This window comes from Leucoraja erinacea, chromosome 14 (genome assembly GCF_028641065.1).
Source record: "Leucoraja erinacea ecotype New England chromosome 14, Leri_hhj_1, whole genome shotgun sequence".
NCBI lineage: Eukaryota > Metazoa > Chordata > Chondrichthyes > Rajiformes > Rajidae > Leucoraja > Leucoraja erinaceus.
In genome coordinates, this window is record NC_073390.1 from 19,220,742 (window position 1) to 19,364,920 (window position 144,179).

General features: G+C 45.5%; 4 protein-coding genes across 4 annotated transcripts in view; 1 reads left to right on the forward strand and 3 right to left on the reverse strand.

Annotated features, from left to right (window-relative positions):
- Window positions 1–280: 280 nt before the first annotated feature.
- hps3 (HPS3 biogenesis of lysosomal organelles complex 2 subunit 1) lies at window positions 281–46,805 on the forward strand. Its single transcript, XM_055645706.1, is given in 19 exon segments — window positions 281–435; window positions 740–831; window positions 834–1,022; window positions 2,950–3,468; window positions 6,750–6,921; window positions 12,432–12,517; window positions 15,928–16,120; window positions 19,820–19,901; window positions 21,100–21,251; window positions 25,217–25,325; window positions 25,407–25,585; window positions 27,016–27,193; window positions 32,430–32,660; window positions 34,743–34,919; window positions 37,039–37,239; window positions 38,937–39,035; window positions 39,563–39,769; window positions 42,891–42,981; window positions 45,032–46,805. Coding segments are annotated over 19 exon segments (3,129 nt in total). The 5' UTR covers window positions 281–391; the 3' UTR covers window positions 45,160–46,805.
- Window positions 46,806–52,863: 6,058 nt separating this feature from the next.
- cp (ceruloplasmin) lies at window positions 52,864–95,314 on the reverse strand. The gene is made up of 19 exons (XM_055645707.1): window positions 95,118–95,314; window positions 90,308–90,552; window positions 88,206–88,418; window positions 85,049–85,222; window positions 82,884–83,138; window positions 80,607–80,775; window positions 79,816–79,955; window positions 77,800–77,940; window positions 75,594–75,814; window positions 73,113–73,263; window positions 68,948–69,160; window positions 67,615–67,819; window positions 64,702–64,841; window positions 64,307–64,435; window positions 61,807–61,913; window positions 59,715–59,937; window positions 58,684–58,823; window positions 57,402–57,564; window positions 52,864–53,069 (listed from the first exon to the last, which is right to left on the reverse strand). The coding sequence occupies exons 1-19, from the start codon at window positions 95,273–95,275 to the stop codon at window positions 53,020–53,022; spliced, it is 3,237 nt and encodes a 1,078-aa protein (XP_055501682.1). The 5' UTR covers window positions 95,276–95,314; the 3' UTR covers window positions 52,864–53,019.
- Window positions 95,315–107,205: 11,891 nt separating this feature from the next.
- On the reverse strand, window positions 107,206–126,238 carry tm4sf18 (transmembrane 4 L six family member 18). Its single transcript, XM_055645710.1, has 6 exons — window positions 122,840–126,238; window positions 119,772–119,861; window positions 117,569–117,711; window positions 115,551–115,728; window positions 112,911–112,956; window positions 107,206–112,338 (listed from the first exon to the last, which is right to left on the reverse strand). Exons 1-6 carry the CDS (start codon window positions 123,014–123,016, stop codon window positions 112,334–112,336), a joined length of 639 nt encoding a protein of 212 aa, XP_055501685.1. The 5' UTR covers window positions 123,017–126,238; the 3' UTR covers window positions 107,206–112,333.
- A 46-nt stretch (window positions 126,239–126,284) lies between these two features.
- Window positions 126,285–144,179, reverse strand: part of LOC129703341 (glutathione hydrolase-like YwrD proenzyme) — a 28,022-nt gene continuing 10,127 nt past the window's right edge. Inside the window, exons 7-12 of the mRNA XM_055645708.1 lie at window positions 143,069–143,156; window positions 140,454–140,625; window positions 139,012–139,174; window positions 132,718–132,888; window positions 129,283–129,367; window positions 126,285–127,003 (exon numbers count right to left, since the gene is read on the reverse strand). Coding sequence (XP_055501683.1) covers window positions 126,759–127,003; window positions 129,283–129,367; window positions 132,718–132,888; window positions 139,012–139,174; window positions 140,454–140,625; window positions 143,069–143,156 — 924 coding nt within the window. The 3' untranslated portion in view covers window positions 126,285–126,758. The remainder of the gene's footprint in view (window positions 127,004–129,282; window positions 129,368–132,717; window positions 132,889–139,011; window positions 139,175–140,453; window positions 140,626–143,068; window positions 143,157–144,179) is intronic.

The window sequence follows — 144,179 nt, forward strand, 5'->3', positions numbered from 1 at the left end:
GCCCGAACCCTGCAGTTCTCATTGCCTCGTGTTTACTTCGTGACTGTCATTCCCAAAGACCTCTGATTGCATCGGCCACTGCTCGTGGGGGCGCACCCCGACACCGATGGGCAGCTCTCTCTGCTCCATGACTCCAGTTACAAAGGTTGTTCGTCCTGCATTGATCAGTTACGCTCCGGGACCGTCTGAAGCAAAGATCTTTGGTCTGAAGGGACGGTGGACAAAAATAAGACTTGGTAACTGGGTTGCGATTGGGTGGGGGGCGGGGCGGGGGGCGGCGACGGCAGACGCGGAAGCAGCGCTGGAGTTGCGATCATTCCCACAGCAAGGGGCTGGTGTTTGGTGGACTTAGAGCAGGGGGAACTATCGGAGCTGCAGGCATAGCGGTCAAATGCAGCAATGTGAACCCACAGCAAAACAACGGCCTGCAACCCGGTCAGTCGGAAATACATTATTTGCTTTTAAATCAAAATTCCCTCAAGGAGATTTGACACGGTTAAAGTGCAGATGTTTGATATGGAGGGATATGCAGGCAGAGAAGATTAGTTTAACTTGGCATCATGTTTGGCACAGACGTTGTGGGCCGAAGGGCCTGTCCCTGTGCTGTACTCTGCAATGCCCTGTGTTTAAGCGCTTTTAATTTGCATTATTTGTGAAAGTTGGATTGCTTGATTGTTCTTCTTTGAATGAGCGCAATGAAAACAGACTGGTTTAATGTGAACGGTCCATTTGATCCCAGCAGGTTAATGGGCCGACAGCCGTCCTTCGTCGCTTCCTCTGTACACGATCTCGATGCGAGGCATTGGAAATGGTGCGTGTGTACGACTGCCACCCGTTCTCCTCTCAGCAGATCGTCCCGGCCGAACACGAGCCGGACTCTGTCTGCTGCGGGAAAGACACTCTCTTCGTCTTCTCCTCTGGGTGTAAAGTGGCGACGTTCAGCGTTGCCCACAACGGATGCGAGCCCATCTGCACGTTCTCCACTCTCGGGAAAGTCCAGAAAATCACATACAGCGACAGAGGTAAATGTTGTTTGCGCATGACAGTTTTATTGATATGAAGTAATTACCACTTCTTATAGCTGGTATAAATGTGTGGCCAACCCAGTTTGAAAGCAGAATAGTTGTGACAATGTAAATGTGAAAGTACAGAATTGTAATCGTCTTTTTTTAAATTCTCTGCCGGTTGATCTGTTTCTCTGCAAACAAGATATCGAACAGATTTCCTATATTTATGCAAAACATCCGCCCCCCCTCCCCCAACCACCTATCTCTTCAAGACACGAAGTGCTGGAGTAACTTTGCGGGCCAGGCAGCATCTGAGGAGGGAATGGAGATTGTTTCACACTGGGTGTGGTAGGGGAGAGAAAGCTGGAAGAGGGCAGAAGGGACAGGACAAAGCCTGACAAGCGATAGGTGGATACCAGGTACTGCAGATGTTGGTGTACAAAAGAAGACACAAAATGCAGCAGTAACTCAGCTGGTCAGGCAGCATCTCTGGAGAACATGGATAGGTGATTGTTCAGGTCAGTGCCATGTGTAGGAAGGAACTGCAGCTGCTGGTTTACACCGAAGGTAGACACAAAGTGCTGGAGTAACTAAGCGGGCCAGTCAGCATCTCTGGAGAAAAGGAATAGGTGACATTTTGGGTTGGAAGCCTTTCTCAGACTGCAGTCTGAATGCGGCTCTGGACCCAAAACCCAAATCTCCTCCAGAGATGCTGTCTGACCCGCTGAGTTACTCCAGCACTTTGTGCCTTGAAGTGATAGGTGGGTACAGGTGAAACGATGGGGGGTGGTGTTGATTGATAGATGGGTGGAGTAAGTGACAAAGGCAAGAGATGAAAAGGCAGCCAGAGGGTGTGAGGGAAAGGGAGATGATGTGTGAATTGCAAAGATGGAGGGATGGGTATAGGTGGGAGGGGACAGGGGGAGGGGGAAGTGTAATGGGGGACTCGAGTGTACAAAGGAGGGCAAAGGAGAAGGGTGAATATTCCTCTGAATATTTAATGTAATTTATTTATCTTCTGAGCTATTTTGTGTGCCAGCAATTAACTCCTCCAAACAGTCAGTATTTCTATGAAATACCTTGTATGGGTTATATATTTAATGGTGTAGTTATAGATATCAGGTATCATTTGTATGATGGATGAGATACAAATGCTGTACGTTAAATGATATAGTTTTAAGCACATCAGATTTAATTACATTACTTTGGAGATACAGCGTGGAAACAGGCCCTTCGGCCCACTGAGTCTGTGGCGACCAGCAATCTCCCCGTACACTAGCACCATCCTACACATCAGGGACAATTTACAACTTTTACCAAAGGCTACAAACCCACAAACCTGTACGTCTTTGGAGAGTGGGAAGAAACCAGAGCACACAGAGAAACCCATGTGGTCACAGGGAGAACGTACAAACTCCGTACAGACAGCGCCCATTGTGAGGATCGAACCTGAACCGGGATGAGAATCCCCTCTTCCATCAGGCAAGAGGTACAGAACAGTGAAAACACACACTTCCAGATTCATGGTCAGTTTCTTCCCAGCCATTATCAGACAACTGAACCATTCTATCAATATCTGGAGAGCACTCCTGAGCTACTATCTACTTTACTGGAGACACTCAGACTATCTTTAATCGGACTTTACTAGGCTTTATCTTGCACTAAATGTTATTTCCTTTATCATGTATCTAACCAATGTGAATAGCTTGATTATTCATGTATAGTCTTTCCATTGATGCAACAAAAGCTTTTCACTGTACACGTGACAATAAACTAAACTATTAACCCAGGTCTCTCGGGCTGCAGGGCAGAAACTCTACTGCTGCGCCACTGTGCTGCCCAAAATGTGTTGTAATTTAAATTAGATTTGTAACCACTGAAATCAAATGCATTTGTCAATCGTAGTTTTTTATTTTATGTTTGACCTTTCTATTAACCTCAGGAAATTACCTTGCGGCAATTGAAGAGAACAACAAGGTCCTCTCTCTCCATGTCTACTTGAATTGGAGAAGATGCCAGACGAGGGAGATCTCACGAGTCAGCATCCGGATGGTGGGACACGCGCTGCAGGCTCCATTTATCGGAGCTCCCAAGGATCAATTGGAAATTATAGAGGTGCCACTATCAGAGCCTCCCGTCTCCATTGCCTGTTGCCCGGTGAAGGGGGATCTAATAGTCGGATGTCAAAATAAGGTGGTGTTGTTCCGCTTGAAGGAAGGGCTAGCGGACGGCGAAAGCCCAGTGTTGGACTTTGAGCGATTCCTCATTGTGCACGTCGCTCTGGAGCTGCTAGAAGTGGCCTTCTGCAATGGCTGCTTGGCTCTGGTGTCAGACTTGGAGGTGCTGGTGTTGAAACTGCAGAATGTCCAAGATATGGAGAGTGAGAGGCAGCCGCAGATCCCTCCAAAAGTCTTGCCGCCCAACAAGGAAATGTACGGAGAAGACAACAAACCTGCAGAAGGTTTGTAGCAAATTAATCAAATTACTGACATTACTTTCATCTTTTTTTCAGAGATACAGTACGTAAAGAGGTCCTTCTGCCCACCATGTCCATGCCGACCATCGATCAACCGTTTACACTAGTTCTATGTTACCCCACTTTCTCATCCTCGCACGACACACGAGGGGCAATTCATGGAGGGCAACCCTTCAACCCCCTCACCTCTCTGGGATGCAGGACGGAACCGGAGCACCTGCTGGAAACCCACATGGTCACAGGGAGAACCGGCAAACTCCACATAGATAGCAGTAGAGGTCAAGATCGATCCGGGCTTTAGCCCTGCAATAGTTTAATTTAGTTTAGAGATAAAATGTAAATAGGCCCTTCAGCCTGTTGAACCCGTGCCAACCAGCGATCCCCCCAGTACACTAGCACTGTCCTATACATGACGGACAATTTACTATTTGCTGAAGCCAATTAACCTACAAACCTGTACATCTTTGTTGTGGGAGGAAATCAGAGCACACAGAGAAAACACACACAGTCACGGGGAGAACGTACAAACTCCTTACAAACAGCACCCGTAGTCAGGATCGAACCCAGGTTCCTGTCGCTGTAAGGCAGCAACTCTACTGCTGCCCAACTGTGCCTTCCCGAATGTGGCATCAAGCCAAATGTAACATTGAAGCTGAGCTCTGTATAGATGAGATGTAGTTGGAAAGCGATGGGTTCGAAGGTTGTGACCTCAAAATGTGGACTGATCATTGAAGCAAGCATAACACTCCAAGCTTCCCCAAACTGAAAAAAAAGGTTGAATTCTTAATGTTCTCTTGGGTCTGCATAAAAGATACCATGGTTTTGAATTTTATTTCTCTTGGGTATTATTGGCAATACTTATCCTCAGCACGGCAGATTTTCCGATTACTAATACGCCGCTACTGGGAACATAGTTTTGCTACATTCCAGCATCTTCGATTGAAGATGGCTTGAAGTCATCTGCGATTAAAAAAGATACGAGTTCTTTCTTTAAATTAACAGGGTAAACTAATATCAACAATGTTTTGATTGATTGTAAAATACTGCAAGCTATTTCCATGTTGTCCCAGTTTCTCATCCACTCCCTACACACTAAGGATCAATTAATTTGCAAACTTGCATGTCTTTGGGATGTGTGAGGGAACCGAAGCACTTGAAGGAAACTCATGTGGTCACAGGGAGAAAGTGCGAATTCCACACAAATAATACCCGAGGTCAAGATTAAACCCGGGTTTCTGGCGCTGTAAGGCAGCAACTCTACCACTGCGCCACTGTGCCAAGTACATTAGTACTGTGTACCCATAATACTCAATAAACACCGTAATAAACAAGTTATTCCATCTGAAGAAGGATACTGCCTGACCTGCTGAGTTACTCTGGCATTTTATGTCTTTCTTTACTCCAAACTTTAATTATGTAGGGGTGGGAGAGTTGCTACTTCTAATCTAGCCAAAATCTCACCTTCAGGTGGGCATAAGAGTCAATTGACAACAGCAGAAGAGCTGAGGACTATATACTGGTCAGTATTTATTCATTAGGGACTACCACTAATATGTTCTTCCCGTGACCTGTATGGGTTTTCTCTGGGTGCTCTGGTTTCCTCCCGCACTCCAAAGACGTAGAGGTTTGTCGGCTAATTGGCTTCGGTAAAATTGTAAATTGTCCCTAATATGTGTCAGTGTGCGGGAATTGCTGGTCGGCGTGGGTTCGGTGAGCCAAAGGGCCTGTTTCCACAATGTATCCCTAAATTAAACTAATCTATAAGATATTATGTGGGTCAAGGAAAGAGCGTTCACGTCGCGGCCCTGTTTTCACCAACGCACAAAAAGTGCAAGACGGGCACCATTGTATGCAGATGCCGAGAAGTGTGTCCAGCTCTGGCCGAACAACTTCTAATCTTGTGTGTGGACTCGATAAGAAGAAGAAGATGATAGATATTATGCAGCAATTATGTTGGTGTATTTCTATGGCCAGATTGGGCTCTATATTGCAAAGGTGCCTTTAATAATATTTCATTCGTTCTAATCATTAAAAGACATCTTGCGTTAGAAATTCAAAAGTGAGGCACAATTTTTGTTTGTAGTACTGTCCTCGTGAAGCTCCATTATGTTTGGAGCGGAACTCAATGGCAATAATTTCCATGTCACATCCCATCATTTGACACCAACATATCCTGTTGGGTATCTTTGCTTGCATTTATGACTAAAGTCTGATCTCAACTGCTATATCGTGCCTTAACTGCAATGGACCAGTTTGCATGTCCTTCTTCCTGCTTCTAGGGTCTCTGAGCTCCCATCGCTGTCTGCAACCCCTCCTCCATTTCACAGTCTCCAGTAGACCCTGTGAATCAAAACAAATTACTTGCGTATCAGTCTGAAGAGGGGTCCCGACCCAAAACGTCACATATCCATGGTCTCCAGGGAAGCTGGCTCACCCGCTGAGTTTCTCCAGCACTTCTTTCTACCTTCGAGTTACTCCAGCATTTTGTGTCTGTCTTTGGTAGAAACCAGCATCTGCAGTTCCTTTTTATTACAAATCAATCACGTCCTTGGATTGGATCAGTGAAATGTAGTGCAACAAGGGACCAGTATTGAGAAACAAAAAGGACAATCTATAAAATAAACAAATGTAATTCAAAGATATAATGTATAAAATTGTAAAATATTAAAGACATTCATAGAATGTAAGTTATATATTCTGGAAAAGAGTCTACACATAATTTGCACATTTCAAAGTATTACCAATACAATATTACTTTTATGCAGTTTAGTTTAGAGATACAGCGTGGAAACAGGCCCTTCAAACCACCGAGTCCGCACCAACCAACAATTCCCGTACATTAACACACTTTCGACTCTGAGGACAATTTTTACATTTATACCAAGCCAATTAACCTACAAAACCAAAGTTTTTGGAGAAACCCCACGTGGTCATGGGGAGAAAGTACAAACTCCATGCAGACAGTATCCTTAGCCAGGATCGAACTCGGGTCTCTGGTGCTGGAAGCACTATATGGCAACAACTCTACCGCTGTGCCACCATGCCGCCCTAATTTTATTTGTCTTGTCCACACCTCATAAACACACACATATAACAAATATATTATATATTTTATTTATAATATAAATAACATATACATATAAAATTTTTTTTCATACACAAGAAACTACAGATGTTGGAATCTTGTGTAGAATACAAACATTGTGTATAAGGCACTCGATGCCACAAATGTTGTTAACTGATCTCTGGCTTTGTGTTTCATTCAGCAGATTCTCTGAGCCAAGGACAGGATGACTTTGTCCTCTTTCAGGGCCCCTTGGAGCTACTTGGTGAAGATGCGTCTGGATCTGGAGTCATAATCAGCTTAGAATGCACGGGGACGGAGGGTTTGAATACCGAGCCACAGGATTGCTTGCACTTCCAGCAGATTCTGTACAGGTAAGGCAGGACCGATTAGTTAGAGGCAGGAGGAACTGCAGATGCCGATTTACAGAAAAAAAGACACAAAGTGCTGGAGTAACTCAACAGATCAGGCAGTATCTCTGGAGAATAGGAATAAGTGATGTTTCAGATCGGGACCCTTCTTCAGACTGATTGTAATAGGTTTTCTCTCCCCTACAAACGTCACCTATCCATGTTGCCCAGAGATGCTGCCTGACCTGCTGAGTTACTCCAGCACTTTGTTCCTATTTGATAGACAGACAGATAGGTAGAAAAATACAGCATGTCACAGAAAGAGGCTCTTCCACCAAATCCACGCTGGCCTTCAATCACCCATTTACACTAATCCTGCACTAATCTAATCCAACATTATTATTCTTTCCATATTGTAATAAATCTTCTCCCCCTCCCCCAGATTCTATTACTCACCTACACATAAGTGGTAATTCACAATAGCACTGCCTACCCCGACTAAAATTATAAAATGATAATTATTAAATATAAATGGTAAAGGCACGGGAGAATTATGCCTACCTGAGAGATCGATCTCTTGGGCATAATTCTCCGTGCCTTTCATGCGCAGTACATGTAATACGGGAAAGTGTGTGCAGCCCACGTGCTGTGGACACTGCTTCAAGCCGTCAATTTCAAGCAGAGCTGAAGGCAGCTGAAATTCTGCCTTTGCAGCATGGACTGTGTACTACGCAGCGCAAGCGGCTGTAACGTGGGAAGCGGCTGTAAAAGGACAGTGCCGCTGGGGGGGGGGGGGGAGAGTTCTTTTCACAGTGTGTGGGGAGTCTGGCCTGCGGTAAGGTTGCGGGAGGGCAGGAGCGTTGAGAAGGAGGGGGTCGGGGTTCATGCCAGAGCAACCAGCTCAAGAGCGGGTCAGCGGGTGATGGATAACAGGACAGCGGGTGGTGGAGCTTACTCCAGGTGTCAGTTCGCGCTGACACAGGAGTGTCCACTGCCCGCTGTCCTGTTATCCATCGCCCGCTGACCCGCTCCACTCTATGATTTTTGCTCTTGAGTTGGTCCCCTCACTGTTCAGACTGAGAGAGCACTGCCAGAGGTGAGCGGGCCGGCAGAAGGCGCTGAGGTCCGGCGGCTGCTCACACCCACCCAAGCTGCTTCCGTCCCCGGCCACAATGCTGTGGCTCGGCGCCCGGAGCGGTAAGTGAGTGAGTTGCTGGCATGATCCCCGACCCCCTCCTTCTCAACGCTCCTGCCCTCCCAACTTTACCCCTGGCCAGACTCACCACACGCTGTGAAAGGAACTCTCCCCCCAATTGGTCCCCTGAACTAGTACTGTCATTCAATAAGATCACAACTGATTCAACTTGTCCCTGTGTGCTCCCGTTTTTCCCACCATCTCTCCACCTGCCCTCCACCCCACACCCTTTCAGTAATTCTGAATGAAGGAGATTTGGATGCCTTGGGCAAATTTAATTGTTACTTTCATTATTTTTATTCTTTATTTTTACGGAGAGGAGAACAATCTGCGCATGCACTGTTTAAGATTGTTTAAAAAGCCGACTGACTGCCTACCCTGGTAATTACTCACGGCACGTGCCTGCCATACGGTCACAGGGAGGACATACAAACTTCATACAGATGGCACCCATAGTCAGGATCACACCCAGGTCTCTGGTGCTGTGAAGCAACAACTCTATCAGCTGTGCCACCTCGTAATCTGCTGAATTGTGCAAAAGGTTTATTTTATCCCATTGTACAGGGGCCCGTTTATAGATGATGACATAGCTTTAACTCGATTATTTGAATTCCTATACTTTGTTTTATTAATCCCTTCATGGCCTTGTCCTGCTCTATTTCTGCAACGACCCAAAGCCCTCTGTACTATCTACACGCTTGCACAATTGTGATTGTGATCGCTACCGTTGGTCCTTGTGTTGTCAGCTTGGTCATAGGTTTTGCAACCGCTTTCTTCAACTTATCACTTGATCTCGCTCTCTCTCCCTCCTTTCCTCCCTCCACAAACTATGGTGTGCAGTTTTGCTTGCTGTCTTCTGTCCATGGAAATACTTATCATAGAGAGAGAGGGTGTGACTAACCTTTACCAGAGTGATTGCTGTTATGTTGGGACTGGCTGACGGGTAGAGATTAGGACTCGAGGGCCTGAGAGACAGGAAGCAATTGGGCAGGCTAGGAATTTATTCCTTGGAGCGCAGGAGGTGGAGGGGTGATCTTATAGAGATGTACAAAATCATGAGAGTACATGGATAGGATAGGTTTAGACGGGTATGGACCAAACACAGGCAGATGCTGATTTACAACAAAAAAATGACACAATATTGGAGTAACTCAGCGGGTCAGGCAGCATATCCGGAGAATATAAATAGGTGGTGTTTTGGGTCAGGGCTTTTTTTCAGACTGATTGTGGGTGGTGGGCTGAGTGGGGGGGGGGGGGGGGGGGGGGGGGGGGGGGGGAGAGGTAGGGTAGAGAGAGAAGGGAGAGGATAAAGTCTGGCAGGTAATAGGTCAATGCAGGTGAGTCGGGGTTTCCGTCGGCAAATGGTAGACAAAGGCCAAAGATAAAAGAAAGAAGGTAGAAGGTGTGAGACAAAAGGATTGAAGAGATATGAATTGTGAAGCAAGAAGAAGGTAACGTGGAGGAGACAATGCATTTAGTTTAGTTTAATTTAGAGATACAGCGTGGACTTAGGCTCTTCGGGCCTCCGAGTCCGTGGCAACCAGCGATCTCCACACATTATCGCTACACGCTCTAGGGACAATTGACAGTTTTACCAAGCCAATTAACCTCCAAAGCTGTGAGCGGAAACCGAAGACACCGGGTAAAACCCAAGCAGGTCACGGGGAGAATGTACAAACTCCGTACAGACAGCACCTGTAGTCAGAATTGAACCCTGGGTCTCTAGTGCTGTAAGGCAGCAACTCTACCGCTGTGCCACCCCTAAAGGAAAAAAAGTGGAAGGATGTAGTTGCAATAGAGAGAGTACTGAAGAGATTCGCTAGGCCTTTGCACTGGTCTACAGAAGAGTTCTGACCCAAAACATCACCTATCCTTTTTTTCCAGAGATGCTGCATGTCCCACTGAGTTACTCCAACACTTTGTGTCTATCGTCACCAGCACTTTGCCTGGAATGGAGGGCTGCAGTTATAGGAAGAGATTGGATAGGTTGGCTTTATTCTCATTGGATGTAGGAGGCTTGAGAGGCGATCTTGCATAGGTTCGGAACTGTATGCCTTGGTACGATAAATGGTCACAATCCTTTCTCTGAGCAGGTCAGCAGCCTGAAGTGGGAAACTCATTACCAAGAGCTGTTGGTCATGTTTATACTTTAGAGATACAAAGTGGAAACAGGCCCTTCGGTCCACCGAGTCCACGTCAACCAGCGATCACCCCATACACTAACACTGGGGTCCATGTGCAATTTTACCGAAGCCTACTAACCTACAAACCTGTACGTTTTTGGAGTGTGGGAGGAAACCTGGAGAAAACCCACGCAGTCACAGAGAGAACGTACAAACTCCGTACAGCAAGCACCTGTAGTCAGGATTGAATCTGGGTCTCTGCCGCTCAAAGGCAGCAACTCTACTGCTGCTCTACTGTGCTACCCTCATTGTTATCTGAGCATGCTATGTGGAATGGTCTAAGTGGGTCTGGTTCCCCTTCTGTTGGCTACGTATGGTGCAGGAGAAAACCTACCCTGAAGGGGAGCCAAATGAATAACCCAATCAACAATGCCACACTGCTGATTCTGACATAACTATTGTATCTCCTTGATACAATCAGACAGGAACTGTCTGGAGTCACTTTCTGAGTCATCAACTTACCATAGTAAACTCATAGAGTCATACTGTGTGAAAACAGGACTTTGGCCCAACTTCCCCACACAACATGTCTCAGCTGCATGTCCAGTCCCACCTGCCTGCGCTTGGTCCATATCCCTCCAAACTTGTCCTACCCATGTACCTATCTAATTGTTTCTTAAACAATGGGATAGTCCCAACCACAACTACCTCCTCTGGCAGTTGTTCCATTCACGCACCACCTTTTGAAAAAGTTACTTCTCTGATTCCTATTAAATCTTTTCCCCTTCACCTTGAACCTAGGTCCTCTGGTCCTCGATTCCCCATAATCTGGGCAAGAGATTCTGTGCATCTACCCAATCTATTCCTCTCATGATGTTATACACGAGGTGCTGTGCTTTGCAATTAAAACATAATCTGCCTCCTGTTAAAAAAAAAAGAAAGGTTGGCATAGATACATAGATAATAGGTGCAGGAGTAGGCCATTTGGCCCTTTGAGCCAGCACTGCCATTCAATGTGATTATGGCTGATCATCCACAATCAGTACCCCGTTCCTGCCTTCTCCCCATATCCCTTCATTCAGCTAGCCCTAAGACCTTTATTTAACTCTCTTTTCAATGCATCCAGTGAATCGGACTCCACTGCCTTCTGATGCAGAGAATTCCACAAATTTACAACTCTCTGAGTGAAAAAGTTTTTCCTCAATTCAGTTCAGAACAGCCTACCCCTTATTCTTGAATATGGGTGAGTTGGGCCATAGGGCCTGTTTCTGTGTTGCATGACGCTATGACTCAGGTATGGTTTGATTCACCTGGATATCATCACTGCATCAATAGTAGACCAACATCAATGAGGATGATTACCATGCAGAAAATTGTAGTATTCTGGAACATACAAACCAAATGGACAGTGGAACTGATTCAGTGGTGACATTTGAGCATCGTACATTGCAAACGTTGCTGCATGCTTTCATGATTTGATCATTTATAATTTTTCAGGCTTGGGACTGTTACCCATTTCACCCAATGGCAGCACAGTGGCACAGCAGGTGAAGCTGCTACCTCACAGTATCAGAGACCCGGGTTCAATCTAATTTTGGGTCCCACTGTGCAGAGTTTGCACATCCTCCCTGTGACCGTGTGGGTTTACTCCGGGTGCTCGGGTTTCTTCCAACATTCCAAAGACATGTTGGTTTGTAGGTTAATTAGCTTCTGTAAATTGCACTTTGTGTGCAGGATAGAGCTAGTGTATGGGAGATTGTTGGTCTGCACGGATTCAGTGGGCCGAAGGGCCTGTTTCCACACTGTATCCCCAAAGGTCTTTAAAAAAAAAGGCAGACACAGGCAGAGGAACAAATTGTCTGTGCTGGTTTTCACTACCACACAGCTAACAATGGCCTGTTTCCTTTATCATCGGTACTTTTTTGCATATCTTTCATTCCTTTGTTGTATATGTCGCTACATCACCGTCTATATCTCTCATTTCCCTTTCCCCTGAATCTCAGTCTCAAAACTTCACCGATTCCCTTTCTCCAGAGATGCTGTCTGACCCGTTGAGTTACTCCAGTTTTTTGTGTCTACAGTTTAAACCAGCATCGGCAGTTCCTTCCATCACAACCATTCGACCACCCTGGAGATACCAGTTCTGTGGGTTTGTGTTGAGTGCATGTCATATTGGAAGATAAATTGTAATTCGAATTGTTTTTTTCTATTCCAAGGCGTTTCACACCAGATCTATCCCATATTTACTTGGACGAGAAAACTTCGCTGCACTCTCTACAGCTCCTCCCAATATTCGCTGCAGGTACAGTAACGTTCAGCACACTAAATCCTACCAAGTCGTATTTGTTTGCTTTCCTGCATTGCTTTAACCAGAACTTTGTTATTAAAAATTACAGCAGGCTCTTGATCAGTTGGGGAAATAGGCAGAGGAATGACTAATTGAGTTTGATGCAGATAGGTGCGAGGTGCTGTGTTTTGGGAATTCAAACCAGGGCAGGACCTTCGCAGTGCAGGGTTCTGGGGAGGGTTGTAGAGCAGTGGGAACTAGGAGTATAGGTACATAGTTCCCTGAAAGTGGGGTCACTGGTAGATAGGGTGGTCAAGAAGGCTTTTGGTACATTGACCTTCATCAAACAGCATTGAGTATAGAATTTGGGATGTTATGTCACAGTTGTACGGTGTTGGTGCGAACAGACTTGGAGAACTGTGCTTAGTTTTGGTCACCCTGCTGTAGAAAGGATGTCATTAAGCTGGAATGAGCACAGAGAAGATTTACGAAGATGTTGCCAGGACTTGAGGCCTGAGCTATAGGGAGGTGGGTATGTGTAACGAGTTGCCAGAGGAAGTGGTTGAGGCAGGCACCATAACAATATTTAAAAGACCCTTAGACAGGTATATGGATAGGAAAAGTTTCGAGGGATACGAGCCAAATGTGACCAGCGTAGATGAGGTTGGCTTGGACGAGTTAGGCCAAAGTTGGGACAAAGGGTCTGTTCCTGTGATGTATGACTCTATGACTTTCAGCTCGGAATGTACGTTCTAAAGTGAAGGGGTTGGAGCCTGGTTTGGGGAACAAATCGATCGCCTTTTTCACTCTGGTGGAAGTTTTATGAACTGTGGTGTGTGTGGTCATGGCAAAAAGGGAAGGAAAAGAAGGAAGTAGTAGAAATGAAATACAGAGCTTACTAATTTGCTCATTGCTCTGTGCCAGTTACTTAACAGCACAAGCCAAGCAGAGCTGCAGCAATTGCTTGCAGAAGACTGCATAATCAGTCAATCCCAGCACTTACACTTCTGACATGCGCTGTATGGTAATAACATGCACTCTATGGTAATGCACCCATTCATTCCTCCCTGAGTATGTAACCCGGGTGCCAGGCCTGTAACCCTTTTATCCGGGGCAGGTTTATGGTACCCTTTTGTATGACAAAAAAAAAATTGCAAATGGATTGATAAGGAAAGGAGCAAACATTTAGTGTCATAAGTAATAGGAGCAGAATTAGGCCATTTGGCCCATCAGGTCTACTCTGCCATTCAATCACGGCTGATCTATCTTTCCCTCTCAACCCCATTCTCCTGCCTTCTCCTTGTAACCTTTGACACCAGTACTAATCAAGAACCTGTTAATCTCCACTTTGAAAATACCCAATGACTTGGCCTCCACAGCCGTCTATGGCAATGACAATGTCTTTCAAATCTTGTGCAGAATGGAAACTAAGACTCCTCTAATTTGCCAAGATACCCTTTGTATCCTTTTGTGTAAACCAGCATCTACAGTTCCTTGTTTTGTACATTCTCCTAATAATTGAGCTTTGTGGCTTTAAAAGTATGGAAACAAGGAACTGCAAATGCTGGTTAACAAAAAAAAGACAAACTGAACTGAACTGAACTGAACTTTATTTATAGAGCACTTTAAAAACAACCACTGTTGCAACAAAATGCTGTACATGACTAATCATAAACATAAAACAAAACAATAAAAACATTAAAAGACAGTAAAAACAATAAAAAACAATAGAAACACTAAAACAGGAGCAAAGTCTCATGCAGGGTCGAAAGCCAAGGAATAGAAAAGGGTTTTAAGACTAGTTTTGAAAACTCCTGGAGTAACTCAGCAGGCCAGGCAGCATCTCTGGAGTACACAGATAAGTGACGTTTTAGGACGTTGCCCTTCTTCGGACAGCTAAAGAAGGGTTCCGATCCGAAATGTCACCAAACCATGTTTTTTCCAGGGATGCAGTTCAACCTGCTGAGGTACTCCAGTATTTGGGTCATTTCTTGTGGCCTTAAAGGCACTTTTAAATACTTTGGCAACAGAGTAATACTTTCTGTGAAGTGTGAAGAATAAGCCAATCCTTTCAAAGCTGTGTGTTATCTAACTTTCTATGAGAGATACACCTGGAACCTTAATACAGTTAATTCTGCTATGATATACGTTTCCCTCGAGTGAATTGGATGTAACACAATTGATGAATTAGGGAACACTGTTTGTTTGCAAAGGCAGGGGCCAGGCCAAATTGGTTTTAACACAATTTGATCAAGAAAACCACTTAAAAATTACTTTGGAAATTGACAAGCAGAACTCTATCTCTAATGTCTTAAAAGTCTTGGGAGTGTGGGGGGCAACCGGAGCGCCAGGAGAAAACCCTTGCGGTCATAGGGAGAACGTAGAAACTCTGTACAGACAGCACCCATAGACAGGATTGAAACCGGGTCACTGGCACTGAAAGGCAGCAATTCCACCGATGCGCCACTGTGCTGCCTTATGGGCCTGTCCCACTTAGGCGATTTTCCAGTGGCCAGCAGTGACCTGAAAAGCCAGGAACTGGAACAGCGACTGGCAGAGTGGAACACACACACAAACACACACAAACACACACACACACAAACACATCACAAAAAGGCAGGGGCCAGTACAAGCGGGGGAGCACTGTCTAAAAAATTACCACAGTGCAAAGCCAAGGTGATACAGACACACACCGCGATGAACAGGAAGGGAGCTGTAATTAAGACAGCTAGTACAGTGTATGGTAAGTCATTTAAAAGAGAGGGGGGAGAAGGAGTGGAGCCAACCTTTAAGAAGCTAGACAACTTTTAATAAGCCAGAGATACCCAGTTGTGAAGTTCGGCGGACATTTAACATTACCGGTCGATTTTCCTTGGTTCCGAAAACTCCTGCTACATTATTTTCCCCCCAATGAACCAATGAAAATGACCGGTCAGCAAAGGCGATTAACTAAAACTACCTTGGCTACCCATAACTACATGGCGACCCCACTACTACTGCACTACGACTACAGGATTATCGATTATCTCCATGGCGACCAATTTCAACATTGAAAATTTTGCGGCGACCATACTGAGGCCGTGACTAGTTCCCAGAATGCGGGAACTCCTCGCGACCATGAAGGAGACTCACCAGAGACAACCAGCGAACATGTGGCGAGCACAGAGTCTCCTGCACTCGCTTAAAAAGTCGTCTAAGTGGGACAGGCCCATTAACAAGAGGCATTCTTGAGATTGCAACTATCGCATTATTGCAGGACTGCCCATGCATGGTATCCATGTCCGCATTTTTGATTGCGGCCGGCTTGGGTGTCTGATTGGGTGCATATCTCTGTGTGTGTCTTTTGATGTGGGGAGGGGGAATTATGAGCTGAAAACCAGGTGATTATACAAGACCTACTCACGTTGTTTTCTACTCTGCTGTAGGGGACTCTGAATCGAGCAGTTCCTCAGGGAGTAAGGAGAAACGAACAATCAGCCTCTTCTGCTTCTTTTCATTGCCGCACAAGGGCTACCTGTATTCGGTGGGCAATATGGTGCAGGAGCTCTCTGCCTACAGTTACCCAGAGAAGGCCAAACAAGCGGTGCTGAGTTCCCAGCTCTTACACGTCATTACCAGGTATGACAACCTACCGCAGAGTATTCTGGCACCGCAGCCCAAGGGCATAGAGTCTAGACACTGCACTCTGTACACAGTGTCGTAAGTAGAACTTGCATTTATATTAGCACCTCGAGTGCAGTTCTGTGGAGGTTTTGGAGCGGTTTAACAAAATGGTTAAGAAGGAACTGTAGATGCTGGAAAATCAAAGGTAGACAATGCTGGAGAAACTCAGCAGGTGAGGCAGCATCCACAGAGCGAAGGGAATAGACAATGTTTTGGGTCGAAACCCTTCTTCAGACTGAAGAAGGGTTTCGACCCGAAACGTTGCCTATTTCCTTTGCTCCATAGATGCTGCGTCACCCGCTGAGTTTCTGGATTAGAGGGTTCCAGCTACAGGGATTGTTTTTTTCTGGAATGCCGGAGGTTGAGGGGAGACTTGATAGAAGTGTATACATTTATAAGAGGCATAGATAGAGTAGACAGGCAGAACCTTTTTCCCAGGGTGGAAATGTCCAAGGGCATAGCTATAAGATAAGGACAGTTTTATGGAGATGTGCGGAGCAAGTTCTTCTTTACACAGAGCGGTGGGGACCTGGAAAGCATTTCTAGGGGTGGTGGTGAAGGCAGATACGATAGTGGTGTTTAAGAGGCTTTTAGTCAGACATATGGATGTGCAGGGAATAGAGGGAAGTGGATCATGTACAGGCAGAGTAGATCAGTTTAGACCAAGCGCAAGCTCGGCGATTGTTTCACTGAACACCTCCGCTGAGTCTGCCTAAACCTACCTGATCTCCCGGTTGCTCAGCACTTTAACTCCCCCTCCCAATCTGACCTTTCTGTCCTGGGCCTCCTCCATTGTCAGAGTGAGGCCCAACACAAACACCTCATATTTTGCTTGGGTAGCTTACACCCCAGCGGTTTGAACATTGACTTCTCTAACTTCAAGTAGCCCTTGCTTTCCCTCTCTCTCCATCCCCTCCCCTTCCCAGTTCTCCCACCGTTCTTACTGTCTCTGACTACATTCTATCTCTGTCCTACCCACTCCCCTGACATCGGTCTAAAGAAGGGTCTCAACCCGAAACGTCACCCATTCCTTCTCTCCAAAGATGCTGCCTGTCCCGCTGAGTTACTCCAGCATTTTGTGTCTAGCCGGGCATCAAGTTCAGCACAAACATTGTGGGCTGAAGGGCCCATTCCTGCGTTGTACTGTTCTATGATCTCTCCCTTTTAGAATCCCAATATGTTCTGTTGACAATAAAGCACTTTTAAAATAATAAAGCACAGAAACAGGCCCTTCAGCACACATTATCTGTGCCGAACCTGCTGCCATGCTAAACTAATCTCCTCTGCCTGCATGTGAGCCATGTCGCCCCATTCCTTACAAATCCATAAAAGCTTCTAAAATCATTATTGTATCTGCCTCCACCACCAAACCTGGCAGAACATTCCAGGCACCCACCGCTATGTGTAAAACACAAACTTGCCCCGCAAATCTCCATTAAACGTTCCTGCTCTGACCTTACAGTTATGCCCTCTAGTCATTCACATTTCCACCCTGGGAAAAAAAAACATTCTGACTGTCTCCCAGGGCTATGCCTCTCACAATTTTATAAACTTCTATCAGGTCTCCCCTCAGACTCCAAAGTTCTGGAGAAAAAATATAGTCACTTTTCTCCAGAGAAGCTGCCTGACCCGCTGAGTTACTCCAGCATTTTGTGTCTATCCTCTGGCAGATCGTCCACAGACCCACCACTCTCTGTGTGAAAATGTCCTCTGTGTGAAATTTCCATATGTGCTCTCTCAGACGTGTGCTGGCCACATGGTCTTGATTCTTTTGCACTGCTCTGCAACACATGTATTATCATCTAAGCCTCTGAGGACAGCAATTTGCACTGACACAAGCAACATAGCTTCATCCTATCACAACCAGAGAGCAGTGCTGCACTACTTTCAACCTCAGTGGTGACCCTTGGACTATCCTTGATCGGTCTTTGCTGGCTTTACCTTGCACTAAACGTTATTCCCTCATCATGTATCTATACACTGTAAATCGCTCGATTGTAATCACGTTTTGTCTCTCTGCTGACTGGCAACAAAAGGCAACAAAAGCTTTTCACTGTACCTCGGTATACGTGACAATAAAGTAAACTAGACTGACTGAATTGATTATAGTTTAATTTATATGTAAAGTCAATTGTGTTGCCCTTGGTGAAAGTGTAGCTATGTAGTACTTCTTTACAGCAAGCTGCCGTTAAAACAAGCCTTTAAAAACACACTTAAGAACACGGTCCTTCAGTTCCACCGCATTTTAATATGAATCAGCTGATCACTTTGATATTATTCAGCTGATCAATCATCTGACATGAATGATTAAGTGCCCAGGATTGGAATCAACTGCTTACTCGATGTAGATGAATGGAGCTCTATGTAATGCCTACATTCACTATGGAACAATGCTTTGATTCAAATAGACAACGCATGAAGTAGGAGCCGACTTAGTTACGTGGCCTTTCGAGTCAGCTCTGCCATTACCTACTTTAACGCCTTAGTTCCAGATCTTTCATTCTCTAATTTGAGAAGGCATCCACAATCCTCCAGACATTAAACGTTCCCAATCAAAGAAATATGTCATGTCATGAAAATATAGCATGGAACAGGCCCTTCAGCCCAACGTGTCCATGCCAGCCATTGATTGTATATGTGTTCTCTAGCTTGACTGGCCGTCCTCCTCCCATCCGGATCTCCCAGTCATGGTAACAACATTTGAGGAGGAGGACAAACAATCTGTCATGACAGTGAAAATCATTCAAGTGGGTATGGCCCATTACAGATTACCAAGACCAGTTGGATGTTTGGATGTGGACACAAGGAATTGCAGAAGCTGGTTTTCAGAATAAAAAATAAACAAAGTGCTGGAGTCAACTAGCGGGTCAGGCAGCATCTCCGGAGAACATGGGTAGGTGGCATTTCAGGTCAAGAACCTTCTTCAGACTCGTTGGTGTAAAGACCAGTTGGCGTGAAGAGAAAGTAGCATCTCCTGGGTTTTAAGAGTTTTACAATTTAACAGAACTTTAATGCACGGGGAAGTAAAAGGTAATGAATTAATCTGTTATACAAACTGTTCTGCATAGCAAAGTATTCTAGTTTCTCTGTTTCCCGTCATGTCTTACTTTGCCAAAACGATTCTCAGAGGATCATAGATGCGATACATTGGTAGAGACGTGGATGACTAGCCATAATGAACAAACATCTCATGTAACTCCTGCAGCTGAACTTGTTGATAAGGGAAAATATGATTTAGTAGCTTCACTTTACTTTTAGTTTATTTTAGAAATACAATTCAGAAACGGGCCCTTCGGCCCACCGAGTCCGCGATGACCACCGATCATGCCATACACTAGCACTATCCTACACACTTGGGGCCATTTACAATTTACAGAAGCCAACTAATCTACAAACCTGTACATATGTGGGTGGAAACAGCGGCACCCGGAGAAAACCCACATGGTCACAGGGAGAACGTGCAAACTCTGTACAGACTGCAGCAGTAGTCAGGGTTGAACCCAGGTCTCAGGTGCTGTAAAGTAGCAACTCTAGCACTGCGTCACTATGACGCCCGTTGTCCACTATTCCACTGTCTCATTGGAATCATGTTCACCGATCAGTCTTTGCAGGTTGGTTGCTGTTTGTAATACATGTTTCCTTATTCTGTGACAGGAATCACTTGCTGTGCTACAGTGTCAGGTGCAGTGCTGTAGCTGCTCGAGATGTCGATCCAGAGATTGACACTAACAACAAGGTATTGCCTCTGTCTATAATTGTACAACTGTTACCTTTTCATTTTGCATAGTGGCCGATAAACGCAAAATGAACTAAACGTTACCACAGTGTAACTTGCTGATTCAGGTTCCAGGAAAATTCAAAAACCTCCAAATGAAGAGAGCCCTATCCTAGTGAAAATGGCAATAAGATTTTCTGAGATCCAGTTTAGTTTAGAGATACAGCGTGGAAACAGGCTCTTCCGACCACCAAGGCCACGCTGACCAACGGCCACCCATACATTAGCTCTATGTTATCACAGTCTCTCATCCTACACACTAGGGGCAATTTGCAGAAACCAATTAACCTACAAATCTGCAGTAAGGGAAGATCCCAGATCACATGTAGAAAACTCCCACATGGTCCCAGGGAGAACATACAAACTCCGTACAGACAGCACCCACAGTCAGGATCGAACTTGGATCTTTGGCACAGTAAGGCAGCAACTCTACCACTGTGCCACTGTGCTACCCCTCGTGTGAAGTTGGGGAGGAATTTCATCTTGGAGGATAGCAAATCTTTGGATCTCGCTATCCCAGCGAATGTACGTTTGTACAGATGGAACCATAACGTGTTTTCAAAGCTGTTGTACAGTACTATGGAAAATCGAGAGCTGTGGCCATTGGACTGGATAGTGCAATGATAGGCAATGATTGGGTCAGCCAAGGTCTTGAGAATGTCAAATCTTATAGACAATAGACAATAGGTGCAGGAGTAGGCCATTCGGCCCTTCAAGCCAGCACGGCCATTCAATGTGATCATGGCTGATCATCCCCAATCAGCACTCCATTACTGCCTTCTCCCCATATCTCCTGACTCCGCTATTTTAAGAGCCCTATCTAGCTCTCTCATGAAAGCATCTTGCCTGATAGGCCCTTTGACTTACTGCTATTTCTAGCAGAATGATAACCAAACGCTCAATATTTTACGTGGGAGTGTCAGCCATTGATGTCAATCTTGGGAATTCAAGCAAATGTTTTTGTTTCCTTGTCTGGACTATAAAAGGTTGAGAGGAACAGTTCAACTTGCTTTTACCAATAGAACATCCATCAAAATACTTTCCTGATGTAGGAGGTGGGCCTTGGTGCTGGTTAGCAATGTATACTTCCATGATGATTGTCTTGTCTTTCCTTAGGAAGGTCTCATATACTTTTCCTCTTGTTCTTTTCCGTGGTTAGGCTTGTCCACCATTCTTCCTGCCTGTGTCTGCCCTGCGTATGCAACTCTTCATCGGGCTGAGAGCTGTATGTCATTCCAGGAACCACTTGATATTGCTGGCCAAGGCCGAGGTCAATGCTCCAGACAGGCAGACTGAATCCAAAAAAGGATTGTAAGTAAAAGTGTTTTGGCCTAATTTAGTTGTTTAGAGACACGATGCGGAACAGGACCATCGGCCCATCGAATCTGCACCGACCAGCGATCCCTGTACACTAGTACTATCCTACACACTAGGGGCAATTTATAATTTTACCAAAGCCAATTAACCTACAAACCTGTACGTCTGTGGAGTGTGGGAGAAAACCCAGGTGGTCACGGGGAGAACGTATAACTCCACCCAGACAATACCTGTAATCAGGATCGAACCCAGGTCTCTGGCGCTGTAAGGCAGCAACTCTACAGCTGCGCCACTGTGTTGCTCCTATTATCCATCTGGCCTGGGTGTAGCAGCATTCCCTGGAGCTTCCATTCCAAATTAGAGGAACTCCAGCATTTTGTGTGTATCATCGGTGTAAACCAGATCTATGGTTTGGCTGATGATCGGATGCATGATTGGATCCATCTGGATTTTTATTACCTCCCTTGCAACAATGAATGTTTAAGGATAACTTCAAAACAGAGATGTAATGCTGAAGCTTTAAACGGCAACAACCAGTCTGTATTTGGAATATCATGAGCAGTTTTGGGCCCCTATCTGAGGAAGGATGTGCGGGCCTTGGAGAGGGTCGAGAGGAGGTTTACGAGAATGATTCCCGGGGATGACTGGGTTAACATATGATGAGTGTTTGAAGGCACTGAGCCAGTACTTGCTGGAGTTTGGATGGATGAGAGGACACCTCATTGAAACATACCAAATAGTGAAAGGCCTGGATAGAATGAATGGAGATATGATGTTTCCATTTGTGGGACAGTCTATCCAACTTCTCCCAAGGCACAGAATAAAAGGACATACTTTTAGAAAGGAAATGAGGAGGAATTTCTTCAAATGGAGGGTGGTGAATCTGTGGAATTCATTGCCACAGACAGCTGTGGAGGCCATGTTATTGTTTTTTTTAGGTGGAGATTGACAGATACTTGATTGGTAAGGGTGTCAAGGGTTATGGGGAGATGGCAGGAGAATGGGGTTGAGAGGGAAAGATAGATCAGCCATGATTGAATGGCGGAGTAGACTCAATGGGCCGAATGTCCTACTTCTGCTCCTATGACATGAAATTACCGCAGTTGAGTCCATGTCATTATCAGGCACAAATTCCTAGACACCAAAAATTGATGTATGTAAAATGTTGCAGATATCGCTGGATTGTAATGGTCCTGTTGTCCCTCCATGTACTGCAGGTACACACACCGTGCCTTAACATTTAACTATTTTTGAGCCATCATTTATTTGTAAAATGGCAATTTGAACATAATGCAATACACACACTGAGGGCATGATGATGGACAGTACTTAAATTACAAGCAAAGTCATTACTATAGGACTAGATATTTTGTTAACAAGACTCATAATCCAGAGATACAGGTGCACAACCTTTTATCCGGTGTTCCGGAAACCGAAAAACTCCGAAAACCGGCCATTTTTTCCAGGATGTCGTCTGCACACCAAAGCTCGCGTTTGGCGCCAAACTTGACCCGAAACGACCCACGGTCAACCCAGGTCTGTACTACTGGAGCGGCTGCCTCCTCCCCGGAGACCGGGGAGACACTTAAACATCTGTAAATCATTGCTTAAATGTTAGTCAGTTAGTTTGGAGGACTTTTATGTGAAGGGGGGGTTGAAGGGGTAAACTTTAATTCTTAGTCCCCTACCTGGTCGGAGAGGCGGGGAGCGGTCAATGCCTTACCGGGTCGCCGTGCAGTAAGCTCCGCCGCGCTGTGGTCACCAACTCCCAGCTGGGGCTGCGGGCGGCGCCGGTTGTAGCTCCGACCCCGGCAACTCTACCCCTGGCTGCGAGGCTCCGCAAATGTTGGGAGTCGGCGGCGTCGCAGCGCTGGGATACCAGCGGGAAGCGGGCAATGCCTTACCGGGTCGCTGTGCGGTAAGCTCCAGGGCGCTGAGGCCGCCTTCTCCCAACGTTCGCGGAGCTGGGGGCTGCGGGCGGCGCTGGATTTGGAGCGCCTCGCAGCCAGGGGTCGAGTTGCCGGGGTCGGAGCTACAACCGGCGCCGCCCGCGGCCGGACGGAGCCCCCAGCTCCGCGATGTTGGGAGTCGCCGACCAGGTAGGGGACTAAGAATTAAAGTTTACCCCTTCACCCACCCACCCCACCACCACCACCACCACCACCACCACCACATAAAATCCCTCCAAACTAACTGACTAACATTTATGTAATGATTTACAATGATTCCCCAGTCTCCGGGGAGGAGGCAGTCGCTCCAGACTTTTCAAGCCACCTAATCTACGCTAAAAATCTTCCATTCGGAAATCCGAAAATGTTCGAAATCCGACAAGTGTCTGGTCCCAAGGCTTTCGGATAAAAGGTTGTGCACCTGTACAAGGAACTGAAGGTGCAGGTTTAAAAAAATACACAAGTGCTGGAGTAACCCAGTGAGTCATGCAGCATCTCTGGAGAATATGGATGGGTGACATTTCGGGTCGGGATGCTTCTTCAGACTGATTGTGGTGGGGGAGGTGGGGAAGCTGGAAGAGAGATGGGGGCAAGACAAAGCCTGGTGAGTGATAGGTGGATACAGGTGAGAGGGGGTGGTTGATAGGCAAATGGTTGGATAAAGGCCAGAGATGGAAAGACAAAAGGTGTCAGGAAAGGATAGAAGAGATGTGAATTATAAAGCCGGAGGAAGGGATATAGTGTCAGAGGCATAAAGCATGGCAACAGGCCCTTCGGGCCAACGTGGCCACGCCAACCAAGCTGCCCCATCTCCGCTTGTCCCACCTGCCTGCATTTGGCCCATATCTCTCTAAACATTTCCTATCGATGTATCTTTCCAAATACGTGGGAGGGTAGGGGGAAGGAGAGAAATGTATGTAAGCCAGAGTCCTGGATTAGTGATCTTGAGATCTGAGTTCCAATCCCACCATGATAATTGTGAATTTAAATCTAGTTAATCTGATGAAGCCACTGAACCATCATTTTTATAAATTCCATCTGGTTCAAGAATACCCTTTGAGCAACACAGTGGTGCAGCGGTCGAGTTGCTGCCTTACAGCGCCAGAGACCCAAATTCGATCCTGACTACGTGTGATGTGGGTACGGAGTTTGTACTTTTCCCCCGTGACCGCGTGGGTTTTCTCCAGGTTTCTGGGTTAATTGGCTTATGTAAAACAAATTGTAAATTGTCCCTGCTGTGTAGGATAGTGCTAGTGTACGAGTTGATCGCTGGTCAGCGTGGCCTAGGGGCCTGAAGGGCCTATTCCCACGCTGTGTCTCTAAAGTCTAACGCATCAACATAGAAACATAGAAAATAGGTGCAGGATTAGGCCATTCGGCCCTTCAAGCCTGCGCCGCCATTCAATATGATCATGGCTGATCATCCAACTCAGTATCCTGTACCTGCCTTTTCTCCATACCCCCTGATCCCTTTAGCCACAAGGACCACATCTAACTCCCTCTTAAATATAGCCAATGAACTGGCCTCAACTACTTTCTGTGGCAGAGTTCCAGAGATTCACCACTCTCTGTGTGAAAAATGTTTTTCTCATCTCGGTCCTGAAAAATGTCCCCCTTATCCTTAAACTGTGACCCCTTGTTCTGGACTTCCCCAACATCGGGAACAATCTTCCTGCATCTAGCCTGTCCAACCCCATAAGAATTTTGTAAGTTTCTATAAGATCCCCCCTCAATCTTCTAAATTCAGGCGTGTACAAGCCGAGTCTACCCAGTCTGTCTTCATATGAAAGTCCTGACATCCCAGGAATCAGTCTGGTGAGCCTTATCTGTACACCCTCTATGGCAAGAATGTCTTTCCTCAGATTAGGAGACCAAAACTGTACGCAATACTCCAGGTGTGGTCTCACCACGATCCTGTACAACTGCAGTAGAACCTCCCTGCTCCTATACTCAAATCCTTTTACCATGAATGCTAAGTTGGAGCTGAACGTAATTTTATTATTTTTGCAGACCTCAAAGGTCAAGAACTGTTAATAACGCACCTCCAGCTACCGCAAATTCCGGGTGGAATCTATACTGCCTGCAAGTGATTCCAACAGTTCACCTGTGCAGGGAGATGGTGAGTAGCTGACTTTTCCAGCTGGTATTGAGCTACTAAGTGGGCTCTATTCTGACCTTTTCGATTTGAACCCCGCTGTAGGTGGAGTACAGCCTGAAGTACAAGACCTGCAGTCCGCAGAGTTACGCCCACTTGCTGAGTGAGGCCCACCTCATCCTAAAGGCTGCTATTCTGGATCCTGACCTGGGCCAAAGCGACAGCAAGGAATTACTATCAGCATTCAGGGAGAACTGCCTGCAACTGGGCGACTGCTTCAGTCAGTATGTGTGCTCTCAGTTCTATGGAATATCCTCATTTACCATGAGATGAGTCCTGGTCACTTTGTTGTACGGGGAGATGTCAAGCTGGAAAGGGTGCGGAGAAGATTTACGAAGATGTTGCCAGGACTTGAGGGCCTGAGTGGTAGGGAGCAGTTCTCCCCCCTGACTTTTCCTGTGGACAGGGTGCAAAGGTCACCTTGACCCTCGCCACAGGAGGTCACAACAACTCCCTCACTGGGCTCGATATGTTGTCAAGTTGCAATGGGTGCAGTTTAGATTTAGCATGATGTTTCCAGGACACGAGGGCCTAAGCTCCAGGGAGAGGTAGGGCAGGCTAGGACTCCTTGGAGCACAGGAGGATGTGGGGTGATCTTATACAGGTGTACAAAATCATGAGATCAGGTAAATTCACAGAGTCTTTTGCCTAAAGTAGGGGAACCAAGAACCAGAAGATATAGCTTAAGGTGAGGGGGGAAAGATTAAATAGACAATAAGATTGAGGGGTAACCTTTTTTACACAAAGGAGGGTAGGTATGTGAAACAAGCTGCTGGAAGAGGTAGATGAGGCAGGTACTATCATAATGTTTACAAGGCATTTGGGCAGGTAGATGGATAGGATAGGTTTATAGGGATATAGGCCAAACGCTGGCAGGTGGGACTAGTGCAGATGGGGCATGTTGGTTCTCACAGGTTCTCATCTTATGACCGCTCTTACTTAAGACTGTGCTACTTGAATCTTAAACATGCACATATTCTTTGACAAAGCCTCATCTATATTCCATTAACTAGTTAGCACTATGTTAAGGAGGTGAACTTGCAAAGATGTTACCAGGACTAGAGGGCCTGAGCTCCAGGGAGAGGTTGGGCAGGCTAGAACTATTTCTTGGAATGCAGGTGATTTTATAGAGGTGTATAAAATCATATGGGGAATAGGTAGGGTGAATGCACAGAGTCTTTTACCCAGGGTAGGTGAATCAATAACCAGAGGACAAAGGTTTAAGGTAAGAGGGGAAACATTTAATAGGAACCCATGGGGCAACTTTATCAATAAGATGGTGAAGGTTACATGGAATGAGCTGCTAGAGGAGGTAGTGGAGCCAAGTACTTAACAGACACTTAGACAGGTACATGGAAAGGAAAGGATTGAGGGAAAATAGGGGTCTCGACCCGAAACGTCACCCATTCATTCTCTCCAGAGACGCTGTTTGTCCCATTGAGTTACTTCAGTATTTTGTGTATATCTGAGGTTTAGAGGGACATGGGCCAAATGTGGGCAAATGGGAACAAGCTTAGATGGGGCATCTTGGTTGGCATGCACAGTAGTGTTGGACGGCTTGTTTCCATGTTGTGTGACTCTATGATTCTCTTTGACTACAAGTTTATAATCTGAATGCTGTTTTAACTGACATGTGGGCATATTTTGCTACTAGGTTTGAGGTGGACGATTTTCACTTAACTCTCCCGTACTATAAGATGTCAGGCAAATCACTCAGTGACCTCATCAGCCGAATACCTTTATGGGAAAATGAACCTCAGAAATTTGGAAAAGGATTTATGTACTTCTTAAAGCATTTAGTCTATGAAGAAATTGAAGATCCACTTAGTGCAGTAAGTAGTTTTGGTTTCAGCCTTTCGTGCAATCTGACGTAATTCAGAATATTCTATGTGGCAGTGCCTAAAGTTGCCCAGATGCCATGGTCTCAGCTGGTCCAGGATGTGTCTGCCCATCAATCTGCCATGTAAATGGAACAATTCAGGCGGTGAGCGTTGTAGATTGCCAAATCTACCTAAACATATCAGACAATGCCATTTTACCCATCCAGTGAGATAGGCACTTGTTTGGTTTAGTTTTGAGATACAATGCAGTAACAGGTCCATCGGCCCACCGAGCCCGCGCCAACCAGCATTCCCGCACACTAACACTATCCTACGCTATCGAGACAATTTTTACAACTTTTACTGAAGCCAAATTAACCTACAAACCTGTACATCTTTGGTGTGTGGGAGGAAACAAGAGCACCCAGATAAAACCCACGCAGTCACAGGGAGAACGTATAAACTCCTTACAGACAGCACCCGCGGTCAGATCAAATCTGGGTCTCTGGCGCTGTGCCACTGTGCCGTCCCAAAACTTGTGAGCTCCTTCATGTGCCGATACCCTCAACTCCGGCAACTTCAATCCTTAACCCTCCCCATAACTCTCCGCCACTTTTCAACTTTTAGACATTTATTTGGACTTTTAGAAGTATATTTATCTGCGATTTGGGTAATATACTGGACTCGCTGGATGTCCCTATCCAGCTATCTAGCAAGTTAAACAATTAATCCAATAAAGACCCGTAGACACGAGATGTCGTTGATTCTTTACTGTATTCAACTGTAAAACTAACATACAAGCAGAAAGAGAAACCGCATATTTAGTAACGTTATACACTTGGTATAGAAACATAAACTATGATGCCACCACTAAATACAATGCTGTTATGTAAGAAACCAACCAGGGCACATGAAACATTCTTAACTGTTAATAATAGCAATGCTGCACAATAACGTATAAAGCTGCTGTTACACAAACATGATTACTCACAGACAATGCATCTAACAAGCTGGTGCGGTAGGATGGCAGAAATTACACACTAGAATTACAGTGTGCACCATGCGGTACTGTCCCTGAGCTGGGCTTCCTGGCTTATGACAACTTCCTGCCTAACTGGAAAGGTAACCCAAAGCTGTAGGAACCTGAACATCCAGCAGGTGGCATTAATATCTGCAAACAGAAAGTGGTCCAGCACACTCCCCACCTGGGGTCTCCCAGACCCCATGCAAATCTCCCATTTAACCCCCAGAGTCCTCGGGAGACAGGAGGAGAACCACTTCGGTGATTGGGCGGACCTAGAGCTTCTGGGACGGACCGTGCCCCGGGGTCAGCTGGGATGTCGTGCGTGGGAACGAACCTCCACTGATGAGATGGCGAAAACTGATGGATGCGTTGGATACGGCTGTGGACGCATGTGTAAATCGCCACGATCGATTACAGATGTACCCCAGTACTACTTTGCCGTCCGTGTGGTAGGGGATGTCGTCCATCTCCTTCGCAATCGTCTCTGCGATTTTGACAGCCAAGACCGCTGCGCACGATTCTAGTCTTGGAATAGTGAGCTCTGGCTGGGTTGCTAGCTTTGCTTTGCCAAAGATGAAGCCCACCTCCGTTATTCCGTCTTCGGTGATGACGATCGGATACGCAACTGCTTATCTTGGCTTGCCTGATGCGTCCGAGAACAGATAGAGCTCCTGTTGTAGCATGCTCAACTTTGAGAATGTGGTGTAGGGCCGTGGAATCTGTCGCATCTGTAGACCCTGGAACACGTCCCTCCACTTGGGTAGGTCTATGTGCTCCACCAATACCTACATCGCCAACAACTACCCATCCCAGATCCAGCTTCTGGGCGTACGGGGCATTGTTGGGACCGTTAATTAGTTTCCTCACTTTATGCACCTGCAGAATATCTCTTCCTAATAGGAGCAGTATTTTGGCGTTTGGGTCCAGTGGAGGAATCGCGTTGGCAATGCATCTGAGATGGCTGTGGTGAAGCGCAACGTTGGGAGTGGGGATCTCGGCACGGTTGTTAGGCACTTGATTGCATTCTAGGAGTGGAGGAAGAGGGAGCAATGTCTTCTCATCCACAGACTCCACCATGTAACCACAGGCTGTTCTACCTGCAGTCTGCTTAAGCCCGGCACATGTCCGCAGTGAATATGGCTTAAGATTGCCTTTAACCCCAAAGATATTGAAAAACTCGGATGTTGCAAGAGAGCGGTTGCTCTGTTCATCTAAGATGGCATACATCCTGCGTGCCTCTTGGCGACGTCCTTCTGGATAGACTGAGATGAGACATATCTTAGCGGATGCTCTCGCGCTGACCCCATCACCGCACACCTCCGTGCATGTGGAGGTGATCTCCTGGTTTACTGCTACCTCTTCCTCCCCGCCATGCTCGGATGCGGGGGGAGATGGCTCGGACTTCCAGGGGGCTGGGCCTGGATGTAGAGCGGAGAGGTGTCTGTCACTGTTGCACTCGGTACATTTCACTTCTGCTGTGCAGTTCTTGGCGAAATGACTTGTGGAGGAGCAGCAGCGGAAACAAATGGAATGTTCCTTAAGGAAGTGTTTGCGGTCTTCCAGGCTCTTTTCTCTGAAGGCTCTGCACTTCTTTAATGGATGAATCTTGGCATGAATGGGACACTGCTTTGATGGGTCACTGGATTTCTGTGTCTCAGGAGTTGTTGGAGATGCTTGTGTCCTGTGGACGGAGACGAGAGTTTTACCATGTCTCTCTATGTTATCCCTCTGGACGATTGCTGGACGAGAGAGGCAAAGATTGAAGCTGGGATCCGTTCTGGTTTTTGCCTCCGCACGGATAAAGTTGGCAAACACTTTAAATGGGGGGAAAGAGATGCGGTGGCGGCGTTTATAATTGGATCCAAATTCAGTCCACTTTTCCTGGATGTTATAAGGAAGCTTCTCAACAATCGGTGCAACTCCCCTGGAGGTATCAAGGTAAGACAACCCAGGTAGATACCCATCGGCCTTTGCCGCTTCGATTTCTGACAGAAGGTCCCCGAGCTCACGTAGTTTGTATGGCTCCTTGATGGTGATCCTGGGAAAGTTCTCGAGCTTGGTAAAGAGGGCATGCTCAATAGACTCGGGTGAACCATAAGTTTCTTCGAGCCTCTGCCAAGCCATCTTCAAACCTGCTTTAGGATTCCTCATGTTGACAGCCTTAATTCTTGTTGCCTGCTCCGAGGATTCTTTCCCAAGCCATTTTACCAAAAGATCGAGCTCCTCTCCGGGTGAAAGGCCCAGGCCTTCTATGGCGTTTTGGAAGGAGGATCTCCAAGCCCAGTAATTCTCAGGCTTGTCGTTAAAGGCCGTCAATCCTGTTGTAACAAGCTGGCTGCGAGCGAGGTATTTGGCGAGGTCCATGGTGGTGGGATTGATATCGTTGGTGGCTTGAGGAGAGTTGTTAGAGCCGCTGTGCAGAAAGGTTGCCGTTGGCTTTCTATCCTCCAATTTATGCTCCACGTTTCCTTGCACATTACTGGGATTGTGATGACTATGAAATGAACTGGCCAGATTAGATTTGGTCTGGTGAATGGGCGGCAATGGGCAAAATACTATGCTACCACTCTCGAAATCATAATCAGTGACATGTTGGCTTGACTTTATGCTGGCTTGCTCTATGACGTAGTCCAGAGTACGCTCGTGCTGGTTTTGAGGGCGAGCAGGGCTGGGTGATCTATCACGTGACCCTTGTTCTGCTATTAAACCTGCTTCTATGGTGTCGGCCTCTGCAATGGCTGCTTCCATCTCTTTTTCTTGCTGCAAGGCCTCTAAGGTCGCCTGAATCCGCGCAGCGTCGACCTTCATATCTATCTCTCTCTGAGCGAATGCTGCTCTAGCTTCAGCTGCTTTTGCTTTAGCCCGTGCTTTAAGGGCGGCCATGCTGGCACTGGAGCTGGCTGCAGAGCAGTACGAACGAACGCTGAGGGACTTGGCTTCATTCTGTGAAGCGTTGTCTTGGTTGCTTGTTGCCATGGCGTTGAGGTGTGGACGGGCAATGTGATGATGTGGGCCACCCTGTAGTACAGCTTGTTGTGGTGCTGTCTTTTTACTATACTGGACTCGCTGGATGTCCCTATCCAGCTATCTAGCAAGTTAAACAATTAATCCAATAAAGACCCGTAGACACGAGATGTCGTTGATTCTTTACTGTATTCAACTGTAAAACTGTAACATACAAGCAGAAAGAGAAACCGCATATTTAGTAACGTTATACACTTGGTATAGAAACATAAACTATGATGCCACCACTAAATACAATGCTGTTATGTAAGAAACCAGCCAGGGCACATGAAACATTCTTAACTGTTAATAATAGCAATGCTGCACAATAACGTATAAAGCTGCTGTTACACAAACATGATTACTCACAGACAATGCATCTAACAAGCTGGTGCGGTAGGATGGCAGAAATTACACACTAGAATTACAGTGTGCACCATGCGGTACTGTCCCTGAGCTGGGCTTCCTGGCTTATGACAACTTCCTGCCTAACCGGAAAGGTAACCCAAAGCTGTAGGAACCTGAACATCCAGCAGGTGGCATTAATATCTGCAAACAGAAAGTGGTCCAGCACAGGTAATTTCAATGCGGCTTGATGTCAGATTTTGTTCGTTCACTCCTTTGAGATTTTCATAAGTTCGATCAAATGTCAGAGGAGCAGAAGAATGCCATTTGGCCCATTGAGACTACTCCGTCATTCAATCATGGCTGATATATCTTTCCCTCTCAACTCCATTTTCCCCATAACCCCTGACACTCTTACTAATCAAGTGTCTGTCAATGTGTGCCTTAAAAATACCCAATGACGACATACACAGCCATCTATGGCAATGAATTCCATAGAAGCACCACCCTTACCTCTTGCTAAATGTCCTTTTGCTAAATGTCCTCATCTCCTTTCTGAAGGTATGCCCTAGACTCTCCCACTACTGGAAACATCCTCTCCACATCCACTCTATTCAGGCCTACTCTTTCATTAAATTACAGGTACTTTATAATTAACCATTCTAATAATTACTTATAACAATTAGGCATTATAATAATTAATGATAATAATCGGTCATTCTTCATAGATTAACCACTTATTTTGTTTAATAAGAGTGAAAAAAAATATTTTTTGCAGAAAGCAGGATCTCAATTTTGTAACTATGGAAGTATGTTGTAAAATGGTGTTTGTTGCTTGCATTTGGTGGAGCAGTGACATTATTTTTAATTCTGTAGGAAATGGCAAACCAGGTTTTGCAAGTGTTCAAGCTGACGGAACCAACCCAAATTCCCCACGCCCTGTGCAGCCCCTGCATGAGAAACGTGTGCCTGAGAACAGCCTGGGACCACCTGGAGAGACTGGACTCCATCAGGCAGTCTCCCCTGGTATCACTTACCAAAGCAACGGTGGCGCTAAGAATTGAAGACCAGCACAAATACCACAAGGCCATGAGGCGATACCCAGAGGTAAAGTCCAAGGCAGAGTCTTCGCTGCCCACTTTCAAACTCTTGCTTCAGTAAATCTTGCCTTTCAGGGTGTCCCAAACACTTTGCAGTCATGAGTTAGTCATTGTTTTAATGGACGAATTGGAGTCTTGCGCTCAAGAAGCTCCGACAGCATCAGTAATAGCTATGGCGGCACGATGGTGCAGTGGTAGAGTTGCTGCCTCACTGCGCCAGAGACCCGGGTTCGATCCTGACTATGGGTGCTGTCTGTACGGAGTTTGCACGTTTTCACCGTGAGCATGTGCGTTTTAATCGGAGGTTCTGGTTTCTTCCCACACTCCAAAGATATACAGATTTGCAGGTTAATTGGTTATAGTAAAAATTGTAAATTGATCCTAGTGTGTAGGATAATGTTAGTGTACGGGGGATCGCTGGTCGGCACAGCCTCGATGTGCCGAAGGGCCTGTTTCCACGCTGTATTTCTAAACTAAACCGATCCATTAAATCGAGTGATGAATAAATGTCTGAAGAAGTGTCGCTTCCCGAAACATCGCTTATCCGTGTTCTCCAAGGATGCTGCTCCTGTCTTTACTATTTGCGTTATAGTTTAGTTTTAGTTTCAAGATACAGCACGGAGCCAGGCCCTTCAGCCCACTAGGTCTGTGTCGACCACTACACCCGTGCACCTGTTCTTTCCTACACACTAGGGACAGTTTACAGAAGCCAATTAACCTACAAATGTGCATGTCTTCAGAACGTGCAATGAAACTGGATCACCCGGAGAAAATCCACATGACCACAGGGTGAACGTGCAGGCTCCGTACAGACAGCACCCGTAATCAGGATCGAACCTGTGTCTCTGGCGATGTAAAGCAGCAACTCTACCACAGTGCCACTATGCCTCCCTTTATAGTCAGGTGTCAAGTTTGAAAATGGGAAGTTGTGAATTGAAATAACATACAGACCAGCTCCCGACCATAGACTCCATCTACAATTTATGCTGCTCAGAAAAGCAGCGAACTTAATCAAAAACCTGTTCCACTCTGGTAATTCCTTTTCCCCATTCTCGTTGAGCTGAAGGATTAGAACTGTGAAAGCGCACATCATCAGACTAAGGAGCAGCATCTTTCCCTCAGTTATCAGGCTTCTGAACAGTCATTCCATAAGTTGGGGTACTGTCTGATTCACCTCTACCCCATTGGACTTTGTCTCTGGAACTCTACATTCTGTATCCCCCCTTTACTCTACCTGTTGTACATAGAACAGTACAGCACAGGAACAATGTTTGTGCCGAACATGATGCCAAGTTAAACTCATCACATCTGTCTGTACATGATCCATATCCCTCTATTCTCTCCACTTCCACTTCTGAACACTTACGCTCAGTCAGCCTTAGCCTACACGATATCCCGATTACCAAACATTTTAACTCCCCTTCCCATTCCATCACTGACCATTCTGTGCCTGGGCCTCCTCCACTGTCAGAGTGAGGCCAAATGCAAATTGGAGGAACAGCAACACATATTTCACTTGGGCAGCTTACAACCCAGCGATATGAACGTTGATTTCTCTAATTTCAAGTAATTCCTGCATTCCATTACCCCCTCTCTCCCCCCCCCCCCCACCCAGTTGTTCTACTAATTCCACTGTTCGCATCCGTTGTATCCCCGTTGTCCCCCACCCACAATAGACCGTTCCTCAAGTCATCTCCACCCTTCCTGAGGTCATCTGTAGCCAACCCTGTTTTGTTACTAGTCCTTTTCCCCAGAGGTGCTGCCTGACGCGCTGGGTTATTCCATCATTTTGTACCTAACTTTGTGTTATACTCGAGTTTGGCTTGATTGTATCCATGTAAAGTCTTATCTGATTTGATAGGAGAGCATGCAAAGGAAAACTTTGCCTATAACTAAACGTTATTTCCATTATGCTGTATCTGTACACTGTGGACGGCTTGTTTGTAATCATGTATAATCTTTATGCTTGCCGGATAGCATGTAACAAAAAAGCTTTTCACTGTACCTCGGTTCACGTGACAACTATAAACCTAAACCAGAAGCCCTGGGTTACTGGTTGTTTCATTAACTTCCTGCTTGCTTTTGGTAGATGAGATTGGTTACCGGATTTGTGGAAGAACCCAATCTCGTGCGACATCACGGCGTTGTGGCAACGGACTTGTCCCGAGAGCTGGAGAGAACGCAGCCGGGCCTCTTGGTGGTTGCATTCGTAGCTCTACTGAAGAGTGACAAAATCACCCTCGATGAGGCTGACTTGTTCTTTAAGGTATTTTAGCAGTTTTCTTTATGTATGTCGAAATTACTGTGGAGTCATCTGTTCATCAGCTGCAAAGAATTTGGAGCAGGGAAAATGACAAATCACCAATTATGACAGACACAAAAAGCTGGAGGAACTCAGCGGCTCGGACAGCATCCGTGGAGAAAAGGAATAGGTGACGTCTCGGGTTGAGACCCTTCTTCAGACATAGAGTCAGGGTAGAGGTATGAAAATGTTCAGAACAAATCAGAGCCGGCACCGATGACCCTCTCCCTCCGTCACTCGCCCACCCTAGTCATCTTACTAGTTTCACTGTCATCCTGCTTAGTTTCACTATATAAATTCATTGTTCTTTGTACATTTTCAACAAAGCATCACCTATTCATGTTCTCTGGTGGAGGACACCACAGCTACGCTTTGCCAGGCCGGCTTTGCAAAGCTGCCATGACAACAGGCCTTCATGGTCAGGTCAACAACCCTGCACTTACAAACTGGGACCTGAAAATGGCAGCAAAACTGGCGAGTCTGTTTACTGTGTAAGAATGAACCGCAGATGCTGGTTTACACTGAAGATAGACAGAAACTGCTGACCCGGAACGTCACCCGGAGATGTTGCCTGTTCCGCTGAGTTACTACAGCATTTTATGTCTGACATTGTTTACTGTCTCTGTATACCACTACTATACACTTTAACTATATCTGAGACTCTTAACTAAGATGTATCTATGTGCTGATGTATAGTGATACTTGTACTAAACTGAATACAAAAATGAAATTCACAAATAAACGTACCATTGAGATGCTGCCTGACCCACTGAGTTACTCCCGTACTCTGTACTTTTACACTTATTGAATAATGGCAACAGTTTAGAAGATTTATTGATGAATAAATAGTTTTGGAAGTTAAATGCTAGTTCCAATTCCCCAGGGTGGAAAGTGTTGGCTTTTACACTGTTTTGTAGAGATGTTTTTAGAGAATTTGAGTAAATATAAATGTCACCACCAGGAGGAGCTAATGTTCTTTATTTGTTAATATCTTTGTTGGAAAAGGGCTTGATGCTGAATAAGATCAGTGGTGTAATATCGGAGGCCATTTGGACCATTGTCTGTGCTAGTCCTCTCCAGTTAATCCAACTCCTCTCTCCTATCCATCTTCCTATCTCTTCCTGTTTTCAATTTGTTGGAATTAATTTTGAATAGGTAAAAACAGATGGGCAAATTGCAACCAAGCATGTCACATTTACACAGTCAGCTGCAAACCTTAGTAAAAAAACATCTATTTCAGTGCACGGTGGCACAGTTGTTAGAGCTGCTGCCTCACAGCACCAGAGACCCGGGTTCGATCCTGACCACGGGTGCTGTGTGTGTAAAATGTCCACACTCCCCCTGTGAGTGTGTCGGTTTCCTCTCGGTGCTCCAGTTTCCTCCCACATCCCAAAGACCTGTGAGTTTGTAGTTTAATTGGCTCTCTGTAAATTGCCCCTAATGTGTAGGGAATGGTTGAGAAGGTGAGATATCATAGAACTAGTGTGAACAGGTGATTGATGGTCGGCATGGGTTCGATGGGCCGAAAGGCCTGTTTCCATGCTGTATTTCTAAACCTAAACTAAACTAACTCTAATCCCTTTGTGTAAAATATGTCCGCTTGCTGGTAACTTGGGTTTTACCAGCCTGAACACGTAGGGGCACAAAGTGCTGGAGTAACTCAGCAGGTCAGGCAGCATCTCTGGAGAAAAAGAAGATGTGACATTTCACTTCGGAACTGAGAATCAGGGGAAAAGGAAACGAGAGATGTAGACAGAACGATCCTCTGGGTTTGCCTTTCCGAATTGTTGCATGGTCTTTTCCTGTCCTTGCATGTTTCCACTTTCGAAGTTCCACTTCAGTCTGAAGAAGGGTCTCGACCCGAAACGCCACCCATTCCTTCTATCCAAAGATGCTGCCTGGCCCACTTGAATGACTCCAGCATTTTGTGTCTGCCCACATTGTAAACCAGCATCTGGAGTTCCTTTCTCCACTTTTGAAGTGTTTGCAAGCTGTAGTTGAGAGTGCTGGGGAGTGCGGTAAGAAGCTGATGGTGGGGAGTGTCAGGGTAACGACTGAGTGATTGGCTTTTTGTTGTTGGCAGGGTCTCTGTGGTCGAGACAACAAAATCGATGAGGCAGAGACTCCACAGGTGCTGGTCGACTTCTGGGAAGCCACGTTGATATCCTTCACTGAGGAAGTGGTGACCGAGCGTCTCCTGATGAAACTGGTGTCGGTGTATCTCCAGAGGACAGCCCGGAAACTAAATCCTGACCAGAAACCGCTCAAGACAGTGGAGGAACTGGTATGTCTCTGCTGCTCAGACCAAGGGCACAACTAAGTGGGAGTGGTGTTGATCACAGTCCGTGAACCCAGGGGACATTGAACGAAGCTTCTCTACCGGATGCAGTCTGCAACCTTAGTCCCAAAGTTATGAACCCACATGAAGCTAATTATATGGGAAGTTTGTTCATTAGAGATACAGCGTGGAAACAGGCCCTTTGGCCCATCGAGTCCGCACCGACCAACAATCACCCCACACACTAGTTCTATCCTATTTGCACTAGGGACAATTTTACAGAAGCCAATTAATCTCCAAACCTGCACGTCTTTGGAATGTTTCCAAACCTGAGAGGAAACCGGAGCACCCAGAGAAATCCCACACAGTCACAGCGGAACATATAAACTCCATACGGACAGCACCCCTAGTCAGGATCGAACTTGGGTCTCTAAAGTTGCAAGGGACCAAATCCCTTCTGGAAAATGCCTATAGGTTCAGCATACCCACTCCAATGCTGTAGCAACTCTACTGCTGTACCACTGTGCTGCCCCTAACAGTTTTTACTGTAAACTATGGTTGTTCAAAGAATGACCATGTGAATAGTAACAACTTCAAGGTTATGTGAGGAGATAAAGTTTTAACATTGGAGTGGGTGTGTTGGACCTATAGGTATTTTCCATACAAAATTTGGTCAATTACTCTTGGCAGGGAAATCTGGAACCAGAGATCATTGGTTTAAGGTGAGAGGGAAAGATTTAATAGGACCATGAGTGGCAACTTTTCCACTCTGATAGTAATGGGCATGTATGTAACGAGAGGTCAGACAAGGTAGTTCAACATAACATTGAAAAGACACTTGGACAGGTATGTGGATAGGATGTACCTATAGAAAGGAGATGAGGAGGAATTTCTTTAGTCAGAGGATAGTGAATCTGTGGAATAGGCTGGTGCTTATGAACCAAATTTTGCAGAGATAATTCTGTCCTTGCTCCCAATTCTTATTTCCACACATATAATGAGTGAGCTGCTGGTGAAAAGTTGACACTTTGTAATGGTGCCTCAGAAACCTGTAACAGCAGGGTGAGGTGGCGTGGGCCCATAGCTGGCCGAGACATGCGGGTGGGGTGGTAAGAAATGTCACGGAGGTTTTATTGTATATTTTAGTATAAAGATCAGGACTATGGAGTGGTGATGAAGGCAAAGCTACGAGCGCTCACCATTATTACACTTGATTGTTCCCTTGTACGTGTTCATATGGTGGAATCGTGACATTTCCTTCAGTGATTCCACACCCCACGGACTTCTGTTGACCGCACTGGTGAAGTTGGCTTTATTGTCCACCGACAACAAAGTTTACTCCCCATTAGATGTTATACCAGGCCTAAGGAAATCCTTCCATGTTAAAATAAACTTCAATGGGGTGTGGTCACAGTAAGAGATCTAGATATTAGATTTTAAATGGCTTATTAATTTTTGTTAAAAGTGACCAAAAAAGCTGTTCCTCTAAACTCTAAACTTTTTCTCCAGATATATTGCCTGACTTGCTGAGTTACTCCAGCATTTTGTGTCTATTGGCATTTGTCTGGACAGGAAAGGTTTAGAGGGATATGAGCCAAAACACAGACAGGTGGGACAAGTGTAGATGAGGCATCTTGGTCAGCGTGGACAAGTTGGGATGAAGTATTACTCAATTACTCTAATCCATTTTTTTTTTCAAACAGATCAATTCGTGTGGTCATTTCAAGAAGATTTATCCATGGATCCACATCATCAATGAATCCAGTTCCCAACTACCTTCTGAAGATCTGCAGAAATTGCAGGTTGGTGCTTCTTGGACTCAGTCCAACATCACATCAAGTATTGTGCATGTCTTGCTGTCAATGTCCGAGTCATCATTTTGTGCAGCTCAGTGGCGCAGCAGTAGAGTTGCTGCCTTAAAGCACCAGAGATCCGGGTTCAATCCTGACTATGGGTGCTGTCTGTATGAAGTTTGTACGTTCTCCCTGTGACCACTTGGGTTTTCTCTGGGTGCTCCGGTTTCCTCCCACATTGCAAAGTCGTGCAGGTGTATTGGCTAATTGGCTTCTGTATATTGTCCGTAGTGAGTAAGATAGAACTAGTGTACGGGGATGATCGCTGGGCAGCATGGACTCGGTGGGCCGAAGGGCCTGTTTCCATGCTGTATCTCTAAACTAAAGCTAAAACTAATAACTATCTTCTTAAGGCCTTGCCTCCACTATGTTCAGGAACAATTGAGAGGTGACAGTAAGGGTCTCGAGAGGGTACGAGTGAGTCTGATACTTTGCACGCCGATTGGTATCTTATGAGCGTTTTGTTTTATTCACAGTCCATTTTGTGCGGTTCTTCGATCGACATAACATCAGTTCTTCATCTTCTGCAACAACTCCCCGATGACGATGCTGCTGGTCTAAGTATCCGTGCACTGTGTGACACCAGGCTGGGTAAATGTGAGCAAGTTACTGACCTGCTGCTCGACAGATGTCCAGAAGCACTTCTATCATTTGCCGCGTGTGAGATGCAGCAGGGAAACCAGGTTTGCCTCAATCTCTTTCTCCAGGCATTTAGCCTTCTGATTCGAGGGCAATAAATGTATTGGATACAGAAATGGAATCTAGGAACATTTAGGACACTGACTTTAGAGATACAGCGCAAAAATAGGCCCTTCAGCCCAGCAAGTCCGCGCCAACCAGCAATCACCATGTACACTAGCACAATCCTACACGCTAGGGACAATTTACAATTTTACCGAAGCCAATGAACCTACAAACCTGTACGCCTTTGGACTGTGGGAGGAAACCGGAGCACCTGAAGAAAAACCACGTGGTCACAGGGAGAATGTTCGAACTCCGTACAGACAGCAACCGTAGGCAGGGTTGACCTTGGGTCTCTGGCACTGTAAGGCAGCAACTCTATCACTGCGCCACTGTGCAGCTTTTGTTTTGTGGACCATTCAGTCAAGGAAGACCGAATCCTACATTCCATCACCAGACCATGGTTCTACCATGCAAGTATGCGGCACAGTGGCTCAGCGTTAGAGTTGCTGCCTTACAGCGCCAGAGACCCGGGTTAGATCCTGATCTCAGCTGCTGTCTGTGAAGTGTTTGCACGTTCTCCCTGTGACCGCGTGGGTTTCACCCATGTGCTCCAGTTTCCTCCCACATCCCAAAGGTATGTGGGTTTGTAGGTTAATTAGCCTCTGTAAATTGCTCCTGTGTGTAGCGAGTGGTAGCAAAAGTGGGATAACATTGTTTTGTTTAGAGAGATAAAGCACAGAAACAGGTCCTTCAGCCCGCTGAGTCCACATCGACCAGCAATCCTGCACTATGCTACACACTAGGGACGATTTACAATTTTTACAAAAGCCAATTAACCCACAAGCCTGTACAACTTAGGAATGTGGGAGGAAACCGGAGCACCCGGAGAAAACTCACGCAGTTAGGGGGAAGGCGTACAAGCTTTGTACAGACAGAACTCCAGTCAGGATCGAACTCGTGTCTCTGGTGCAGTTAGGCAGCAGGTCTGTCACTGTGACATGATACCCGCCCCATAGAACTAGTGTGAACGGGTGATCGATGGTCGGCGTGGACTCGGTTAACTGAGGGGTTTGTTTCCATGCTATATTTCTCAACTAAACTAAGTATTTCTTAAATACGATAATTTCTGGTTCAACTGCCCTTGTAAAATAACTACTTCAGTTCAGTTGGCAGAAACCTTCAGATATTCGTTCACTTGTCCCATAGTGACACCGAGCTTGTCAGTAAGGATAACACTTACTGTATTGTACTATTCCCCCAAACCAAACCATGTTCCACCTTCATATGAAGTTAATGATTAAAGATCCCATGAAGGTAAATGAAGGAAGGGAGAGCGTTCTCCACTTCAACTTCTTCCTGCTCTCTGTGGAATAGTTTAACAAATGGACAGGGGAGTAGCACATTTGGTTTCCAATGCTTGCTACACCACTCAGTAAGATAAATGCTGATCTTCTGTTTCGATACCACTTTCATAAAGTCATTCAACGTGGAAACAGACCCTTCAGCCCAACTTGCCCGCACCAGCCAACATGTCCCATCTACACTACTCCTACCTGTGTGTTTGGCCCATATCCCTATAAACCCGTCCAATACATGTACCTGTCTAAAAACTGGAGAAACTCAGTGGGTGAGGCAGCATCTATGGAGCGAGATGCTGCCTCACCTGCTGAGTTTCTCCAGCTTTTTGTCTACCTTCGATTTTTCCAGCGTCTGAAGTTAGTTCTTAAACATGTACCTGTCTAAATGTTTCTTAAACTTTGCAATAGTACGTGCCTCAACTACCTTTTCCGGCAGCTCATTCCATACACCCACCACCCTTTGTGTGTAAAACGTTACCCCTCTGGTTCACAGTAAATATATTTCCTCCCTCACCTTAAACCAATGCCCTCTTGTTCTCGATGCCCCTACTGTGGGCAAGAGACTCTCTGCATGTACCTGGTCTATTCATCTCATTCCTGAACTGATTCCACATCCTTCGATATCCACAAATCTATCTCGCTGAGTGTCCACAGTTGCGCTGGATAAAGAATTCCTAAAATTTCCAAATCTCAAGGTAAAGATATTTCTGAAGAGGGGTCCAAACGCAAGACATTGCCTGTTCATGTCCTCCGGAGATGCTGGCAAATCCGTTGAGTTACTCCAGCACTTTGATTTGATTTTCTTCTCACTTGCGTCCTGAATGGTCCACTCGTTATTTTGAGCTGCTGAGGACAAGCACCAACATTTCTCTCACCTCTCTCTTTCGTCGGAGGTTGAGGGAGACCTGATAAAAGTATATAAAATTACGCAAGGAACATGTAGCGAAGCATAATCTATTTCCCAGGGTAGGTAGTCAGAACCTTTTTCCCAGGGTGGGAATGTCAACGCTAGGGTGAATAGCTTTAAGGTGAGAATGGGAAAGTGTAATGGAGATGTGCGGGGTAAGAGTGGTGGGGGCCTGGAACGCATTGTCAGGGGTGGTGGTGGAGGAAGATACGATCGTGGCGATTCCCATAGTGACACCGAGCTTGTCAGTAAGGATAACACTTACTGTATTGTACTATTCCTCCAAACCAAACCATGTTCCACCTTCATATGTGGCTTCTTAGATAGGCACATGGAAGTGCGAGGAATAGAGGGAGGTGGATCATGTAAAGGCAGATGAGATCAGTTTAATTTGAGATCGCTGCCATGTTTGGTACAACCATTGCGGGTCAAAGTTGGCAACCTGTGCTGTACTGTTCTGTGTTTTATTGCATCACCCTTGTTAATAAGCATGAGAATTTAGTGCATTGCAAAGAGATTACCAAATGATTAGATATTTGTTCACTCCTTTTTGTGCAAGAGGCTGATGAGCTGATCTTGCATGGCTCCATCAAAGATTGCCAACTTCTATAAAATTAGGTGCGAGCTATGACACAGGAGTGCAGTGCACTGACTGACCCAGTATTTGTTCCTACCTTTGTCCCCGCTGACCGGTTGCCCTTCATTCTGTGTGAAGGCTCCGTGGACTGCATTTGGCACCATTCCTACACCAATGTACAGAATAGGAATTTCTCCATCACTCTGCTTTCAAACTTGATTAAAGCCTTGGGCAAGGTTCTTCCCATTAACGTACCCTCTGTGTTTTGCTGCTTTCAGCCTCTGTGGTGGAAGAAGCTGTTGCCAGAACTTTGTGAAAGGACAAGAGGACCTGGAGGAGCAAATCAAATCCTGGTGTCTTCACTGCAAGGTATGTACTTGGGTCTCTCACTTTTCAGTAATGGATTTGGTTCTGATCATATCCCTGCCACTAGCTAGCTGCACTTTATTAAGGCTTATCTTGAAGATGCCTGAAATCAGCCACGAGAAGGCAAATCCCCTTCCCATTCCCACACTGACCTTACTGACCTGGGTCTCCTCCATGGCCAGAGTCAAGGCACACGTAAACTGGAGGAACTGCACCTCCTACTCGAACTTGGGGCAGTGTACAACCCAACTGTATGAATGTTGGCTTAACATGTAGGAAGGAACTGCAGATACTGATTTACACCGAAGATAGACACAGAGTGCTGGAGTAACGCAGTGGATTAGCCATCATCTCTGGAGAAAAGGGACGCATGACATTTTGGATCGAAACCCTTCTTCAGACTCCAGTCTGAAGACTTCAATCTGATAGTTCAGTGTGAAGAGTCCAGTTCAAACTACTCTGAAGAACTAGTCCCACCCGAAACATCAGCCATCCTTTTTCTCCAGAGATGCTTCCTGACCCACTGAGTTACTCCAGCACTTTTTATCTGTCTTTATTTCAATGTTGAATTCTCTAATTTCAGGTAACTTGCCCTCCCCCCCCCCCACCTCATCTTCCTCCCCTTACTTTTTTTCACCCCCTCCTTCCCTGTGCCCAACCTGGACTCACATCTATTTTCTCCCCTCCACTTTCACCTACATTCCTTCTTCTGGCTTGACAATTGAGTTGACCCATTGAGTTACTTCAGCACCTTGTATCTTTTTAAAGCATTTTTATTGTTTCTTCCTGAGGAGAAGTTTTTCCTTTGCAGCTCTGGTGAATTTCTCTTTTCAAATAAACAAATGAACCTGCATTAGGTCCTTGTCCTTCTGTGCCTATTTAACTGCCTGTCTAAGTCTCTTAAGCAAAGTGATGGTGTCTGACTACCACATCTCCTGGCTGTACTCTCCCGATGTCAAGCAACACCTGGGCAGCAGGGTGGCGCAGCAGTACTTTCCCTATAAACCTCTTTAAAACTCCATCCTCGACCTCAATGCTAGGCTCTCTTGTTGATACTCCTATCATGTGAAAGATTCTGACTATTCTATCCATGCCACTTATAGATTTCTATCAGGTCACCCCTCTGCTTCCATCACTCAATGGAAAACAAGCCCGGCCTGTCCAATCTCATAACTAAAGTCCTCTAATTCAGGCAACTTTCCGGTGAAGTCAGTGTGAAGAAGGGTCCTGTCCCGAAATATCACCTGTCCGGTTCGATCCTGACTACGGGTGCTGTCTGTACGGAGTTTGTACGTTCTCCCTGTGACCGCATGTATTTTCTCTGGGTGCTCCAATTTCCTCCCATGTCCCAAAGGAGTACAAGTTTGTAGGTTAATTGGCTTCTGTAAATTGTCCCTAATGTGTAGGATAGTGCTAGTGTATTGGATGATCGCTGTTCAACACAGACTCAGTTTCTCTTAAAAAGATACAGAGTGCTGGAGCAACTCAGCAGGTCAGGAAACATCTCTGGAGAACATGGACAGGTGACGTTTCGATTCGGGAGCCTTCCTCAGACTGAACATGGATAGGCGCCATTTCGGGTCGAGACCCTTCTTCAGATGCTGCCAGACCCATTGAGTTACTCCAGCACTTTATGAACTTTCTGATGAATCTCGTTTTAGAACAGAGATGAGGAAACACTTTTTCTCATCTTTTCTGTGGAATTCTCGGCCTCAGACGGCGGTGGAGGCCGGTTCTCTGGATGCTTTCAAGAGAGAGCTAGATAGGGCTCTTAATGATAGCAGAGTCAGGGGAGAAGGCAGGAACGGGCTACTGATTGGGGATGATCAGCCATGATCACATTGAATGGCGTTGCTGGTTCGAAGGGCCGAATGGCCTACACCTGCACCTATTGTCTATTGTCTATTTGCGAATCTCTCCACCACAATTACGTTCATTCTATAGTGGTGATCAGAGCTGCATGCAATGCTTCAGGTGAAGTCTCGCCAGTGTTGAGTGAAGTAGTGTGTTTCTGAAGTTGTACGTTTCTGAAGTTGTGTGTTTCTTCCTCCAGAGACCCTGGCAGTGGTGGCTAGCGTTCTCCCTCCTCTGGATTTCCTGAGGCTGCTGCCAGATGACGGCACTGCCTCGTTTTTCCTACCTCACCTCCTGGAGTGCAGCAGGAAGAGTTCAATCAGCTGACCCATGGCCCGCGTAGGGCAGGGCGAGGATGTGCCGTGGTCTGACCTCGGCAGCTCTGGAAGGAAGGGCGTTATTTTGCCTCAATTCTGGCACTGGAGATAACAGCAGGCTGGAGGGTGCAGACTAGAGCTGTGAATATCAGCCCAACACTATCACTGACAGGCGTAGAAAGCCTCGCTGCAAACTTAGTCATGTGAAGTTGCTGCCTTACTCCCTGATCACATCGCGTGTCGGAGTAGAAATTCACAGCATCGTGGCAGTGTACACAATCTGCTCACTCACACTCTCTTGTGACAATCCACGCTATTCAACAGCAGTATTAATGAACACTCAAGCAAGGATCGAGTGCCAGTGGGTCAGAGAATCTTTTGCAAAACTTCGCTGGAGTTTCTATTTTTAGCCAATCTGAATGCTGAATATATCGCCAAATACCACATAGTGCCATTGGCGGCACAGTGGCGCAGCTGGTAGAGCTGCTGCCTCACAGCACGAGAGACCCGGGTTCGATCCTGACCTCGGGTGCCGTCTATGTGGAGTTTGCACGTTCTCCCTATTTCTGCATGGGTTTCCCCTGGGTGCTCCAGTTTCCACCCACATCTCAAAGGCATGCAGGTTTGTAGGCTAATTGGCCTGTGTAAATTCACCTTAGTGTGTAGGGAATGGATGCGAAAGTAGGATGATATAGAACTAGTGTGGGCAGATGATCGATGGTCAGCATGCACTCGGTGGGTTGAAGGGCCTGGTTCCATGCTGTGCAACTTTTAAACAATCAATCTGCTGTAAAAGAGCCGCAAAGTGCTGGATTAACTCAGTGGGTGAGGCAGCATCTCTGGAGAACATGGATAGGTATCCATGTTCCATGTTCTCCAGAGATGCTGCCTGGCCCACTGAGTTACTCCAGTATCTTGTGTCCCTTTTTTTGTAAACCAGCATCTGCAGTTCCTTGTGTCTAGAATCAATCTGCTCACTCCTTTCTCTGGAGTAAGTTTTTTTTTAAATTTTGTCCAATAAGCCACTGTCACGACATTCCCTTCCTTGAGGAATCTACCATGTTGAAACCCAAACGGGTCATTGCAAGACACTTTCCTTTGGGCTCTGTCAGAAGGACTGGGTGACAAACATGGAACGTAGAACACAGGAACAGGCCCTTCGGCCCACAATGTCTGTGCTGACCATAATGCCAATTCAAATCAGTCCTATCTGCCTGCACATGCTGCCACTTTTCTGCAGAGTGCTATGGATTGCTGAAGATTATTATCTCACTCCTCCCTACACCAACCTCGTTAAGTCTCTGCCTGGCCGGGTTCATTGTGTTCCAGTGACCTTGAGGTTAACTGAACCATTGAGTCTCTTTTCATCATTTTGTGTATTTAACCTGTTATTTATTTAAGCTGTTGATATTTCACCATGTTTCTGTTGGTTCCAGAGATCGACCTTATTTGAAGCCAGTAACCTTTTACCAAGAAAGCGAAAAACATATTTTTTAGATTAGTAAAGTGATACTGCATATATATTAATGCATAAAGTATTAATACTATTATATTTTACTGGTGGTACTCATGTAATCCTGGTGGACTAATTAGTTCACAAACCTGTTGCTAGGTGAACGTTGAGAAGAGTGTGCAATAAAATTCAATAACCAAAAACCCCGGCCACGTCCTCTCATGCACTTCAGCTAAATACCACAGTATAACAAGCTCAAGAATGAAGACAAAATGCTGGAGTAACTCAAAGGTCAAGCAGCATCTCTGAACAAAAGGAAGAGGTGACTTTTCGTGTCGAGACCCTTCTTCAGACTGATATCTGCTTCACTGCGAAATCTCCTCAAGGTATCTCTACTTTGAAGAAGTTCCCCTCTCTCAGACGGAACAGTCTGAAGAAGGGTCTCGACCCGAAACATCACCTACTATTTATCTCCATGGATGCTGCCTGGCCTGCTGAGTTACTCCAGCATTATGTGTCTATCTTTGGTGTAAAACAGCAGCCCTCCTACACAAGCTTAGGAATTGGGTGGATTATAAAATGGATATGGTTGTGTTGAGAAGCACAGCAGCAAACTTGAGTAGATTGGGAGGTCCACATTGGAAATGGAACATGGCGCCAGTGCCTAGTCGTTCAGTGGTTTAATGGTGTGTTTATCGTCACAAATGCTAAGCGCAAACAGTGAAATACTTTTCCTCAAACAGCCCAGTATATTGCCATACCCTGATCCTGGGATTAGCAAGTGTACAGAAATAGTGCACTGCACCCATGTGCAAGAAGTGCAATTTTTGGCACCAATTTCCAAAGTCCACGCTGTAGTTATTATGAGCGGTGCCTGTTCCAGGCAAGTCCCAGGCTGTTGAGGGCCTCCAGCCATCTCCTTCCTTGAACACCACGTCCCTCTCCTCTCCCGTCCACCCTTGTTCCCCGGAGGATGCCTCCCGCAGCCGGCCTCAAGGCCAGACTCCGGTTCCCTCACCTCCCCTACCAGCCTCGCTCCTCGCGGTCTCTCCCGGTCTCTGGTCTTCGGGGGACGAGGTGGTTTCCACCTCCCAGACCGGCAGCAATGAGTAGGGAACCGGCATGGCGGTTCCCTCCTGCAGGCCACGATCCGCCAAGACTTCCATTGGGCCATCGGGGACCGGCTCGGCGGGCTCTTCCTGAAGCCACAGAGTAGACCATGAGGTTGGCCGTGGGGATCGGCGAGGTGGGAATAAGCCAGTTGCTAATTTATACCCACTCAAGCATAATTTTAATTCAACAGTAAAAAAAAGGAAGAAACTGGGCTTTAATTATTGTCCCCATTATATTACTCTACCCCACGTCATTTGGCTTTATGGACTACTTTTCTACTGAGTAAGGTTTTGTGTTTGTGCTGACACCAAATGCTGCAGTAACTCAGCGGGTCAGGCAGCTCTGGAGAACATGGATAGGTGACATTTTGCATTGGGACCCTTCTTCACATATATCTTTTCCCAGAGGATTGTAAACCTTAGGAATAGGATAGGTCACATTCTGGATCGGGATCCTTGTTCAGGCTGAAGAAGGGTCCCCACCTGAAACGTTACCTATCCATGTTCTCCAGAGACGCTGCCTGACTCACTGAATTTAATCCAGCACTTTGTGCCTCTTTTTTTGTAAACCAGCATGTGCAGTTCCTTGTCTCTCCTTGGTATTTGGCTGACGAGCTTTGCAGTATGTGCCATTTCTAATCATTGAAATTGAATCATGAATTACCAAACATTTTCCTGCAGCATTTTCTGCTGGGATGGTGTCCAGATGGATAGATCTATCCATTCTGGAAAGTAGCAAGGAGTGTTGATAATTTGGATCAGTGCAGATGGGTCTTTGGTGGTCAGAATGGACATAATGTAAAAGAGTCATGGTCATAGAGAATGAAAACTAGCTCTTTAGCCCAACTCAATCATGCTGTTGATGTCCTTCTAGGCTAGTCCCATTTGCCCACATTTAACCCCATCCCTCTCAACTTTCCTATCCATGTACCTGTCCAAATGTCTCATAAATATTGCTATTGAGCCCGTCTCAACCACTTCCTCTGGCAGCTCGTTCTACATGCTCACTAGCCTCTATCTATGGCCCCTTAGGTTCCTATTAAACCTTTCCCCTCACACCTAAACCTAAGCTTTTTAGTGCTTGATTCCCTAATCATGGGGGGAAAAGATTCAGCATTCACCTGAAGGACAAAAGGGCTTGTTTCGGTGCCGTAAGTCTCTACAGTATAAGATAAATTGGAGGTATATCATGGGTTCAACCCTCATTAATAACCTTGACTATATACATCAAGGGTAACATCCTATTCTGAGTACCGAGGGATTGCTGCATGTTGAAAGGTGCTGTCTTTAAGGTTAAATATTAAGGTGAGATTCTGACTGAGCTTTTAGTTAGATCTGAAAGATCCTCTAACACTATTTTGAAAAGAACAGACGAATCAACAACAGGGTCTCGGCCAATATTTAGACCTCAGTCAGATCATAACATCATGGCAGGTCATAATCATACGCTGTGGAAACAGACCCTTTGACCCAAGTTACCCATGCTGACCTAGATGCCTCATCTACACTAGCCACACCTGCTTGCATTTAAGTTCTTATTATTGGAGCAGAATCAGGCCATTTGGCCATCAGATCTACTCCACCATTCAACCATGGCTGATCTATCTTTCCCTCTCAACCCCATTCTCCTACCTTCTCCCCATAACCTCCGACACCCATATTAATCAAGAATCTTAGCAATCTCCAACTTAATATCCATTGGCTTGGCCTCCACAGCCTTCTGTGGCAATGAATTCCACAGATTCACCACCCTCTAACTAAAGAAATTCCTCGTCATCTCCTTTCTAAAGGTATGTCCTTTTATTCTGAGGTTATGGTGTCAGAGTCGCCCACTAGTGGTAACATCCTCTCCACGTCCACTCTATCCGGACCTTTCACTATTTGGTAAGTGTCAATGAGGTACCCCCTCATCCTTCTAAACCTTTAGCTCATATCCCTCTAAACCTTTCCTATCCAAGGTGGATATAATGTAACTCATTGTAAAATACAGTAGAATAGATTTTACAAGGTGTATTTTGTCTGACCAGCGTGGGGAATATTGGCACCTGAAGGGAGTGTAAATAGATGTGCGGCACGGTGGCGTAATGGTAGAGTTTCTGCCTTACAGCGATTGCAATGCTGTAGACCTGGGTTCGATCCCGACTACGGGTATTACGTTCTCCCCGTGACAGCGTGGGTTTTCTCTGAGATCTTCGGTTTCCTCCCTCATTCCAAAGGCGTACAGGTTTGTAGGTTAATTGGCTTGGTGTATGTGTGTACAATTTGTCCCGAGTTTATGGGGATCGCTGGTCAGTGCGGACTGGGTGGGCCAGTGGGCTGTATCTCTAAACTAAACTAAACTACGATGACTGTATCGAAGATTTCTACAGCTTGTTTACACACAGTGGCCACTATGCCCATTCCGAATGAGTGCAACAATTGGCAAACTCAGAATCCTCCCCTGAGCTGTTCTGGTGTGCTCTCACGTACTAGCTCCCTAAAAGTACCCATCAATACCTGTTGCATTTCCACTTGTTGGTCTGCACAGTATGGAATCTTCACAGAATGGCAGTAGCATGGATAGTGGCCATTCTGCCTGGCAATTCCATTCCTGCCGTCAGTAAGGTTGTGCATGCCCAACCCTAACCAGTCAGTATGTGAATTGCTTTGCCTCATGTCACTTTGGGTTATTTTACAGATTATCTTCACTCAATGTTCCTAAGTCATGGAGCCAGAAATCATTATTGTAAATTTATCCTGGTATTAGTTCATTACAGTGAACCCTCGATATAACGGACCACGTGGGGGGGGAAGGTATCCGTTATTGCCGATTGTCCGCTATAACTGAGTGAGGGGGATAAAGTTTAACCCAGGGCTGGGAGGGAGGAATCTGTGGAATTCATTGCCGCTGAAGGCTGTGGAGGCCAAGTCAATGGATATTTTTAAGTTGGATAACTGGCAAAAGTGGGAGGTGGTGTAACGAGAACCTCAGTCTGCAATCCGCTATATAGAGGTCTGGATATAGAGGTGCAAGGGTTTACTGTATTGCCACATATACTGCGAAACCATGGGAAAACCGTTGTCTTGTGTGGCTTCCCGACAAATCATACCATCCATGAGTTCAACAGTTAGTGCAAAGAGCAAAAGAAACAACATGCATAATATAGTATTTTACCTGCAGAGAAATTGCTGATAAAATAAAGTACGAGGGCTTCAGCAAGAGAAATTGGAAGATCAAGACTATACCCTTATTGCATGAGAGATCTGTTCAATAGTCTGATAACAGCAGGGAAGATCATAAGACATAGGAGCAGAATTAGGCCATTTGGCCCATCGAGTCTGCTCTGCCATTTGATCGTGGATCTATTTTTCTCTCTCAATCCCATTCTCCTGCCTTCTCTCCACAACCTTTGACACCCTTACCAATGAAGAACCTATCAATCTCCGCTTTAACAATGCCGCTGTTCTTGAATCTGGTGGTACATGCGTTCACCCTTTATAACATTCTGCCAAATGGGAGAGGGGAGAAGAGGGAATGAATGGTCCTTGATTATATTGGCAGCATGTAGTGTAGATGTAGTCAATGGGCGGGAGGCTGGTTTGTGTGATGGACTGGGCTGCGTCCACAACTCTGCAATTTGTAGCGGTCTTGGGCAGAACAATTGTCAAACAAAGTTGTGGTGCAGCTTTTCATTAAAGTCTAGTGCGTTGTCTGGAACTGGACGTAATACTTCAGCAGTGGCCAATCCAGTGTTTTATAAAGGTGCTTCACGTTATCATGTCCATACGTTATAGGAGCAGAATTAGGCCATTCAGCCCATCAAGTCTACTCTGCCATTCAATCATGAGCTACCTTTCCCTCTCAACCTCATTCTCCTGCCTTTCCCCATAACTCCAACACCCTTACTAATCAAGAATCTGTCAATCTCCATCTTAAAATTACCCAATAACATGGCCTCTACAGCTGCCTGTGGCAATGAATTCCAAAGATTTCACCACCCTCCCATTAAATAAATTCCTCCTCATCTCCTTACTAAAGGTACATCCTTTTATTCTGAATCTCTGGGAGAGGTTGGATAGACTCTCCCACTGGTGGAAACATCCTCTCCACAGCCATTCTATCCGGGCCTTTCACTATTCAAGACCATTCATCAGACTGAGAGTCAAGGAGGGGGAAACTAGAGGTAGGAGAACTTACAGATCAAAGCAACTTGTACGCAGTTTGTACGGTCTCCCTTTGACCGTGTGGGTTTTCTCTGGGTGATTTGGTTTCCCCCCACATTCCAAAGACATGCAGGTTTGTAGGTTAATTGGCTTTGGCAAAATTATTAATTGTTCCTGGTGTTCGATAGTGCTAGTGTTCGAGGCGATCAATGTAAGCGTGGACTTGGTGGGCTGAATGGCCCATTTCCACGCTGTAGTTCTTTTAAAAGAAGCAACAAGGCTAACAGTAAAACTAGGTCGTGATTATAGAATAGAGGTTACAGAAAGACTTAATTAGATAACGAACTAGGTCTTGATTACAGAATAAAATGATTGTCCACAAGTCTAACTTATTTGACAGTAGATCCAATTTTCTATTGGATCACAGTTCTATGTGGTCACAGTTTAAGGATAAAGGGGAAATCCTTTAGGACCAAGATGCGAAAAACATTTTTCACAGAGAGAGTGGTGAATCTCTGGAACTCTCTGCCACAGAAGGTAGTTGAGGCCAGTTCATTGGCTATATTTAAGAGGGAGTTAGATGTGGCCCTTGTGGCTAAAGGGATCAGGGGGTATGGAGAGAAGGCAGGTACAGGATACCGAGTTGGATGATCAGCCATGATCATATTGAATGGCGGTGCAAGCTCGAAGGGCCGAATGGTCTACTCCTGCACCTATTTTCTATGTTTCTATTACAATGAAGCATGTATGCTGTAACATAATGGAGTTCCTACATCTTGGGTGTCATCACTGCTGTTTTCCATGTCTTTAACTTTGGGCTTTGTCTGCCGTTCCCTGTGACCACAATCACACAATACACGTCCATATTTACTAGTTATTCGCCCATGCTATCCTCTCCCCCAGAACAGTGCCGAACAAAGATGTGCATTCTTCAGCCAACATGCTCGGCAGTAAGACTGTCCAGCTGTTTTACATTTGTCTTGAAATTACCGTAACAGTAAACCAGTGGACTTAAAAATTTTATTAGACACTTGTCGACAACGGGGTCCATGTAACAATCTCAGCAACACTTCCAATGCAACAATCCTTTTGCATGAGATTGAAATCATTAGCTGGAGTTCGAGCTGTGAAAGATATCTGTACAATCTTCAACTGATCCTAATTAGTTGGAACCAAACAACTTCCCGAACGATAAAAAGCTGCTCCCTTTTTCTGGGTGGGAGAAGAGAGAAAATTAATATTAGATAAAAGATACAAACTTATGAGAAAAATCTAGGTTTAAGCGAATGTAGTAAGTAATACAAACATTGTTAGATCTCTCTGCAGTGGGTTAAAGGCTACAGGGAGGTCAGATCTAAAACACAAAGTACTGGAGGAGCTCAGTGGGTCAGGCAGCATCTGTTGAGGGAAACGGACAGACGACGTTGTGGGTCGGGACTCTTCTTCAGTCTGAGTTCCTCCAGCAGTTTATTGATCGCTTAAGATTCCAGCATCTACAGCCATGTAGGTGCTGTTATTTTAAGGTACCAACTTCATTACAAGTAACAAGTAACAAGTAACGTAGCCTTTATTGTCATTTAGACCTTGCGGTCTGAACGAAATTTAGTTGCCTTGCAGTCCTACGTATAGTAAAAATGACAAAACACACAATAAACACAAATGAACATCCACCACAGTGAGTACACCAGGTACCTCCTCACTGTGGTGGAAGGCAAAAGTCTTAAGTCTTTGTCTCATCCCTTCTTATTCTCCCTCTGCGTCGAGGCCGCTGCCGCTGTCCCAGCCGCCGCTGTCGTTCCACTGGGCCCGCGGTCGGGTCGAGTGGCCGCTGCCGCCGGAACGTGCCCCAGCTCCGAGTTCTGGCCGCCACTGTCCCAGCTCCGAGGCCAGGCCGCCGCTGCCGCTGCCCAGCTCCGAGGCCGCCAGCTCCGCCATTAGGCCTCGGCGCAGGCGGAGACGGGGGATACGACAAAAGAAGTTGCATCCCCCGAAGGAAGAGATCAAAAACGTGTTCCCCTCCACATACACAACATAATAAACCAAAAATCAACTAAACAGGACAAAAGAACAACACAAAAAAAGAAAGAAAAAACAGGCAGACTGCAGGCGAGCCGTTGCTGCTAAGGCAGCGCCGCCATCTAAGGAAGCATGGGCGGAAATCCCGGGGGTGCCGGGGGGACACGCTCTCCCACTCACTGTTTTGAGAGGTGGGGGACGATTCCCCCCATTTTTTGTAATCCAGATTTTAAAACCCGGTGAAATCTCCGCTTTCCGCGAGTCAGTGGGGGTGGGACTGCTGCTCGAGGGTGCCGATTGGACAAGAGAGACGTCGGTCAGCAGGCAATTGGGGCGGGACATGATGATTCAGCGCGATGATTGGAGGAGGGAGGTGTCGGTCAGAGGCGGAAGTCCCTTGCAGTCAGAAACAGGTGAGTTGATCATGGGGAACCAGGATATGGCGGGATGAAGGGTGGGGGTAAATGAGGATAATTCCCAGAGACCAGCAGAGCGGACTAAGGGCCTGTTTAATGAAGAAACGAGTTAAAAGAAAGAGATTAGTTAATAGCATAGAGCACGGTGATTGGAGGAGTGAGACGTGCCAAAACAATCTCGGCAGCCCTGGACACAGACCTGCGCCTCATCCACAGCCAGGATCCATCCCGGCTCTCCGGCGCTGCAATCGCTGCCGAATCGCCACTGGACGATTACCATCCCCACGTGAGTGCCCCCCCCCAGGGGTGGCCAGAGACGTCGGGAGTCAGACGGGAGCGATGTCCCCAGGCCCACAGCCAGAGCAGAGAAGCAGCGCTAAACCCAGCTCAACTGCCTGTCCCGCCAGGTTAACCTACAGCCCTGCCTGGACTTACAGGAAATATGGCCCAGGTTCACAGCCAGCGCGGAGAAGCAGCGATAGCTCCACGACTCCAGGCTGGTATCCTGTCAATCCAGGCAGGGCTGTAGGTTAATCCGGTGAGACAGGCAGAGTTGAGCTGCATTTAGAGCTGGATTGAGCCTCCAAAATTCTGTGTGTGTGTGTGTGTGTGTGTGTGTGTGTGTGTGTGTGTGTGTGTGTGTGTGTGTGTGTGTGTGTGGTGTGTGTGTGTGTGTGTGGCCAAAGGGATGTGTGTGTGTGTGTGTGTGTGTGTGTGTGTGTGTGTGTGTGTGTGTGTGTGTGTGTGTGTGTGCTGTGTGTGTGTGTGTGCGCGCATATGCGTGTGTGTGTGTGTGTGTGTGCGCGCGCGCGCACATGCGCGCGCGACCGCCAAGAAATTGTGTGTCCCTCTGTCCCCCGGTCCCCCCCCCCCATATTTTGATAGCGATTTCCGTGCAAGGAAGTATACCTATGAAAGTGACCTCCCATTTTGGTTTATATGACCATGCAGAAAGAGGGTCTAAAGATGAAAGGGGAAGAAGAAACTGGATACAAATTTAAAATCAGATGTGACCAAAAATGACACTTCAGAGCATCCAATGGATTTTCGTGGTCCTATCTGGAGTGCAATGTATGGCCTATATACAACAACAATCTCCATTTGTATAGTTCTTGGAAGTAGCGAATATATCTTGAGCATTTGACAGCACTGGGCCTGCACTATGCTGGAGTTTAGAGGGATGATGTGGGACCTCAATTAAACTTACTAAATAGTGAAAGACCTGGATAGAGTGGATGTAGAGAGGATTTTCCCGCTAGTGGAGAGTCTAGGACCAGAGGCCACAGCCACAGAATAAACGGACATACCTTTAGAAAGGAGATGAGGAGGAATTTCTTTAGTTAGAAGAATCTGTGGAATTCATTGTCACAGACGGCTGTGGAGGTCAAGTCATTGGGTATTTTTAAGTTGTAGATTGACTGTCTCGTGATTAGTAAGGGTGTCAAAGGTTATGGGAAGAAGGCAGGAAAATGGGTTTGAGAGGGAAAGATAGATCAGCCTGATTGAATGGTGGAGTAGTCTCGATTGGTTGAATGGCCTACTTCAGTTCCTATGACTTATGAACTTATCTCCAATTGGTGTATTACTAATCAAAATGAATTAGTCAAGCTACTTCAAGGCATTTAGACAAATGACCAAAATTTTGTTTACACAAGTCAAAAATAAGAAAAATGTTAGGGCACGGGCTTCAGAGTTTTGGATAGAAATGACAAGATGCCAATAATTAGGACATAGAACGCTACAGCACAAGAATAGACCCTTCAGCCCACAATGTATGTGCCGAACATGATGCCAAGACCAAATCTTATCTGCCTGCACATAATCCATATACCTCCATTCCCTGCATGTCAACATGCCTATCCAAAAGTCTCTTAAATACCACTGTTGTATCTGCCTCCACCACCCCTCCTGGCAGCATGTTCCAGGCATTCACCACCCTCTGTGTAAAAATAATTTTGCCCTGCATATCTCCTTTAGACTTTGCCCCTCTCACCTTAAAGCTATGCCCTCCTGTGGGGGGAAATGTTCTAACTCTATATCTATTTATGCTCCTCATAATTTTATAAACCTCTATCGGGTCTCCCTGCAACCTTGAGTGTAATTCTGTGCAGGATTACTCTACGCCAACACCGTTTCACTGTAATTGCCCAAATGCTCTCTGTTCCCACCAAGCTGATTGTCGCCCAGCTCCACACATAAACTCTGTAGATGTGCACCGTGCAAAGTAACTTGGAAACATGAATATGGGGCACTTGGTATCTATAATGGAGGCACAAAGAACTGCAGATGCTGGAATCTTGAGCAAAACACAAAGTGCTGAAGGAACTCAAATCAGCTAGCAATTGACAGATGACTTTTCAGGTCAGGACCCCTTTTCAGAGATTGTGACCCTTCTTCAGACTCTTTTTGTGGATGGGTCCTGATTTACATTAGATTTTAGACTTTAGAGATACAGCTTGAAAAAAAGCTCCATCAGCCCACCCAGTCCGCGCCGACCAAGGATCCCTGTACACTAGCACTATCTTACACACTAGGGAAAATTTATAATTTTACAGAAGCCAAATTAACTTACAAACCTGCGCGTCTTTGGAAAGTGGGAGGAAACCGGAGCACCCAGAGAAAACCCACGTGGTCACAGGAAAAACGCACAAACTCTGTACACAAGGCACCCATTGTCAGGATTGAATCCGGGTCTCTGGCGCTGTAAGGCAGTAAATCTACCGCGGAGTCACAGTACTGCCCATTTCCCTCCACGGATGCTGCCTGACCAACTGAGTTTCTCCAGCAGTTTGTAATTTGCTTGTGGCTATAATCATTTGATACCCCTTATCCTTGAATTAAAGAATGATACTATATTGTCACATGTACTGAAGTACAGTGAAATGCTTTGCTTTACTTTGCATACAAATGGGTAAAATCATAGAGCAGACCTCACCTAGGCAGTATGCAAGTGTTGCTATGTGTCTGGTGCCATCAACATTTTATAAATATCCTTGTACTGTGGACAAGGATGTTATAGTTCTTTACAGTTAACACCCATTCATTTCTCTGCTTGGTTACAAATGCCACTGCTATATTTTGGACTGTTTTGCAGGCCTACTTCGACTTTTACCTGGTTTTTTGTGGACTGTATATGTTGTTTCCATGCCCCCGTGGATGTGATCTGTTACATGACAGTGGAGGAGCCAGGTGCCTGGATGTTGTGGAAGCATTTCCACAGTTTGGAACGTTCCTGGGAAGAGATCGTAAACATCTCCATGGTGGACTCCATTCATCTGTGGGGAAGTAACCACAGACATGTTCAGAGATGCTTTCCAACACATTGATTCAGAAACACCATGGGAGGTATAAAGGCAACATACATATCAAAATGTGTTCCACTTCAAAGGGTTGTATATTATAGCCCAACGAACAAAAGGCCTAAATACTAAACACTGCCCAGGACTGTCGGCTAGGACTCAGATGATCAATGCCGTGCCCTGAGAATCTTTAGTTATCTTATAGCTATCAAAGTCCTTTGAACTCTTTAATTGGACTTTACTGGAGTTTATCTTGCACTGAACATAATTCCCCATACACTGTGGACGGCTTGATTGTAATCATATGTAGTCTTTCTGCTGACTGGATAGCATGCAACAAAAAAGCTTTTCACTGCACCTTCGTAACCGTGACAATAAACTAAACTCACTAACTAATAATCAAAGGCATTATAAATTGATCAATTGGCATACTTTAAATAGAAATTACTTTGAAAGTTAGAAAATTATTAAGGAAAAGTGCCTCAAAACACACTAGAGTAAAACATAATACAATAATTGAAGCACAGCACAATAATAATCAACCGCTTGTTGCATTTGTTTACTTAAGGTTGTCAACCTTATCCAAATACCTGTATGGGATTGTAAAATTTATTCCAGTTCTCCCTCGCATAAAACAGAGGAGCCAGATGTGAGATGCATCCTGATTTCCTGAATTAAACTCAAGGCAAAGCCACTAGCATAATCAAGGACGAGTCAACCCCGGTCACTGCCTCTTCTCCCCTCTCCCATCAGACAAGAGGTACAGAAGTGTGAAAACGGACACCTCCAGATTCAGGGACAGTTTCTTCTCAGCTGTTATACGGCAACTGAACCATTCTATCAACAGCTAGAGAGGGGTCCTGAGCTGCCATCTAACTCATTGGTAAACCTCGGGCTATCTTACTGGACTTTATCTTGCACTAAACGTTATTTCCTTTATCATGTGTCTGTACACTGTGGATGTCTCGATTGTCATCATGTATAGTGTTTCCATTGACTGGTTAGCAAGGAACAACAAGAAAAAGCTTTTCACTGTACCTCGGTACATGTGACCATAAACAAAACTAAAACTGAAACGTACAATAAAACACTTACCTTGTATTCAAAGCTGTGTCCGTGGAAATGAGCTGTGTGCATGTCTACCTCATTGCCCATGCCAGTGAGATACCAAAATACTTTGTCACCCACATACATATCCAATCCAAGTAAGTTTCCATAGAGCCTCCCATTAATAGCTGGAATCGTGAAGGAAAAGGTAAAGTAGTGCCTTGCCATGATCGTATTGCAGGAATATTATACAGTACAGGTCCCCCACTGATTTTCCAGCACTTTTGGTTCCAGAGCCTAATACTGGATAATCCATTTTTGCTGGACCAACAGAGGTCACATAATAACAATTCAACAATACTCTACTGACTCAATAATTATTCCCCTCCCATGCCTCTAAAGCACCATGGACTTACCAGAAACTTAATAATAATATATTAATCTTATTTATATAGCACATTTTCAGTCAACTTGCATTGACCCCAAAGTGCTTCACATAATTACATTACATTTACACACAGGCAAAGGTGGGTGAAGTGTCTTGCCCCAAGGACACAACGACAGTATGCACTCCAAGCGGGATTCGAACCGGCTACCTTCCAGTCGCCAGCCGAACACTTAGCCCATTGTGCCATCTGTCATCCCCCTAAACTTCAATAAAACAAATATTAAATGTAGGTTAAATTAACAGCAAATCTTGCGCTTCTTACACCTTCTCCCCGTGAGCATGTGTGTTTCCTATGGGTGCTCCGGTTTCCTCCCACATCCCAAAGTCATCGTGTGGGTTCGTAGGTTAATTGGCCTCTGTACAAACTGCCCCTAGTATGCAGGGAGTGGGTGAAAAAGTGGGATAACAAAGAACTAGCGTGAATGGGTGATCAAAGGTTGGCGTGGACTTGGTGAGCTGAGGGTCTGTTTCCAGGCTGTTTTTCTAAACTAAACTCAACCATGTCCATGGATCCCATGACTGAATGCTAACGGAGATAGTGGATGTGAAGGAAGAGGTTCCAAACCACCATAGGTCTCGTAAATAACTGCCTCTGGTCCTTTAAAGTAGACCGCGGTAGCTCTGAACATACCGTGTTTTTTGTTGCTCTCAATAAAATCATCATCTTCTTTGTCAACTTGCTTTGGCTTGGAGCAGTAATTTTTAATATTCTCATCCAAATACCAAGACTGATTCTCGTCCAACACCAGGAAGAGAAGAGCAAACTCCTTGTACTCTGATTTCTTCAAACCAATTTTTTCCAAGAAGTTCTTCTGACAGGTTACCAGAGTCCCTATCAGGCCGCTGTATAAATCCTGCAACAGAGAAAAAGAATGAAAATCAAAAAATGATACGCATCTGAAGCCATTGGGTCTAACGTGCTCTTCAGTCGCTTTATAATGAGTTCCTCCCCTTTTCCTTTCACCTTGTAAATGCTTTCCCTTTGCAAATTTATACAACAACCTTTCCAGGTAATATCACTATGTTTATGAAGTAGTTTAGTTTATTGTCACATGTACCAAAGTGAAAAGTTTGTGTTGCGTGTAATCCAGTCAGCAGAAATACAAATTCCAATCAAGCCATTTACAATGAAAAGATACATGATAAGGGACAGGATACTTGATTTGGACATGTACATGGATAGGGCAGGTTTAGACCAATGGGTCAAATGCAGGCTGGTGGGACTAGTGTAGATGGGGCATGTTGGTCGGTGTGGGCAAGTTGGGCCAAAGGGCTTGATTAGAAACATAGAAACATAGAAATTAGGTGCAGGAGTAGGCCATTCGGCCCTTCGAGCCTGCACCGCCATTCAATATGATGGCTGATCATCCAACTCAGTATCCCGTACCTGCCTTCTCTCCATACCCCCTAATCCCCTTAGCCACAAGGGCCACATCTAACTCCCTCTTAAATATAGCCAATGAACTGGCCTCAACTACCCTCTGTGGCAGAGAGTTCCAGAGATTCACCACTCTCTGTGTGAAAAAAGTTCTTCTCATCTCGGTTTTAAAGGATTTCCCCCTTATCCTTAAGCTGTGATTCCACACTGTGTGACCCTGTGACTATGACCTTTCAAAAGTTACTGTTGAATCTTTTTCCATCACCTCTTCAGGCAAAATATTCCAGACCACTGCATGTCACCAGGTAACAAGATGTTTCCTCGTGTAGGAAGGAACTGCAGATGCTGGTTTACACCAGAGATAGACACAAAATGCTGGAGTAACTCAGCGACTCAAGCTCAATCTCTGGAGAAAAGGAATAGGTGAAGTCTCGGGTCGAGACCCTTCCTCATACACCTGGTTCTTCTGACAAGCAGGTTGAAGGAATTGCAAGGAGACTACCCATTTTATTTTTAAAATAATTGTCTTTCAATATGTTAATCCATTTACGATATGTACAGAGAGAGTAAACAAAGCAAATCTGTCCAGGGAGGGTTAACGCTGGGATCTCATGAACTAAAATCAGTTGTCATGGAGACACAAGGAACTGCAGATGCTGGAGTCTTGAGTAGAACACTAAGTGCTGGAGTAACTCAATGGACTGGTAGAATCTCGGGAGAACATGAATTTGGGTCGGGATCCTTTACAGCGTGAAAACAGGTCCTTCGGCCCACCAAGTCCACACCGACCAGCGATCACCCCACGCACTAGCACCATCCTACACACTAGGGACAATTTACAGAAGCCGATTAACGTATCTTTGAAGTGTGGGAGGAAACCGGAGCACCTGGAGAAAGCCCACGCGGTCACAGGGAGAACGTACAAATTCCATACAGACAGCACCCGAATGACACCCCCTCTAAAGCACAATGGAGTGACAGAAACTTAAATGGAACAAATATAAAATGTAAACTGAATGCGAATGGAATGAGCTGCCGGCCCATCCCCGGCTCCCACCATCTCCCCGGCCATTTAGAGCCCCGGCTTCCAAACCCATTCCCGACTCGCAAAGTGCTCCAGTGAAGCCTTCTTCACCCACCACACAGTGCGGTGACATGGCTCTTGTTGCGGCTCACATTGTAGCCATGGGGACCACGCCTACTTCGTGTCACTGTCCCCTCCCCCTCCTCGACACCCCCCCCCCACCCCCCCACCCCCCCAGACCCTCCACAACCCCCCCCCCCCCCCCCTTCTTCCTCCTTCAGTTGCCACAAAATTGGTATTCAACGCATTAACCTGCAGTACCTTATTTGGATCTACAGTTGAGTAGTAAGCCCATGGAATGCACCGGGATTCCTCATTTGTAGGGGCAGATCGAGCGGGAATCGTCCAAATATACGTTCCTGTCTCGCCTGCAAGTAAGATAAGTTTAATCAGACATTGATTCACCTGATGGGCCACATACTAATCCTTCTTTGTTAGTGCGATCGTCCAGTCACTTCCAGCTATAAATGGGCACCTTTTCATCTCACTTGTCCTGGTGTAAACAGTGCAATGTCCAGGATGCTGAAGAGAGATCTCCAGAGCTCACTTTGTAAAGGTCAACCCTTAGTTAAGTTTTAGTTTTAGTTTTAGAAATACAGCACGGAAACCGAGCCTTCTGCCCACCAAGTCCATGCCAACCATAAGTTCATAAGTTGTAGCAGCCGAATTAGGCCATTCGGCCCATCAAGTCTACTCTGCCATTCAATCATGGCTGATTCTACTTTTCCTATCAACTCCATTCTCCAGCCTTCTTCCCATGACCCTGATACCCGTACTAATCAAGAATATTTTAAAATATCCATTGACTTGGTCTCCACAACCGTCTGTGGCAAATAATTCCATAGATTCATCATCCTCTGACTAGAGAAATTCCTCCTCATCTTTCTAAAGGTACATCCTTTGATTCCGAGGTTGTGTCCTCTGGTCCTAGACTCTACCACTAGTGGAAACTAGTGGAAACTAGTGGTAGAGTCTCTAGATTCACTCTATCCAGGCCTTTCACTATTCAGTAAGTTTCAATGAGGCTCCCCCTCATCCTTCTAAACTCCAGCGAGTACAGGCTCAGTGCTGTCAAACGCTCATCATATGTTAGCCCATCCTAGGATCATTCTCGTAAACAAAGTTCGATGTTTTCTCATCCACTCCCTGCACACCAGGGGCAATTTGCAATTAACCTACAACCCAGCACGTCATTGGGATGTGGGAGGGAATTGAAACACCCGGGGGAAACCCACACGGTCGCAGGGAGAATGTACAAACTCTATACAAGCAGTACCCATAGTCAGGATCTAACGCAGGTCTCTTCCGCTGTAAAGCAGCAAATCTACCGCTGCACCTCCATGCCGCCTCTTCTGCTGAACTTAACTGGAACCTGGCATATGAGGAAAACCAGCAACCAAAGATCCCACACATGTTTAGCACAAGCAAGTAAAACTGTTAAACACAAAGCATTTGTCATATGGGTCGATGACCTGTCTTATGATCAATTGCTCTCTGTGACCTTGCCGCATTATTTAGTATTGAACCTGTCTTCCTGCCTCTGTGGGAAACCACAGGAAGAACATTCCCTGACTTGGTAAGCTTTATTTCTAAATACCCTTGTGTCGGAAGGAACTGCAGATGCTGGTTTAAACTGAAGAAAGACCCACAATGCTGGAGTAACTCAGCGGGACAGGCAGCATCTCTGGAGAGAAGGAATGGGTGATGTTTCGGGTAGAGACCCTGCTTCAGACTGAAAGTCACGGGAAAAGGAAACAAAAGATGTAAACAATGATGTAGAGAGATATAGAACAAAGGAATGAAAGATATGCAAAAAAGTAACAAAGATAAAGGAAACAGGCTATTGTTAGTGTTTTCTAGGTGAGAACGACAAGCTGGTGTGACTTGGATTGGGGAGGGATGGAGAGAGAGGGAATGCAGGGGTTACTTGGTTAGAGAAGTCAATATTCATACCCCTGGGTTGTAAGTTACCCAATTTCTATCTTCTAAATACCATTGCCACTTGTTTTAAATTACCAGCTATTTTCCAGCACCTTAGGGACGATATTGAGTTAGCCCTGTTTTAATTCCTCCGTATTTACATACGGTGAACTTCTAACATCTTATCAATTACTCAACGTAAGTTCCAAGTGCAGTCAACATTAGAACCAGAAACACAAGAGAAACACAAGAGAGTGCAGATGCTGTGATTTTTGCGACGTTAGATCAGGTTTGGTCTTTTGGAAGCTCGAGCATGGCAGTAAATGAGATGTGTTGGATGGAACTGGGGATGCTGGTTTACAGCGAAGATAGACACAAAATGCTGGAGTAACTCAGTGGGACAGGCAGCCTCTCTGGATAAAAGGAATGGGTGATGTTTCAGGCCGAGACCCTTCTTCAGACTGAAAGTCAGGGGAGAGGGAAACGAGAGACATGGAAGAGGTAAGGTGTGAAAACGAGAGATCAAAGAGGACGAAGTTCAAGGAAAATGTACAATAGATCATTGTTAGCTGGGGGGAAGGTGACAACAAAGCATATAAAGTCAAATTTAATCAGGAAGACAAGTCAAACTAATCTGAGAACTAGGGTAGAGGAGAGAGAGGGAATGCAAGGGTTACTTGAAGTTAGAGAAGTCAATATTGATACCGCTGAATTGTAAGCGGCCCAGGCTAAATATGAGGTGCTGTTTCTCCAATTTGCCTCATTTGGTGCCTTAGACCTAGAACTTGAAGAAGGAGACCTGACCACAGAACAAACCATAACCATGGTATAAGACCTTTACCTGGAAGAGTGTATTTAATTGTAGGGCTTTCGTCCTTCACTCCGTGTGAATGAATAGAATATGGCCTTGAAGCAAGGTTTTTGAAGACAATTTTGAGCTTATCATTCACGTTTCCATGAAGTAAAGGACCTGTGGGTGGAGAGAACAAATCTGTAAGCAGCAACGATACCGCTATACAACACACTGAACATTAGTATCTAACAGATGAGGACTATTACCATTTACCTGTTTCCATTATATATAACCATCTGCCATGTTTTCCTACTTACACTTGTCATTATGATTGAAACATTTCATTAGAAAGCTGTATAAATGTATCAATAAACTAATGATACGGAACATCCAGGTTCTTAAAAAAAAACAATAACCCAGCAACAAATATACATGCAGAATACCTAGAATTCCCAGGTGTTGCTCCTCTTTAGTTCTTTCCTTTTGTTTGGTAAATGTCTTATCAGTATATTCCCGATAAACGACTTTCTTATACTTGGAACCAATTGTCACATTTCCTTGAACTACATAAGCCTCGCCGGGACTAAAGATGTAAGCACAAAAATAGACATGTTAATAGAAGCAAATATTATGTTCCAAGTTGATAAAACTTTGGGAGAATTGGATTTAATCTTAGAAACATAGAAAACATAGAAAATAGGTGCAGGAGTCGGCCATTCGGCCCTTCGTGCCTGCACCACCATTAAATATGATCATGGCTGATCATCCAACTCAGTATCCCCCTGTACCTGCCTTCTCTCCATACTCCCTGATACCTTTAGCCACAAGGGCCATCTAACTCCCTCTTAAATATAGCAACTGAACAGGCCTCAACTACCTTCTGTGGCAGAGAATTCCACAGATTCACCACTCTCTGTGTGACACTCTCTCTCTGGATGATCATGGCTGATCATCCAAAATCTGTACCCCATTCCTGCTTTCTCCCCATATCCCTTGATACCGTTAGCCCTAAGAGCTATATTTAACTCTCTCTTGAACGCAGAGGATAAAGAAAGACTCAAACGTTGGACCTATTAAGGCTATGAACAGCCCCATTCAATACCACAAGAAATTGAAGAGAGTTGGGGATGTGGCCCAGACCATCACACAAATCAACCTCCCTTCATTGACCATCTACATTTCACGCTGCCTCAGCAAGACCACCAGCATAATGGGAGACCATTCACTCCCTCGTCCCCTCGCCCATCAGGCAAGAGGTACAGAAGTTTGAAAACATACACCTCCAGATTCAGGGATTGTTTCTTCCCAGCTGTTATCTGGCAACTGAACCATCCTGTCATCAACTAGCGTGCGGTCCTGACCTCCCATCTACCTCACTGGAGACCTTTGAACTATCTTTAATTGCTCTTTGTTGGACCAATCTTATATCTTTGCACTAATCATTCTATATCCTTTATCTTTTATCTGGGCCCTGTGGACGACTTGAATATAATCATGTGCAGCCTTTTCTTTGACTGTATAGCATGCAAACAAAAGCTTTTCACTGTACCTCGGTGCACATGACAATAATAAACTAAATTAAACTAAACAATGATCAGAGGTACATGGATAGGAAATATTTGCAGAGATAGGGGCATGGCGTAGGCAAATGGATCGAGCTTGGATACGGCATCTTGGTCCGCATGGATGGGTTGGGCCATCTACCCACATATTGTCTAAGAGTTACTGTTGCCGGAAATGTTGAAACTTTTAAGGAAGATGAGTGGTTTGTAATGTGTTTAACGCTAGAGCCTACATATTGGGAAAGCATGATGGGGGAAATGGTCAACGTAGGGAACCTAAGGATGCTAATGACACAATAAATAGATGTGTCATGGTGCCTGGGTTCTACAGCACAACTAATTTAGTTAAAATAAAAATTGGGGGTTGTAAACAGCTGAAGATAATAAAACTGCACAGGAAATGGGTCTTTTGTCCATTTGTTAGATCTATTAGACGAGATTATTTCAAAATAACAGGAAACACAAAGTTAAAGATAAATCTGAAGAAAGACAAGGATGAAAGGATACAACGACATTGATCAAAGATGTCAAATTCACAAGTAATCATTGTGTCATGAGAATATAAAAATGCTATAGGTACAGTGAATATTTGAAACACTTTGGGTTTTTTCTGTGCGTACTTTAGTTTAGAGATATAGCGCAGAAACAGGCCCTTCGGCCCACCGGGTCCATGCCGACCAGCGATTCCCGCACATTAACCATGGGCCGCGGAACTGGGGGGGCACTTTTTTGGCGAGGCATGCTTCATAACCCGAAATTATGAGCGCGGTAAAACCACCGCTCTATGATCTTTGGGTAAAATCACGACCAGCCGTAGCAGAAACCGACTGCCCCCCAAACTCTCCCTCCCCTCCGCTCAATGGCCAATCACAGCACGGTTCACAGTCGAGGCATTGAACGAAGCGCTGTGATTAGCTGCTGAGCGGAAGGGAGGAGGGGTGGGCCCCGAGAGAGCAAGAGAAAGGGAGTCAGTCAGCCCCGAGAGGGAGGGAGAGGGAGTTGGCCCCGAGAGGGAGAGAGAGAGAGGAAGGCAGAGAGAGAGAGGGGGGGGACTTTGGAGGTATTCCGTGGGCGCTGGTCACCGCGTGGGGTTGAGAGTATTGTGAATAATGATTGTAATGTTGTACTATAATGACACGATATAATGTAAGTCCGTTTTGTGTATGACTTGATCTGTTGTAGTATTTGATGTGTTGAAAAAAAAAAAAAAAAAAGAGAGGGGGGGGGGGGGGGGGGTGGGATATACCCCCCCACTTTTTGAGTTGGGGGATGGCCTGTATTATCCCCCAGTTTTTGGAGGTCGAGCAACAACAAAAAATAATAATTGTGCCGCCCTCCCCCCCGCTCCGTCGCTCCGCTCCTTCACCGGGTACCCCCGAGGCCGGTGATCAGCGATCGCTCAAAAACGTTCCGCAGCCCCGTTTACCACCATCCTACACCCTCTTGGGACAATTTACAATTATACCAAGCCAATTAACCTACAAAACTGTACGTCCTTGGAGTGTAGGAGGAAACCGAAGATCTCACGGGGAGAACGTACAAACTCCGTACAGACAGAACCCGTAGTCGGGATCGAACCCGTGTGTCCGGCGCTGCATTGGCTGTAAGGCAGGAACTCTACTGCTGTGCCACCGTGACCGCCCCTGTTAAGGCCTTCAATAAACCCACTGGTTCGATAAACTTACCACTGATCTAGGATATGTTTTATTTTGTGCCTGTGCCTATTTGAGCTGGCCCCCAAGTAAAGTCAAATTCAGGGTAAGGGTATAACACAAAATTCCCTCCTACAGTTACCTTTCTTCATGAAATATATGCCGTTGTCGTTCCCAATTCCTTGAGGGTGAATAATCCCATTCGATCTCAATCGCTGCAATATAGTACTTCTTTTCATGGTGAGTAAATGAAGGAAAGTTGAACACGGAGCACTTATTCACTGTATAAAACTGTTTAATTCCTCCAGCGAAGTGATCTGCGGTCTTGCAGGCAATTCCAAATGTGCCTGCATAAGACAACGTCATAAAGTAAAGACCAAACCGTTGCAAGGATTGAGTCTGGGAATTTTACAGCTCCAGCCCACTGGCCATCAAGTACAGGTCCAGCCCACTGGCCATCAAGTACAGGTCCAGCCCACTGGCCATCAAGTACAGGTCCAGCCCACTGGCCATCAAGTACAGGTCCACCACTGATTTTCAGGCACACTTGACTCCAAAGCCTTGTTGGATTATCCACTTTGGACTAACAGAAGTCACATAATAATGATTTGACAATACGCCTCTAACCCTTTAACTATACCCCTCCCATGTGTCAACAGTTCTATTATGTCTAGTTTTGTCACTTTAGAGATACAGAGGTGAAACAGGCCCTTTGGCCCACCGAGTCCGCGCTGACCAGTGATCATCGTACACTAGCACCATCATACACACTAGGGGCAATTTACAATTCTTACTGGAGCCAATTAACCTACAAATCTGTACGTCTTTGGAGTGTGGGAGTAAACCCATGCACCTAACCTATGCATGCACCTGTCTAAATGTTTCTTAAACATCACTATAGTACCTGCCTCAACTACCTCCTCTGGCAACTCGTTCCATGCAACCACCACCCTTTGTGTGAAAAAGTGACACCTCAGATTCCTATTAAATCTATCCTGCCTCACCTTAAATGCATATGTCCTCTGGCTCTCGATTCCCCAACTCTGGGCACGTGCGTCTATTCGATCTATTCCTCACTTGATTTTGTGCACCTCTATAAAATCACCCCTCATCCTCCTGCAGGAGGATGATGAGTGAATATAAAGCACTGCAGACAGGTCGTCTGCATCCATAGAAACTGCCTGACCCACGAGTTACTCCAGCACTTTGTGGTTTGCTCAAGATTCCAGCACCTGCCATTCCTTGCATCTCCAGGAGTGGGCAGAAGATTGTTAATGGATCACAGGAGTGCAAGAAGCAATATAATATACAGAGGTAAAATATATTATAATGGTGAGACCGATTCATTCAAGCACTTGTTTTTTTCTCTGCATTAGATGGAGATATTGATCTTCTACACCAGACCAGCCACAATTTCTATTTTGTTTAACATTATTACAAATATCATCTGCAAAATATCACCTGGGCATCTCTACCTGAACTATCTGGCTGCATGGTGACGGTGGTTGAGATGTGTGGAAACAGGTTCATTGTGTCTCTATGCGTCCCTCGGCTTGTGAAGGTGTTGCCCTGGAAGTAAATCCCATGGATGTCGACCTCTGACCCCAGGCCCATCAGATGCCAGTGCACTGAGTTTCCCTTGCACATCAGCAGTCCTGGTTGATTGCCGTACATGTATCCATTGATTGCTAAAAATCACATTCCAGAGAAAAGGAGAAAAGAAATATTATAATTTTTAAGTATTATTGCGCTAACTATTTAATCCAAATCACGGGCGGCACAGGGAAGCAGAGATAGGGTTGCTGTCTTACAGCACCAGAGACCCAGGTTCGATCCTGACCACAGGTGTTGTCTGTACGGAGTTTGAACGTTCTCCTGTGACCGCATGGGTTTTCTCCGGGTGCTCCAGTTTCCTCCCACGCTACAAAGACGTGCATGTTTGTAGGTTAATTGACTTCCTAGCAACTTCTACAGATGTATCATAGAAAGAGATTGGGATGCATCACAGCTTGCGTTGGAAGCAGCTCTGCCCATGACCACAATAAATGTCAGAGAGTTTTGGATGCAGCCCAGTCCATCGCATAGACCAGACATCTCACCATCTACACCAGACTGCCTTGGCAAAGCAGCCAACCTAATCAAGAAATGTTTTCACCTTGGTAATTCCTCTCCCCTCTCCCATCGGGCAGAGGATACAAAAGGTTGAAACCAGACACAGGAACAACTTCTACTTCTCTGTTCTCAAACATCCATAAGTGAGGGTGAAGTCTCGATATTCCAATTTACATGTTGCCAACATCGGCATTTCTCTCTGCTACTGTAATGTTACACAATGCTGCAAATCTATATTCCACACTCTCTCATCTCAGTACACATGACAATAATAAATCAATATCAATACCAATAAGTTAGAGTCATAGAGTCAGAGAATCATACAGAGTTGTAATAGGCCCTCTGGCCCAACTTGTCCACACCAGCCAACATGTCCCATCTACAATAATCCTACTAGACTGTGTTTGGCTCATATACCTCTGATTCATGTGCCTGTTTAAATGTTTCTTAAACATTGCAATAGTACCTGCCTCAACTACCTCCTCCAACAGCTTGTTCCATATACTCACCACCCTTTGTGTAAAGAAGTTACCCCTCAGGTTCTTATTAGATCTTTCCCCCCTCACCTTAATATCCTCTGGTTTGCGATTACCCTACACTGGGCGAGAGACCCAGTCCGTCTACCTGATCTATTTCTCCCATGATTTTGTACACCTCTACTGTATAAGATCACCCCTCATTTTCCTGTGCTCCAAGGAATAGAGTCCTACCCTGCTCGACCTCTGCCTACAGCTCAGGCCCTCGGGTCCTGGCAACATCCTCGTACCCTTCTCTGCACCCTATCGAGTTTGACAACATCTTTCCTGTTGTACATCGTTATAACTTTGGAAATATATCGCCAGTCCTTTAGAGTCATCTGGTCTACATCACGGAACTTCCTGCCCAACAGCATTGAGGAAGGACCATCAATTAGAAATTGTCATTACCATCTGGCCCTGTCGGACAAACCAAAACCTGGTGTGATTTCTTCCCACTGCGTGCCAAACATATCACTGGCAGTAAATCTGTTTGCTAACCATCCAACTATACACATACAGAATCAGTACGTTCTTCCCAGTGTGAATGTGGACTCACAGACTCTTCAAAGATGCACAGAACCTCTTGCCCAGAGTAGGGGACTCGAGAACCAGAGGACATGGGTTCAAGATGAAGGGGAAAAGATTTAGTAGGAATCTGCGGGGTAACTTTTTCACACAAAGGCTGGAGGGTGTATGGAACAAGCTGCCAGTGGAGGTAGTTGAGGCTGGGACTATCCCATAGTTTAAGAAACACATGGACAGGAAAGGTTTGGAGGGATATGGACCAAATGCAAGCAAGTGGGACTAGTGGAGCTGGGGCATGTTGGCCACTGTGGACAAGCTGAGCCGAAGGGCCTGTTTCCATACTGTATCACTCTATGACTCTATGACTGAGTGAGGTGAAGGTATTGAAAATGCAAAACAAATCGTCATTCATCCATTCTGTTTGAGCATTGATGGACTCTGCACCAATCAGAAGCATATTCTATATTTCCTTACAACATACAAGGACAACATTTCCACCCTTGGAATCTATGATAGGTCATAGAGCAATCTCCTTTTCTCTCCAATATAGCCTATAACCTATTCTCTCCACATTCTCATCAACTCATTGTGAATTCCCTGACTAAACCGTTGAAACATAAAACTGCAACCAATGGCTAAATGCTATTTTGTACAAACATTTTTGATTTCAAATCAGAAATTCAAATCCCACCGTTAACTTCATCTATGCTTCACACTGCCTCAGAAATGCAGCCATTAAAGAGTTGTCCCACCCCAGTCATTTCTTCTTCTCCCTGCTCCTGTCCAGCAGAAGATACAGAGCTGGAAAGTGTGTACCACTAGACTCAGGAACAGCTTATTCAGATTCAGATTCAGATTCAATTTTAATTGTCATTGTCAGTGTACAGTACAGAGACAACGAAATGCATTTAGCATCGCCCTTGAAGAGCGACATAGCAAACGATTTGAATAAAAAAATAAGAAGTGTCCGGAGGGGGGGGGGGGGGGGGGGGGGGGGGGGGGGGGGGGGGGGGGGGGGGGGGGGGGGGGGGGGGGGGGGGGGGCAGTCACCCGAGGTACGTTGTTGAGTAGAGAGACAGCCGCCGGAAAGAAGCTGTTCCTCGACCTGCTGGTTCGGCAACGGAGAGACCTGTAGCGCCTCCCGGATGGTAGGAGGGTAAACAGTCCATGGTTGGGGTGAGAGCAGTCCTTGGCGATGCTGAGCGCCCTCCGCAGACAGCGCTTTTCACCTCTGCTATCAGGCTTCTGAACAGTCCTTACATAAGCTACCTTACATCAGACACGCGAGTCCTGCCTCATTCACCTCCACCCCATTGAGGACACTTGTCTAATGAACCAATGCACCAAAATGCTGAGAACTATATTCTTACTATTGCACTTGAGTTTGAATAGATTGAACCAATGTACGGTATATCTGATCTGTTCTGATAGCATGTAAAACAAAGCTTTTCTTGGTGCCTCAGTACATGTGGTACATGTGACAATAATAAACCTAAAGCCCCGTCCCACTTAGGCGTTTTTTTCGGCGACTACAGGCGACTAGACTCGTGGGTATGGTCGTGAGTAGTCTCCTCAAGTCGCCTAAAGAGTCGTAACATTTTTCTGATCGATGCTGGATTTTGAAATGTTCAAAACTTTTCGGCGCCTGTGCCCTTGACATAGCTTGACGTAACTTGTCTTCTCCTCCGCCGGGTGCTGGCTTTGGTGAATTCCATTGGCGACTACCTACGTCAACCTACATCCACCGGCGACAGATACTGGCAACTGAATAGTCTTCAGTTGTCATTAGTTGTCGCCGGCAGGGTCATCGCTTGTCCTAGCTTGTCGTAGCTTGTCGTGGGTGGACGTAGGTTGATTTTGGTTGTCGTAGGTTGTCGCCTGTGTGGTTGTAGGTTGTCGTAGGTGTGGTCGTAGGTGGACATCCTAATGGGTCGCCTGTTGTCGGTAGCTTGCTGTAGCGTGACGTCAACTAGGTGGTAGGTTCTCGTAGCTTGTCGTAGACATTGTCGTAGTTCAGTCACCACTTTTTAGGCGACCTGCTACGACCGTGACAGTCGGCGAAAAAATTGCCTGTGAGACAGGCCCTTTGACCTATGCCTTTAGACTTTAAGACTTTAGAGATAGAGCATGAACACAGGCCCCATGGCTCATCAAGTCCACATCAACCAGCGATCATCCCGTACACTAGCTCTATCCAACACACAAGGGACAATTTACAATTTTACCGAAGCAAATTAACTTTCAAATTCATATGTCTTTGGAGTGTGGGAGGAAACCGGAGCACCCGAAGAAAACCCACGTGGTCACAGGGAGAACGTACAGACTCTGTACAGTTTAGGATTGAACCTGGGTCTCTGGTGCTGTAAGGCAGCAACTCTACCACTGTGCCACCATTACGCCATCAGGTAAACCTAAATGAAGAGTGTTTCATCCCAGTGTGGGGATGTCAGCAGGTGTGCCCATTATGATCATCTCAAAGACTCACAGTGCATTTTGTTTGATTCTTGGAAGTCTTCGTCCTCTTTATCTACAGCTTTGGGTTTAGTTGTAAATCTCTTGATGTTACTGTCTAAATACCAGCTTAGGTTTTCATCAAATACTGTCACCATCAGGTAGAATTCCTTATCCACATTTTTCTGGGAAACAAAACAAAAGATTTCAAACTGGATGAATGAAATGAGAAACATACTTGAAACTTCCCCCTCTTTAAAAATAACAACTCTCCAGCCCGATTCCTACAAACATTTTACACGTATTCATGCTCAGAAGTGTCATTGTTAAGGCCATGATTTATTACCCAATCCTTAATTGTTCATGAACTAAATGATTAGCTAAACCTTTGCAATGGACAGTTAAGGGCTGTCCCACTTGGGTGTCATTTGCGCGTCATTTACGCAACAGGCTGATAGTGACTGACGCGCGAATGTCACGCACAAATCATGCATCATCATTCATCAGCACAGCCGTCTGGTGCGCGTGATGTCATTAGGATACTCTGCTTCCCCATTCTGCATCAAAACCATCATGGAAGAACTGCAGATTTTATTGCTACAGCAACAACAGAGACTTTTGTTAGCAGCAGCCCTCATACTTACAGATCAGCCAGGCAGGAGTACAACAAGAAAGTCTAGCAGGAAACCCAGGAAGAGGTCTGTGTGGACGAGGTTAGAGGTTACATGATGCGTAAAATGCGGGCCGACTTCGTATGGGAGCGGCGCGCGGGGTCGCATGTTTACTGACGTTGATGCACAGTGACGTAACCACGCGTCACCACACGATACACGTCCGATGTCACGACGTCAGCATGCGTAGCCAATGCGTCAGCGGCGTAACCAATTCGTTAGCGTGCGTAAGCTATACGTCATGCAGGTGGCGTGCGAGGATTTCGGTACTCTACGAAATCCATTTTTCTACATGACGTGTAAATGAGGCGCAAATGACGCCCAAGTGGGTCAGGCCCTTAACTGTGGGTCTTCACACACACACCCACACACAGGACAGAGTGTAAGGACAAGAAAGATAGACGCACAAAGTTTCTTGCCCAAAGTCGGGGGATATAGAACCGAGGCAAAGGTGAAGGGGGATAGATTTAATAGGAATCTGAGGGGTAACTTTTTCACACAAAGGGTGGTGGGCATATGGAGCGCGCTGCAAGACAAGAAGTTGAGGCTGCGACTATCGCAACATTTAAGAAGCAATTGTACAGGTACATGGATAGGACAAGTTTAGCGGGATATGGCCCAAATGCAGGCAAGTGGGACTAGTGTAGATGGGACACGTTGGTGTGTGGGCAAGTTGGGCCGAATGGCCTGTTTCCACACTGTATCCCTCTATGACTTTATCACTCTAAATGAACGAGGTACATCAGGGAAGCAAGTTAATTATTTGCCTATCTTTGTATCGCTCTTTGGTATAAACCGGCATCTGCAGTTCTTTGTTTCTACAGTTTTTAACCCTTTGTCTGGTATCATTATTGATCCCAGCATTTTATTCCAGATATATTCAATAATTTGGGTTTGCCACCTAACCCCTAAAGGAAGGTTTGTCAGGAACCTGCCAATACAGAGCACTGGGGGACTATAAACATTCTAGGGAGTTCAAGCCATCTCCAATCTCTTGGTATGAAATATATACTGTATCCCCAACTGCTTGAGAAGGATTTGTGGATTGAATGTTGACCATGTTCCATTGATGGAGAGATGTATGTGTGAAATCTGCACACTCTCCCTGTGAAAATATGATTTTCCTCTGGGTGCTCCAGTTTGCTCGAACATCCCAAAAATATACATTTCAGTCGGTTAATTGACTGCTACAAATCATTCCTGGCTCTTCTCTGGGTAATTGATGGCAATGTGGGGAGAATAAAATGGGGCATGGGAAGGTTCATGTGAACTGGTGCTTGACAGTCAGCATGGACCTGGTGGGCTGAAGGGCCTGTTTCTGTGTTGGTTCTCTCTATGAATCTGTGACTATCTCTCTGATCACCCTGTGTATTTATATATATCATGCCAAAACTGTCATAATTTCTGTCATAATTTCTTTAGTCAGAGAGTGATGAATCTGTAGAATTCATTGCCACATTCAAGGCCATGTCCATGGATATTTTGATGGCGGAGATTGAGAGATTCATGATTATTAAGGGTGTCAGGGGTTATGGGGAGAAGGCAGGAGAATGGGTTTGCGGGGGAAAGATAGATCAGCTACAATTGAATGGTGGAGTAGACTCGATGGTCCGAATGCCCTAATTCTGTTCCTATGCCCTATAAACTTGTGAATTAATGGTGTGAAGCGTGCCTTCATATTATTTTGGAATGAAGCAATTTTGCATAATACGATTTGCAGTATCTCTGTTAATAATCTGATGAAAGCGTTTCATATCGATGGATTCTATCTTAGTTTGGTCATCAGTATTGGGGTAAAATCTGCTTGGAGTTCTAACTGGGAGTCATCCACAAGCTCACAGTACCTGTTTTCCCCGTGAGTCCAGTACGTTCTTCCTGCACACGATGAGAGGTCCAATCAGACCTGAACTGCTGTCCTTGATGGGGTCCACGGCTGAGTAATAGAGCCAGGTCTGGCAGTCAGGGTCACTGCTGCCAGGCCCATACTCTTTGGGGACACTCCACTGATAAATGAACGTGCGACCAGGCATCACATGAGGAGATCGAGATGGTTGCCCCACAAATTCTGCAAAGTAGATGTGGATATCAACGCCATTAAAATTCATTCACAACTCTTCAAGAGAGCCAGTAAAATTGTGAAGGGCTGAATGTCCAGATCCTGTGCTGCACAATTGTGTGATTCTGCAAGGTGAGGTGAAGGGCCAGGTGAGGTCAGGGTCAGGCAGGTCAGGGCCAGGTGAGGCCAGGACCAATTGAGGTCAGGGCTCGGTGAGATCAGGGTCCGGTGATGTAAAGGTCAGCTGAGGCCAAGAGCAGGTTAGGTCTGGGACAGTCGAGACCTGTGGTAGGTAAAGCCAAAGGAGAGTGCAGTCAGTGACAGGTGAGGTCAGCTGGTGATGTCAGAGGTCAGGGGCATTTGAGGTCAGGGGTTGGCAAGGTCACAGGCAGGCAAGGTCAGAGGTCAGGGATCAGAGCTGCAACCTCTGTTATTTGTGAGATACATAGATAACTTGGGAAAAAATGCAGATGGGCTGATACTGTAATTAAGCCTGTAGATGACACAACATTTGGTGGGGAGTTGTGGACAGTGAGGTAAATTGTCAAAGGATACGGCAGGTTATGGATCCGTTCAGGATAGGGGTAGTGAAAAGGCAGATGAGGTTTACATCTATGAGTGTGGTGTGGCACTCGGCAGCTTGAGAGTCCATTGTGATTGGCGGAGGGGTTGGGGGGGAAGGGGGGTGTGTGTGATAGGGGGGGGGGGATAGGGGGGTGGGGGGGAGAGGGGGGGGGGGGGAGGGGGTGTGGGGGGAGGGGGGGGGGGGGGGGGGGGTGGGGGGGGGGATATTTTTTTTAAATGTTATTATATTGAAGGAATCAGTGGGATCGTTAAAAATGGATTTATTGCAATAAAGGTATTGTTAACTTGACTGTTAGTGGGGTGGGGGGAGGGGTGAAAAAGGATTAAAACTGCGAGGTGTTTTAAAACCCGAGGTACTGCTAGGGGGGGGGTGGAAAATGATTAACATAGGTTGAACTGGCTTAATTTGAGAGTTTTAAAAAAATAGGTTGAACACAATATCAGCTGTTAATGAACACAGATTAATTTGATCAAAATGGTCAGCTCTGAACTGGATCTTCACTCGACTGCCTTGGGAGAGGGTTTGAAGTACGTTGTGGATGAAGGTTGTGGAAGAGCGGTTGGAAGAGTGACCAATGGTGAAGTTGTTTTTAAAATGCAACTGTTTTAAAATCTGGAAACTGCCGTTGGAGCACTGGAATGCCCCTACTCCCGGAGTGGCCCGTCCCGCCTTGCGAGTGCATTGTGACGTCACTCTGATTTTTTTTTCCAAAATGAGGAAGTTTGAAGAAATCGGGCTGTTTTAAAATGTCAACGATTAATAACTTTGGAAATATAGGTGGAAATGCGACGGGGAGTTGTTTATCACCACCACGGGGAAAATGTGACTAGGAAGTGTGAAAATGGGAAGGCTGTGGCCTAGCGTTTGGAAGAAGATAGGAATTAAGCAGATTGACACACACGCAGACACATCGTGGGCACAAACAAGATGAAGACTTTTAGTTATGTAGAGATGATTAGAATTTTATGCTGTAAGATCTGGGGGACTGTGAGCCATTCTGGGTCAGCTTGGACAGAGGTGAGAAGACAGCAGGGAAAGGATAGGAGCAGCCAAGTTTAAGCTGGAAATTACAGGATTACATTATACATTTTAATCAACAAAAATCATTTGCAGGTGAAGGAATAAAATAGAAACCTGAAATTTCCCTAATTTACAGGAGAAAATTAGGTTTCCATGCCATGAGTTCATGTTGAATAGGCTTAATATGAGACCGTTTTTAAAATTATACATTTTCATTATTCTGGGTGAGGTCCAGGGTTCCATTTTATTCCTCCAACTTCCATGACTTTTGTTAGTTAAAATTTATAAACGATCCTTGCTCATCTTTCTTTGGCTCAGATCAGTAACGTTCTGGAGGTTAAAATTGACTAAACATTTTTGGTGGATGAAGGTGTGCGGTCTAAATTACCTGTGGTGTTAGTCTGATATTTGGCTCCCTCAACATCTTTCTCGTAGAATAGTCCATGAGGTTGCATGCTGTAGGTCTGGCTGGCGTTATTCCAGAAGGTCACCTTGATGTTATCTCCAACCTCTGCCTTAATGATGGGTCCTGCACAACAAAGGTGATCGCCAGTTATTGTAACAACAAATTTCATTTGTAGCAAGTTGCCCGTAGGTAGAGGCACAGAGCAGCACAAGAGAAGATTTGACACAGGTTAGGTGTCACAGCCTGGTCGGCAACTCCAAAGCCCAGATACAAAGAAGACTGCAAAAAGTGGTGAACACTGCCCAGTCCATCGCGGATACTCCCCATCATCGATGGGATCTACAAGAGTTGCACCACTCTGGCCACCACTCTGGCCACACTTTCATTTCATTCCTGCCACAAGGAAGAAGGTATAGGAGCTGAAAACTGTACGGTCCAGGTTCAGGAACAGCTTCTTCCCTACAACCGCCAGGCTATTAAACACTGCAACTTCAAATAAGCTCTGAACTACATAGACTTGGGGGCATTATTTTAGTCTTTGCACTATTTAAAAACATTTACTGAAATGTTTTTGTTGTTTATTATAGTGTTTATAGAGTACTATATTTACACATTTGTTGTGCTGCTGCAAGTACGAATATATTGTTCTGTTTTGGGACGTACAACAATAAATCACTATTGAATCACAATACCAGACTGGACCTCCAAGACTAAGTTAAAGGTCTAATGAGAGGTCCCATTAACTTCCTGATCTAACGTGAGGCCTTCAACCTGTGTCTTTAACTCTGTTTCCTGCTCTGGGGATGCAGCCTGAAGGATCCTTTCTGAGGGATCTTCTCTGAGCCAATTCCTATGCATATACACCACTCCTTGAATATGATGAGCAAAGCCTTAAATAAGGTGAGCAGCGTTGTACACAGTCCTCCAGGTGTGGTCTTTATCCTCCAGTCTGCGCCTGGGGCTCACTCACATGGTGGAGATGCGCATGTGGACCTCAAGGTAGGTCCTGGGCCCAGTAAACTAGGGTGGTGCACCCACCCATAGTCATATACACTACCTGCCCCCTGCCAGAGCACTAAGTGATGCAAATCCTATCCCTCAAACAATACTCTCAACATTGAAGGAGGCTGTTCTGCCCATCAGGTTCCATACTGGCATTCAGAGAAGAACCCGCAGATTCCCATTCGCCATCTCATTTATCTGCATCCCTGCATCTTATTTCTCTGTCACAGATTCCCATCAAGACACCTTCAATTATTCCCTTCACTAAAGCATAGTTTATGGCCGTCAATGAATCCACCAGCACGTATTTGGATGCAGGAGGAAACCAGAACACCAAATGGAAATATGTGTGGTCTTGAGGCGAGCGGCCGTACTCCACACAGACAGCACCAGAAGTCAGGATTGAACCCACATCCCTGGGGTTGTGAGACAATTGCATGAACTGCCAAGCCACCATGACATGTCATTGCCCATTAAGCATTGCTGTCTGAAACCAAAACATACAATTATGACATTTGGACAGAGTCATGGATAGGAAAGGTTTAGAGTGATATGGGTCAAATGCAAGCAAATGAGACTAGCACAGAATGTCAATTTGGTCGGCATCTGCAAGTTGGGGTGAAGGGCTTGTTTCCAGCTCTATGATTCCATGATATGGCTTGAGTAGGGGACTAGATCTTGGCTTTCTGTAGTTGTGTAAAGTAAGTTAGTGCTGGTTTCACATCTCTATCTCAGCTTTAATTAATTGCACTGTACTGTACACTGACAATGACAATTAAAATTGAATCTGAATCTGAATCTGAATTGATTTGAACAATAATAAAAATTAGTGAATTGTAAACAAACAGTTCCTTCCATAGAGAAAAATGTTGCTCATTCTGTTTCCTCATTCCATGGGTGAATGAAACCATGTGTTATGCAACTAAATATTACTTTTTATGCAGAGTGCCGAATATAACTAAAAGTGTTGAAGAAACTTCCTAATTTATTTCCTACCAAGTATTCCGAGATGTTCCTCATCAGGTGTCCTGGGCTTGAGCTTTTTAAAAGTGTCATCTGTGTATTCTCTGTAAACTGCCTTTATGTATTTTCCTCCAATTCTTTTTTCTCCTCTTTTAAAGAACACCACAGCATCTCTAAAGGTGCAAGAAGACATAGCAATTAGTAATAGTAATTAGTAATTAGTAATAGTTTTATACCTGAGAGGCCAAGCGTGTGGATTGGACGTGGCCTGCAGCGGCACAGAGTGGCAATGGAGGACATTCACAGCATCGCCTGGCCAGGCTGAACCCTTTAACTGAGACCCAGTGCCGTTGCCAGGACAACGGGCCTTATGGTCAAATTAAGACTACATTTTAACTCTACAATTCACACTCTACTATCTTTAACTAGACTTTACTGGACTTTATCTTGCAGTAAACATTATTCCTTTTTTCCTGCATCTGTAACACTGTGGACGATTTTATTGTAATCATGTATAGTCTTTTCGCTGACTCGATAACACCCAACAATAAGGCTTTTCACTGCACCTCGGTACAAGTACAATATAATAATCCAAACTAAACTTAACTAGAATGATGTACTGAAGTGAAGACAGCACCTGCGGTCCAGGGACAGGACTATCTAGTTTAGTAAACAGAGTGAACGGCTCGATTGTAATCATGTATAGTCTATCCACTGACTGGATTGCACGCAAAAAAAAGCTTTTTCAGTGTACCTCATTACATGTGACAATAAATTAAACTAAAACTAAACCAAACTAAAGTGAATGCATTGGTAAGACATACCCATGTGGATTGTCCAGAGGCTTTGCTGTGAATTGGTCAATGCCTGAAGGTCCATAGTCCCATACTATTTCCTCTGCAGCAATGTAATATTGCCTTTCCTTTCCTTTACTTGCTGGCTTTTTGGTTTTCTTCTCGTAGTCAACAACTTCAAACAAGGCCTGCATTCCAGCTGTAATCATAAAAATAAACTTGGTTTTTCATCAGGTGTGTGGTGAGCCTTTGGCCTGTTTGAAATATTCTCCGCCTGGAGTCATCGTCAGCTTTCCCTTGCTCTCCCTACCCTCCATCTGTCCATTAGTCATAGAGTTAAGTTACAGCTCTATAAGAATATTGTGAGCAGTTCTGGCCGCCAACTTTTAGGATTGATGTGATTGAGCAAGAGGGGGCACGGTGGCACAGCAGTACATTCGCTGCCTTACAGTGCCAGAAATGTCAGTTTGATATTGTCTATGGGTGCTGTCTGTACAGAAATTATACATTTCCTCAGTGATCATGTGCGTTTTCTCCGGGACCTCCGGTTTCCTTCCCCAATCCATTCTGAAGATGTACAGGTATATATGTTAATATGTTTGTGGGGATCACTGGTCGGCACAGACTCAGTGAGCCGAAGGGCTTGTTTCTGCATTGTTTAAGAAAGAACTGCAGATGCTGGAAAAATCGAAGGTAGACAAAAAGCTGCAGAAACTCAGCGGGTGAGGCAGCATCTGTGGCGAGAAGGAATGCATGACGTTTCGGGTCTAGACCCCTCTTCAGACTGATGTTTCTGCATTGTATCTCTAAAACTAAAAACTAAAAGATTTGCAGGGATGGGACTGTTTTATCAAGAGTATAGGAGGCTGAGGGGTGACCTTATACACATTTATTATATCATAAGATGGATGGTCACAGTTTTTCCCAGAGTTGGGGAATCTAAAACTACAGAGCATGGGTTAAGGTGGGAGGGGAAGAATTTAAAGGGGCAAGTTGGTACGCAGAAGGTTGTGGAATCATGGAACGAGCTGCCTGTTGAAGTGGGAGAGGTGAGTATAAATACAATGTTTAAAAGACATTTGCACAGGGTTCATGGATAGGAAAGGTGTAGAAGCTTTTTGGCCAAATGCAGGCAAATGGGACTAGGTCAGGAAGGCATGTTGGTTGGAATAGATGATCTGGGCTGAAGGATCTGTTTCCATACTATTTCACTCTTTGACCATAATAGTGCAAGAGGATTTGAGTGATGGTTTTCAAGTGAATGTCCTAATCAGTTTTTTACGGGCAACTGATCTCTAAACACCAAGCGCGTTGATGTTGTGCGCTGAGGTGTTCTGTTGACCATCTGTGACAGAGAATAAGATGCAGGGGTGCAGGAAAATGAGAAGGAAAGTGGAGCTGTACGGCTTCCTTCCCTGAGAGACAGCACGGACCTAATGGGCAGAACAGCCTCATTCAGATGATTTTTCAACACCAAGGGCAACACGGTGGCACAGCAGTAGAGTTGTTGCCTTACAGCGTCAGAGACCCGGGTTCGATCCTGACTATGGGTGCTGTCTGTATGGAGTTTGTACATTCTCCATGCGACCGTGTGGGTTTTCTCCGGGTGTTCCAGTTTCCTCCCTCACTTCAAAGGCGTACAGGTCTGTAGGTTAATTGGCTTTGGTAAAATTGTGAAATTCTAGTGTATTGGAAAATGCTAGAGTGCAGGGTGATCGCTGGTCAGCCTGGACTCGAAGGGCCAAATGGCTTGTTTCCACACTGAACCTTCAAAGTCTAAAGTTTAATGTCTAAGAGCCTGTCCCACGAGCATGCAACTCCATGCGGCAAGCGCGACCTAAAGGGGCCTGTCCCACGAGCATGCGACTCCATGCGGCAAGCGCAACCAAACCAGAAGCGGGAGCTGTACGGAGGTCGAGTGAATGACATGAAATTCGAGCGAAGTCCGCGGGAAGTTCGCGCGTGACGTACGGCGTCGAGGCGGTGCGTCCAGCGTCGAGGCGGCTGTGGGCCGGCACGCCGTTGCCGCGCGGAATTTTTAAACACGGTCAGTTTTTCGGAGCCCCGCGTGTTGTCGGGACCAGCTCCACACAACTCCATATGGCTCCGGCGATCGAAGTGGGACCGGCCCCGCGAGGCCGTACGGCTCAAGTGACTACGTTAGGTCGCGCTTGCTGCATGGAGTCGCATGCTCGTGGGATAGGCCCTTTAAAGTGTAAACCACAATCCAGTGCTGAGACTCTTCATGTGAGATACAGAACTATCATTAAAGTAAAGGTGCTGAGAACAAGAAGGAAGACTTCACACCTTCAACATGGTCATTGACTTGACAACTGAGAAGCCACTTTCCGGGATTGGTGGGCACCATTACAGCAGTAACGAATGTGGCAGGGAATAGACTGATGGTATCAGTGCGGCGGTCAGCAGTAACCAGCATCTGACCATGGAAGTATGCTGAGTGGATATCCACCTCGTTCCCCATCCCAAAGAGATACCAAACCACTTTATCCCCAGTAAACATCGATAGATGAGGCAGGTTCCCATAGACGTATCCATTTATGGCTGAAAAATATAAATAGATGGTCAGGTCATTACCAATCATTGACTGAGGTGTTATTCCATTGTGTATCAGGCAATGTCCATGTTTTCATGTTCTCTCCCTGACCCCCACCTCCATGCAAATTATCTATTGTTCTTCCCTCTCATTTCTTTCCTTTAGCCTCCCCCAACACACTCAGTGTTCTCTCCCCTTCGCTTCCCACTCTTTGCCCATCGTACACCACGGACATGGGCTCTTCACACCTACTTGGCCATGTCCACCATAATGCCTATCTGCACTAATCCCACTTGCCCAATCTCTCTGTTCCTTTCCTATCCAAGTAGCTGGTTTGTAGAGCTGCAACATGTCACCCCAACCATTATACTCAATGCCTTGGTCTTTGTTGGCAAGCTTGCCAAATGCCTTTTCACCACCCTATCCACCCTTGTCAGCATTTTCAGGGAACAATGAATGCCGAGATCTCTCTGCATGTTATCACCTTTAGTGCATATGTACAGTTAATATTTGATGCCTCAACACACAATACCTCACACTCGTTTGGATGAAATTCCATTCGCCAGCACTCCATGTACTGGAGTGGGTACTTTTACTGGGATGTACTGGGATGTATTATCTGCAATTGGTACTTTTTATAACTTTGTCAACGCCTTTGTGGCGACTCTTTTGTGTACTTTGTTGGCAAAAAAACAAAGCATTTGACTGCACCTAGCTAGGTACAAGTGACAATAAAGTATCATCATCACCATCATCATCCAAACTTCAGGGTGTCAGGGGTTATGGGAAGAAGGCAGGAGAATAGGGTTGAGAGGGAATGATAGGTTAGCTATGATTGAATGACGGAGTAGACTTGAAGGGCCGAATGGCCTAATTCTGCTCCTAGAACTTATGAACTTCCAGCTGATCTGTGTCCTTGTGCAACCCTCACCGTCTATGGCTCCACCTATTTTCTTGTCATCTGCAAACTTACTAAACAGTTCACCTGAATGGAGCTTCAATTGACGGCACATTGACGCAGCCAAGCTGCTGCCTCACAACACCAGAGACTCAGGTTCAATCCTGACTTCAGGTGCTGCCTGTGTGGCGTTTGCATGTTATCCCTTGGACAGATTGGGTTGCCTCCAGCTAGCTATATTCCAGTTTCCTCAGACATCTCAAAGACGTGGGTTTGTAGGTTAATTGCCCTCTGTAAATTGCCCCAAGTGTGTAGGGAGTGGATAAGAAAGTGGGATTATATTGAACTAGTGTGAACGGCTGATCGATCATCGGCATGGACTCGATAGGCCGAAGGGCCTGATAGGGCAGCACTGTGGCGCAGCTGTAGTTTTGCTGCCTTACAACTCCAGAGACCTGGGTTTGATCCTGACTACAGGTGCTGTCTGTACGGAGTTTGTAGGTTCTCCCCATGACCTCGTGGGTTTTCTCCAGGTGCTTCAGTTACCTCCATCACTCCAAAGACGTGCAAGTTTGCAGGTTAATTGGCTTGTGTAAATTGTCCCTAGTGTGTAGGATAGAACCAGTGTACGGTTGATTGCTGGTCAGCCTAGCCTTGGTGGGCCTATTTCCACACTCTATCTCTAAACTAAAGGTCCGACAGACCATGGGAAGGAGGGAACTGGAGGACGATGATCTGCGATCTCTCTATCTCTCTAATTGAAATATTACCTGCCCTTGAGGGTAAAATACCTGAGGATGATGGTGTACAGTGTGTCGGACACCTCTGTGTGAGTGGGTGAAAGAGATTCATAGCACACGCGATGATGGAGGAACACTGAGGTTGGAGAATAGAGGAGTCGACTTCATGGGCCGAATGGTCTAATTCTGCTCCTACAACTTATGAATTTATGAGATTCTATTTACACATTTTCCGGAAAGCTCGGCTTTGCCATTGAACAGAATTTAACGGGTGTCTTACAGTGCATTTTGTTGCTTTCAATAAAATCTTCATCATTTATGTCCACTTTATTTGGGGTAGTGCAGTAGTGTTTGATATTGTAATCCAGGAACCAGCTGTCGTTTTCATCCATTACAGAGAACAGCAAGGCAAACTCTTCATTCGCCCAGTGTTTCTTCTTGCTGGTTAAAACACCTGGAAGTGAAACAAGAAGTAATTAACAATATCATTGATGTTATTTGATGGTACAGCATGGTGGTGCAGCAGTAGAGTTGCTGCCTTTGCAGTCCACGAGACCCAGGTTCAATCTTGACCAAGGGTACTGTCTGTACAGAGTATGTACATTCTCCCTGTGACCACGTGGGTTTTCTCCTGGTGATCTGGTTTCCTCCCACATTCTAAAGACGTTCAGGTTGCAGGTTAACTCACTTCTGTAAATTGTTCCTATTGTGTAGGATAGAACTAGTGTACGGATGATCGCTGGTTGGCATGGACTCGGTGGGCCGAAGGGCCTGTTTCCACTTTGTATCCCTACACTAAACTGAATTAAACTAAATGGTATTCTGCTGATGGGGTCAAGGAATCTTTCAGCTCCACCTGGGAAAGGAGAGAGGCCCACACTTTGTCATCGCACCTCAGGTAACATTGCCTTCCTGTGGTGTTTCTGCCTTATCATTAGGGTATAGCAGTGAAGAGCAGGCAGTAGCCTTAAGTCTCCTCCAGTATTTAATAATATGGTTGATCTGAATGTAACCATGATTCCCTATTCCCATCAAGTAATCTTGCAGCCCTTTGCTTCTCTCTACCGCTGCCTTCAAAATGTTCAAAGACTCAGCTTCCACTGTTCTTTGGGGAAGAATGTTCTAATCATTCTCTACCCTCTGTCTCTAAATGGATGTTCCCTTCTTTTTCTCCCATACAGAGTTCTAGATTCAATTCAGGTTTTACCTGTCCAATCTTTGCTCCTACTGCAATCCACCTGATCCATGTATCAATGTGGTTTAGGAAGTTTGGCAAGTCCCCAACAACCCTTACCGCCTCTGCAGATGCGGCGTAGAACATATTTTATCATGATGCATCACAGCTTGGTTTGGGAACAGCTCTATCCAAAACCGCAAGAAATCGCAGTGGTCCTGGACGCAGCCCAATCCATCACACAACCAACCTTCCTTCCAATGACCCAACTACACCACGCTGCCTCGGCAAGGTCACCAGCATAATCAAGGACGTCTCACACTGGACACTACCTCTTCTCCCCTCTCCCATCGGTCAAGAGGTACAGAAGTTTAAAATAGAATGCCTCAATTGACAATAGACGATAGGTGCAGGAGTAGGCCATTTAGCCCTTCGAGCCAGCACCGCCATTCAATGTGATCATGGCTGATCATCCCCAATCAGTACCCCGTTCCTGCCTTCTCCCCATATCCCCTGACTCTGCTATTTTTAAGAGCCCTATCTAGCACTCTCTTGAAAGCATCCAGAGAACCTGCCTCCACCGCCCTCTGAGGCACAGAATTCCACAGACTCACCACTCTCTGTGATAAAAAGTGTTTCCTCGTCTCCGTTCTAAATGGCTTACTCCTTATTCTTAAACTGTGGCCCCTGGTTCTGGGCTCCCTCAACATTGGGAAAATGTTTCCTGCCTCTAGTGTGTCCAAGCCCTTAACAATCTTATATGTTTCAATGAGTTTTCCTCTCATCCTTCTAAACTCCAGAGTGTACAAGCCCAGTTGCTCCATTCTCTCAGCATATGACATTACCGCCACCCCGGGATTTAACCTTGTAAACCTACGCTGCACTCCCTCAATAGCTAGAATGTCCTTCCTCAAATTAGGGGGCCAAAACTGCACACAATACTCCAGGTGTGGTCTCACTAGGGCTCTGTACAACTGCAGAAGGACGTCTTTGCTCCTATATTCAATTCCTCTTGTTATATAGGCAAGGCAAGGCAAGTTTATTTGTGTAGCACCTTTCAACAACAAGGTAATTCAAAGTGCTTTACATAAAACATTGTAAGCATTGGAAAGAAACACATATGAAATGACATTTAGATGTAAAATGATTATTAGATTATTCAGATGAAATATTTACTGAATTAAAAGCAATCAAATAAAATATTTAAAATTAAAATTGAATAATAAAAAACCAGGAATAGAAGTTACAGTGCAATATAGGTAATTAATAAATTGTATTGTTTACTGAAAGGCAGTGGCAAACAGAAAAGTCTTTTAAAAGAGCTGAGAGTTGCAGCAGACCTGCAGCTTTCTGGGCGTTTGTTCCAGATATGTGGTGCATAAAAACTAAATGCTGCCTCTCCATGTTTAGTTCTGACTCTGGGGACACAGAGCAGACCTGTCCCAGACGATCTGAGAGGTCTGGGTGGTTCGTAGCTAAGCAGAAGATCAGAAATATATTTTGGCCCTAAACCATTCAGTGCTTTGTAAACCAACAGTAGTATTTTGAAATCAATTCTTTGACAGATAGGAAGCCAGTGTAAAGACCTCAGAACTGGAATAATGTGATCTACTTTTTTGGTCTTAGTGAGGACTCGAGCTGCAGCGTTCTGAATTCATTCATCCTGCGTCCAGCATTCATATAGGCCCACTTGCCATTCGCTTTCTTCACTGCCTGCTGTACCTGCATGCTTACTTTCATAGACTGATGTACAAGGACCCCCCAGGACACCCAGATCCTGTTGTACTTCCCCTTTTCCCAACTTGACGCCTCCAGATACAGTTTCTTCCTAGCTTTTATCAGGTAACTGAACCATCCTATCACCAACTAGAGAGCGGCCCTGATCTCCCATCTGCCCCATTGGAGACCTTTGAACTATCTTTAATCGGACTTGACTGGACTTTATCTTGCACTAAACACTATATCCTTTATCCCGTATCTGTACACTGTAAACGGATTGATTGTAATCATGTATTGTCTTTTCACGGACTGGATAGCACGCAATAAATAAACATGCTTTTTACCATACCTCGGTATACATGACAATAAAAACAAAACTAAACTTCTTGTGAACAGTTTCCAACTCATTAACATCTTTACTTAAGCAAGGAGGCCAAAAGGTAAGAAGTACACATGCATGCTGATAATTGCACCGTTAAGGTGTGGGGTGTTACAGGCTAACATTTTAGCCAATTATCCTTGAAGCAGCGGATTTAATCATTACCTCTTTTACAAATGATCAATGGTCCAATAAGTCCAGTTGAAATATCCCTGGGAGCATCGATGTGTGAGTGATAGATTCTTGACAAACATTCAAAGTCATCTTTTGCTGGGCTTTGATCTTCTGTTAAATCCCAGTGGTAGGTATAATTTTTACCGGGGTTTACAATATCATCCCGTTTGTCCAGATTCGTGGTGTTGTCGGGATAAAATGCACCTGGGAGAGCAAAACAAGAAGACAATAATTACTGATGAAAATTACATGTTGAAATTGCTGACAATCAGACCAAACCATCATGATCTGATCTGAGATACACAAAAATGCTGGAGAAACTCAGCGGGTGCAGCAGCATCTATGGAGTGAAGGAAATAGGTAACGTTTCGGGCTGAAACCCTTCTTCAGACTGATAGGGGGTGGCAGGGAGAAGGAAGGGAAAAAAAGGGAGGAGGAGCCCGAGGGCTGGGGAATGGGAGGAGACAGCTCGAGGGCTAAGGAAGGGGAGGAGACAGCAAGGGCTAACAAAATTGGGAGAATTCAATGTTCATGGCCGCCGGATGCAGGCTCCCCAAGCGGAATATGAGGTGCTGTTCCTCCAATTTCCGGTGTTGCTCACCCTGGCAATGGAGGAGACCCTGGACAGAGAGGTCGGATTGGGAATGGGAGGGGGAGTTGAAGTGCTGAGCCACCGGGAGGTCAGGTAGGTTCTTGCGGACCGAGCGGAGGTGTACGGCGAAACGATCGCCCAACCTCCGCTTAGTCTCACCGATGATCTGATCTGAGTTTGGTCAAGTTGTTGATCATGGGCTTCTGCCAACAACAATAGCAAAACAGATTGAGTCTTAGAGTCATACAGTGTGGAAACATGCCCTTTGATCCAACTTGCCCACGCCGACCAACATGGCCTTTGATCCAACTTGCCCACGCCGACCAACATGTCCCATCTACAATTGTCCCACCTGCCTGTGTGTGGCCCATATCCCTCTAAACCTGTCCTATCCATGTACCTGTCTAAATATGTCTTAAACATTGTGATAGTACCCACCTCAACTGCCTCCTCCAGCAGCTCATTCCATACACCTACCACCCTTTGTATAAAAAAGTTGCCCCTCGGGTTCCTATTAAATCTTTCCCCCTCACCTTCTTCTTCTAGCGTATGGCATGCACCGCCTAAAGTTGTAGGACAACTTGTTCTATTTGATCTTATTTGATTGTGCACGCCGGGTTGATTGCATTCGTCGCAACAGGGCGGACCACAGATGTATGAGTTTGTAGGTCAATTGCCCCATGGGGTGTAGGGAGTGGATGCGAAAGCGGGATAAGATAAAACCATTGTGAACGGGTGCTTGATGGTTGGGGACTCGGTAGGCCGAAGGGTCCGTTTCCATGCTGTGTCTTTCAATCAATCATAGGGCAAAAGTCTTTTCAATGCCACTGGTGAATCTGGCTTCACCACCATCAATCTATCAAATTGTCATTAACCTCGATGAATGAGTAATTCACAGCTCCAATGGAAGATAGAGATACACTAGAGCACAAAGAGGAAAGAATGTATAAACCCCACATAGACATCAGGGGTGGCACTTTGGCACTGCTGGTAAAGCTCCTGCCTCACGACACCAGAGACCCAGGTTCGATCCTGACCCCAGGTGCTGTCTGTGTGGAGTTTGCACGTTCTCCCTGTGGATGTGCGGGTTTCCTCCTGGCGCTCCGGTTTCCCCCCACATCCCAAAGACGTGCGGGTTTGTAGGTTAATTGGATCCTGCAGGTTGCACCTGGTGTGATGTGGATGCGAGAGTGGGAACTAGTGTGAGCGTGTGATCGATGGTCGGCGTGGAATCCCTACACATTGGAGGCAATTTACATAGGGCCAATTAACCTACACTCCCACATGTCTTTGGGATGTGGGCGTAAGCCGGAGCATCCAGAGGAAACCCACGCTGTCACAGGGAGAATGGGGAGGAAATGCACCCAGGTAGCACCCGAGGTCGGGATCGAACCTGGTCTCTGGCGCTGTGAGGCAGTGGCTCTACCAGCTGCGCCACTGTGCCAGCCCCTTATGGTCACACGATGTAGACACTTAAGGGAACAACCAGCATAAACATTACCTTCATTGCTTTTTGTGTAGGTGAGACCATGAGGATGTATTGAATAAGGCCGAAGAGCAAAATTCTTCAGGTGAATGATGATGGTGTCTCCTTGCTCTGCCTTAATAACAGGTCCCAGAAATCCCAGCCATTCCGGCTTTGCAACCTCCTTGGTGTAATTGCCATCAGTGTACTCCAGATACACGGCTTTCTTGTACACACTTCCTATCCTGGTCGGACCACGTTTCAGGAATACAGATGCATGCCTAAAAATTACACAAAGTCAAGCCGTTACCAGTGGCTGGCATGAAGGTGGGCTGGCAATTGTAGAGAGCCTCTCTGAGCTCCCAGCCATTGCAAAACCACTTTGGCTTCATTGGTGACTCACAGACTAACATTAATCAGACTTTTCTAGAATTTATCTTGCATTAAACGACATTCCCTTTAGCCTGCGGGTGGCTCGATTGTAATCAGATTCAATTTTAATTTTAATTGTCATTGTCAGTCTTTCATCTGTATATAATCATGTATAGTATTTCTGCCGACTGGATAACATGGAACACAGGGCAGCACAGTGATGCAGAGATAAAGTTGCTGCCTCATAGCACAAGAGATCCGGGTTCAATCCTGACTACAGGTGCTGTCAGTACAGAGTTTGTACGCTCTCCCCGTGACCACTTAGGTTTTCTCCGGGTGCACCGGTTTCCTCCCACCCTCCAAAGATGTCCAGGTTAGTAAGTTAATTAGCTTCAGTAAAAAGTGTAAATTGTCCGTGGTGTGTAGGATAGTGCTCGTGTACGGGGTGATTGTTGTTTTCCATCATTCCATACTGCTAAGTCTTTCCGAGCTTTATTATGGTCTTTGTCTCGGAACAAAAGAATTGAGCAAAGAATTGCACAAGGGAGTGATATTCTTTATCAACGGGAGGTTTGTTTACTTGTCAATGATTAAATTATCTCCTGTGGAGCCACAGGAGATGGGTGAGATGGTTCATGACTATTTCTCAACAGTTTTTACTGTGACGTCCATCAGTGAATCTGAGCAATTGAGACAAATGAGTTGTGAGATCTTGGACCATATATGAATTACCAAAGAAGCAATGTTGGTGGATTTTAAAGCACAGTAAAGTGGATAAATCTCCTGGGCGTAACCAACTCCATCCTCAGTCCTCGTGGCATGCTCTTGCGGAGGCCTTTGCAGAGATATTTGCTTCATCTTTAACGACAGGCAAAGGTCTGGAAGACTGTAGTGTGGCTAATGTTGTATCATTATTTAAGAAGTTGAAGAACTGCAAACAGGTGATATCAGTGATGGATAAGTTACTAGAGGCGATTCTGGGGATCAGGATTCAGAGAAACCATCATGTAGATAGGTAAGGTCTGATTAAGGATAGTTAGCAGGATCTGTGCATTAGAAATCGTGTCTTACAAACATGGTAGAGGTTTTTTTTGAGAGGTAACTAAGAGGATTGATGTGGGCAGGATGGTAGATATTCCCAATGTGGACATTAGCAAGACCTCTGATGAGGTCTAGATCACATGGTGGGCTAGACTGGAAAGTGCTGATGGCTAGATCACACGGGATCCAGGGAGAGCTTGCGAATTGGATATTCCATTGGCTTGAAGGAGGAAAGCAGTGGATGTTTAATTTAAGGTAGACAAAAATGCAGGAGAAACTCAGCGGGTGCAGCAGCATCTGTGGAGCGAAGGAAATAGGCAACATTTCTGCTGCACCCACTGAGTTTCTCCAGCATTATTGTCTACCTTCGATATTCCAGCATCTGCAGTTCCTTCTTGGATGTCTAATTTAGTTTGGTTTAGAGATACAGCGCAGAAACAGGCCCACCGAGTCCCTGCCAACCAGTGATCCCTGCACTATCCTACACTAGGGCCAATTTGCAATATTTCACCAAAGCCAAATTAACCTACAAACCTGAACGTCTTTGGAGTGTGGGAGGAAACCAGTGAAACCAGTACAAAATCCGTATAGACAATACCCGTAGTCAGGATCAAACCCTATATCTGGCGCTATGAAGCAGCAACTCTACTACTGCGCCACTGTGCCGCCTCATTCAGTGTCCTGACTGATGATGGTGCAAAGATGTTTTTCAGATTTGAGACCTGTTTATCAGACTGGAGGAATGAACCACAGGAATTAGTGCTTGGCCCATTGCTGTTGATCATTTACCTGTATGATCATGTTGATCATTTATTAAAAAGATTTGGACAAGAACATGCAAGGCGTGCAGACTTGCTCCAACTAAACGAGAGCAAGTCTGAGGTCATCCTACTCGGCCCCTCGGACTGCATCAAAACAATAACAGGCAGCCTTGGAAGCCTAACCTCCTTACTCAAACCGCACCTCAAAAATCTTGGCGTGATATTTGACTCCACATTGAAGTTTGACAAACAAGTCAATGCTGTGGTAAAAGCTGGAGGGGACGCTTTGCATGATAGCTTAAATCAAACCATTCCTCCAATTCGATGACCTTGAAAAATCATTCACGCATTCATCCCCTCCCGCTTTGATTACTGTAACACCCTATACACTGGCATCAGCCAATCAACCCTGTCCGGCCTGCAATTGGTCCAAAACGCCGCAGCGAGACTTTTGACGAGTACCCGTATAAGGGACCACATCACCCCGATTCTGGCCACTCTCCACTGGCTTCCAGTATGGTACAGAATCAACTTCATGCTCCTCCTATATGTATACAAAGCCCTTAACGGGCTTCCCCCCCCCCCCCCCCCCCCATATCAAAAATCTTCAAACCAACCATTCTACCTCTAGGTCCCTCAGGTTGGCCGACTTGGGGCTACTGACTATCCTGCGGTCCAGGTTTAAGCTGCGGTTGCAGCACCTAGACTGTGGAACAGCATCCCTCTCCTCATCAGAACTGTCCTCTCCATCAACTCCTTTAAGTCTAGACTTAAAACTTATTTCTACTCCCAAGCGTTTCTTGAAGTCCTCTGAGGGAGCATTGTAAACAGTTTATGTATTGTTAAATCTGTGTACCATTGTATGCAGCACGTTAGTACCTGCATTGATGTAAAGTACTTTGGTCAACGAGAGTTGTTTTTAAATGTGCTATACAAATAAAATTAACTTGACTTGACTAGTAAGTTTGCAGATGAGACTGAAGTTAAGAAGGTTGACAAAATTACAGTGAGATCTTAAACTGTAGGGTAGGCGAGGAATAGCAAATGGCATTCAATTCAGGAAAGGGTAAGGTATGCCATGAAAGAGAAGTCAATCCAGGGGTAGGACTTTCACAATGAAGGGTAGGGCCCTGGGGTGTGTTGTAGAGCAGAGGGATCTAGAGTGCAAGTACGTAGTTTCCTAAAAATGTAGTCACAGGTAAACAGGGTGGTGAAGAAAGCTTTTGGCATAAAGTCCTTCATCACACAAGGCACAGAGTACAGAGGTTGGGATGTCTAGGAAGAAACTGCAGATGCTGGTTTAAAATGAAGATAGTCACAAAATGCTGGTGTAATTCAGCGGGACAGGCAACATCACTGGAGAGAAGGAATGGGTGATGTTTTCGGGTCGAGACCCTTCTTCAGACATGAGTTGGAATGTTATTTTACATAGAAACATAGAAACATAGAAAATAGGTGCAGGAGGAGGCCATTTGGCCCTTCAAGCCAGCACCACCATTCATTGTGATCATGGCTGATCATCCACAATCAATAACCCGTGCCTGCCTTCTCCCCATATCCCTTGATTCCGCTATCCCCTAGAGCTCTATCTAAATGTTTTAAATTCATCCAGTGAATTGGCCTATACTGCCTTCTGTGGCAGAGAATTCCACAAATTCACAAATGACAGTTTTATACAGTGTTGGTCAAGCTGTACTTGGAGTATTGTGTTCAGTTTTAATTACCCTGCTATCGGAAAGATGTCATAAAGCTGGAAAGGGTGCAAAGAAGATTTACAAGAATGTTGCCAAGGATCAAGGGCCTGAATTAACGGACTTTATTTGTTGGGGGGCAGGAGGCTGAGAGGTGATCTTATAGAGGTGTATAAAATCTTGAGGGGAATAGGTAGGATGAAGTCACATAATCTTTTAGGAGATGTTGGAGACATAGGAGTGGCCTTGTGGGGATGTATAAAATCTTAAAGGGCAGGATAAGGTGAATCCGCACAGACATTTACCCTGGGAGGAGGAATCAGTAATTAAAGGGCATAGATTGAAGGTGAGGGGGAAAAGATCTAAGGGACAATTTAATCACACAGAGGGTGGTGGGAATATATGGAACGAGCTTCCAGAGAGAGTGGTTGAGTCTGGCACAGTAACATTTAATAGACATTTGTACAGGAACATGGAAAATAATGGTTTAGAAGGATATGGGCCTATTGTGTACAAATGGGATGGGCTTAGATGGGACATCTTGGTGTGCATGAACGTGTTGGGCTGAAGGGCCTGTTTTGGCTCACTGTGTTACAGTAGATGTTGTATTTAACCAACGTAACCTCAGGAAACCGACCTGCCCACCGAGATGATGAAAATCACTCCCTGGCTCGTTTGTTTCTGACTTACTCTCAACTTCAATTGTTGAACCAACTCTTCGCACTGACTCCACTTCAGAGGAGTGCAGTGACTATTGCACCAATATGTGATTCAGATCAACTGCACCACAAACCCCCGCGGTCACAGGGAGGACGTGCAAACTCCGCATAGGCAGCACCCGTAGTCAGGATCGAACCCGGGGCTCTGGCGCTGCGTGACAGCAGATTTACCTCTGCGCCACTGTGCCGCCCTCAACCCCCATTAATCTGACAGATATAAAACATCAGTCGATGTTCTCTCGTTGCTGTTACTTTTACTCACTCGTCCTTGTCGATCTTAGTGCCAGTAATGATGTTTTTGCCGCTGGGAGCGTAGTTCCATTCGACTTCCCTGATGCCAATGTAGTACTCGCGGGTTAGCGCCAGTGAGACGGCACTGAGGCACAGCAAGGAGAAGCAAACATTTAGTACTGTCCTCATGTCCACAGTGGAGAGGAGACAGCAGAGAATCCTTAAACTGTTCAGAATGGCCACATTTATACGGCAGGGGCGGAACCGTCTGCATTCTTCGATTGATCTGACCAATTAGAACAGGGTGAATTGCTAAACAATGTGGGTTTTGTAATCTGGTTGCTGTTCCTCCAACACACGTGCATTCCGATATATTCAGACAATCCACTAATGATTTCTCTCTGCTCCAGAGCACATTGGTCTCTAGAGTCGCACATCACTCACTGAACTGCCAACTATCAGAACATTCCCTTGGGCAATCTTTAGAGCAATATTTGCTTTTTCAGCAACATGAAGAACTGACATATTCTTTATAAGTCCATAGGTACTTGGAGCAGAATTAAGCCATTCAGCCCATCAAGTCTACTCCGCCATTCAATCAAGGCTGATATATCTTTCCCTCTCAACCCCATTCTCCTGCCTTCTCCCCACAACCTCTGACACCCGTACTAAAGAAGAATCTGTCAATCTCCACCTTAAAAATATCCATTGACTTGGTCTCCACAGCTGTCTGTGGCAATGAATTCCACAGATTCACCGCCCTCTAACTAAAGATATTCCTCTTCTCCATTCTAAAGGTGTGTCCTTTTATTCAGAGGCTGTTCCCTACTGGTCCTAGACTCTCCCACGAGTGGAAACATCCTCTCCATATCCACTATATCCAGGCCTTTCACTATTCGGTAAATTTAAATGAGGTGTCCCCTCATCCTTCTAAATTCCAGCGAGTCCAAGCCCAGTGCCTTCAAACACTCATCATATGTTAACACAATCATCCTGGGATCATTCTTGTAAACCTCCTCTGGACCCTCTCCAAAACCAGCGCTTACTTCAACCCGTCCTACATACCTGCTCCATCCTATTAGATCATTGCTTATCGCCCTGTTCATTGTATTTACTTGTCTTTGCTGTACATCCTTCGATGTATAGTCAGTAAAAAAAAGTCTAGTTTACTGTAACTTCGGTTAGTTTAGAGATAGAGCACGGACACAGAACCTTCGGTGCACCAGGTCCACACCGACCAGTGGACCACGCACACCAACGTTATCCTACGCACTAGGGACAATTTACAATCTTTACTGAAGTCAATTAACCTACAAACCTATACATCTTTGGAGCGTGGAGGGAAACCAGAGCACCCGTAGAAAACCCACGCGGTCACGGCGTGAACGTATAAATCCCGTACAGACGGCACCCATTGTCAGGATTGAACCTGGGTCTCTGCAGCTGTAAGGCAGCAACTCAACCGCTGCGCCACTGTGCTGCACCCTGCTTTATCTAAACACTGTCTAGATTTACCAGAATGCTGCCTGGATTAGAAGGTTTCAGATACGGGGAGAGGTTGGACAGACTCGGATTGTTTTCTCTGGAACATCAGTGGTTGAGGGGAGACTTGATGGAAGTATATACAATTATGAGAGGAATAGATAGGGTAGACAGTCAGAACCTTTACCCCAGGGTGGAAATACCCAACACTAGAGGATGTATGTATAAGGTGAGAGGAGATAAATTTAATAGAGATGTGCGGGGCAAGTTTTTTTACACAGAGAGTTGTGGGTGCCTCAAACACATTGCCTGGGGTGGTGGAGGCAGATACCATAGTGGCGTTTAAGAAGGTTTTAGATAGGCACGTGGAAATGCAGGGAATAGAGGGAGGGATGTGGATCCAAAGTACATCAAAGTCTTGTCACCATGAAGATGTGGAAAGTTAGATAAAATAATTACAGAATTAATCAATAGGAGCAAAGTTAGAAAGATTGCCTTATTTATTGAATGATATCATGAATCATACAATGTACTGGTCTTATTGAAGTATTATGGAGTGAGTGAAAACCCATCTCCCCTCTCCCATCAGGCAAGAGGTATAGAAGTTTGAAAACACATAGCTCCAGATTCAGGGACAGTTTCTCCCCAGTTGTTATGAGGCAACTGAACCATCCTGTCACCAACTATAGAGCAGTCCTGACCTACCATCTACCTCATTGGAGACACTCGGACTAAACTGAACCTTATGTTGCACTTAACTTTAATCCCTTTATCCAGCATCTCCGCACTGTGGACGGCTTGATTGTAATCATGTATAGTCGTTTCGTTGACAGGTTAGAACGTATCAAAAAAGCTTTTCAGGTGACAATAAACTAATCTAAAAATATAGAAACCAAAATATAAGAAGAATGTAGAGACACTGTTCTATAACTTTAAAGTTTCAAAAGGTAATTCTCAATAAAACTCCACGGGTGGCTTGTGAGAGATGAGGGTAGGGTTAGGCCACATTCTTCTAAGAGACCATAAACATACCACAGTAACTGGAAAAGCAGATAAAGGAAAAGGAGAGCCCAGTAACAATGTTTTTTTGTCCCTGAACTCATGTTATTCACAGATAAGACAGTCAATCGAGCTAGTGCCACCAGCGTGGTCTTATCTGGGATAGATTCGGTAGAAGACATACCAAGATTGCTTGATCAAGGCCATTAAACCACATTACCCAGGCAAGAAGGAGTCGGAGTTTTGTTTTGTGATTCCACCATTGGTAGCTTCAGCTATTTTGGATGTTGATGCAGTGGGAACCTTAGGAACAATCTCTCAAAATTTGGTATTTGACACCTAAAGTCAGAGTCATATGCCTCAGCTACTTCCTCTGCCAGCTCGTTCCATATATCCACCACCGTCCGAGTGGAAAAGTTGCTCCTCAGGTTCCTACTAAATCTTTCCCCTCTCGATGTACAGTGCCCTCCATAATGTTTGGGCCAAAGACCCATCATTTATTTATTTGCCTCTGTACTCCACAATTTAAGATTTGTAATAGAAAAAAATCACACGTGGTTAAAGTGCACATTGTCAGATTTTAATAAAGGCCATTTTTATTCATTTTGGTTTCATCTAGAAATGGGAGGACTATGTATAAACACTGCTGTAATTTCTACATGGTAAAACCAAAATGTATAAAAATGGCCTTTATTAAAATCTGACAATGTGCACTTTAACCACATGTGTTTTTTTCTATTACAAATCTTAAATTGTGGAGTACAGAGGCAAATGAATAAATGATGGGTCTTTGGCCCAAACATTATGGAGGGCACTGTATGTCCTATGGTTCATGATTCCCCTACTCTAGGTAAAAGACTCTGTGCATTCACCCTAACTATTCCCCTCATGATTTTATACACCTCTATGAGGTTAGCCCTCAGCCTTCTGCTCTCCAAGGAATAAAGTCCTAGCCTGCCCAACCCCATCCTATTGAGTCCTGGCAACATCATCTATGGACATAAAGATTAAAACGCAGACAGTTGGTCAAAGTGGATCCTCGTGGTGACTTTGGTTTAACACGTTGATTAACTTGAAGAGAAGAAAACCGTGCAGGCCAGGGTTGGTGCTGAGGCATGTTGTTGTTTGCTGTTTGATTCACCACTTCAACAAGGGAAAAGTCGGAGCAATAACAACACTTAAAGGCATAGGGACAGATACATGGATAGGAAAAGTTTAGAGGGATATGGATCCAACCTGGGTAAATGGGACTAGGTGGCATAGTGGCGCAGCGTAGAGTTGCTGCCTTACAGCGCCAGAGACTTGGGTTTGATCCTGACTATGGGCGCTGTCCGTTTGCCCTATGACCATGCGGCATTTTCTGGGTGCAGCGGTTTCTTCCCACACTCCCAGGACATACAGGTTTGTCAGTCAATTGGCCTCGGTAATAATTGTAAAATGTCCCTAATGTGTGGGATAGTGCTAGTGTACAGGGTGATCGCTGGTCGGTGTGGACTCGGCAGGCTGAAGGGCCTGTTTCCGGGCAGTATCTGTAAAGTCTAAAGTTTAAAGGTACATGGACGATTTAGAGGGATATGGGTCAAACGTGGGCCATAGGGATCAGCTTAGATGGGGCACTCTGGTCAGCATGGACAAGTCGGGCCGAAGGGTGTGTTCCTGTACTGTATGACTATGATTCTAAACAGCCACTCAGTTGCAGGGGATATATTCGCCTTCTCTTGTACTCTGATATTTATGGTGACATTAGTTGGTGACATTACAGTACATTGGGAACCAATAGCCTGCTCCATTCCTCGACCCTTGGATCAGTAACCTATGATCCTTGAATCCCTGTCATGGGCCAAATGACTGAATTCTGCATTCTTGTGTTCTAACTGCCGTTTGTGTGGGAGAGTTTTTGTTCTATTGTCATTACAAGCAGCTCTGTACAGAGACTTCAATTTGCAACATCTTTCAACCGCTGCAGTTTGAGACTTAGGGCCAAATTTTTCATTGTACACCATGTTCCTCCTACACCTTGGATATCATTTGTCATTGCACAAGCCATGCAAGCATGGTACACAATCTATTTCAGCAGACAGCTGCAGATGCTGTTAAAATATAACTTTAAGCCACCAGTAGACTATTTTATAAATAGGGAGAGGATTTAGGAATCGAAGGTACGAAGGAACTTGTTAGTGTTGGTGCAGGATACCCAAAGGGTTAATCGTAAGTTGAACCGGTAGTAAATGAGGTAAATGCAATTTGAGCATTCATTTTGAGAGAACCAGAATATAAAAGCAGGGATTATAATGCTGAGGCTCTATAAGGCACTGGTCAGATTGCATTTGGAGCATGATGAGCAGTTTGGGGCCCCATATCTGCGTGAAGATGTACTGGTGTTGGAGAGGGTTTAGAGGAGGTTTACGAGAGTAATCCCAGTGATGATTGGTTTAACGTATGATGAGCGTTTGACGGCACTGGAGTTTAGAAGGATGGGGAGGGGGGCTGGGTCTCATTGAAGCCTACCAATAATAAAAGGCCTGGATAGAGTGGATGTGGAGAGAATGGTTCCACTAGTGGGAGAGTCTAGGACCAGAGGCCATAGCCTCAGAATAAAAGGACGTACTTTTAGGAAGGAGACGAGGAGGAATTTCTTTAGTCAGATGGTGGTGAAACTGTGGAATTTATTGCAGCAGAAGGCTGTGGAGGTCAAGTCAATGGATAATTTTAAGGCAGAGATTGATAGATTCTTGATTAGTATGCGTGTCAGGGTTATGGGTTGAAGGCAGGAGAATGGGGTTGAGAGGGAAACATAGATCAGCCACGATTGAATGGTGGAATAAACTTGATGGGCCAAATGGACACTTCCCCACCCACTACTCCCCAATCACCACTTCACACCTTCTTACAGCTTGACTCCAGTCTGCAAAGACTGGGCCCTCGTCCACTACCCACCTTGCTGCCCAACATCAGTCTGGCCACTTCTCCATCACTAACAACAGAAATTGCGGAGGTGGAGAAGCTATTCAGGAGACAGAAAAGCCGTAAATCTCCAGGACCGGACAATGTTTCCCCCTCTACCCTGAAGCTCTGTACCGAACAACTGGCACAAGTCAACACAGACATTTTCATCCAGTCCCTGCAAACCTGTACTGCCCCTGCCTGCTTCAAAGTCTCCACTGTTGTTCCTGTACCCAAAAAGCCATGGATTACTAGTCTTAATGACTACAGGCCTGTCGCACTGACCTCTGTAATCATGAAGACCCTTGAAAGACTTGTGCTGGGTAGTCACAATAGATCAGTGTATGACGCAGTCAACCTAGGCCTGCACTTCATCCACCAGCACCTGGGCCGCCAGGGGACCTATGGAAGGATTTTTTTGTGGATTTTAGCTCTGCATTCAACCCCCAGGGCCAGATTTACGTATAAGCTTCACAAGCTTAAGCTTAGGGCCTCGAGATCTAGGGGGGCCTCGGCAGGGCCAGATTTACCTATAGGCTTCATAGGCTGAAGCATAGGGCCTCAAAATCTAGGGGGCCTCCGGCCAAGGTGTTTTTTTCCCCAGAGTAAAGAAAATCCAGAGAAATAAAATTGGAGCACTATCAGCGTTTCCACTTTGACGGAAATTACCCAAAATTTTGGTTTGGGTCCGCTGGAAGTTTTGCGGGGGAAAATTGCAACTATCCGCGCAGGTGCAATTGGGGGAAGCTGGTGACGCAGTAGCAACGCAAAATGACGCTGTCTCTCCGCGTGTGCGCAGTGGGCCCGGGCATGTTCAGATCTCCATTTTCACTCCACACAATCACCTCGATGCCTCGTGACCAAAGATTATAGATCCTCTATAATCTTTGCTCGTGACTACCAAAGATCCTTGGTGTCTACTCCAGGTAAGTAGTGGAATATTGTGTTGCAGGAGTGCCTGTTTCTCCGGGCCGGGGTGGGGGGGCTGCAGTGTCTGCGGCGCGGAGTCAGAGCCTCTCTGCGTGGGAGGGTAAGAGAGAGGGAGGAAGGGAGAGAGAGAGAGAGAGAGGGGGGGGGGGAGGGGGAGAGAGAGAGAGGAAGGGGGGGGAGTGAGGGAGAGGGGAGAGAGAGGGGGAAGGGGGGAGGCAGAGAGAGAGAGGTGGAGGGAGAGGGAGGTGGAAGGAGGAGGGGAGAGAGAGAAAGGGGGATTATCTTTAGTGAGATTGCAAAATTAAGGTACGTTTTAGAACAATTATATTTTCTCCTCCAAATGAATAATATCAAACAATTGGAACTGCTTTCTTTTCCTTGATAACAATACTGAAAAATATGTATTCCATAGTTTGCGACTTTAATTTTGCATCATAGTCTTAATATGCACACACTTACACGGTCGAACAGTAACAGGCAATCAAATCAACACACAAAGCATTTTCTAAAAAAAGGTTTTATTTACTGCAAAAACTTACAGGATTTTATTTGCAGTGTTTGCATGCTCCTTTATAAAATTTTACATGACATTTTACAGTACAACTTGATTATTAAAACAAGGACAGCTTCAATTCGTGATTAAAAAATATGTATACAACAATGACCCCAATCATCCCATTCCAACCACTCATTACTCTTGACTCAACCAAAATTATTTCTGAAGTATTGGTCATAAATGTGGTGCAAAAATGCTCCAAAATAAGGCCCAGAATGCACGAGAGAGCATCTAAAACCCCAGAGCTTACAGGGCCCTTAAGCGGGCCCTGGACCCCGGCCACAAGGCTCTTTGAGCATCGCACTTGTGATATGCGCAGCGTGCATTTTTTCACATAAAATGTTTGTAATCCTGTCATGCCAACCCCCTTTTTGAAAAGCTTCATACGGGCCTGGTGTATAATATTTTTGACATTGTCTTAGGCCTTTCTTACATATGCTGTCACAATGCACTGTAGTCTCTAAACAACACTTCAGTATATTTCCTTGCCCTCCATTTCAGAATAATAGTGCTTTAAGCCGATAACTCCACGCTAGCACTGGCAATAAATAAAAAGCACAGCTTTCCAGCCTTTATCTCTTTGGCCACGCTCGGCTGCACATCGCTGTCAATTTGATGGACTCTTCCACCTTCTTCTTGTTTTGAGGGTGGGGATTAGGAGGGGCCGCACAAGTGGAATAGCCTAGGGCCTCTCTTCATCTAAATCCGGCCCTGTTCAACACCATTGTGCCAGAGCTACTACATTCCAAACTCTCCCAGTTGACTGTGCCTGAACCCCTGTGTTAGTGGATCACCAAATTCTTGACAGACAGGAAGCAGCATGTGAGACTGGGAAAGCACCTCTCAGACCCGCTGACCCTCGGCATAGGAGCACCGCAAGGCTGCGTACTCTCTCCCCTCCTTTACTCTCTCTACAACAACGACTGCACCTCCACAGACACCGCTGTCAAGCTTCTCAAGTTTCCGGATGACATAACCCTGATTGCACTGATCCAGGATGGGGAGGAATCTGTCTACAGACAGGAAGTGTCACAGCTGGCGTCCTGGTGCCATCGCAACAACCTAGAACTCAATGCTCTTAAGACAGTGGAATTAATTGTAGACTTTAGGAGAGCACTCCCTCCCCTCCCCCCACTCACCAACAACACCACAGTCACGTATGTGGAGTCATTTAAGTTCCTTGGAACTATCATCTCCAGGGACGTTAAATGGGAGGCCACCATCAACTCCACAGTCAAAAAGGCCCAACAGCTTCTTGCAGCAGCTGAGAAAACACAATCTGCGACAGGCAATGAGGTCCAGTTTTATACGGCCATCGTAGAGTCTGTCCTCACCTTCTCCATCATGGTATGGTTTGGCTCAGCCACTGCATCATTCGATCATTTGATCAGCCCAGAACGTTGTTACCTGTAACCTTCCCCCCATTAATGAACTGTACACTACAAGGGCCAGGACGTGAGTGGGTAAGATCATCTCGGACCCCTCTCACCCTGGCCACAAACTCTTTGAAGCACTTCCTTCTGGAAGGCGACTCCAGATTGTTAAAGCTGCCACAGCCAGACATAAAAACAGCTTTTTACCACGAGCAGCTCTACTCAATAAGCAAAAGTCTGTAGCCTCCTTTTGCTCTGGTATTTTATTTCATTCTTCACATGTTTAAATTATAATGTTTTATTCGTAATTGTTTACTGTATATTGTGTTGTTACTTGTGAGCAACGCACCAAGGCAAATTCCTTGTATGTATATATACTTGGCTAATAAAATGTATTCAATTCAATTATTCATTTTCTTCTTTTGTACAGTAGTAAAGTCTGGTCTGCTCTCTATCTTCCACAGTCTTATAGTTAGCAACACAATGAACAACACAAGCAACAAAGCTTCATCTGATTTGAAGTGTGACGTACAGTCTTCCGGTCTCACGCTATCACAGGGTTTTCCTTTGTTCCATTCACTGCCCACCCCACCTTCTCTGCTATCTCCGCAACCTTTTTCTCTATCCCTCTCTCTGGAGTTCTGATTAAGAATTTCCAGATCTGAGTCATTAACTCATTCCACAGTTGCTGCCTGACCTGCTGGTTTTTCGGTTTTTAGGTCCGTTTACATTTTTTAAATTAAATAAATAACATGGAAACGGGCCCTTCGGCTCACCGAGGCCATGTCAACCATCGACCAAGCTAACTAGTTATCCCATTTTCTCATCCACTCCCTACATACAGAGGCCAATTAACCTACAAATCCGCACGTCTTTAGGATGTAGGAGGAAACCGGAGCACCTGGTGGGAACCCACGAGGTCACAGGGAGAATGTGCTCAGACAGGACTCATTACCTGGGGTCTCTGGTGCTGTGAGGCAGCAGTTCTACCAGCTGCACCACTATGCCACAATCTTTGAATGGTTAAATAAGATTACTCAATTCAAAGAAACTGAACACGATACTAATTCCAAAAGATTGTGTACTGGGAGTACAAAGACCTTCACAATCTGTCGTTGCACAAGAGATTCCCATCAGTTAGTGGTTACAGAAATAGGGTTGTGAATGGATCATTTACCATTGTTCAAACAGCCTCTTATCCATGGCAAGGAACAACAGATTCAATGTTGAATTGCGTTTAGTTTATTGTCACGCGTACCGAGGTACAGCAAAAAGCTGTTGTTGTGTGCTGACCAGTCAGTGGAGAGACATTACATGATTACAATTGAGCCAGACACAGTGTACAGATACATGATCAATAATGTGAATAATATTTATTGCGAGATAAAGTCCAGTAAAATCCAATCAAAGATAGTCCCAGGGTCTCCAATGAGGTAGATAGTAGTTCTGGTCTGCTCTCTACTTGTTGGTAGGATGGTTCAGTTGCCTGATAACAGCCAGGAAGAATCTGTCCCTGAATCTGGAGGTGTGCGCTTTCATACTTCTATACCTTCTGCCTAAAGGGAGAGGGGAGAAGAGGGAATGGCCGGGGTGCGACTTGTCCTTGATTATGCTGGTGGTCTTGCCGAGGCAGCGTGAGGTGTAAATGGAGTCAATAGAAGGGAGGTTGGGTTGTGTGATGCTCTCAGCTGTGTCCACAATTAAACCATTCCAGGGTAAACTCTGATATAGATACAAGGAACAGGAGATGCTCGTTTACAAAAAAGGACTCAAAGTGCTGGAGTAATTCAGAAGGTCAGGCAGCATTCTTGCAGAACATGGATAGTTGATGTTTTGGGTTAAGACGTTTCTTCATATCGGTAATTACCCAGATACTCTGGGATACTACCAGGTTCCCGTCAAGAAATAATTGTCTCCCTTTTCCCCTCCGAAAGGACATATATATTTACATAACCCTTTATGATTTCGCACAAAGACACAGTGGTGCAGCGGTAGAGTTGCTACCTTGAAACGCCACAGACCCGGGTTCAATCCTGAACACAGGGGCTGTCTGTACGGAGTTTGTACGTTCTCCCTGTGATGGTGTGGGGTTTTTCTGGGTGCTCCTGTTTCCTCGGACATTCCAAAGACATGCAGGTTTGTAGGTTAATTGGCTTCTGGAGAAATTGTTAATTGTCCCTAGTATGTAGGATAGTGCTAGTTAGTGTAAGGGCTCGGTGGTCGGTGTGGACTCAGTGGACTGAAAGGCCTGTTTCTGTGATGTGTGTCTAAAGTCTGAAGTCTAAAGAAAATTGATTGGTTTAAACAAGTGAGTCTATTTGAAGGTAAATAGATATATGGCATAAAATGGCTCAATCTGCACCTGTACAAACACAGCAGATGTTTTAGTGCTTTTTTAGGTTCATCATTGTCATGTGTGCTGAGTTACAGTGAAAAACGTGGTTTTGCGTACTGTCCGGGTAAATACATGTGGGCAAAAGGAACTGCAGATTCTTTTTTTTATTTTATTTTTTTATAATATTTTTTATTAGAAGTAGACATATTATAAAGTATAGTTACATATTATAGTAAAAATACTTTTCATATACATCAGTCATACATTATTAAAATTTTCAATTATCAATTACTTCTGCTTCTAGTGTTTTTATTTTTTATAGAAAGAGAGAGAAAGAGAGAGTAGGAAGTTACAAATATAAGAAAAACGGAAGAGGTGGAATGGGTTACCTGTAATACGTCAATGGAGATAGGTTCGTAGAAAGTATAGCTTTTCATCTGATCCTGAGTTCAAGTTTCAGTTGGGTCCTCGTGCTGTGCCAATCTATCCCTTCAGATAGTTAATGAATGGAGCCCAGATTTTATCGAAAAGATCTTCTTTGTCCATTAAGACGACTCTAATTCTTTCTAAGTATAGGGTCTCCGACATTTCCGTAATCCACATTTTAATTGTGGGGGTTGTAGGGCCTTTCCAAAATTTTAATATTAATTATTTCCCGATTATTATACTGTAGTCGAGGAAATTTCTTTGGTTTGTTGTGAGTGTTAAACTTCGTTCTGATATTCCAAGTATTATTAATTTTGTGTCTGGGTCCAGTTTTGCATTGATAACTTCTGAAGTTATTTCAAAAATATCAGTCCAGAAATGTTTAAGTTTTATACAGTTTGCAAACGTATGTGTTAAATTAGCCTCTAGATGTAGACATTTATCACAAATAGGAGAGATTTGTGGGAAGATTTTATTTAGTTTTATTTTAGAGTAGTGTAGTCTATGTAAGACCTTGAATTGTATTAAAGTATGTCTGGCATTTAATGAACATTGATGTATTTGTTATAAACTTTCGTCCCACATATCTTTCGTTATAGGGTGACCTATTTCATTTTCCCATTTGTATCTATAAGGTTCGGTCGTTGGTACCTCGTTGTTTAGTAGGATGTTGTAAATATAAGCTATTAGTTTTTCAGTATTAGGATGCTTGTTCAAACATTCATCAATAATTTCTGATTCCCTACTCCTGTAGACTTGTGTATTAGATTTAACATAATCTCTAATTTGTAGATATCTGAAGAAATTATTTGAGTGCAGTCCATAATTCTGTTGTAACTCTTGAAATGAAAGAAAAGTGCCTTTCCCATAAAGATGTCCAATATTTTTGATTCCATCATTTTTCCATTGTGTGAAACCTTTGTCCATTAAGGATGATTTGAATACAGGATTATTTACAATGGGAAGGCATAGTGGTATATTATTCAATTTTAAATCTTTTTTTATTTGTTTCCAAATTCGTATTCCACTATGTATTATGGGGTTTTCTTTATAGGTTTTTTTGTGCAGTTTTGTGGGGGCAAATATGATCGGTCCAATTTCAAAAGGTAGACAGTCTTCCTTTTCCATCATTAACCAATCTGGTTGTTGATCCATTTCTTCCAGCCAGAAATTCATGTTTTTAATATGGACTGCCCAAAAATAAAATAAGAAATTTGGCAAAGTCAAACCTCCATTTATCTTTAACTTACATAAATGTTTTTTACTTATTCTATGATTCTTATAATCCCAGACAAAACTTGTAACAATGGAGTCGACTTTTTTGAAAAAAGTTTTTGGAATATATATCGGAATTAATTGAAATAGGTACAGCAGTTGCGGTAAAAAAATCATTTTTATAGCATTAATTCTCCCAAGCATAGAAATGGGGAGTGTTTTCCAGTATTGAATATTCTTATGTAGTTTATTCAGTAAGGGTGGGAAATTTAGTTTAAATAAAGAGGTATATGTCTTAGTTACATAGATTCTGCGTTACAAAAAAAGACACAACGTGCTGGTGTAACTCAGTGGGTCTGGCAGCATCTCTGGAGAACATGGATAGGTTACACTTCAGGTTGGGACACGACCCCAGACTGATCTATCTGCAGCTCCTTATCTCACACTTTGTGTCTTATCATCTCTGGCTTTTGTTCAACCATCTGCCAATCAACCTGCCCCACACCTGTATCCACCTATCACTTGTTGAAACAAGGAACAGCAGATGCTGATTTATACCAAGGGTAGACACAAAGTGCTGGAGTAACTCAAAGGCCAGGCATTCTGAGAAAGCATTCTGATCTGAACCGTCACCCATCCCTTTTCTCTACAGATGCTGCCTGACCCGCTGAGTTACTGCAGTGTCTATCCACCTGTCACCTGGTGGACTCTGTCCCGCCCCCACCTCCCATCCAGCGTTCTACCACCCGCCAGCACAATTTACTTGAGGAAAGGTCTGGACCTGAAACGTCACCTATCCGTGTTCTCCAGAGATTATGCCTGATCCGCTGAATTACACCAGCTGGAAAAGAGAGGTCGGGGTTAGAGGTCAAAGCCTGGTAAGTGATAGGTGGATACCAGTGACGGGGAGTTTTATTAGCAGATGTGTGGAGTTGGGGCCACATTTTCAGGATAAGGTATAGGCCTCAGATGAGGTGGCATGGTGGCACAGCGGTAGAGTTGCTGCTTTAACGTAGCTTTAAGTTTGGAATTTGGTCAATTCTTCAAAGATGTCAGGAAGTTAATACAGTAAAGCCTCGTTTTTACAGATCTCTTCATATTTGGGTGATAACGGACGGACCTGCCGACTTTTACCACCAGGCCGGGCTGCTGATGCCACCCCCAACCCGCACCACCTCCCATCCACATCCAGGCTGGTCCTACTGCTGCCACTGTGCCATTGGAACCTGTGATCCTACAAAAAATGGAAGTTCAAAGTTCCTGGGTGGCCACGGAGATGCAGCGGTAGATTTACTGCCTTAAAGCACCAGAGACCCAGGTTTGATTCCGACTACGGGTGTTGTCTGTACGGAGTTTGTACGTTCTCCCCGTGACCGCGTGGGGTTTCTCTCCCACTCCAAATACATGCACGTTTGTAGGTGAATTGGCTTCTGTAAAAATAGTTAGTTGTCCCTGGTGTGTGAGATCATGCCGGTGTAGGGGGTGATCGTTGGTTGGCATGGATTCAGTGGGCTGAAGGGCCTGTTTCCATGCTGTAGCTCTAAAGTAATCTAAAAGTAAAGGAGAAAACTCCTCGCTCAGAGAGTGGTGACTCTGGAATTCTCTCAGTCTGATAAAGGGTCTCGACCCGAAACGTCACCTATTCCCTGTCTCCAGAGATTCTGCCTGCCCCGTTGAGTTACTCCAGCACTTCGTGCATATCTCTGGAATTTTCTAACCTGGAGGTTGCGGGGATTCAATTATTGTGTTCCTTGAAATCAGAGATTGAGGGATTTCTGGACATTAATAGAATCAAGGACACAGGCCAGAGCTGGGATACGGTGCAGAGGATGTGGACAGACCATGACCTCAATAAATGACAGCACAGGCTCAATGGGCTGAGTGGCCTACTCCCGTTCCTCTCTCTTATGTTCCTTCAAAACTTGAAATTAATAAGCAAAAACTACAAGTGCACATTTTACGGAAATCCAGTTTATTAAATGTTATCACTTGTGGCCAACTTGTCATCATTATGCCAGTGGTCGGCACATCTGACAAGTAGTCTGGATAAGCAATTTGGAAGCCGCGTGTGGTAGTCTTCATTTATTACTAAATAGGTGGACAATCAGCCTGAAGAAAGACACAAAATGCAGGACCTCAGGAAGGCTGGAGCCCACAATGGCCCATTGCTGGCAGTAAGCATGGAGTCCATAATGGCCTATTGTGGGCTGGTGAAGGTGTGCTAATTACAGTGGATGGCTTGGGTGGAAGAGGGCTAGTCCCACTGTTCACATCCTTGTATCTCTGTTGTTACCACATCTTCTCCAGCCAGCAATGGGCCACTAAGGACTCCACCCTTCCTGGGGGTCATCTGTTGCCGGCCTTGTTCTGATTTGGCAATCTCTATCAATCAGTCTGAAGAAGCGCTCCAACCCGAAACGTCACCTATTCCTTTCTTCCAGCGGTGTTGCCTGACCCGCTGAGCTACGCCTGCATTTTGTGTCTATCTTTGACATAAAGCAGCATCTGCAGTTCCGTCCGACACGCACAGGCCAATCAGCCCATCAGGTCAATGTTGGCTCCCAGCAGAACAATCCTATCTCCTCTCCCCTTATTTTCCCTGTAGCTCCAGCAACGTACCATCCCTCTCGTTCCCTTCACCTCCCTGTTCATTCCTTTGTCATGTCCCTACGCATGAGTTAATTTGCAGTAATCCAGTCACCTACCAGCACACCTCTGGGATATGAGAGGAAACTGGATCACCGGAGGGAATCCAAATGGTCACAGGGAGAAGACGCAAGCACCACTCTGGGAGCACCCAAGAATGAATTTGCTCACTGAAGCAGAGAGGCAGTAACACTCAGTGCTACACCGACATGTCCTCCTGGCAGCAGGCTGGACCTCGACTGGATCGGTCCGCTGGTCCCGGAGAGCGAGCGTGCGTGCGGACCGGGTGTAGCCTGCAGCGGCACGGAGCAGTGGAGCAGCGGAGCAGCGGTGGAGGACGGCTACAGTTTCACCTGGCCAGGCCGACACTGCAACGTCACCAGGACAACGGGCCTTTATGGCCAACTGCACTTAAAGCAACTTGGACCGAGTGACTGACTGGGTGGTGAATCTGTGGAATTCTTTGCTGCAGAAGGCGGTGGAGGCAAAGTCAGTGGATATTTTTAAGGCAGAGATAGATAGATTCTTGATTAGTACAGGTGTCAGAGGCTATGGGGAGAAGGCAGGAGAATGGGGTAAGGAAGGAGAGATAGATCAGCCATGATTGAATGGCGGAGTAGACTTGATGGGTCGAATGGCCTAATTTATTCTTATTCCTTATGACCTTACGACTTTTAAAATGCTTTTAAAAGAATTCCACCATGCCTCGGTACCTGTGATAATAAAGAATCATTGAAAGTTCAGGAAAATAAATATTGACATTCATTAGCAGCGCAGGGATTAACTGATGAATAAAAATAATTACTCCGTTGGTCCTTGGAGTGATTGTTCCATTTTTTTTTTTATCACTGAAGGGTATAAATTTCAAGCACTGGTTTACATGTATACTGTCACTAGAGCATCAAACACCAAATATATATGGTACTCATTGGTTGATATGTAGCCGTTTGGTTGAGCATTGACTCATTAACTTCTATCTGCCAAAGACAATGGCTGGAGACAAAAGTCTGAGCTTTAGGGAGGGGGTTAGGCAGGCTAAGACTTTATTCCCTGGAGCACAGGAGGATAAGGGCTGGTCTTATCGAGGTTTATACTATCATGAGGGGGGAATGGTGGGGTAAATGCACAGAATCTTTAACCTGGAACGGGGGAATGAAGAACCAGGGGACACAGGTTTAAGGTAAAATATTTAATAAGAACCAGAGGAGTAGCTTTTTCATCTAGGGCAGTGGGTTTATGGAATGAACTGCCAGAGAAAGTAATTGAGGCAGGTACTAATACAACATTTAAAAGTCATTTGGACAGGCGCATGATAGGAAAGGTTTAGTGGGATATAGGCCAAACGTGGGCAGGTGGTACTAGAGTCCATGGGGCTTGGACAAGTTGGGCCAAAGGGCCTGTTTCCATGCTGTATGGCTCGATGACTCTATAACAGTCATGGTATACTGGAAAAAGATTAGATTAAAAATTGTTTCAATGGATATCGGATGAATGGGAGATGTCTTCAACAAACTCCACAATGCTTTTGTAGTTGGGAGTCAATTTACAAACTGCAATTAATAGGGTTTTATTAACCATGATTATTAAGGGTAATTGAAATGCGGCAGATACATATAGACCAGTCTTGATCCAATAATGATGCACAACTCCACATGTTATGAGATTAGCCTATGTTGACATAATGGTAGGTGGCCTACAAATTGTTCCAATTCTAACCATTCACTCGAATACCAGGCAACAACCTATGGATAGACACAGAAAGCTGGAGTAACTCACCGGGTCAGACTGTACCTCTGAATAAAAGGAATAGGTGACATTTCGGGTTGAGATCCTTCTTCAGACTGGGTCTCGACACGAAATGTCACCTCTTGCTTTACTCCAGAAACGCTGTCTGACCCGCTGAGTTACTCCAGCTTTATGTGTCTATCTTTGGTTTAAACTAGCACCTGCAGTTCCTTCCCAAACAACCCATGGATCACAGCCATCATCAACGTTTGCCATGGCAACCACCAGTAGCAACTGATAAAAGGGAACAGAACAAACCACGGCATGTAGAAATGTAGAAAAATGCGAGGAAATTAGCTGAATGATCACACACATACAGTTCAGACACATCAGTGTCTAATGATAATGTCATTGAAAATGTCACATGAGCTCTGAATTTCCTCTGACTTTACCCCGAATCCTGGCAGAACCCTATATAATACAGCGTGAAATGTGTCTGACGAAATTCGGATGCTTGATTTCAGACCAGCAGATGACAGTAGCAAGGGCACCCAGCGCAGAGAGGTAGAAGCTTCCAGTCTCTTCCATTCTGGCACCGAGTGACTGCCCCTTAAACATCATTCTGGCAGGAGAGAGCAGAGGGATATTTTAGCAGGTGGTTAGACCAATGTTCATGTAACTAATCCTAACTGGGTCAGCGCCCCGCAGTGCATGGCCTCTGTAGTTTGTGGCATTGCTAAATATTGCACAGTGCCCTGAATTACCCCACTGAGATTAGATATAAACTTAACAAGGCAAAGTCCCTACCACAAGTTTAGTTTAGTTTTGGTTTAGAGATACAGTGTTGATACAGGCCCTTCAGCCCATCAAGTCTACGCCGACCATCGATCACCCTCTACGCTCGTTCTACAGTATGTTATCCCACTTTCTCATCCACTTTCTGCACTGTATCTCTAAAGTCTAAACCATTACCTCTCACCTCATATCCCGAGTGTATCGGGACTCTCCAGGAAGCATCCATGTCCTATCAACCCACCCACTTCTTATTCTCTTCTCAGGGCTGCTCTAACTTCTCATCGGTCCCCCCCCCCACCCCCCCCCCCCCCCCCCCCCCCCTCTCCCTCCTGCCCAGTGCATTCCCTTGCTTGCTAGTCCTCTCCCACACACCCTCTCCGACTGGATCTCAGCACCCACCTGTGACCTCGTACACCTCGACCTCATACTCATTGCATGTCCCGAGCTTTTAAAACAAAAGTCAGAGTTAGACGCTGCAAACACAGATTTAGCTTTAGCTTCAGCTTTGGGTTCATTATTGCCACATGCATGGTGTGAGGCCTGAGCGATAGTAGGCATGAGGGAAGTCCACCACTGAAACTCTAGCATTTTCCCACTATTGACGCTCCAAGTCTATTGCCGGCAACCTTCCACTTATTCTTCCCTTTGTTTCTGAGTCATGAGAAATATGACTGTCTTTTGCAAGCTGTTAACCACATTGCAGAGAAGGTTTATTGCCAACAGAATCCATGAACAAAAAAACAAAGACAAAACATATCTAGGAAGGAACTGCAGACGCTGGTTTACAGCTGATAGTAAATGCTGGAGTAACTCAGCAGGTTGGGCAGCGTCTCAGGAGAAAAGGGAGCAGGTGACGTTTCGAGTTGAGACCCTTCTTCAGACTAGGAGTCAGGGGAGAGGAAAACTCGAGGTATGAAAAGGATCAGAACAAATCAGAGTTGGCACTGATGATCAAGGAAAGGTGAAGCCCACAATAGTCCATTGTTGGCTGTGGAAGAGGCGACAAAGGGGTATATGGATGCGAACAGTGGATGACTAGAGTGGGAAAGGGGCGGGGACAGAGGAAATTGAGGGGTTACCTAAATTAGAGAAATCAATATTCATCCCGCTGTGTTGTAAGCTGCCCATGCAAAATATGAGGCCCTGTTCCGCCAATTTGCATGTGTCTCATTCTGACAGTGAAGGAGGCCCAGGCCAGAAAGGTAATTGTGGGAATGGGAAGGGGAGTTAAAATATTTGGCAACCGAGAGATTGGGTAGGCCAGGGAAGCCTGAGTGGAGGTGTTCAGTGAAACGATCGCCCAGTCTGTGCTTGGTGTCGTCGATATATAGGTGTCCACACCCAGAACAATGGACACAGTAGATGAGGTTAGAGGAGATGCGTGAAGCTCTGCCTCCCCTGAAAGGGCCGTCGGGGTCCCTGGATGGAGTTGAGGAGGGAGGTATAGGGACAGGTGTTGCATCCTCTGCGGTTGCAGGAGAAAGTTCCTGGGGAGGGGGTGGTTTGGGTGGAAGAGATGAGTGAACCAGGGAGTTGCGGAGGGAACAGTCTCTGTGGAAAGCGGAAAGGGGTGGAGATGGTGGTCCTACGATGATCTGAGTTCCATTTATTCCATTTGGAAAAATGTCTTGTTTTACCTCAAGTTGCTGCAAAAGCGAGTTTGCCAGATCTGCCTGAAGATCTGCAATTAGTCATTATTCATTTTTAAATAATCGCTCTCGAAGGCACTCCCTGATAGATGGAGTGGTGGACCTGACCCAACTTCAGTCTTTCAGCTAATCCAATTTTAAATTAATCAAATGCCATAATAAAACATTTTCCTGTATTTCTCCGATGTGTATTGATGTACAGTTGTCACATTGTGAGTACATTTGAATCAAAATATGTAAAAACGTTTCACCGACATCTTGCACGTGGAGGTTCCCATTAAATTTTGGACCCTCCTTCGATGGCTCCAAGTCACCACAGTGGCTGATTGTGGCGGAGAGGCCAATAGTGGGCAAAGTTTATTTCTTACACAGTGGTAGGTTGGTCCCTACAATACTCCTCTTCACAAGAGCCCAAATAATTGACATAATGCAATCACATATCAGCCTCCCAACCCAAGTTCTCCAAAATCTCAGATATTAGGGTGGCACAGTGGCGTAGCAATGGAGTTGCTGCCTTACGGTGCCTGGATTTGATCCTGACCACTGGTGCTGCCCGTACAGAGTTTGTACCTTCTTCCTGTGACTGCATGGGATTTCTCACGGGCTCCTGGTTTCCTCCCACACTCCAAGGACGTGCAGGTTAATTGTCCCTAGTGTGCTCGCTGGGGTGATCGCTGGTTGGAGGGGACTCAGTGGGCCGAACATGAAACCAGAACATATGTTGGCAACAATTTGATTGATGGTGAAGGTAATTTGCTTTTAAATGATTGTGAACTGGTTTCAGGCGAATTGCTCTGAGAAAATATTATTGGAAAGATGTTGTGAAGGTGGAAAGGGTACAGAGAAGAATTACAAAGATGTTACCAGGACTGGAGGATCTGAGCCATAGGGAGAGGTTGAGCAGGCTGGGATCATATTCCTTGGAGCGCAGGAAGATGAGAGGTGATCTTATAGAGGTGTACAAGATCATGAGAGGAATAGAGTGTGTAGATGCACAGAGTCTCTTCCCCAGTGTAGGCGAATCAAGAACCAGGGACATACTGTAGGTTTAAGATGAGGGGAGAAAGATTTAATAGGAATCTGAGGGGTAATTTTTCACACAAAGGATGGTGGATGTATGGAACGAGCTGCCAGTGGAGGTAGTTGAGGCTAAGACTCGCAACATTTAAGACACAATTAGACAGGTCCATGGATAGGACAGGTTTAGAGGGATAAGGCCGAAACGCAGGCAGGTGGGACTAGTGTAGATGGGCCATGTTGGTCGGTGTGGGCAGGTTGGGCTGATGGGCCTGTTTCCACATTGTATGACTATGACTCTAAAATGTTGCACATTCGAGTGAAAATTCCTCCCCAGAGTTCAGAATGAGGAACTAAACATGCGTGGGATTACCTGTTGGCAATGGCAGCTTCTAACAATCCCACCGACCAAGCCGTTTATTAACTGAACCAAACACAAGATGATCTCGACTCCACTGAGCGTCAGAAGGATGGAGAATAAAGTCACGTTCCACGTCACAACATGTTTCGGTTCAATGCACTGGCTCCAGCTGGTGTGGTTGGTGAGGTACCTGTGCAGGGAAATATGACCCAGTCACTCCTTGCTGGAAACATCCCCTCTGCGTCCTCTCCACAGCCCACGTCAAGATGTCCCTGCCCCAGATCCTGGCCACCAATAACTCGCGCTCATCCCAGGACCTTCCCGAGGGCAGAAGCAGATTGTTCAGCTGTTAGAGTCATGGGGCGGCACAATGGCGCACTGCGGGAGTTGCTGTCTTACAGTACCGGAGACCCGGGTTCGATCCTGACTACGGACTCCGTCCTCTACTTGTACAGAGTTTACGCGCTCTCCCTGTGACTGCGTGTATTTTCACCGGGTGCTCTGGTTTCCTCCCACATTCCTAAGACCTTCCGGTTTGTAGGTTAATTGGCTTCTGGAAATTGTCTCCAGCGTGTAGGAACGCTGGCCAGGACGGCATGGAATTGGTGGGCTGAAGGGCCCATTTCCACGCTGTATCTCTAGAACTAAAACGAAAGAAACATTTGGCCCAATCCCTTCAAACCTTTCCTATATATGTCAGAGTGTTAATTAAATGTAGTTTAGTTCAGTTTATTATTGTCACATGTACTGAGGTGCAGCGAAAAGCTTCTTGTTACGTGATATCCAGTCAAAGAAAAGACCGTACATTATTACAGTCCACATTGTACAGATGAAGGAGAAAGGGTACAGCATTTAGTGCAAGATAAAGATCGATTAAAGATAGTTCAAATATCTGCAATGAGGTAGATGGGAGGTCAGGACCGCACTCTCGCTGGTTACCTTGGGTATGCAAGCAAAGAATTTCACCCTGACTTATTGTCACACCGTCACATGTGACAATAAAGTATTCCATTCCATTCAATTCAATCGTTGGACGGTTCAGTTGCCTGATAACAGCTGGGAGAGGGCGGGTGCAAAGAAAGCCGGAGAAGAGGAGGGGCAAGACAAAATGTGGCAGCTAATTGGTGAACACAGGCGATGGGGTGGGGGTGGGGGGTGGGGGGGGTGATGGGCAGATGTTTGGACAAAGGCCAGAGATGAAGAAACAACAGGTGTGAGACAAAAGGATTGAAGAGTTGCAAATTGTGAAGCCAGAGGAAATAGTGTCTCTATGTGGCATCTTTCAATCCGTCACAGTGGAATCGAGTCGTGTAGCAGGGAAAATCCTTCCGTCTAACTCATCCATGCCAATGTATAGGGCCCTAGTGAGACCACACCTGGAGTATTGTGTGCAGTTTTGGTCCCCTAATTTGAGGGAAGGACATTCTTGCTATTGAGGGAGTGCAGCGTAGGTTCACAAGGTTAATGCCCAGGATGGCGACACTGTCATATACTGAGAGAATGGAGCGGCTGGGCTTGTACACTCTGGAGTTTAGAAGGATGAGAGGGTATCTTATTAAAACATATAAGATTATTAAGGGTTTGGACACGCTAGAGGCAGGAAACATATTCCCGATGTTGGGGGAGTCCAGAACCAGGGGCCACAGTTTAAGAATAAGGGGTAGGCCATTTAGAACGGAGACAAGGAAACACTTCTTCACACAGAGTTTTGAATCTGTGAAATTCTCTGCCTCAGAGGGTGGTGGAGGCCGGTTCTCTGGATACTTTCAAGAGAGAGCTAGATAGGGCTCTTAAAGATAGTGGAGTCAGGGGATATGGGGAGAAGGCATGAACGGGGTACTGATTGGGGATGATCAGCCATGATCACATTGAATGCTGGTGCTGGCTCGAAGGGCCGAATGGCCTATTCCTGCACCTAGTGTCTATTGTCAATCAACATGCCCCATCTAATCTAGTCCTACCTGCCCGCGTTTGACCCTCATCCCTTTAAATCCTTCCCATCCATGTAAAGACATATTGGTTTTGTTAACCTTCCATTGGTGTCATTGAAAGGGTATCGCCATCCCAGGTCCGTGAGGCAGTACGGTCCTTGTTTCAAACCCAGAGCGGAGACAATGAGACAGTATCCAGAGCCGGCGATCCCGACCAGAGCCACCACAGCCGACGCCAGCATCTGATTGCAAGAGAACAGACAGCATCAGTAATCTGGATGAAAAAGATCCTGCGGGCAGCGGCCTGTAGTGCCCTTGCTCATCCCCTGAAGACCAGAGACCAGAGAGGAGAGAGCTGGCGACGGCGGACGTGAGGAGAGTGAACCGTGGTCACAGAATAAGGGGACGGCTGGAGGCCTCGCCGCAGCCTGGGGCTCGCTTGGTTCAGGCTCTGCTCCATATGACACTGGTCAGGTCTCCTCAGAGTGCTTCACTACCGGGACAGGGTGTTGATCATTAACCAACTAGTGGCCTCCTTGCTCTGGTATAGATTGACCACCTTGGTCCCATCGGCCACCTTTGGTGGGATCAACCAGAAGAAGCTGGTGGACTTCTTCTGGGGCAATGGAAAGCACTGGGTCTCTGCAGCGGTCCTGAGATTTCCGCCTCAGGACCCTGCAGAGATACCTGTACTCTGGGCATCCTCCCAGGCGTCACGTGCTGGTGACGCACTTTTTCCATCAGGGACGCTGCCTTCAAGGAGGTACGCGGATCCCGATGGTGGGCGTCAGCCGTGCCGTCATGATGGGGATGCCCGGCTTCTACAGGGACTTGTTGAGAGTCTGGAACCTGGTTGCCATTGACCGGGGGCCCCTCCGTCAGCGGAGGGTGACGGCCCAGTCGTGAGAGCAGCCGGTCCTTGTCCCGCCCCCCCCCCCGGTGTCGGGGGGGACTCAAACATATGGAGTACTCACGCCGGAGCAAAGCCCCACTCAGCCGGAAGTACTCGTCGGACCCAAGCACCGTAATCCATCCCGGGAGCCGGTCCCACACAACCTGTGCCGCATTTCCTTGACGCCCTTCACCTCCCTCCGAGACACATGGAGTCGGGTCCCGTACGGGCTCCTCCTCCACACCCTGCACTTCCTCGCCCTGGTCCACCGTCCGGACACCAAGTGGCGGTCGGTGTTGCCTTCCGGTTGCGAGGGGGCCCCCGGTGGGGGTCCGTCTACGCAGAGATTCTCCCCATCTACATCAGGGACCTGGGGTGGAGGGTATTGCATCGAGGAGTCTCCTGCAACCTGTTTCTCTCACGGTTCACAGACTCGCCAACCGCCTGCCACTTTTGCCGGCTGGAGTAGTCTGTGTACCATGTGTATATGGAGTGTGTGAGGTTGTAGCCCCTGTTGCAATACCTAAAGGGCTGCACCTTGCCTTCTGGCTGCACTTCACACCCACCATCTTTATCTTTGGACACCCTGTGCGTAGGGGAGAGGATCGGGTTGAGGATGTCCTGGCTGGGTTGCTCCTGGGTTTGGCCCAGCTGGCCATCCGTGAGTCACGGCGCCAGGCAGAAGAGGGCTCTGCCCGAGCCAGCTGCCTGCCCCCTTTCCAGGCTTACACCCGTGCCCGGGTAGTTTTGGAAAGGTACTACGCGCTGTCCACGGGTTCCATGGGGGGTTTCAGGGACTGCTGGGCACCACATGGGGTGGATGGTATCCTCAATAAGGACTGGGAAATAGTTATATAATATTTAGGAATATTCGTTTATTTTGTATTATGGTGGTGGGTTTGTTTGTATTTTTGTGTGTATTTTTTTGTTTATTAAAATTATTTTTTGATAAAAGAAAAAGGGGCCTAGGGCCAGGGGCGGACTGGGTCTAAAAATATTGGTTGCCAGGAGACAAAGGGGGCCCACTTTATCAGGGTCCCACTTGATATAGGGGGCCCACTTCATCAGGGGCCCACTTGATATAGGGGGCCCACTTCATCAGGGGCCCACTTGCCATCGGGCAAGCTGACACTCTGGCCCGTCCGCCACTGCCTAGGGCACTAGGGCCAGACTTTGAAAATGGTGCCAAAACCTGCCGACTCCTGCATGTGGTCTCAGTGGACTTTTTCTGTACACTTTGCTAATCGGGGATTGTGCTTGGATATGGCAATATTTTACTGAACTGTATGCAATAAAAAAAAGAATTTCACTGTGCGTTTGCACATGTAACAATAATGGTCACCTTTGACCATTGGCTTAAGATGTCCGACACTAACACAACAGAATAACAGTACATTGGTGGTTTCTTACTGCACAGCTCTTCCCACAGTCCTGGTTCCCACAGCAACCACAACAATCATCGTCTTCAAGGCAAATAAACACCACAATAGGCAAAATCATCTGCAATTTAAAAAAGAAAGAGGTCATGAAATGAATGGACTTGAAATAAAAGATGTCACATTTTAGTCGCGCAACACTACCCTCTGCTGGCCTCCAGCTAGAATTGCACACCCTTGCACCAGTCCCCCTCCTCATGGGCAAGATGAGGAGATCCAGTGTGTAGGATCTTCCCAAAGTCCTCTCACATCATTGTCCACTTGGTGTTATCTGTAGCAATGTTTGGAGACCAACAAGATTTAGTTTAGTTTAGTTTATTATTGTCCCCCATACCGAGGTGCAGTGAAGCATTTCTTTGTTACATGCTGTCCAATCAACAAGACGACTATATATGTTTACAATCAAGCCGTCCACAGTGTACAGATACAGGATAAAGGGTATATTAGTTTGGTCAAGATTAGGTCAGATAAGGACCGATTAAAGATAGTTCAAAGGTCTCTAGTGAGGTAGATGGAAGGCCAGGACTGCACTCTGGTTTGTGAGAGGATGGTTCAGTTGCCCGATAAGAGCTGGGAAGAAACTGCCCCTGAATCTGGAGCTATGCAATTTCAAACTTCTGTACCTCTTGCCTGATGGCAGTGGGGAGAAGAGGGGGTGACCGGTGTGAGACTCGTCCTTGATTATGCTGGTGACCTTGCCGAGGCAGCGGGGAGTACATGGAAGGGAGGTTGGTTTGCGTGATGGTCTGAGCTATGTCCACAACTCTCTGCAATTTCTTGTAGTCTCGGATGGAACTTTTCCCAAATCACTGAAGCAGTGAGGCTGCAGCACTATCTGCCACTGTGCTACCTGTCATGATGCTTTCATTGTAGACACAAAATGTATTAAATGTGTTGAAACATTTAACTCCCCTTCCCATTCCCACAGTGACCTTTCTGTCCTGGGCTTCCTCCACTGTCAGAGTGAGGCCACTCACACGTTGAAGGAACAGCACCTCATATTTCGCGTGGGCAGCTTACACCCCAGCGGTATGAATATTAATTTCTCTAATTTGAAGTTACCCCAGCATTTGCTCTCTCTGTCCCTCCCCCACTCTAGTTGACCTACTAGTTTCACTGTTTGTATCCCTTTGTTGTCTCTTCCACAGCCATTGTGGGCTCCACCTTTCCTTGGTCATTGGTGCCTGCTCTGATATGTTGTGAACCTTTTCATACCTCCAGCTTCCCTCTCTCCTGACTCGCAGTCTGACCTGAAATATCACCTATTCGTTTTCTCCAGAGATGCTGCCTGACCCAGCATTTTGTGCGTATCTTTGGTATAAACCAGCATCTGCAGTTCCTTCCCACACATAAAGTTTTCTTTTTTTTTCAAATTTGTTGTGTTTCCCACTGAGAAGAAAAGCATTTGGCAAATGGGTTCAAAATGCATAGCAATGTCCTTCAGGCGTCCTTATACCTTAATTATCAACATCAAAGTCACAGTGCACCCTGCCAAAATTCTCCGTCTGTAAATGTCTGGTACCAAGTAGGACCCTGGCACCCATTTGTAAATAGCAGTGCAATATATTTATAGGTCTATGACCTAAACGCACACATTGGGAAGTTAGCGCGGTGGGGAGTAGCCTGCGATTTAGCGAAAAGGACAAACTCTGGAGATAGACACAAAGTGCTGGAGTAACTCAGCGGGTCAGGCACCATCACTGGAGAAGGATGGGTGATGTATCGGGTTGGGACCCTTCTTCAGACCAAATTCTGGAGTGCAACAACAACACAACATTGTCACCTTAGACCCTACATCCCAGGCAGGAGTTAGCACCTTCAGGGAGACAGAGGACAACGTTACTTGGCAGGAGAAAAAGCATCAGAGCAAACCATTCACGGAAGGTGCTTGTGATTCTAGTCCAATGTTAAACAGGATACAGAAGTCACACTGCACAGAGTACCAACACAGGGCAACAATCTGAATGGGGTATCTAACGCACAGACTGTTTGCAACGTCAAGTAATGACTGCACTTTTAGTTTGGTTTACTTTAATTTAGTTTAGTTTAGAGATACTGTGCAGAAACAGGCCCTTCGGCCCACCGAGACCGCGCTCACCAGCGATCCTGGCATATTAACACTATCCTACATACACTAGGGCCAATTTACAGTTTTACCAAAGTCAATTAACCTACAAACCTGTTCATCTTTGGAGGGTGAGAGGAAACTGGAGCACCTGGAGAAACCCACACAGGTCACGGGGAGAACGTTCAAACTCCATACAGATAGCACCCGTGCTAGGATCGAACCATGGTCTCTGGCAGCAACTCTACCGCTGCGCCACCGTGCCATTCCATTAGTTTAGTTTAGTTTAGAGATACAGCGCGGAAACAGGCCCTTCGGCCCACCAAGTCCACACCGACCAGCGATCCCTGTACACTGGCACTATCCTCCTTTCACTAATACGTCTGGAAATGTGACGAATGATACTACAAGTGGTGGACTTCAAGTCTACTCTGCCTTTCTGTCATGGCTGATCTATCGTTCCCTTTTAACCCCATTCTCCTGCTTTCTTACCATAACCCCTGACACCCTTACTAATCAAGAATCTGTCAATCTCTGCCTCAAAAATATCCATTGACTTGGTCTCCACAGTCGTCTGAGGCAATGAATTCCACAGATTCACCACCCTCTGACTGAAGAAATTCCTCCTCACCTCCTTTCTAAAGACATGTCCTTTTTTTCTGAGGCTGTGCCCACTGGTCTTAGACGCTTCAACTAGTGGAAACATCCTCTCCACATCCACTTTATCTAGGCTTTTCACTATTCACTGGCAGCTCATTCCAGGCACCCACCACCCTCTGTGTAAAAACCCTAACCCTAACCCTGCACATCTCTTTTAAACTTTGCCCCTCTCGCCTTAGAAGGACACTCCAATGGGAAATCCAGAGCCCTTCTTATCGGAAACATGAAACTTTCCTTCCATTAATTATTTTACCTTAAGAACTCTTTTTAATCTTGGCACTGACTATCAGACTATTGGATTGAAGGAACATACCCACCAATAAGCCCGCTCCAACGATTCCTTCAAAAAACCACACCAATAGTGTGAGCTCGTCCCTCTCTGCATACTTTGTCTCACCGTTTGGGAAATAGAGCAAAATGTCAGCGACAATAGCCAAACCAGCCAAGGGTATCAGTGTAACGCCAATACACCGCGCGCATTTTTCAAAGCACATCCTGACTGTGTCTTCCTCCTTAACGCAGGCCCTGCTTTTTCACCGTGGAGCAGTCAGCCGGAGTGCAGAGGCAACCGGGCTGTGATGAGAGACTGCGTTTTGGGTCAGCTTGCCGGCAGTTAAACACACAGCAGTGCTGGGCTGCGCAGGCGTGCTGCTGCCAGAATAAACCTTCCAGCTGTGTTGTTGAAAACAGTCCTCCTGATAAGGCGCCTGATGTCGCAACTGGTCGCAGCTCGTCATCTGTGGAGCTGCAAGGTTCAAGCTAAATGGAAAAGGCCGAGCTCTCTGAGATTAGTGTCGAGATACAGCGTGGAAACAGGCCCTTCGACCCACCTAGACCACGCCGACCATCGATCACCTGTTCACACTAGTTCTAAGTTATCCCACTTTCTCACCCACACTCTACACATTAGGGGGGATTTATAGAGACCAATTAACCTACAAACCCGCACATCCATTGAGGCACCCAATGGGAAGGTGAAGTGGGTTGTTTAGTTTAAAGAGACAGCATGGAAACAGGCCTTTTGGCCTACCGAGTCCTCACCAGCCATCAATCACGTTCACACCAGTTCTATGCTATCACACTTCCACATCCATTTCATATGAAGAAAGACTGGATAGACTCGGCTTGTACTCGCTAGAATTTAGACGATTGAGGGGGGATCTTATAGAAACTTACAAAGTTCTTAAAGGGTTGGACAGGCTAGATGTAGGATGATTGTTCCCGATGTTGGGAAGTCCAGGACAAGGGGTCACAGTTTAAGGATAAGGGGGAAATCCTTTAGGACCGAGATGAGAAAAACATTTTTCACACAGAGAGTGGTGAATCTCTGGAACTCTCTGCCACAGAAGGTAGTTGAGGCCAGTTCATTGTCTATATTTAAGAGGGAGTTAGATGTGGCCCTTGTGGCTAAAGGGATCAGGTGGTATGGAGAGAAGGCAGGTACAGGATACTGAGTTGGATGATCAGCCATGATCATATTGAATGGCGGTGCAGGCTCGAGCGGTCAAATGGCCTACTCCTGCACCTATTTTCTATGTTTCTATTCCCAATACACTAGGGGGGATTTTATAGAGGCCAATTAACCTACAAACCCACATATCTTTGGATGTGGGAGGAAACCAGAGCACCCGGAGGATGCCCACACACGCAGTCATAGGGAGAACGTGCAAACTACACACAGACAGTACCCAAGGTCAGGGTTGAACCCGGATATTTGGCGCTGTAAGGCCCAGCTCTACCAGCTGCACTACTGTGTTACTCTGTATTCTATGTTATCCCATTTCCTCTTTTATTTCCTACACATGAAGGGCAGTTTCGCAGAGGCCAGTTAACCTGCAACCCTGTACTTCTTTGGGATGTGGGAGGAATCCGAAGCAACCGGATGATCCTAGGAATGATTGGGTTAACATATGAGCGTTTGATGGCACTGGGCCTGTACTTGCTGGAATTTAGAAGGATGAGGGGTAGGACCTCATTGAAACATCAAATAGTGAAAGGTCTGGATAGAGTGGATGTGGAGAGAATGATAACAGCTGGGAAGAAATTGTTCCCTGAATCTGGAGATATACATTTTCACGTTTCTATACTCTGAAGAAAGGTTTCGGCCCGAAACGTTGCCTATTTCCTTCGCTCCATAGTTGCTGCCTCACCCACTGAGTTTCTCCAGCATTTTTGTCAATTCGATTTTCCAACATCTGCAGTTCCTTCTTAAACAAAAATCTGTTAGTTTAGTTTAGTTTAGAGATACAGCGCAGAAACAGCCCACCGAGCCCGCGCCGACCAGCGATCCCCGTCCACTAACACTATCCTACACACTAGGGACAATTCACAGAGTTAAATAAGAGCGAAATAATGAACAGACTGTAGTCAGGTTGTGTGCTGTATATTTTGTTCCTTTTATTTCACAGCATTGGTTAAACACAGGGCTTCTTGAATCACACATCAGCCACTCTCTACAGGTAGTGCTGCTCTGTACTAACACTCACACCGCAAGGGCATTGTGACAGGTACATTGAAGTCATGATTATGTCTGAATGGTGACCTCAAGAAGTTTCTACCGAGTAACGTTACCAGGCTGACTCAATAGGCACATGTTATCTGCCACATGTTTAGTTTAGTTTCGAGATACAGCTCGGAAATGGGCCCTTCAGCCCACCAGGTCCGTGCCGACCATCAATCACCCGTACACTAGTTCTATCCTACACACCAGGGGCAATTTTACAGAAGCCAATTAACCTACAAACCCACACGTCTTTGGAATGTGGGAGGAAACGGAACACCCGGTGAAAACTGGCAGTGTTAATCATTCCCAGCCACATAGTCAAGGTCTTTGTTTAGTTTAGTGTAGAGATATGCATGGAAACAGCCCCTTGGCCCACTGATTCCATCACCCGTTCACACTAGTTCTATGTTATTCCACTTTCATGTCTACTTCCTGCGCACCAGGGGCAATTTTACAGAAGCCAATTAACTTACACACCCGCACGTCTTTGGGATGTGGGAGAAAACCGGAGCATGCGGAGAAAATCCATGTGGTCACTGGGAGAACGTACAAACTCCATACAGACAGCGCCCACAGTCAGGATCAAACCCAGATCTCTGGCGCTGTGAGGCAACAGATCTACCAATGTCATAACCCAATTAGTTCACTTCCTAAACTGTTTACACTAGAGTCTGAAGCATATTTATAGTTATTTAAAGATTGCACTGCGTGGAATATTTACGCATCCACTGATTATTCATGCGTTGCTAGGTTTCACAAGCCCTTCTCAAAACAACAGTGAGAAAGCTGCAGGTTATCAGTTTGATAGTTCACATGTTTTTTTAATTCTTGATCATGGTCAGGTCTTTGTTTCCCATGAGTGTTCAAACAACGGACTGCTATCAGACATTTTCTGCTCAGGTGGAGGTTGGAAGTGGGTGGAGGGAAGGCAGGGTAGGTAAGTATTTGCAAAAACAAGGAACTGCTGATGCTGGTTTACAAAAAAGGACACAAAGTGCTGGAGTAACTCAGCAGGTCTGGCAACATCTCTGGAGAACATGGGTAGTTGACGTTTCGGGTCGGGATCCTTGGAGTCATAGTCATACAACATGCAAACAGGCCCTTCAGCCCAAAGTACCCATGCCGACCAACATGTCCCATCTACACTAGTACCTCCTGCCTGTATTTGGCCCAAAGAATAAATGAATGAATGTATGATGAATGAATGAATGAATGAATGAATGAATGATGAATGAATGATTGAATGAATGAATGCATGAATGAATGAATGAATGAATGAATGAATGAATGAATGAATGCATGAATTGATTGATTAATTAATTAATGATACTTTATTTTCACATGTACCTAGGTATTGTTGCATACAACTTAGGCAGTACACAGTGTCGCCATGTGTTGGCTCTGACAAAAGTACAAAGTTACAAAAGTGCAAAACAGTCCTATCTACTGCCTGTCGCCACACGTGTCAGCAGCCACCCAACCCCACTCCCAACACACCCTCACCCTCAACCTCACCCAACCCTCACCCCACCCTCACCCCAGCCTCACCCCACCCCCAAAATATCCATTGACACGGCCTCCACAGCTTTCTGTGGCAATGAATTCCAACAGATTCACCACCCTCTGACTAAAGCTTATGGGGAGAAGGCAGGAGAATTGGGTTGAGAGGGAAAGAAATGGCAGAGTAGACTCAATGGGCCGAATGGACTAATTCAGCGCCTATTACTTAAGAACTAGTATCCAAATGCACAGCCATCAGCCCGAGGGTCAGATCCAGCCCATAATACATCTGCGTCATCCTCCCCGGATGCAACAGGACCCAACTTCCACCAGGTTCCCTTGGTGATAATCTGGCCACGGCCAAAGAGGCTCCTGTTGTGTCCACTGACCGGCCAGTTGACCTTGTGTCCTCTTGTTATCAGGTCCTGTGCAGCAAGCTGAGAGATTCCTTCCTCCAAAGAGACCTTCCAGACCCCACCTGCAGAGAAAGAGATATTAGCTCTAAAGACGTACAGGTATGTAGGTTAATTGGCTTGGTAAATGTAAAATTGTCCCTAGTATTTGTGGGATAGTGTTAATATGCGGGGATTGCTGGTTGGCGCGGACCTGGTGGGCCGAAGGGCCTGTTTTCAAGCGGTTTCGCTAAAACTAAAAACTAGGTTGCCTTTCGTTCTTCCGTTCACAATCTACAATTTTTAGTTTGGTTTAGTTTAGAGACACAGTGCTGCAACAGGCCCTTTGACCCACCGAGTCCGCACCAAGCAGCGATTACCCCGTACGCTAACACTATCCTACACACACGCTAGGTACAATTTGCATTTTTTTTTACCAAAGCCAATTAGCCTACAAACCTGTAAATCTTTGGAGTGTGGGAGGAAACCATAACACCCAGAGAAACCTCACGCAGTCACGGGGAGAATGTACAAACTCCGTACAAACAGCACCCGTAGTCAGGATCGAACCCGGGTCTCTGGCACTGTAAGGCAGCAGCTCTACTGCTGCACCATTGTGCCACTTAAAGCATTATAAAATTACCATCTACTGCCTAGTAGACGCGGCAAATTTGGCAAAGTTTCCAATGACACTACAGATGTACCATAGAAAGTATCTTATTTGGGCGGAAACTGTTCTGACGAAGACCACAAGAAAATTGCAGAGAGTTCTGGACGCATCCCAGTCCATCACAGAATCCAGGCTCCCAACCTTTGCCAAAATCTTTGCTCCATGCAGCCTCGGGAATGCAGCCAACATAACCAAGGACCACTCACACCCCAGTCATTCCCTCTTCTCCCCTCCCCCATTGGGCAGAACTTAGATACAAAGGCTGGAAAGCAAGCACCACCACATTCAGGAACAATCTCTTCCCCGTTTTTATCAGACTACTTATCAGAACAGAACTCTCATAAACTACAGATGTATTCCTGATCTCCTAGTCTACCTTGTTGTGGGCCTGGTACATTTATTCCTGCATTTTCTCTGTAGTTGTATCACTATACAGTAAACCCTCATTTTAATGTAACGGTGTTTGGTTATCTACAGACAGAGCTACGGACGGCTGCCGATGCCACCCCCGGCCCGCACCACCTCGTCTGCCGCTTACAAGCTATACCTGCCGCCACCACCGCCACAGCTTCCCTGCACTCCGGCCGTCCACAGCCCGCAACCATTGACTCCCCCGATCCTCGCCTCTCTCCCGGCCACCAGCAGGCCAGGGCCATCAACTCACCTGGATTCCAGGCCCAGTACCTGACTGAGAATCTGACAAAGGGTCTCGACCCAAAACGTCATCCATCCATGTTCTCCCAAGATGCTGCCTGACCTGCTGAGTTACTCCAGCACTGCGTCCTTTTGAGTATTAACCAGCAACTGCAGTTATTTGTTTCTATTACTTGTACAATGATAATCCCCATCTCAGTTATAGGGAACAATCGGCAATAACGAACTCCACTCTCCTCCCCACTATGGTACGTTATAACGAGGGTTAACTGTATTCTGCACTCATTTCACTTTTATTTTCCCTCTATCTATTGTACCGCATGTATGGTGTGATTTGCCTGAATAATACACAAAACAACGTTTTCACTGTACCTTGGTGTACGTGACATTAATAAAGCAACACCACAACTTCTAATGGAAGGGCATTTCATGATTGTATTTATGCCACTGGAATGGATTTGGAATTTAAAATACAAAGCTGATTTCTGTAAAGGTAAAAGTTGATCACTGCCACTTGACAGACAACATCAATTAGAGATGTCAACGGGTGATCGATGGTCAGCATGGACTCGGTGGGCCGAAGAACCTGTTTCCATGCAGCATCTCTAAACTCTAGAGAGAGCTACTGTTTCAGACATTGGGTTAGTTTAGTTCAAAGATGAACTGCACTGAACATTGGAAACAGGCCCCTCAGCCCACCAGGTCGACACTATCACAATTCACACTAGTACTACGTTATCCTATTTTCGCATCCACTCCTTACACACTAGGGGCAATTTATAGAGGCCAAATAACTTACAAACACGCACGTCTTTGGAATGTGGGAGGAAACTGGAGCACCAGGAGGAAACCCACGTGGTCACCGGGTGTTGGTTTGCCATTGTTACGAGATGAAATACAGTGAAAAACTGTTGTGTGTCATACCAGACATGAAAACATAAGTACCCACGCCCGCAGTTTTGGGGACGGGTGAATTCTGGAAGATCATAGCCACACACGCTGAATGTTAAAGGCTCATCAATAGTCAATAAAAAGAGATACCTGGTTTCACATATTCCACATGAAATCGTGGTGCATCAAGAGCTGCTTGTGGATTCATCCCAAACTCCATCATGTTGAGCAATACCTTGGTGATAGAAGACAGAAAAGAGAGAGGACAATTTCTTTCCAGCTATTATCAGGCAACTGAGTCGTCCTCCCACCATCTAGAGTGCGGACCTGACCTCCCATCTACCTCATTGGAGACATCCGAACTATCGTTAATTGGACTTTATCTTGCACTAAACCTAATACCAATTATCCTGTATCTGTACACGGTGGATGGCTTGATTGTAACCATGTATAGTCTTTTCGCTGACTGGACAGCATGCAACTAAAACCTGCAGTCCACTTAAAGACATAGCTGAATGTTTGAAGCCTACTTTGCAAGTCTTCATCAAATTAAAAAATACTTGATAAATTTGTGTCTATAGAAGACACATCCCGCTGCGCTGAACATTGATGCTCAGTCCGCCTTGGCCCACGCGATCTCCCAGTTATCAAACATTTTAACTCTGCTTCCCACTCCAATATTGATCTTTCTGTCCTGGGCCTCCTCCGCTGTTACAATGAGGTGACATGCAATTTGGAGAAACAGCACCTCATATTTTGCTTGGGCAGTTTACACCCCAGTGGTATGAGTATTGATTTCTCTAATTTCAAGTAACCCTTGCATTCCCTCTCTCTCCATCCCTCCCCTCACCCTAATCTTGCTAGCTTCAGTATTTATATCCCTTCATTATCACTCCTTCCACAGCCAACAATAGACCATTGTGAGCTCCACTTTTCCTTGGTCATCGGTGCTGGCTCTGATTTGTTCTGTTCCTTTTCATACCTCTATTTTCCCTTTCCCCTGACTGTCAGTCTGAAGAAGGGTCCCGATCCGAAAACGTCACCTGTTCCTTTTCTCTAGAGGTGCTGCCTGACCCGCTGAGTTACTCCAGTATTTTGTGTCGCATTTTTTGTCGATGTAAACCAGCATCTGGAGTTCCTTCCTACACATATAGCACAAACCTACTTAGCTCATTAGCGCCTCCTGCTGGCACCCGTGGTAATTGCAGGTTTGAAAGCAAGGTAATACCACTTGGTATAACTAGAGGGTGTTGTGAGCCAGTTTTAAAATATAATTATCACAAGGTCCATACAGGGATAAGGAGTTGGTTGAAGAGATAATCAGGAAACATGTTCCCTATATTGGGGGAGTCCGGAACCAGGGGCCACAGTTTAATAATAAGGGGTCGGCCATTTAGAACGGAGATGAGGAAAAACTTTTTCACTCAGGGAGTTGTGAATCTGTAGAATTCGCTGTCTCAGAAGGCAGTGGAGGCCAATTCTCTGGATGCTTTCAAGAGAGTTAGATAGAGCTCTTAAAGGTAGCAGAGTCAAGGGATATGGGGAGAAGGCAGGAACTGATTGTGGATGATCAGCCATGATCACAGTCAATTGCGGTACTGGCTCGAAGGACCGAATGGCCTACTCCAGCACCTATTGTCTATTGTCTCACTTTAGTTTTAAGAAAATTCACATGAAATCAGGAGTTGCATTTTCAAAGAGAGAGAGCAGTAGCAGATTGGATGTGTAGGAAGGAACTGCAGATGCTGGTTTACACTGTAGAAAGACACAAAGTGCTGAAGTAACACAGCGGTCAGGCAGCATCTCTGGAGAAAAAGAATAGATGATTTTTCAGGTTGGGACCCTTCTTCAGACTGAGTGTCAGGGGAGAGGGAAACTAGAGGTGTGAAAATGTACAGAACGAATCAGAACCGGCACTGATGACCAAGGAGCTGACAATGGACAGAGAGAGAGGGAATGCAGGGGTTAATTCAAATTAGAGAAATTGATATTCATACTGCTGGGTTGTAAGCTGCCCAAGCAAAATATGATGTGCTATTCCTCCAATTTACATGTGACCTCACTCTAACAGTGGAGGAGGCCCAGGACAGAAAGGTCAGTGTGGGAATGGGAAGGGGAGTTAAGATGTTTGACAACTGGGAGATCGCGTAGACCAAGGTGAACTGAGCATAGGTGGCAGGGAAACGATCGCCCAGTCTGTGCCTGGTCTCGCCGATATATAGGCTTCCACACCGAGAACAATGGATAGATGAGGTTGGAGATTAGAACTCAATCCCACATTCTTGTGTTACTGGGTTGGTCAAGGTTAAGATTGATTGATCTATGAAAATGAATAATTCAATTGTTAACTGTTAAATGCAAATGTCGTACAAGATAGGAACAAGTGCTGGAGTCACTCGGTGGGTCAGGCAACATCTCTGGAGAAAAAGGAGTAAATTATGTTTTGGTTAGGAGCCTTCTGAACACTTCATCTGAAGAAGTGCTCTGACCTGAAACGTCACCCCAGAGATGCTGCCTGACTCGCTGTTACTCCAGTATTTTTAATCTATCTTCGGTACAAACCAGCTTCTGCTGCTCCTTCCAACACACCATGTTGTAAAGTCATTGGTACAAGATGATGGTGCGGCCACATTTGGAGTATTATGTTTAGGATAATTTTTAATTTGAGGTACAGCACAGAAACAGGCCCTTCGGCCTACCGAGCCTTTGATGGCCATTGATCATCTGTTCGACGTGTTCTACATTATTCCACATTCTCATCCATTCCCTACCCACCAGTGACAATTTACAGAGGCAAATTAATGTACAGACCCACACATTTTTGGGACATGGGAGGAAATCAGCGCACCCGGAGAAAACCCACACAGTCACAGGGGGAATGTGCAAACTCCGCACAAGCAACTCGATGTCACCACTGTGCCAGCCTAAGTTCAGGTCACCCTGCTATAGGAAGGATGGCACAGATGTGTAGGTTACTGGCAGAATCTGGGGAGGAAGGCTGGTGAAAAAATGTGGAGGGAATAAGAAAAGAGATTAATTTAGGCAGAGATACGGATAAGAAGAATTGAAGAATATAGGGCCAGTCCGTTGGCATGGACAAGGTGGGCCGAAGGACTTATTTCCATGTTGTACAGCTCTATGTTGCTAGAGGATTACTCGTATGTGTGGAAACAGAGTGGAAACTGGCCCTTAGACCTACAGAGCTCGTCTCTCCTACGCTTTAGGGACAATTTACAGAGGCCAATTAACCTACAACCCTGCACGTCTGTGGAATGTGGGTGGAAACCGGAGTACCCGAAAAAAAACCCACGTGGTCACAGGGAGAACGTGCAAACTCCATACAGACAGCACCCGTGGTCTGGATCAAACCCAGGTCTCTGGCACTGTGAGGCAATGACTTTATCGCTGTACCACCGTCCAGCAGTTAATGATTAGTGCAGGCTCGGGGCAGGTGTTGGGGGGGGGAGCGAAGGGTCTGTATCCCTGCCTCCGTGTCCCGCTAGATTAAGCAAGTTACCAGAAATATCCCCGGCGTTTGAGGGTGCACAGTAGCACCTGTTGGACAAGTCACACTCGGACCGTTACCTGGACTTGGCCTTGAGGTTGCATGATGCCACCCATCACTCCAAAGCTGCACAGCAGTTGTCCAGTGGCGGCAGACGTGGCAAGGGCAGGGATGATGCTGTGACACGGTCTCTTTCCTGGTGCCAGGCGGTTTGGGTGGTCAACTCCCAGTGAAAACTGGCAGCCTCGGTTCTAAAACGAGATTTCAGAGCAATTATCACAATATTCACCATTGTAAGAGTCAATCTTAACCAGATTTGGATATAGTAGGGGATTATAGATCAGTATGTGTAGGAAGGAACTGCAGATGCTGGTTTACAACAAAGATAGACACAAAATGCTGGAGTCAGGTCAGGCAGCATCTCCGGGGGGAAGGAATAGATGATGTTTCGGGTAAAAAACCTCCTTCAGACCTCAGAGTAGGAGAACTTCTTCCCCTCACCGTACATCAATCTGAAGAAGGGTTTCGGCCCGAAACGTTGCCTATTTCCTTCGCTCCATAGATGCTGCCTCACCCGCTGAGTTTCTCCAGCACTTTTGTCGTCCTTCTTCAAAGTAAGCATGCCTTGAGGAGATTCCCCAGCAGTGGTCAGTCTGCATCTCTGGAGAAAAGGAATAGGTGACGTTTCGTGTCAAGTTTATTTGTGTCTATTTAGGATATATATCAGTATAGGTACACCACTGATTTTCCAACATGCTTGGTTGCAGAACCTTACTGGATTATCCTTTTTGCCGGACCAACAGAGGTCACGTATTAATAATTTAACAATTCACATGTTAGACCTCTCCCGTGTCTCTAAAGCACGCACCATAGACTGTTAAATAAAAAGAGTTAATAACTAACAAAGGAGTAGACAATGAGTTCTTTCAGGATGGAGGCACATGTCACGAAAGAGCGAGCGCCACATGAAATGCTCTCATAATTTTGTCCGGATTGAAGGATGTGCCGGATTATCAGTTGCTGGAAAATCGGTGGTGGACCTGTAATAGAGATGGGCAGAAAAATGGCAAATGGAGTTTAATCCAGCAAAGTGATAATTGTAGCACTTTGGGAAGTCAAATGTAAGTGGAACCTCTATAGTTAATGGCAGGACCCATAACCTATGCATTGATATTTAGAGAGATATTGGGGTACAAGTCAATAGCTCCCTGAAAGTGGCAATAGAAGGACATAGAGTGGTAAACAAGATACAAAATGCTTGCCTTCATTGGTCAGGGCACTGAGTATAAGAGTCGGGAAATTATGTTGCAGCTTTGTAAAACTTTAGTTAGGCCACATTTGTGCGATTTTGAGTTTAGAGGTACAGAGCGGAAACAAGCCCTTCAGTCCACTGAGTCCACGCCGACCAGCGATCCTCCATACTGTAACGCTACCCTACACACTAGGGACAATTTTACCGAAGACATTTAACCTAAAAACCTGTGTGTCTTTGGAGTGCGGGAGGAAACCAGGGCACCCAGAGAAGTCCGTGGTCCACCAAGTCCATGCTGACCAGTCATCACCCCGTACACTATCACTATCCTACACACTAGAGCCTACACACTATCCTACACACTAGACGGAAGTGCATATTCCGAGCCTTCTTGATAAACATCCAGATGCGAAAAATGTCATTATCCATGGGGACACAAATGACACATCCCAGGAACAATCTGAGCAACTGAAACACGATTTTGTCTCCATTTTAAACTCATTGAAGGACTCAGAGAAATTTGTGTCTCAGGGCCAATTCCGACATGTAATCGTGGTAGTTGTCGCTTTAGCATGATTTTACATTTCCACACATGGTTGCAGCCATTTTGCAGCTCAAACAGCTTTCATTTTGTCAACAATTTTAATATTTCCTGAGGAAATCCAGCGCTTTTTATGAAAGACGGCATTCACCCCAACAGCCTTGGCTCACAAATGCTGTCTAATAATCTATTACACGCGGTGCATATGACAACTACTTGACTGACTAATTAATTTGTCCCCTCATGCTGGCCATGATCTGGACATATACGGCCCAAAAAACAACAACCCCTCCCCCCCCCCCCCCCCCCCCCCCCCCCCCCCCCCCCCCCAGTTCACCTGCTCTGACAGAAAATCTCTGCCCAGCCAGTTCATCTTTCAGATAAAAACTGTAATACTTCCTCCATTTTACATAGACTCTCTGGACAACCACTCACTATCCCCATGAGGATCACATCGAGATCCATTAAAAACGGATCTCTGCACACTGTGGATAGATTCAATCTAGTGCCAGTAACAAAAATCAATGAAGAGAACTTCTTTCCCGCAATCTGAAATCACATGCATGAAGCAGTATAAAATGGTAGATCATTAACCAACAAGATTTTCATCATCAATGACATCATATCTGAAAATAATCTACATTTTATGTTTTTGGTGGCGATATGGTTGTTCGTTGATGGAGTGTCTACACTTATTGAAGCTTGCCCACCTACAGTAACTATAACTTCTTCCAATCTGTCAGGAAAAGTGGAAGGGGTGGGGGTATAACTAATTTTTACAAAATATTTTATGTGCACAGAGGTTGACCTTGGGAGATTCTGTTCTTTTGAATATCTTGCCATTAACCTTCAAACAGATGAAACTGTGCTCACTCTAACACTGTACAGACCACACAGACAGCTATCCTTATTATTCCACATAGAATTCTCTGAATTGATCTCAATGGTCATAATGAGATATTACAGAGTGATTTTAAATGGAGGTTTGAACATTCATGTAAACAACAGCACAGACCTCAAGGCGACGGGGTTTCTGAGCTTACTTGACACCCTCGACTTGACTCAACATGTAAATGAGGCCACTCATAAACATGGAAATACACTGGACCTGGTGATATCCCCAGGGTTAAAAATTGATAACATCCTGGTGTCTGATTTTACTGTTTCTGACCATTACTGTGTGTTTTTTCATTGTGTTTTAAAAGTTGTTTAGGTGCCCTTTGGAGTCTACATGTAAAAGGCGCTTTTTAGATCCAGCAGCAGAACTCAAATTTTCTGAGCTTGTAAGTATATACGCTCCTCTCATCCAGGGAGGTTCTGGTGATGAAATGATAAAAGCATTTAACAGTAACCTAACTACGACACTTGGTAAAGTTGGACTTCTCAAGATTGAAAGGAAAGGGTTAAAATATCTCCATGGTTAAATAACTCTGGTCATACATTTTAATAATCATGTAAGGCCGAAAGAAAGTGGAGAAAAACAGGACTAGAAGTACATCTTGGCATCTATAAAGAAACCATTGATATATAATAATGCTGTAAGATCTGCACGGAGGACCCATTTTTCTCAAATTATCGCAGAAAGTGGTAGAAATGGTAAGATTTTGTTCTCCGCCATTGGCAGATTAATAAACGCTGCTTCAACCCCTGATTTTTTAAGCCAAGTTTCTGATGTAAAATGTGAGCTGTTTGCCAATTATTTTAAAGATTACGTTCAGACTCTCAGATCTGGTATCCCTTTAGATTCTACTGTCCTCTGCTGCCGACCTAGTAAGGCGCAGGCAAAAATGAGCAGTTTCATAAGTATTTCTACCTCAGAACTTTGTAAAATAGTGGCTGAGAGCAAATCCACTACCTGTCATTTCAATAGACAATAGACAATAGGTGCAGGAGTAGGCCATTCAGCCCTTCGAGCCAGCACCGGCATTCAATGTGATCATGGCTGATAATCCCCAATCAGTACCTCGTTCCTGCCTTCTCCCCATATCTCCTGACTCCGCTATCTTTAAGAGCCCTATCTAGCTCTCTCTTGAAAGTATCCAGAGAACCGGCCTCCACCGCCCTATGAGGTAGAGAATTCCACAGACTCACAACTCTCTGTGAGAAAAACTGTTTCCTCGTCTCCATTCTAAATGGCTTAACCCTTATTCTTAAACTGTGGCCCCTGGTTCTGGACTCCCCCAACATCGGGAACATGTTTCCTGCCTCTAGCGTGTCCAAACCTTTAACAATCTTATATGTTTCAATAAGATCCCCTCTCATCCTTCTAAACTCCAGAGTGTACAAGCCCAGCTGCTCCATTCTCTCAGCATATGACAGTCCCGCCATCCCGGGAATTTCGACGCGGTCCCTACAAAGTTTTTAAAGAATGTTTTTAACAGTTTATCCAATTTTGTTCTTACAATTATTAACATCTCCCTTGAGACGGGAATGTCCTCAGATGCTTATAAAACCTCTGTCGTAATGCCTCTGTTAAAGAAACCAAATTTAGACAGTGGGCTACTGAGTAATTACAGACCCATATCAAGTCTACCCTTTATCAGCAAGGTACTGGAGAATGTGGTATTCAACCAAATACAACACTTTCTGAATCAAAATGACATTTTAGAGAAATTCCAATCCAATTTCAGAGCAAATTACAGCACTGAGACTGCCCTGATAAAAATAGTCAGTGACCTTAGAGTTAGCACTGACGAGGACAAAGTCTCAGTGCTGATCCTCTTAGACCTCACAGCAGCTTTCAACACCATAGATCACAGTATTCTTTTAGATTGCCTAGATCAGGTACTAAGATGATTCCAATCATATATATGTGGAATAAAGTACTTTGTTAGCCTTGGGGACAGTGTGTCACAGCTGCATGATATACCCTTTGGTGTAGCACAAGGTAGCTGCCTAGGCCTGTTACTCTTTTCCTGCCGCTAGGAGGAGTTATCAGACAGCATAATGTAAATGTTGTAAGATATGCCGATGACACTCAGTTATACCTCTATATCGAACTCACTGATGCAATGCCTTAAGTTCTTTGACCTCCTGCCTATTTTCCATTAAAAAAATGGATGAATGCTAACTTTCTTAAACTCAATGAGGACAAGACAGAAATTTTATTACTTGAATCAAAACCCAAGAGAGAGATGTTACTCGGTAAACTGGGAAATGTGACTGCTTATGTCAAACAAGAAGTCACAGCCTGGGAGTAAAAATTGACAAAAATTAATTCTCACATAATTAAGGTAATAAATAGTGCTTTCTATCACAGAAATATTGCGAAAGAACTGCCTTTCTTAACTCAACATGACTGTAAAAAACTCATACCTGCTTTCATATCAAACAGACTTGATTACTGGAATGCCTTATTTACCGGTCTGCCTTCAAAATCCACCAACAAGTTACAGCTCATTCAAAATGCCGCAGCCCGGCTTTTAACAAATACCAAGAAAAGGGGATATATCACCTCAGTATTATACTCCCTTCATTGGCTCTCTGAGAGATCCAGGTATAGGTTATAAAATCCTCCTTCTTGTCTATGAAGCCCCAAATGGCTTAGGAGCAGCATATTTTACATAGTCCCTCCTTCCCTATGCCCCTACTTGAGCGCTCAGGTCTTCTGATGCTTGCCTGTTAGCCTGTCAATGCCGCAGCAATAAGAAAATTGGTGAAGCAGCTTTTTTCCATTACGCCCCCAAGCTGTGGAATACCCTACCCAGGGCTATGAGAGACGCCCACTCAGATGACATTTTTAAACGGCAGCTAAAAACTTATCTTTTCAATCAAACTTTTAACTGACTTTACTTCTGATGACATTGTAAAAATTACCTTTATTTTCTTGTATTTATCTCATGACAACCTTCAGCAGTTTGTGTGCTCATATAGTATTTGGGACTCTGTATCTGACCTCAGTGATTTTGTTTTTTGTCCTTTTACACTCTCAATTTTTTTATTTTTTTTATTTGATATTTTAATATAAATCTGAGCTTTATATGCTATTAACTGTCTATGTCCTGACTGTTTTAAATTGTATTTTTGTTTAGTCCTGTGTTTTTGGGGAAAGCACTTTGGGTTGTATTAAATTGTATGAAATGCTATGCAAATAAAATTATTATTATTATTTTACTATTATTATTATTATTATTATTATTATTATTATTAGAGACAAATTACAATTTACTGAAGCCAGTAAACCTGCAAACCTGCACGTCTTTGGAGTGTGGGAAGAAACCGGAGCATCCAAAGAAAAACCACGTGGTCACAGGGAGAACGTACAAACTCTGCACAGACAGCACCTGTAGTCAGAATCGAACCCGTAGCCAGGATCGAAGCCGGGTCTCTGGTGCTGGAAGGCAGCAACTCTACCGCTGCGCCACCATGGTTGTTCCTGTTGATTCCAATGGTCCATTTAAGTTCTGTAAGATTCAGACTCAACCCCAGGTTATCCTCGCTGATGTTTCCAGCGGGTTATCAGAGCATGGGTTACTTTTTGAGCCTATTAATCCCGACAACACGCTCTTGGGTTATTGTGTACACCTCACTTCCCAGGAACAGATAGCTACCTACAGCGTGTGCTGGTTATTGAAGACTCACATGCAACGTAAATCCACAACCTTCTGGTACGAGTCCAGTGCCAAAGGCCAGGCAGTTGCTGTTGATGAAGGAGCAGGCATTTCCATCCTTGTCTACCACCGAGAAGTAAACCGTGTCACCACAGGCCTCACTCGGGTTGCCATGGAGACACTGACTGCTCGCCCTGGTCAAGGGAAGAGAAAAGAAGTTGCACGTGAGAAGCCCTGAGGTGAAAGAGGAATTTCTTGGTGTAACATCAATGCTTTTTTCACCAGTCAGGGGAGAATCGGTCGTTGCCCACCCCCTCGCAGAGTGTGCATTTGCGAGAAGGGTCTGGAGAATGATGATGTGGTCCTTGTTACAGTTCATTCAGAACAGCTCCGTAACAGGGAACTCCGATCTCCAGACTGTTCCCAGGGACACATTCGGAGACGGACATCAAATGGAAGGTCAATAACTCGGTGAAAGACGCTCTTTGGTCTGCTCGAAACCTGTTCACCTCCCAGCAAAGCGAGATGTCCGTCAGGGAATGTTGCTGACTGGCCCGCTCCAGACTGCAGGAGTACGTGCTGAGGGACGCACTGAAACTCGGTGCAGCCAACACCAAGGTTTTGTGGGGGAGGACCACAGTCTAGGGCCATTCCGCTGCTGGACATTGAGGGGCAGAGTCTGGTGGGAACAAGGGAAGGGATATCACACTAGGAAGCCACTTGAGTGGCAGGAATGGTCTGTTTAAAGATATGTGCAAAACCTACTGAGTGTGATGTTATTGAATGGATAGACATGGAGAATATCTGAAGAGTTTTTGCACTTTGTTTTGTATATATATATTTTCTGAATAAACTTTATGTTTCGGGAAAAAAGCATCAGGACAACCACCAAATTATGATTGATCTTAACAATAGGCCAATTACATAAAGAACCGCTTGATCAGAATGCTCCTGCAAATTTAAAGCATAAAATCACACTTCTAATGTCAATACAACATTCCCACCTTCCTGAACATTAACAGAAAACTTCAGATGCTGGAAATTTGAAATAAAAATAGAAATTACTGGAAACACTCAGAAAGACAGGCAGCATCAGTGGAGAACATGGATAGGTAACGTTTTGGGTCACCTGGAGCAAACTAGTCACTTAGGTTCAATCCATTGGCTATTGGACTTCTAGCAGACATTGAGGTAAGTCCAAAGATAGACACAAAAGCTGGAGTAACTCAGCGGAACAGCCAGAATCTCAGGAGAGAAGGAATGGGTGACGTTTTGGGTCGAGACCCTTGTTTAGAAGGATCTCGACCCGAAATGTCACCCATTCCTTCTCTCCAGAGATGCTGCCTGTTCCGCTGAGTTACTCCAGCTTTTGTGTCTATCTTTGGTGTATACCAGCATCTGCAGTTCCTTCATACACATTGAGGCATCCATCCAGTTTGTGCAACCCCTTGGAGGTCAGGGTCCGGTCCTCACCTCTGCAGGTTGATGAGCTCAGAGCGTTGGCGGCAGTATGGCTTGGAGAGCAGCTCGTTCACAGGCACGTGGACCTTAGTGGGATCAGCGCAGAACCAAGAACTGTCGGCCAAACTGAGCTTGATGGTCTCCGTCAGCAGGTGAAGGTAGTCGGCACTGTTGTGGCCCAGTTCTGGAAACATGGGAAGGCAGGAGGTGAATTCCATGGAAATATCTTCACCTTGGGCAGTAGCTCCAGTTTGACTGCACAATGGGATTGGGAGAGTCAGGTGGTGGGGTTGGGGTTGGGGGAGAGGTGGGGGAGGGGGAGGGGGGGTGCGAGGGGAGGGGAAAGGGAGAACTATCAGGCAACTGAACTATCCTATTACCAACTATTCCTGACCTAACGTCTTCCTCATTGGAGACCCTCGGACTATCTTTAATCAGATTTTACTGAATTCTATTTTGCACTAAATCTGCTTTCAGCACATTGGCCTTCATCAGTCAGTTTAGTAAAGAAGTTGGGAGATCATGTTACAGTTATACAAGACATTGATGAGGCCACATTTAGAGTATTGTGTTCAGTTTTTGTACCATGTTGTAGGAAAGATGTTGCCAAGTTTGAAAGGGTTCAGAGAAGATTTACAAGGATGTTGCCAGGGCTCGAGAGGCTGAGCTAGAGAGAGAGGTTGAGCAGACTAGGGCTTTATTCCTTGGAGCGCAGGAGGATGTGGGATGATCTTATAGAGGTGTATAAAATCATGAGAGGATTAGTTTGGGTAAAACGCACAGTCTTTTGTCCAGAGTTTGGAATCTAGAAGCAGAGGTTTAAGGAGAGGGGAGAAAGATTTAATGGGAACCTGAGAGGTAATCTTTTTTAAACAAGGGGGTATTAAACAAGTTGCTGAAGGAGGCAGTTGAGGCAGGTACTATCACAATGTTTAAGAAACATTTAGGATAGGATTAGTGGGATATGGGCCAAAAGCAGGCAGATGGGACTAGTGTAGATGGGACATGTTGGTCGGTGTGGGCTACGTGGGCTGAAGGATCTGTTTCCACGCTGTATGACTCTATGACTCTATGACTACACATTATTCCCTTTATCCTGCATCTGTGCACTGTGGATGGCTCGATTGTAATCATGTATAGTCTTTCCGCTGACTGGATAGCATGCAACAAAAAACTTTTCACTGTACCTCGGTACAAGTGACAATCAACAAAATGAAACTAAAACAAACCAAACCAAAGGTAATGTGATAGAATGTCCTAAACCCTGTGACACATCCCCCCTACTCTACATGCTGAGCATTCAAAGAAATTGACACATTTCATTGAGGTCACCTCTCATTCTTCAAACCCTACAAACAGAGCTGAGTTGTTGTTTATGCAATCTCCTTGAGGAGAGATTACATAACATAAGACCCAATTCCCCATAGTTGAGAGGATTACATGGCAATTTGATCAATGTCTTCCATATCAAACAACAAGCAGCCGGAGAAACTCAGCAAGTCTGTGGGGTGGGGGAAGGAACTATACTTTAATTACAGCGTGGAAACAGGCCCATCAGCCCATTGAGTTCGTGCCAACCAGCAATCACCCCGTACACTAGCACTATCCTACACACTAGAGACAATTTACGATTTACAAAAGCCAGCAAACCTGCAAACCTGCACGTGTTTGGAGGAAACCGGATCTCCCGGAGAAAACCCACGCAGTCACAGGACGAACGTACAAACTCAGTACAGACAGCGCCCATAGTCAGGATCGAACCTGGGTCTCTGGCGCTGTAAGGCAGCAACTCTACCGCTGCGCCACCGGGCCGACCAACGCCGCATCGAACTGTCGATGTTCCGGTCAAGAGCCAGTATTGGGACTGGGAGTGGAGAGGGAAGATAGCTGGTGTAAGAGGGGGAGAGGTGAAGCAGGGCCCATTTGGTGATAGATGGTCAGAGGAGGAGTGAAGGATGATGAGTAAATGGAGCCATATGGTGGGGGAAAGGAGGTGATGGTGGAGGCAGCTTTGGGAGGGTGTTAAGCAGTGACAAAAATGCAACACATGCTTCAATCTGATAATCAAGGAAAGTGATAATGGGAGACAAGAAACGGCAGATGCTAGAAAAGTGAGCAAAACACAAATTGCTGGAGGAACTCAGCGGGTCAGGCAGCATTCTATGAAGGGAATGGACAGACGATGTTTTGGGTCAGGGGAGAGGGAAACTGAAGGTATGAAAAGGTTCAAAACAAATCAGAGTCGGCACTGATGACCAAGGAAAGTTAGAAACCACAATGGTCTATTGTTGGCTGAGGAAGACAAACAGTGAAACTAGCAGGATGACTAGGGATGGAGAGAGAGGAGGTCGTTGAGACAGTTGCTATCACAATGTTTAAGCAACATTTGGACAGGTACCTGGATAGGAAAGGTTTAGAGGGATATGGGCCACATGTAGTCAGGTGGGACAAGTGGTGAAGTTGGTCACCGTGGGCAAGTTGGGCCGAAGGGCCTGTTTCCACACTGTATGACTCTATGATTATAACATTTTTAAAAGCAGTGAACCCAAGGGGTGTCTCTAGAGGGGAGTGGAGAAAAGGAGGAAAGCGATGAGCAGCATTGCAGCTGCACTCAGTCATTCCCCTACCTTTGATGTTAAATCTCTCCAGCATGTTCAAGGCCATTAGAGCAATGATACCCTGTCCATTTGGAGGAAGCTCCCAGATCCTCACGCCCTAAAGACACAGCAGCATTGAAGGTGACAACAAACTTTTCTCAACATAAATGAAAGAACGAGTTCAACCTTATTATCACATGTGACATGCTTTTTGTTTTACATAGCATGCACAAGGTATGCAAAGAGTGGGCACGTAAAGGGTACCAACAAAGTTAAAAATGGTCTATCTAATCCCAATGGTCCCTCGTTGTTCTCGATGTGTCACCCCCCCCCCTCTCCCCCCCCCACCCCTCATTGTTATTGATTTAAAACTAATCAAGTAAATCTCTTATTCGATTCAATTAATTTTCTTTTAAATTACACCAATAACAAGCCCAATGTCTAGATGTTAGCGATACAGCATTGAAACAGGCCCTTCAGCCCTCTGAGTCCACACTGACCATCACATTATTCTGTCTAGAAACTGTCATCTCATGAGAACTCACTTCCCTTCTCCACAGAAGGTGCCTGAGCCACTCAATGTTCCAATGTGGACTGGTTGTATCCTAATAGTTCATGTGATCAATATTATAACTGACCTGACGCTAGGTCATTCATCATTCCAGCTCCCTACAATTAAACCGCAATTTGAACTTCACTTTGTGGGTGGCACAGTGGAAGTTGCTGCCTCATAGCACCAGAGACCTGGGTTTAATCCTGACTACTGTTGCTGGCTGTAAGGAGTTTGTGCATTCTCCCTGTGACAATGCAAATTTCCTCCGGGTGCTCCGGTTTCTTCCCACTTTCCAGTGACCTGCGGGTTTGTGGGTTAATTGGCTTCTGTAAATAGCTCCTAGTGTGTGGGATAGAACTAGTGTATGGGGTGATTGTTGGCCGGCGAGGACTCGTTGGGCACAAGGAGCTGTTTCCACGCTGTATCCCTATACTAATAGTATCAATACTATTATACCAATTATTCTACAGTATCATAGAGCTGTACAGTATGGAAATAGGCCCTTTAATCCACCTTGTCCATTCCAACCAAGTTGGCATTCTGGGCTGATGCCACTTGCCTGCATTTGAACTATATTCCTCCAGCCCC

Excerpts from the sequence above, each read along its gene's own strand:
- cp (XM_055645707.1), bottom strand. The coding sequence starts at position 95,275 with ATGAGGACAGTACTAAATGTTTGCTTCTCCTTGCTGTGCCTCAGTGCC. Across the intron at positions 77,941-79,815 it reads GGAACATCTCGGAATACTTG|GACCCATCATTAAGGCAGAG; the intron begins GTAGGAAATAAA and ends TTTGTTGTGCAG. Across the intron at positions 75,815-77,799 it reads ATATCAGACTAACACCACAG|AATTTGTGGGGCAACCATCT; the intron begins GTAATTTAGACC and ends TCTACTTTGCAG.
- tm4sf18 (XM_055645710.1), bottom strand. The coding sequence starts at position 123,016 with ATGTGCTTTGAAAAATGCGCGCGGTGTATTGGCGTTACACTGATACCC. Across the intron at positions 117,712-119,771 it reads ACTGTGGGAAGAGCTGTGCA|ATGCTGGCGTCGGCTGTGGT; the intron begins GTAAGAAACCAC and ends TCTTGCAATCAG. Across the intron at positions 112,957-115,550 it reads GAAGCTGCCATTGCCAACAG|CTCGGGACATGCAATGAGTA; the intron begins GTAATCCCACGC and ends TTGTTTTAAAAG.